The sequence below is a fragment of the Macrosteles quadrilineatus genome, unplaced genomic scaffold, assembly GCF_028750875.1.
Source record: "Macrosteles quadrilineatus isolate MER2022 unplaced genomic scaffold, UCM_ALF_1.0 Scaffold_9__3_contigs__length_116548681, whole genome shotgun sequence".
Classification (NCBI taxonomy): Eukaryota; Metazoa; Arthropoda; class Insecta; order Hemiptera; family Cicadellidae; genus Macrosteles; species Macrosteles quadrilineatus.
In genome coordinates this window covers 70,905,253-71,006,657 of record NW_026542602.1, presented here as the reverse complement: position 1 = coordinate 71,006,657, position 101,405 = coordinate 70,905,253, and the positions used below count along the sequence as shown (strand labels likewise).

Below are 101,405 nucleotides of genomic sequence, written 5' to 3'. Positions count from 1 at the left end.
CCCCCTACTCCTATTCCCTTCAACTTCCATCTTCAATATAATCATCACCACGTTCATACCTCTACACATTTCATATGACAAATTAAATTAAGACGACTTCTTAAACCCTTGTTTGTATCAAACTCCCCGCCACGCTTGGTCACTTTTTACCCGGAAATTCTATAAACTGTGGCCAGACTACAGTGCGGGGTGCGCCGCCGATGGCTCTCATATGTCCATGTTTTGATGGCATTAGTTCTGGGCCGTTTAGTTTTGACGATGGTAACCAGCTGGTCTGGCAACCCCTTCCTCCACTATAGTGTGTGCCAAGTATCTTAGCCCTCAGAAAATACATTCCGACACACACACGACGGACGTCATTTTGAAGATTTAAATTCCCTTGGAGACGACGGTATTTTACCTGAATATGTAGGAGTAGTAGGTTCTTTAAGGTGTTAAGTTATTGTGCGATGGCTATATATTTTGAAAGGAGGCAAGAATATATATACTGTATCAGCAATCTGGCACATACTTTCCCCCAGCTCTGTCAACAACCCTTATCATAGGCAAGCGGATGGAGTAACTTTAGTATTTTACGGACAAAACCAACAATAGGTGCAATAAATTTTACCCGTAGTTCAGTTTCTACAGCGATGATGGGTTTGTCATTTTGTTTAAAAAAAGAAATAACTTTAACATACTAATTTATATCAAAATCGTTCGAACCATTAAAAAAAACTTTTTATGGGGGTTTTATGGAAAAAGAATCACCACAAAAATCAAAATGGAAAAAAGTTCGGAGATGCTATGGCTATCCACACCCCGAATTACGTAAAAACGCGACCACAGGTGTGTCTAGGACTATTTAAAATATGTGTATTGGAAATTACAATAAATAATGAAAAACTCAAAATGATATATTAATTGTGTAAAATCTATACTGTAAGTTAATACATGCCATCAAGCCATCCGATAGGGGCTAGAGAAACAATCAATACTGTATATATATAACCGTAATTTAATATCATATAATGGTTACAAATTATAGTACACAACTCACAAATTGTAAAGCTGAAATACTGACGATATTTTAAAAGAATCGCTGGAAGATAAAAGTAACTATTCTTCATCGCTTGGACAAGAAATAAAAAATTCCAACATTTTCAAGATTTTAATTTTTAGGTAACTAAAACGATGTGTTTAAAGTTACAGTTCTGAACCTGCTGCATGTTTTAAAGTTGTTTGGGTTGGTTTTAGCCAATTTCCCTAATATCATTCAGTACCGGTACGTGTATTATTGGTCGGTATTATCTATGCCCAATGCATTTAAAGAAGTGTATACCGGTATTATACTTAAATTCATCATTATAATTTGTTTAAACAGTGTCAAATAAACCAGTATTGTAACAAAAAAACATTCGAATGTTATACTTAAAGTAGGTAGTAAAATGATTGAATGATTAATCAAACCATTAGGCCTACTCAACAATTACCTGTTTTATTCAATTGGGTTTTGGTGGGTTTTGGGTATCTAAGAGTGTAGTTCTGACAAATTGTGGTATTACAAAGTGTGTAAGCTGTTTCGGATGTATGATTAAAAATATGTTTTAATCTTTTAAAACATTTTATAGGTACCGTCAGTACAGAATCTTTAAAAACATATATAGGTCTAGATACAGTAATTTGAAACCCCGATTCCGACTTTTAGGCTAAATACATGTTTATTTCTGAGTAACTTGTTTACTAAACGAATTTATTTTGAATCGTAAAAGTTCCTTTTTGTTTCGAGTATATTATACAGTACTTATTTATACTATTTGTGTTACTCTTAGAGTTACACATCTCTATGCAATATTTCTGTACTGTTTGTACTCAACAATGTGGCACCAATAAATCTTGATCTCAAGTCTTATCATTACGTGAAGACACTGTTATAAAGTGTTTATTCATGAATTAAAACACGTCAACTACAATAGAGTATTAGCATAGATGAAGTAATATTATTTATTAGTAAGTAAAATGGAGGCGAGCTCAGACGCAAAGCGAAAGCGTCGACACTTCTCGTCATGCTTTGGTGAACAACAGATTAGTACAAGAGGGAGGGAAGATTGAGTGGTGGGGGTAGTGGGCGTGGTCTAGCGTCATGGACCAATGAGGCTGCAACAGTATCGGTGGATGTGTTTGGTGTTGATATATCGAACTGTCTATATCGAATACCCACCCGATATATTGTCCGATGCGATATGAAGTGGTTTGAACTTTTTGTTTAATTCTACCTGATCGCCTTAAATGTTTAATGTACTATTGAAATACATTTAGTTATATTTATGGTGTTCTTCAAAGATATGTGTTGGGATCCAATATTATTTATGTGACTTGTACAAGAATTTGTTTTGCGATCCTAGATCTTTGGCATCGAGAAATCGTATCTACAATACATTGTTTTGACCTCAGTCAGACTTGTTAAGATGTAAATCATCTATCTAAAAATATTTGAGCTTTTCAGTAATTACCCGACAGAGTATTTAGTAAAAGTAAAATATAAAACCATGGAGGTAGGCTCCTAATTTATATTTTGTTATTTGAACGCTAAAAAACACTCGTTACATGGTAGTTACAATAATGATACTATAAGTACCCTCCCATAAATTTTTTAATGAATTTTTTTCAACATTTGACAAACTACGGGTTATCATAATCTTAACCCAATTAGGAAATATCGATAAAATAATTTATCTAGCCCCCTCTCCTCCCCAAAAAATACTATTTAGATTTTCCTGAGTACAAAACCGACTATCGAACAATCCAATCGATATATCTACCGAATACTCGACTACTCGGCGAGCTGTCACTATCAGACCAGATGAATGACGGTATCAGTGTGGTGCGGACGGTGACGATAAGGACTACGTTATGCCCGGGTACCAGGACGACGACGGTGGGTGCGGGAGTGGCCTAGGGGCGCGGGACAAGCCCATGGTGACCATCACGGCGTCGGCGGCGGCGAGCGTCGCGGCGGCGGCCAAGGCTGTGATAGCACGACCGGCGTCCCCAGACAATGTACAGATCAACGAGGCTGTCAGCAAAGTACTCCAGGGCTACGACTGGACACTGGTCCCCATAGCTTCCAAGTAAGTAGAAAACATTTTATATCCATCTTCAATAAGAATTATTAATCTTGGTGTGCACGGTTCCATTGGGCACCACTGGGACTGAGATATTTCCTAAGTTGATTAAACAAGAAAACAGAAAGCTTATTTATACGTTGTAAAAATCCAAAGTATAGGTACACTCAGGGCAGCTTTTATACGCGTTTTCAGTGACACAGGTTTTGGGTTTGTTTGGGGCGCAAAGGAGAAAAAATCCCCCATAATTTGGGTAGAGAGGGGTACAATTATCTCTACAGCCAGACGAATCCCGTGCAAATCAAAGGCCTGGGGTATAGATAAATTTCCTTATCTATAAGAGTTTAGAAGTTTACGTTCCTCTTGGACGAAAAGGATTATTTCCCAAAAACTGTTAGAAACGAACTGGATAAAATACTTTCATTTATTTAAGGTGATCAAATTTGTCGTTAAGTAATTAAACGAATTGTTATAGAAACGAAAGGTACTTGGCTGGGTTTTGGCTAGTAGAATGTAGAACACAATTTCAAATAATTAGTTAACCGAGCTACTGTCAATCGTCTTAAACAAACTGTGATTATTTTCAGTATTTTTTGTAAATCCTAGTTTGGACATTAATTAATCATGCGCAAATATACTATTGACAATGAGACAACCACTATGCCAACGTGTCATCGTGAACAGTAATTCGAGTGGTTCAAATTTCAGTTCTTTGTATCAGTGTTAATAATATTTTTTAGTTCTGGTTCTGAGAAAAAGAAGTACTCATGCAAACCGCATTATAACAAATTTATGTACATTTTAAAATGAATCTTTTTATATTGATTTGAATTTCCAGACCAATCCCGTACGAGATGTTGGCTGTCTAATAAAATAACATTTCCTTACTGCCAATCTTTATTAGTTATCAAATTAATTTATTATACAAGTATATTATAGTAACAATAGCATGTTAATTTAATACCTAGCAATAAAATTAAATTCCCGTGAAAAGCTACGGTACCTTTCTGTTCCACTTTATGTAAAGTAGTTTGTACTGTAGTTTGTAGTTTGTAGTTAGGCCCTTAATAAGATATATCGGCTTTATCTATTTATTTATCAACGGCTAATCACAGTACTAATTTTAACGTAGATTAAAGATTATGGAGATGTGATTTCCAATGGACATTTTGTGTTTATTTATTTATAAATAACTTCTTGGTCAGCATCGTAGGTGTTGTTAAATTATCTGAAAGCACAAAATACGTCAAATAACACTTATGATAATATATTTACACTTATAGGCCTACTGTTTACTCACGAGCCGGTAAATACATAAAATATATGTATGATTCACCTATTGGGTTGATGATGATTTCAGTGTCCAATCAACATCGATCACCACTTACAATCTTTTATATGTATTTGCATGTGAGAAAAACAATTTAAGTGTAAATATATTATTATAAGTGTTATTTGACGTATTTTTTGTGCTTTCAAATAATGAATCGTTAAAAGTACTGGGCCGTTAATTCTTCACATACCCAACCACACCGTTTAATACCGTTTACACGTTTAATACCTCCTCCCCCTAAAAAATAGTAATACAATCAAACTATACCGTGTATCTTGTATGAAAGGCAACGAAGTATTTGATTGATTGGCTAATTATAAACTTCGTATTCAGCTTATCTAGTAGTTAATATTATATAGTCCACGCCTAGACCAGTCTTGCACACTAGATGATCTTTTACAAGCAATTGACAAAGCCATATCGGTAGCTAATTTTTGGAAAAGCTAAGTCTGATTTCCGAACACGGAAAGTAAGTAAGTAACTCGTGGTGTCTCCATAATTTCAAAATAGTAATTAATTAGTTTTACTGAACCGATTACAAATCAAACAGTTTATATTAGGCTATAGCAGTTTTGTTTACATGCAAAATCTACTTTTAGAGGATGTTTAGTAAATTTTACCTTAATTACTAAATTTTACCTTAATTCACTATATACACGGTTCTAAAATTTTTTGGAACAAAGTTTCATTTTTTAGTACCGGACAGATACAATTTTTGTCTATGTAATAGCATAGACAAATTTGTCTATGGTAATAGTCTCTTTAGGAGAATGCTGCCGGAAAGTAAATAAAAAAAACACGTCTTATAAAAATACGTGTTATAACACTTAAAACATATATTTACACGAATATGTTGTTATAGCCTACTTACTTTCCGTAAATTTAATGACAAGTACAATGCTGATAAAGAAATTGTCTAGAGAATGCTTCTACACACTAGGCTGTTTTCAATAATAAAAACATTGTAAATATATAAAATTTCAGGCTTTTGGCGATTACTTAATACTTATCCCACAGCCACAGCATATAAAATAAGCAATCAATTTGATTAACACTTTAATAAACCGAGAACGAAACGTCTCATCACAATTTCCACGGTCACACTTTTACGCCAAGCCGTCTTTTGTACAATAATCATCTATCTTGGCTACGTATCATGCGTGTAAAATTCGTGTAAAATCGCAGATTAATTAAATGTTTACACGAAATAAATGGACGTTTTCATCCCGAAGTTAAAATATTTTTGTATTTATTTAACATATTAAATTATAATTTTTATCAATATAATATTTTTTGTGACTTTTGAGTAAAGGCGGAGTTGTTATTTAATCATCACCACGTTATGGGAAATAAGTATACTATTGTAGTTAGTTTGCCTAAGGATGTATTTTTATAAAATTTCCCGAATTTATTCATTTTTATACTATTACTGTATTTCAATAAAAAAGCACATTTTCCTTCAATAATATGATGACCAACCGTTAAATCTCATGTAATTCAAAGTGAAAATAAATCTAACACGTTTAAGGGAATATTTCAATGGAAATCCAGCAAGATAAAAGGCTATTTGCTTCGTCAGCAGATTTGCTGCGGTGGGAGTATTTAACTGTAGATTAAGCATACTACTGCGCCGATACTTTGCCACATCGTCAAGCCCGGAGCCTGAGGACGCTCCCCTATCACCCTCAAACAAACCACGTTATCACTGACAGACCGGTGATAAGACAGGGGTGGTACTATCACCACTTGGCTATCTACGTGTAAACAAATCACGGGAATCCTCCAAATGTAGAGAATAATAGCATAGATAAAACATACTTATACTCCCTTAGTAGATTAGTCATCCTAATGGAACAGCTGAAGCCAATTTTATTGTTAGTTATGTACGTCCAACTATAGAGGTTATGTTTTGTTTACAATTTGTTTCTTGTTATTGCAGTCATTTAAAACATCGTTCAACCTAATAAAACGATATAATCATAAACAATAACTGGTCTCCTAGTTATATAACCAAATAGTAAAGCACAAATCATGAAAATAACCCTAAAATAATAGAAACAAAATGTTGTCTACACTAGCGATCAGTGTGGACGTACATGAACTAGACGCAAAAAACAAGCTTCAAAATTTACAATGGGATGAGGAGTCTACTTGTGTTGCTTAGGGCTTGTGTTGCTTAGTCTATGATAATAGGGAGTTAAGCTCAGTTACTTTGTGTTAGTTAGTTTACAACAGTTATTGAGCAGAGCGAGCTACGTCGACTCTTGCATTTCGTCACACGCAAACTCCTAGGCTAATGAAGCAATCGTTTTCAAATATGGCATTCAAAATTCTCCCAGGAATCCACCCCACGAGGTCTTAAAGTGTACTTATGTACTTATGGAAACAGTACTTGACTCATAAAAGGCAAAGGCAACAGATCAGCTGTTGACTGAATTGCAGTACATTGGTTAACAGCTGATAAAATTATTGTAACTATATTGGAAATCAGAAACATATGGATCATAAACATAAACAAAAAATTGTTACTCGAACCTTATACGAATAACATTCACGTATGGTTTGTACGTTTTTGACAGTTTAATTTAATAATAAAAACATATTTACTTTTGGACAGAGTTTGACTGCACTCAGGGGTGGCTCCCGGACGGCTAAAAATCGGGTAGTGTGAAAGCGCTCATATGGTCCACTGGACTGTTAAGCCGGGTTTACACGATGCCAGTTGGCGAGACAATTGCCAGGAGACAACTGACTGGCTTGGAATTACTGGCTTCGTGTAAACACTTCAGACCAATTGGCCCGCCAACTGTCCCGAAATTCAGTTGTTAGTACGATTTTTACTCGTCCGGGAGTCGGACTCTGCACTGGCACCATCCGGGCGCTACCCGAAGGATAATCGGGCTCGGTTTGTAATCGTGTAAGAAAGGGACCATAAATACCAATGGTCGACTAAACATTTTGGCTCGGCCGATTTTAACTCGACCGAGCGAAATCGGATTGTGTAAAAGGAGCGTTAACGGTAAATAAGGAAAAATACTCTACAAAAGCAATATCAGTATATTCAAGAAAAAATACTGCTATATTTCCTAATTAAAACACACAACAAACAAATTATTGTTATGATGCATAATGTTGTTCAATCATTCATGTTTGTGCTTGTAGCCAGTTTAACCTTAAATTAACCGTTGTGTATTACAACCACATCGTAAAACAATACGATTGTCCTTGGCTTGGCTTATCCGTAGACCTAAACAAAGTGACATTCGACCAGCTGTTTACATATAACAGCTGATCTATAGGGCCGGTCAGCTGATTTAATCACGCATGTTGGACATTATTTACTGATCGTTTGTTTGTTATGTTTCTTGGGTCAACGGACATACGGTGTGAGGCATAAGCGGTGGAATATGTTTTATTTTGGATTTTATTAATCGGAACGTAGTAATCACCTATAAGTATATGCAGGATTCGCATACTTTCTGTTTAGTTGAAGCCACTATGGGTTGAGGATGTTTCGAACAACCATCGATGTACTGTCTAACATACATCGATAGTAAGATTACTGTTACTGTACATCGATGGTTTTAACTCCATCTTCAATCTTTGTTCGGGACATTTCTAATTATGAATATTCTTGTCATACTTCTAGTTACTTAACTAAGGGGTTTTATATAAAAAACCTTTATCCATTGACCGTATAAATAACCCTTGTTGCTACTACGAGGAACAGAACAAAAGATTTTTGTAGATTTTTTAAATCTAAGAAATCAAAATAGTTGACAAACTTTAAAATTATACAACTAAATACTACGATTTACGGTAATGAATTGCTTCTATTTAAGAAAAGATACGAATTTAAGATAACTCGAAGACCAGGCATTGTTTTGAGTCCGAATCTCCTAACTAACAGGTGAACAAATTTTTAATGAATTAAGTTTCTCAACAAGAGCTTGAAGTTTAAAGCTTCTGATGTCTAAAACGAATAATTTTTTGGAATGTATATAAATCAGAGCCAAGAAAACCAAGCAGGTCTGTAACTTACTACATTGATACAAATTAAATCCAACCGTAAGGCGAAATAAATTAATTCAGTCAATTCAAAATGCATTCCCAATCCTTCACATCCCTACGTGTTACACTCAACCGTTCCAGTAACGATTACACAAAAGTAACAGGTTCCTTCAATCACAATACCTGACAGACAGTAGCAAGTACACAATAGGGACCTCCCGCACGAGGTGACTTTACGCTATTCGAGTGGGGGGAGGGGGGGGGGTATTTCGAGATCCACCGCGGCACATCAAAGGGGAAGGGTTGTCTTCGGTCAGGAGTTATGTTCCGACACATGTCTTGCAAATTGGGGGGGGGCGAGGCGCCCACTAAATGAAAACAAATGTTGTCGGCACCTCAAAAAGTGGGGGCCCCTTCCGCCATGTACTAATTTGTTGGGATGTTTCAATTTATCAGGGTTTGTGGATAATTGGAGCTCCTCCCCCGTTCAATGTTCCGGCCAGTTTGGCTCCGATTGGTTTTTGTATGTTTTGGAAAGGGGCGTGTGAATGTGTCAATCAACATTTTGTAGCTTGTAGAGTGAAGTGCGCTTGTGATTTTAAGATGTTTTTTTTCGTCGACTGTTCATGCGCTAGACACACATAAAAAATGCCTTTATGCATTTGTAAGCGTGTTTAGGGTAGACTAATTAGGATATTTATTCACAAAATGCACAACAGAAAAATCCAATTTAGGCTAATAGTTTTAAAACAATATTAAAAAAATATAGTTCAAGTCGTTACCTACTGTAAACTAAATTGAATTGAAATAAATTGAAGGTTAACACAATTTACAACGAACGAATTGAACGAATACTGATAGTACCTAAGTATATATTTTTTTTATAAGGCCACTTTATATATGAAATCACGAAAATTATTAGTTACCTTATGAATGATTACAAATTTCTTTAATATTTAATACAATTTAAAAACGTGAGTAAAAGCTCATCAAAACTTAATTTAGCATTTATTTCAAATATCTCTTTTAGACCTGGAGCCATTTTCAAGAAAACTTGTTTTGAGGTAGGCCTACAAAAGATTTGGCTGGTTTAAAAAACTTAGGCACTTGTAGCCTGCAATCTTATTAGAGCAATTTATTACAAGTTAAAAGCAAACTAAGTAGCTTACTGTATAGTTTGATAGAACATTATACCTAACTGCATTCAAGACCTTCCTATATACCGGTAATCGGTTATGATTTAACGAGCAATAAATCATCCATTTTATGATTTGCCACTAACTTATCAAAAGGTGTTAAATGATAATTAGTATTGTGTCGTCAGTAGTCTAGTTTAGTCAATAGTACCTAGTAGTAATTGTCTTTCAACCGGACTGCAACCAACCATGTTTAATATAATGTACTAATCCACAAACTAAACGAAATTTTTCAGTTTTTTAATCTAGACCTACTTATTTGCAATTCGGTCACGGTCGGATGTACCACTTCCAACAGGAGTCGATTTGGATAAAGATTTCAGCCTACTAAAATGCTATTATAAAAACCATTTTTAACATTAAACAGTTTGTGAAGGGTATGTAGTCTACAGTTCTACAATTGTGTAAGGGACGCACTTCCAAAACTCATCAAATTGAAGTGACATTTTATTCGTTTGATCTCAAATTAAGTTTAATACTCTATCGGTAATTTGAAGTTAACTTTTCCATGAAGATTCCGCTGTACTAGCTAAAATACACGATCTTGCTATTTGGTGTTGTAACTGTTTCTGACCAATTTGAAAACATTTTGTAAACAAAAGTTATACAAGAACTCGATTCTGACAAACAAACATTTTCTGGAGTTGCAACAATTCGTAAATATTATACAAAATATAAATATGGTAATTCGAAGCATCTTAACTCGATTCTAACACACATTTTCTGAGACAAAATGCGCTTCTATTCTGAGTTATGGAACAATTGCCGGTACGTTATTCGTTAAATGAGACTGTAGGACAATTAGAATATTGCATCATCAAATGTTGTTTCTGCAAAAGGTAGGATTAAATACTAAAGCTAAGTAATAGAAAACATGCCTACTAACCAGAATACCGTGTACAGCAGTGAATCATGGGAAGAAAGAAGCATGTCGTCACAGGAATACCATCCTAAAGAATATCACTGAATAAATCACTTGAAACTAACCCTTTAAGGTAAATGTTTAATAAACACACTCACCCACACTATTTGAAATAGATACATACTAACACTCACTACGTTCACATACGAACGCAAGAACAAAATTCGCGTCGACATGAAAATGTAGCGTACCGTTCAACGACACGAACAAAAACAACAATGAACCAATAACAAAAACAAACTAGCACATCATGCGAGTAGAAACATGTCAGTCAGCTGTTATGAGGAAAAAATAATAAAGGTTTTTGGTCAATACATTATACGATTATACTAACCAATATTTGCATACGCTACAACATACTGTATAAAATTAACTGTTGTTGTAAAATTGAGTATTGTTTTTAACGATATACAGGGTGTTTCTTTACTCAACCCAAATTAAAAGGAGTCTACCATAAAACACTGTTTAAGCTCATATTTTTATATTATTGTATTCTTGATTTCATTGCCAATCAGCTGATTTGCATTGTTGCAAACTATCTATAAGATATAGTGTCATTGATTGAGAACTTCTTGTGAATAATTTTCAACTTGGCGCTTTTGCAAGGTCTATTTGAGCATGCAAAAAAAAAACATATTACGCCTTATTTACAATAAATTATCAATAACACTAAACCTCATAGATAACTAGAACGATGAATATTAGCCGAATCAATGACAATGAAGTAAAGGAAACAGGAATACCAACATATGAGCGGGTTTTGTGTTTAAAAAGTGTCTCATGGTAGTTGTAATATTATTTGGGTTGAGTTGGAAAAAACGTGTATAACATAAATGTAGGTAAATGAAATGACTAATCAGCAAAAATATCTTTTCATTGTGCAATTCGGGGAAAAATCTACAAATATTATTTTCACTAATATTCACTATTGTCAACATATAATATTTATATTATGAATATTATTGTGAGTATTGCAGTAATGTACCCTAGTAGATGATCTTTTAGTACTGAGGAGAGTAGGGATTGAAGATGGGTTCACGATGAGAATTCATTGTGGAATTAGTAAGGGATTTTGCCTGGAGTGTGGAATGTATCTTGGCAACATAGTTATTGATGGATTACTAAAATACTAATATTATTCCGCGATGAAAAGCAAGTTATGCTGATACCCTCAAGAACAATTAAGTAGGGGAGTTTGACTATGTAGCTGCACTTTTAAGGGACGTTATTCCCTTTCTACATATTTTTTTATCTAAGGGTGGTCTTGTGAAAGAGTGGTGTTGAGTTCACGTCTTCCCTACGAATTTGTAGATATGGGGACATCTACAACTAAAAGTTTTTATCAATTGAAGATTGGCGTTGACGAATTACGCAGCCACGAAGACATAAAAGAGAAAATGATTATATAAGAGAGATATTGAGAATCTCGATTAAAATATGTAAACAATAAATCAATCCTACCCCAGAGCAAACGGGGTCGGAAAATACCAGTGCTGCCAACCCGGAGGATGTAAATATCCCGTTATCAGAGTTGGCGACAGCGGCGGAGATGAAGATTTGATGATAGCAAGACAGGTGGGCCACAGGTGCGTCATCTGTCTACAGTTGGCACCACTGGGAGCGGTAATTGGCCTCAGGGCTGCCAACCTTGATTACTCACCATCTCCAGTGATGCAGTTCTAATAAGCTTACACGCAACATATACTGTCAGCAGTGGGATTAAAATAACAATTGACTCATTACTCTATGTCGTCGGGAACAGTTCTATAAGAGGATCGAGTTTGGGAATTGAAATAGGTTACCTACATCGTTGATTTTTCGTTGTAAAGGATCAAGGGTTTGACAGCTTAATCAAAATTAATTAGTTTTGTGATAGTTAATTCGTCGCATATGTGTGGTTTAGAAAATTAGTATCACCCAGGGCCGTCCGAAGGGATGGGGGGGGGGGGCAACCGGGACAAGTTGCCCAGGGCGCCATGGCTCAAGGGGCGCAGTGCTGCGGGAAATTGTGTTTGTGATCTTGTAGGTTCGCATGAATTGTAAAGGTTATCTGTGAAGATTATGGCGTTAAAATATACAAATCTGAAAAATGGGGCAAAATGTAAACGCAATTTAGTATGAAGCTATTGCGAATGCGGCTAGTACTGGGGGGAGGGGGCACCGCAACGACATTTTCCCCGGGCGCTGACAACCCTAGGGACGGCCCTGGTATCGCCTGGAACGAGTGATTGAGAGTGAGAGTGGAGTGAGACTTATGAACATTGTGAGAAATCAACCAGTGTTTTCCTGCACAGTGAAATTAACATTACCGATAATTTTTCTCAGAAACATAAAAGATCATCTCTAGCTTAAAGAATGAGCAAATTAATAGTAGCTTTACCTAAAAATACATTGTAGTTTGAACAGATGAATACCTATTTTTAAAATCTCAATACCTAAGTGAGATCCGTCAAAATTGACAGTTAATTATAAGGTATCACTGTAATTCAATAATAATAATGACGTTGACGTTTTAGTACCTATTCGGTTTATAATTCCTCGTAGAATAAAATAATTCCGGTCGTTATTTCAGCCAAAGTTCAAAAATGTTTTGCAGAATCTTAACTCGTATATCTTTCTCGTTTCCTATTAATCCTGATTTACATTGAATCAGTGCATTTACTATTTTAATCACAAACCAAGAAAGCTACATGAATATGTATCTGGACGAGTATATTATAATGTATCTTAACAAGTAAGTAGGCCTACATTCTAATGTACTGTGTCTGAACAAGTATTTCCTGATCCTAATGTATCTTAAAAAGTAAGTACATTCTAATGTGCTGTGTCTGAACAAATATTTCCCGATCCTAATGTATCTTAAAAAGTAAGTACATTCTAATGAGCTGTGTCTCAACAAGTATTTCCTGATCCTAATCTATCTGAAGGAGTATATTCTAAAAGCCTATGTGTTTCCGCAAGTAGGGTGAAAGCAGAAAGCACTAGCCCAGAGCAGCGCCGGGTGCCGCGGAGGTTCGTTTCCCGAGCTCAATACCGTCTTTGTCCTACAGATACAGACGCCGTTGTCCACCTAGTTAACCTACTGGCTACTTGTTATGAATGAACTCAATTTTTCCTGCCTTGTTAAGTCGGCTTTTAACTTGCCTGGATATTCTATGTTTATACAGTATTTATTTATAAGATATTTATTGGTCATTTATTGAATTATTTATTGCATGTTAATATTTATATGATTATTTATTTGCCTAGTATTAGTAAAACTTATTTACCAACCTTGGTTATTTTGCATGTAATTGAATTTTGTAAATGTATTTTTTGATGTACCCCTTGAGGGAAATCAATAAATGATGATGATGATGAAACTTGCCTGGACGATATTTCCTGTCTGGGAACATAAAATGTCGAAGAATTTCATTGAAATATTCCTTTAATAACCAGATTATTTTTCTATTTGGATAGTATTAATTTTAACAAGTACTTAGGTTTTATACTACAGGGAAGGTAATAAAGAATGTTTTAGCGAAATCCAAATGCAGGGTACAAACGTATCATGGGGTAAACATGAGGCTCTTCCATTTTTCACCCCCAAAACAGAAATGTTTCCATTTATTCTTAAACTAAAATGAAATTAGTTTAGATTCTGAAGTGATGTTGCACACCTAACAGTTAAAGAGAAATTGAATAAAACTAATTTAAAATTTCATGTATTCTGCTGCTATTCAATATTTCAATCAACACTTGATTACCTTCCCTGTAGCAGAAAACCTAAACCTACTCATCGAAATAAATATTATTAAATAGGAAAACTAATCTGACTATCTTATATTTGAAAATCTAACCAGGTAAATGGAAATTCGCATTTTCCGCAGGATTGCTGCGGTGGGGTTTTTAGTCCTATTTATTATTATCATACAGAATACAATATTCAAATTACAAGTTGAGAATTCGATCACCCATAGACTTGTTTGTTTTTAACCAACACAACGCAGAATCTACATTAAACAAAAACAGAGCTTTTCCCACCTTTTTAATTACCTTAGCCAACAACCCCCTAGGTGCCGCCGTCCATTCTTGCACCTCCCGGTTCTCTAAACATATTTACCAACTGTCGGACGGTTTTTGAATAAAATCCCTACTAAACAGAGGGTGCGCCACGGCCGCGTTATATTAGCAGTTTGGGCAACTTAACAAATATAATATCCCTGGTTAGCGGGTGGGCGGTAAAAGCGCAGGCGCCATCTCATTATTGTTCCAAACACGCGCTCTTTCGAAATGTGAAAAGTGCAGACGACGTGGCGATGATTCACGCAAACATTCGGTGTTCTGGGAATATTTAACGATCTTTGGTTATCTAGGGAATATATCTAGAAAGTCCTTCGTTTTATAGTCAATACGTTTTGTTAAAATTACTTTTGGGTACAATAACTCAGGATACGTTTGGGTCATAATAAATTTTAGCTAAGAATGTCCAGAGGAAAAATTGCATTTGTTAATAATCTCACTCTATTAATACTATACTCTATACGATCTATGTATATTTGTGTGATTGTAATCAATAATCAATAATCAATCGTTGAGATGGGGACGCCACCTAGGTGCGTATTTTAACCCAAATATGAGTGAAGGATGAGTGTAGAATGGTGTGTGATGACCTGTGTAGCTTTGTTACTGACTAAGATCAGCGGTTTCATTAGTCAGGATCATTTATTTAAAGCCCAATGATCAATTGTAAAATTAATCTCAAAATCTAGCAACAGTATTTTGCTTCAAGTTTGTAAAAACTTGATCTGTTAATGCCACTACCTCAGGAAAACTCGTATTACACTACACAACTCATTTGGAAATTTATAAACGTTTTAACGTTAGGGGTAAAATTTGTATTTTCTGTATTTTGGGTTTAAGCATATTTATAATTATACAAATATTTCAAGTAAATTGATTATATGAGGGGATTTCAATTTCAATAAAATAATTATGCCATAACCAAATGGAAAAGAAGAATCTCAATTCCTTTGGTAATAGTGCAAGATCTATCGTTGCATGTGTAAATAAATAATTTGTAATTGCATTTCAAGGTCGTAAAAGTTGTCACCAAACATACCGACTTTTTAATTATTTCTGTTACATATAATAGTATTTTTGTTTCCAGGACGTCCTCGGACAAACGCAAGAGTCATGTGAAACGTCCGATGAACGCGTTCATGGTGTGGGCGCAAGCTGCACGGCGCAAACTGGCCGACCACTACCCCCACCTGCACAATGCGCAACTGAGCAAGACACTGGGCCGCATGTGGAAGTGAGTATCCTCACGTTGTAGACTCGTTCTGTACGAGAGTAAAGATATGTAAATAGAAATATTAGTGTCATAAAATTAGCTAGTGTAATAGCCTCATTCATTTACAAGGCTGTCGTGTTGGTGTGTGGATTTTACCAGTTGATCGACAACTCACTTCGTCGCCAGGCCATTTGACCGCCTTTTTTAAAGTGACGGTCAAGTGGCCTGGCGACGAAGTGAAATTTTCGATCTACTGGTGCCCCCCGTTGCTGTGTGGCTCGCACCGCTCCTCTCAATGTCTAAAGAATAACTGAGACTGACATAAAAAATACTATGCTTCCGTTATTTTCTGTAAAAACCATTAAACACATTATGGTTAAGATTTTATTCATCACATACAAGATAATTAACGAAGTATTTTAATGCCCAACCAGATCAACTAATAACAATCACGGCATAGCATAACAAGTAATTAGTCTCCGCTCATTTCCCCAGGATTTGGAGAACTTAAAAAAGTATATTTAAAAATAGCAAACGACTCCACCCAACTACAACGAGCGGCAACGAGCCGCAGAAGCTAATGGTTGGATCAGCTGATCTAATAAATCAGCTGATACCATCTTTTGGCTCAGCTGGAAAAATGGGCCGTGGAGCAATTATTGTCTTCTAAAAAATACATCGAGCGTCAGGCCATTGTGGAGTGCTCGGAACTGGGTAATGATCAGTCTTCAATGCTGAATATTATTAGGCCTAGCAAGTAGTGAATAAGGAATTTTAATTGTAAAGTAGTTATGATTTAGTTTATGTCTTTCAGTTATTAATCCGTCTGACAAAATTGCCATATTCTCTATTACAATGGAAATTAAACCGAAATGACGTAAAACTCGTGATTTTCTATATTCTAAATAGTTTTACTTAGGATCACCATTTTCAAGATTGTCTTTGACTAGAAAGTATTTTAGTTGTAATATTTCATTGTATCGTATGTATCAGGAACGTGTATCTCAACAGTCAATACCCGTGGAAAATGTTAATTCTAACAAGAATTTGATATCATAGGTTAGGGCCTTTTTAATCTATGCTAATAAGCACATACTTAAGATCCATTCTAATCTATTCTACTAATCTGTTTTTTAATCTCAAGGGGTAGAACAGACGCTAACGATTATTGTTCTAATCAACTAAACGAAATTTTAAACTAAATTACTACCTATCTACTAACATAGGTGCAGCTTGCGCAGGACAACAATTAGGTGTAATTGTACTCGCCTGAGCAACTATCAAGAGAACTGTGGTTAAAATATACTAAAATATTTAGATACACTTATGTCTCATGTTTTATATTCACACCGAGTTTGCGTCCTAGCCTGGTCGGCCTCTCTATCGCGACTCTTGGCGCCATCTTTGAATCAAATTGCTAATAAAATGGCGGCAATCCAAAGATCAACACTTGACCCATGATCTCACCATCTCTGGCTGGCTAATGATATTGAATAACGATAAGAAACCCACGCCGAAATGTGAAAAACAAAATTTATGCAGATTGAATGGCATTGGGAAGATTAATGTAGCCAATAGAATGAAAGAGATGGATACACGCTAAAAGGCTGTTAATTAAAATGTAATCATTTTGAATAAAAGTTGAGTTTTGAATAATATGAAAACTTAAGGTAAGATTTTATCACCATGGATTTTTACATGGACGTGATTGGAAATTAAGGAAGAGTACTGTTCCACGTTGCGTGGCGTTTATAACGAAAAATACTCGTAAAACTTGATCATACATTTTATACCTGTAATTATATGAAAACCAGCCTAAAATATTACACCTTCAAGCATATCTTTTTACTTACGTACTTAATTGAGGTCAAACACCAATTAAATAATTATTGAAACATTTTTTGGAATTCAATTATTGATTTTATAAAGTACTACAGTAATAAAATAGGATAGTTTCACGCGAATAACTTAACTGATATACAGTGATGTAAAACTTTAACTTTAACTTTAACTTTAACTTTAAAACTTTAACTTAACACCTTTAACAAGAGAGAGGTATGCCTATATTAACATAAAACGTAAATATATTTAAATGCTTGTCAATATGGAAATTTTACAGAAGTAGTATGTATTTACTTAAAGAGAACCCCACGATAGACACGATTTAAAACCAGAGGAATGTATTTTATAGCAATTTATTTCACGAAATAATTATAACCACCTTTGGTTACGTTGTATGGGCTGGGTACAACAAACATAAAAGACTTAAGTTTGTTCGTTCTCATTTATCTGTAGTTTAACAAAAATAATTTTCACTACTCCCCCAAACCACAGAAAAAACTACTTCCAAACTTACTCATCCTGTTAACATTTCGAGTTTTTATGAAAATTTGCAAATCAAACCAAAGGCGAGACAGCGCAGCGCGTCTTCAAAGGGTTTCCCAGGAAATGGCGACTTCCGCTGATAAGAGCGTCGGCAGCGGTGAAACCAAACGTGGCAAAAGGTAAATGTGCCAATGTGCCTCCACGTTCTCATTATCAATGTGAAGTTAAAGTGTATAAAAATGTTTACGAAGACTTGAGTAAACTCTAAAAATTGCTGAAGCTGCGAAAGACACCCTTAGAGTAAAATGATTCACTCATATGCCAAAATATATCTGAACAGAACTGCATTGCTATATGTAACAATTAACCATAAATTTTAGGCTAGCAGTGAACTGATATTTATTATAACAAAGTTATTTTTAAATATGATTAAAAGATTTAAAAGACAGATTAAGAACATCTAATCAACACACGATGGTAACGCGTATTGAGTTGATAGGAACTTAAGTTACGATATTAGTTAGGTTATAATATTATCAAGCTATAAAATATTTATTTTTATAATGTAGTATCTTAAAATTTAAAGGTTCTACCTGAAACTGACAATCCTAGGTAACATATGTGACGTCACACCCCCTCCCCCTCTCACCAGTCTGTCCCTCTGTTTGTTTAGAGAAGCCCTAATTTTCAGTTTTGCCCTAAGAGATGTGGGAACCCTTCAAGATATTTAGCACCGTGGTGGGTGTGTGGGTGTCTAATTAACAGCTGGTATTAGAAACACATCAGCTGATATTTACTTTCCATCAGCTGTTAAGTGTTGCTGGTCAAAGATACTCGTGTTTAATCTAGTTCACTTTGAGTTTCCTATTTAATACAGTGTATTGATGATCCTCTCTACCGAAGTATGTATGTAGTTGAAATAAAAAGTATAATTTGTAATAAATGCTGTATACAACGAGCTAACGTGTTACAAATTAACATACCTCAAATACATTTTGGATTTTGATGAAAACCCGAAATTGCAGTTTAAATAAGAAACAATCAGCTTATCCTCAAGATATGGCCAACCCACCTTAGCCTTCTGCTTAATCTCCTTATGCAATACATATAAACTCTATATATTACCCTCGCAGAAATCTGCTAGAACTTAGTACATTTATAATTATGATTTAATTACAGCAAACTAGCCTTTAGAACTGTTCGGAACAATTTACAGTAACTATGCTTTGCTTGACAGGGGATAGAAGTGTTAAATATACTATGTAACAGACATAAGGTATTTATCACATGTCAATTCACTGGTACTACGAAATTCCGTAAAAATGTCAAAATAGTTTTGTGAAAAATACAAAATGGCGGCTGTTACGGATAATTTTTGAGTTTTGGAAATTTGTATGTATCTTAGTTTTGCTTTGGTGAGCCCTGAGGGAGAGTTTGGGGACATCATGTTTTTTTATTCAATTTACACTATACAGTACTAACTAAGCTTGTATGCTATATTAGGTACTGCTATAAATATGCCTTTTGACAATTCATGTTGATTCAACCATTTTATCACTATATCCACTATATAGTTATTTACAAAAAAAAGCTATTAGTTACAAGTGCTTCTAATCGTTGTTTTACTCAAACTCTCCAACAGTTTGCGTCACTATCACTCGTCTCCAAAGACCGCCGAAATGCCTCATCAAGCTCAGATTTTGGTGGCCTTTGTCCCTAATAAAAACAGCATGGACGATTGTCTAATCGGCTGTCAACGGCGTTTATGATAAAAGTCTTTGAAACCGAAGTAAAATATGGGACATTTGCTGGACAGTGGGGTCTACTAGTGAAACTTGACAATTGGAAATTGCCCAAATATTTATTCTCTGACTGATCAAGCTGTATTTTCCTGCAATGTGTGGGTTTGGCAGGAGGTAGGTACACCATTCCAATTTAATATTTCCAAATGCCCACTCGATTGCGTCATTTGATAACATTGCGCAAGTGGATCCCTCGTGTTTGGTTGCACAGTGTGAAGCAAGAGTCGCGTGCCGTCAAGGAAGTGATAAGGTGACAAACTGATAAACTGATAAGCACCTGGGCCGCAGCTGCCGACGCTCTTATCAGCGGAAGTCGCCATTTCCTGGGAAACCCTTTGAAGACGCGCTGTCTCGCTTGGTTTGATTCGCAAATTTCAATAAAAAGCGACAGAAAATGTTAAAAGGCTGAGTAAGTTTTGGGGAAGGCCTAATGAAAAGGTTGGTTAAAGTACATACAAATGATAACTGGCAAATGTATGTTTTTTTTGTTGTTGTACCATTCCCAAGTATATAATCACATCCTAAGAATGTTAATCGTTTGATGGAATAAAATGCTGTGCAATAAATCCCTCTAGTTTCTATTTTGTTTACCATGGGGTTGTGGGTAACTGAGTGATTATAGTGTTCGCCTGGTAATTGAAAGGTCGCCGGTTCGATCCTGAGAAATGTCAGTACCTTTTTGATGGTTCGAAACTGGGCCCAGCTGTTCCTGATCATTGGGCTTTAAATAAATGATCCTGACTTAGCTGATGAATGAAACAGCTGATCTTAGTCATTAACAAAGCTCACACCAAGATCATCTCACACCATTCTACACTTCACTCATATTTGGGTTAAAATACGCACCTAGGTGGCGTCCCCATCTCAATGATTGATAATTGATAATTGAAAAGTTCTCGTTAAGTAAATACATACTGTAGGCTACCTCATTCCCTTGCCTCTGAAGCTACATCTGTAAAATTGCATTGCAATATACAGTATTAACGTATTTTTACAGTTAATATAAGTAGACAGCTTAATTGTTCCATCATTTTATATTGATGATTAAAATTAAAAAAATGATGTGCTATGAAATCAGAAGGGAGTGCCTTCAAGTTAAATCATAGATAAAACATACTCCCCTGTGTTGGTTAGTCTACTGTATAGGTTTACCTTAGTAAACCTAGTAATTTTATAAATGACAAAAGAAATACGTTCAAATACGGAGAGAAATTACCTAAAAAAATCAGACAATTTGTGATTTCCATCGTAATTACTTCATTATTATAAGTAATACAAATATTCTAATAATCATATATGTTTTAAACTGTTTTTTTGATCATGTCGACATGAAGACACACATATTTTGTGTTCTCTAGAATATATTTCACAACATTTTTGTGTGCATGTATTTTAGGGGATCTGTTACACCACATTACACTATTATCACGATAACTACTATTGGTTTTAGATAGCACATTAATTAGTCCTTACAATCCCTCCAAAAACGTCCCAAAATCTAACAGCCACATTTGATGGCCGTTGTCCCCAATAAACACAGCAATTTACGATTGTCTAATCATACGATGACAGCCTTATCAACAGTTGTGATAACAGTGTCTAAACTGAGGTAAATTATGGGGCAGCGGCAAACGTAAGGTTAGGGTTATCATATTGTTTCCAAATCACTGTTAATCACCTCATTTGTCCCCCAATAAATTTAGATATTTATTGTCTAAGCCGGTCGTCTATAGAGAGCTTCTTCAGTTTAAACGTTCAAGTCACTTTAAATCAATCATTTAAATGATTGGTAACTTTTGTTAATATAGTTCACAACCTCCTTTACTTAGCCTATAAGGTATTAATGTGACCCCATATGCAACTATTGTCACATTAGTTTGAACTTAAATTAGTTTAATACCATTTTCACAAGAAAATTCTTTCGAATTGTTTGTTTTGATATTGATTTAATCGTATACGAGCTGCTATACCCGTGCTTTGCAGCGGGAAGAAAATGTGACCTAGACATTCAAAAAAGTGACCTATACATACAGTATGTGGCGATGATTTGTGTTTTAAAAATACAGCAAGTATATGATTTAATTTGATAGTTAAAATGATTTAAAGTTAAACGTACTTACTTTCAAATCCCTACTTTTGATGTGAATAGATCCAAAATAATATGACAACCTTAGTGTAGCAATAGCATTAATTGCTTCATATGGATGCTTCAAGAATGAAATGTTTTACCACAATTTTTCAATTTTTGTCAACCCTCTTTACATGTAGCTTACTATATAAATTACAAATTGAAACGTTGAGCAATACTATACAAAACTTGTACAACCTTTCTTTAAAACCAAATATAAACCTTTTACTAATAATGCACATTATTTCCTCAATCTACATAAAGCATCACAAACATCTTTTTCGTGTAAATAAACAAACACTAGTTTATTGCACTGACCAGCTGTTTAATTAAATACATTAAATCATTTAAACTTTAGAAGCAAGTCAGACGTAGCCCTTTGGAAATCGGTCTGTGAGTGCATTACAAATTTGTTCATACCTATAATTTTCGACAAATCTATACAGCTTCATTTTGATGTGCCATATGCATATATTTGTATTTGATGAATGGCCTTAACAGTTTAAAAATTTGATTCTACCACTTTAATTATCTAATAGATAGATTTATATCATCTTATCGTATCGTCTTTCCTTTCATACTATACGAGCACTCTCTTCTGTGCTCTCAAACATACATCTCTCTCCTGCCATAGAAGCATCGGAATAATCCTGTTCTACTTTATATTGTCCTTCATTTCTTCTTTTCGGACATCTGAGACGAGGTGAACCTTCTATTGGAGAACACACTTTTAAAATCCATCCTAAACTAAGAATGACACCTATTGACGTCCGTATTATATTGTAATCAAGTATTATATTGTCTGTGTCCGTACATTCAAACTTCACCAACAAAAAAGTCTTCAGATAATAGGTTGAGAAAGTCACTTGCACCAATTTAAGTTGTTTGAGGACCTTCTACTGTGTAAAATAACTTTCTCCACAACCCTACTATAGTCCTCACCACCCTAAATTGAGGCAGCCAAAGGCCGCATTAGATATACGCCGTGCGGCCTTAGGCTGCCTCAACTTAGGGTGGCGAGGACTATATGACTGACTGTTGCTTTCGTAGGCAACTCAGTGACCACGACAAGAAGCCGTTCCAGGACAAGGCAGTTCTTGCAGCAATTAAAGTCTATTGAGGAACATCTACTGTGTAAAATAACGTTCTCCACAACCATACTGACTGTTGTTGTTTTCGCAGGCAACTCAGCGACCACGACAAGAAACCGTTCCAGGACGATGCAGTTCTTGCACCAATTAAAGTCTATTGAGGAACATCTACTGTGTAAAATAACTATCTCCACAACCATACTATGACTTTTGTTGTTTTCGCAGACAACTCAGCGACCACGACAAGAAACCGTTCCAGGACGATGCAGTTCTTGCACCAATTAAAGTCTATTGAGGACCTTCTACTGTGTAAAATAACTTTCTCCACAACCATTGACTTTTGTTGTTTTCGCAGACAACTCAGCGACCACGACAAGAAGCCGTTCCAGGACGAGGCAGTTCTTGCACCAATTAAAGTCTATTGAGGAACATCTACTGTGTAAAATAACGTTCTCCACAACCATACTGACTTTTGTTGTTTTCGCAGGCAACTCAGCGACCACGACAAGAAACCGTTCCAGGACGAGGCAGTTCTTGCAGCAATTAAAGTCGATTGAGGAACATCTACTGTGTAAAATAACTTTCTCCACAACCATACTGTGACTTTTGTTTGTTTTCGCAGGCAACTCAGCGACCACGACAGGAAGCCGTTCCAGGACGAGGCAGTTCTTGCACCAATTAAAGTCTATTGAGGAACATCTACTGTGTAAAATAATTTTCTCCACAACCATACTATGACTTTTGTTGTTTTGGCAGACAACTCAGCGACCACGACAAGATGCCGTTCCAGGACAAGGCAGTTCTTGCAGCAATGAAAGTCTATTGAGGAACATCTACTGTGTAAAATAACGTTCTCCACAACCATACTATGACTGTTGTTGTTTTCGTAGGCAACTCAGCGATCACGACAAGAAGCCGTTCCAGGACAAGGCAGTTCTTGCAGCAATGAAAGTCTATTGAGGAACATCTACTGTGTAAAATAACGTTCTCCACAACCATACTATGACTGTTGTTGTTTTGGCAGACAACTCAGCAACCACGACAAGATGCCGTTCCAGGACAAGGCAGTTCTTGCAGCAATGAAAGTCTATTGAGGAACATCTACTGTGTAAAATAACGTTCTCCACAACCATACTGTGACTGTTGTTGTTTTCGCAGGCAACTCAGCAACCACGACAAGATGCCGTTCCAGGACAAGGCAGTTCTTGCAGCAATTAAAGTCTATTGAGGAACATCTACTGTGTAAAATAATTTTCTCCACAACCATACTATGACTGTTGTTGTTTTGGCAGACAACTCAGCAACCACGACAAGATGCCGTTCCAGGACAAGGCAGTTCTTGCAGCAATTAAAGTCTATTGAGGAACATCTACTGTGTAAAATAACGTTCTCCACAACCATACTATGACTGTTGTTGTTTTGGCAGACAACTCAGCAACCACGACAAGATGCCGTTCCAGGACAAGGCAGTTCTTGCAGCAATTAAAGTCTATTGAGGAACATCTACTGTGTAAAATAACTTTCTCCACAACCATACTGTGACTGTTGTTGTTTTCGCAGGCAACTCAGCAACCACGACAAGATGCCGTTCCAGGACAAGGCAGTTCTTGCAGCAATTAAAGTCTATTGAGGAACATCTACTGTGTAAAATAACTTTCTCCACAACCATACTGTGACTGTTGTTGTTTTGGCAGGCAACTCAGCAACCACGACAGGAAGCCGTTCCAGGACGAGGCAGTTCTTGCACCAATTAAAGTCTATTGAGGAACATCTACTGTGTAAAATAATTTTCTCCACAACCATACTATGACTGTTGTTGTTTTCGCAGGCAACTCAGCAACCACGACAAGATGCCGTTCCAGGACAAGGCAGTTCTTGCAGCAATGAAAGTCTATTGAGGAACATCTACTGTGTAAAATAACGTTCTCCACAACCATACTATGACTGTTGTTGTTTTCGCAGGCAACTCAGCAACCACGACAAGATGCCGTTCCAGGACAAGGCAGTTCTTGCAGCAATTAAAGTCTATTGAGGAACATCTACTGTGTAAAATAACTTTCTCCACAACCATACTGTGACTGTTGTTGTTTTGGCAGACAACTCAGCGACCACGACAAGAAGCCGTTCCAGGACGAGGCAGTTCTTGCACCAATTAAAGTCTATTGAGGAACATCTACTGTGTAAAATAATTTTCTCCACAACCATACTATGACTTTTGTTGTTTTGGCAGACAACTCAGCGACCACGACAGGAAGCCGTTCCAGGACGATGCAGTTCTTGCACCAATTAAAGTATATTAAGGAACATCTACTGTGTAAAATAACGCTCTCCACAACTATACTGTGACTTTTGTTGTTTTCGTAGGCAACTCAGCGACCACCACAAGAAGCCGTTCCAGGACGAGGCAGTTCTTGCACCAATTAAAGTATACTGTGTAAAATAACGTTCTCCACAACTATACTGTGACTTTTGTTGTTTTCGCAGACAACTCAGCGACCACGACAAGAAACCGTTCCAGGACGATGCAGTTCTTGCACCAATTAAAGTCTATTGAGGAACATCTACTGTGTAAAATAACTATCTCCACAACCATACAGATTTTCGTTTTTTTCGCAGGCAACTCAGTGACCACGACAAGAAGCCGTTCCAGGACGATGCAGTTCTTGCACCAAAGTCTATTGAGGAACATCTACTGTGTAAAATAACTATCTCCACAACCATACTATGACTGTTGTTGTTTTCGCAGGCAACTCAGCGACCACGACAAGAAGCCGTTCCAGGACCAGGACGAGGCAGTTCTTGCAGCAATTAAAGTATATTGAGGAACATCTACTGTGTAAAATAACTTTCTCCACAACCATACTGTGACTTTTGTTGTTTTCACAGGCAACTCAGTGACCACGACAAGAAGCCGTTCCAGGACGATGCAGTTCTTGCAGCAATTAAAGTCGATTGAGGAACTTCCACTGTGTAAAATAACTTTCTCCACAACCATACTGACTGTTGTTGTTTTCGCAGGCAACTCAGCGACCACGACAAGAAGCCGTTCCAGGACGAGGCAGTTCTTGCAGCAATTAAAGTCGATTGAGGAACTTCCACTGTGTAAAACAACTTTCTCCACAACCATACTATGACTGTTGTTGTTTTCGCAGGCAACTCAGCGACCACGACAAGAAGCCGTTCCAGGACGAGGCAGTTCCTGCAGCAATTAAAGTCTATTGAGGAACATCTACTGTGTAAAATAACGTTCTCCACTGACTGTTGTTGTTTTCGCAGGCAACTCAGCGACCACGACAAGAAGCCGTTCCAGGACGAGGCAGTTCTTGCAGCAATTAAAGTCTATTGAGGACCTTCTACTGGGTAAAACAACTTTCTCCACAACCATACTATGACTGTTGTTGTTTTCGTAGGCAGCTCAGCGACCACGACAAGAAACCGTTCCAGGACGATGCAGTTCTTGCACCAATTAAAGTCTATTGAGGAACATCTACTGTGTAAAATAACGTTCTCCACAACCATACTATGACTTTTGTTGTTTTCGCAGGCAACTCAGCGACCACGACAAGAAGCCGTTCCAGGACAAGGCAGTTCTTGCATAAATTAAAGTCTATTGAGGAACATCTACTGTGTAAAATAACTTTCTCCACAACCATACTGACTTTTGTTGTTTTCGCAGGCAACTCAGCGACCACGACAAGAAGCCGTTCCAGGAAGAGGCAGTTCTTGCAGCAATTAAAGTCTATTGAGGACCTTCCACTGTGTAAAATAACGTTCTCCACAACCATTGACTTTTGTTGTTTTCGCAGGCAACTCAGCGACCACGACAAGAAGCCGTTCCAGGACGAGGCGGAACGACTGCGGCTGATCCACAAAAAGCAGTACCCGGACTACAAGTACCAGCCGCGGAGGAGGAAGGTGGGCAAGCCGCTGGGCCCGGGCCCCAGCAAACCCTCGGACCTACATTGTCACCAGCAGCTGATACCTCGGCCCCTCATGTACATGCGACATGGTGACGACTGCACCAGGTACATAGTAGTGTATACAGAACAAAGGGTTGAAATTGTTCTACGTAATTCGAGAGCTTTCAAAACACCACGAATATTAGAATAGAAACGGTATGGATCGTAAACATAAACAAAATGACGTCACTATCCCAAATGTTAGCCGTATTGGTTGGTTTGGAGGGTTTCTGATAGTTTTGTTGAAGTACTTTCGGACCAGTGACGTAATTTGTTTATGCTCATAAACATAGTCCATACCGTATCTAATATTCGACAGAGAATATACAAAATTTGAGACAAAAATTACTCTCTTCTGCTAGAACAGAAGAGACTGTTAGGCAAACAATTCGTATTTTTAGTTCCTTTTGTAAACTTAATTGTTTTGATCACAGGATGAAGAAGTGTAATTCAATGGACTAATTATTTTGTTGGTAGAGTTTACAGTAAAGTAAATTCCCCCAATGTGGGGTTGATACCAAACGTATGTTAAGTGGTTAAGTGTAGAGAGTTCATTGATCATCCCAACCACATAAATTAACTAAGGGTTTTAGATATTAGAGCTTCAAGTCATCGTTTTGGGATTAAGTTGGTCATCAAAACGACGACAAGTTTTGGAAAATGAATGAAACCTCCCAATGAGTTGAAAGATTTACTTAGACCCGTTACTTATCGAACTTAATTCAGAAAAAACAAAGTAATTGAAAATACATTCAAAATACTGTATTGAACCCTGACTTCACCAACCTTGTGTGTTTGCAGAACGATGAAGAGTGAAGAATGCAGCCTCAGTGCAGACGAGCGATGCAGCCCCCACAGCCAGGGGCCCCCTACACCCCCTACAACCCCTAACAGAGGACATCTAGGGGTCCGTCAGGGGCCTCACATGTCACTGCCACTCTCCTGCTCCCAGTTACCAGGTGGGTATTGTGAAATGTATATTTTCAGGGTCAACAAATTTGTGAGAATTCTTGTGAAGAAGTAAAAGATGTCCTCAATAGTCAATGCAAAGATGTAATGGACCTACTATAAAGGACAATGAAAGTTTATTAAGGAGGGAATTAATTTTTGGCGAATTTAAGATATCTTAAATTTGAATAATTGGGGAAAAAATTTAATAATTAACACCACAGCAGGAGGAGGATTAGGAAGGTTAATCGCATGTAGTCTATATATTTGGGAGGATATTATCGTATTCACCATAAAAATATCCAAGAAAAGAGGATTTTTTTTTTCTTGTGCAAATGATTTTCCAGAAATAAGTTGTCATCAGCATAAAGTAAAAACTTAGTAAATTGGATTGATATACTACGTCTATTGGTTAGTATTTTATTACGATCCATTTAATCCTTGCGGAGATTTCCACATGGACCTTTCATTTTAGCGTTTCACCCCAGTACAAAACACCTTGAGTACGCTTTCTACCAACTCTAAACCAAGTACACCAACAAATTAAATGATCGACCGAGTTCAAGCTTAAACACTTAGCTGTCACCCTAGGTGGCCTAAGGTTCTCTCTCGCCCACTGACACTCATAGAGGTCGCCGCCGCCTGTGGCGCGACCGCGGGAACAAGAACGGCCCGAGGGTGCTGCCTTGAGGGACTCCAGTAACACAATTAGAAACGTCAGTACTGTTTGAGTGATTAAATTTGGCTCTTGGTAAACGCTAGTGTTTTGTTGGGACTGCTCGGTATAGGGAATGTAAAGTAAGAAAATAGGATTGATTCAGGCTGCTCCGGTTGATTCACAGGACAACGTTTCTAATTTTGAATCAAATGTTTACATTTAACGAGAGTTTTCTTTTAACATGTGGAATGTTGCAGAATAATATCCACACACTGCACATTTCAGTTTTGATCATTAGTTGAGAATCGATTTTCTGCAAATTTGGACCTTTGGGAAAACAGCGTCACAGCCAGACGCTGACGTGTCGGCCACGTAGCACATGTTCGTTGCGCCTGACGCCAGTTCCGGTGCTCTGAGAAGACAGCCGCTTGTAACGAGGCCGAAACGTCAGCGAGTTTCTGTCTGTTAACTCAGTCGTGACCGTACTCAGAAAACCTTTGTAGTGATAAGTGTTAACCGGCTGCTGACTGTGGAAGTCCTTACCTCTTATGTTAAATAATCACTAAGTACAGTGGTAAAATTTACAGTAAAAACTAGACGAATTCATTATGAGTGATGAAGAATGTAAATTTCTTCACAAATATTTTTTTTCGGTTAATGAAAAAGCATGGCCTCTCTTATTACAATACCGTGGTAAGACAAAAATAACAATGCCGCACTTTCGGTCTAACGAAACAGCTGCAGTAATTCATAATAGAGTATGTTGTAATGTATTTACACGTTTTTGTGTTGATATGCCGACCGATTCAACGTTGCCATACACCAACAACGCCTTGCATTAGAGGCTATGAAAAATTACGCAATGTAGAATGGTAGGTGTTAGGTCCCAACGTAACTTTCACATCTTCACCATTGTAACTCACAAACTCACGATCTTCTGCAGGTATGGACCTCAGCGAGCCCAATGGTCCCCTGGACATGGACCTGCCCGCGGTCAACGTGGGGTTGGTTGACGACGCCCCAGTGGACTACCAGGAGCTGGAGCAGTATCTCCAGTACCATCCCCAGGGGACGTCCCATTACCCTGACTACTCAGGGGCGGCCTGTAGTCAGCACTACCACGAGCTACAACCCAGCAAACAGACCTACCAGGCACACCCAGCCCAGGTGAGTAGGGGGTTGGAACAATCAATCAATAAATTTTACAAAGAAAAATATTCTGGGGTGTGTTGAAATTTTCTAATAGTATATCATTGAATTATATCAATAGCTCTATACATCTCGTAAGTACCAGGCAGCCAGTTTTTATTACAAAAAAATAACTATGTTCATTCTAAAACTTTAATGTGAGAAAATGCTGGTTCTTAGTCATGAGAAGAGAAAACGTATTTTAAAGATTGTTACATAAATATAGTAACATTAAGTATGTGAACCTAATGTGTTTATCATTGTCTCCTCCAATACAAGGTCGCAGCATTGGTGTGACAACGGCACCGGCCAGTCTATCACTATTATATAACTATATATAACACAATATGTTTAGGTAGGCCGGTTCTGCAACGTTGCCACTTTGACTCGCCGCGGCTTTGTATTAGAAGAGGCCACGATTCATGCAATGTCGTCAATAACTTGTTAATCAGCTGATTATAACTTTCACTATTTTTTTCAGTGGAACAACCAGTACCTGCCGTCGTACCAGTACCTTCAACAGAGGCCTTCGGACACTTCGTGGCCAAACTACAACTGACTTCTAAGTTTTCCTCATTGCTCATAAACCAAATTAACATAATGTTGTATAGCATTTCTGTAAAAAGTCACACACACCTTGTTCTTTCCCAACATCAAAAGCACTGGTTGTTAATGATTTTAGCGAATTTCCCTATAGGGAAGTAGCTATTACCGTAGGTGGCACGGTAAGACCTAGACCCGGGACCGATTTACTTTTTCATTTTGATGTCCCCAGAGGCCAAAAACACCATTCGTTCAAATTTTTATATATGTATATATATATATATACATATATATATATATATATATATATATACGTCCGTGAACGCGATAACTTGAGTAATTTTTGTCCGATTTTGATGAAATTTGGTTTAAAGGTGTAAAGCGGGATAAACTTGAATGAGTTCGCGAACCAGCACGATCGGACCATGGGAACGGGGATTTACGGGGGGTTTTATGGGGTAAAAATTGGTTTTTCTCACTTTTGACCCTCAAAACACAAAATTTCCCGATTTCTCTTTAGACCTTTTTAAAGAGCTTAAAAAAACAAATAATTTAGTATATAAAAGTATTTTTGTTCGATTATTAGTAACGAAGAAAATTAAAAAATTGTAAATTTATAATTCCCATGTTATTCTTATGGAGAATAATGTCAAATCTTGTAGTTTGCTTGTTTATGGATATATTTTGATCACACTTGGCAAATTTATTTATTTTGTACTAAGCTATCAATATTTTACTCAAAAACACACTTTATTAGTTTCCTTGTAGCAGCAAACCTAGGTACTCGTTAAACCTAATGTTATTAAAATATATTTAACTGAAAATCAATTCAGACAAATGGAAATTCGCTTAGTCAGCAGGTTTGCTGCGGCGGGGGTATTTTGATAATTTATTGATTTTTTTATTTTGAAGAGTTTTTTGAGTAGGTAGGTATTTAGTACGGAATTGTGAAGAAATCGGGTTTCCTTGATTTGTATAGACTTATTAGTCATGTTTTGTTCATTGTTAACTTGTTTTTCACATGGAACCATCTTACGCTAATGCTAAGAACCAACCAATATTCAAGTGTTTTTAGTAGCCTGAAGCCTATGATATTCTTGGTAAAATGTGTAATGACACTAAATTATCATATTATTTCATACTAACGACTCTATTTTTACAAATAGATGTCGAAAACAAGAATTTCATTCAAAATAAATTGTTGGGAAGAATATAATAGTCGTGACCAGTTTACAATTTGTAGGGGATTTGAAAATGTATATTTACAACGTTTTAGTTTTAAGTTTATTTGTAATTGTCAATACCATATAGTTTTTGTACAGTATTTGTGTGTAAAAACTTAAGATCTATGATAAAGAATCTCCATTGTTAGATCTTTTTATCGTTTATAAAAAGTATACATATTATAAGTGTACAGATTTCATAATATTACCATAGTATATTTTAATAATTATATTCTGCACTGCCTCTTTAAGGATAATGTATAAAAGTGGTATTCTTCAAAATTGGGGATAAAGTAAAATCATCCTATCATACCTAACTTATTTAATGATCTTTTTATGAAGTGCCTAAAATGTATTATTTCATGATTTATGTGCCTTAAAGACCCGCATGTTTCTATTAAGATTCTATTCGTAATAAATCTAAAGGTAATTCAAGAGTAGGCCTATAATTTTACTACTGTCTCGTAAAAATAATTAAGTCTGGTTATAGGCATGGACACTATCCATAACTACGCGAAAAGGTACTAAATAAAGGGTTGTTTTGTAAAATAGATTAACTTTTCAATTAAACAACCTCTAGTCATGTTTTTCTTATAGGCTAATGGTGTTTTCAATCAATTCACAGGTTTTTTCAGTATTTGTAAAATATTGTAACACGTATATGTAATTGAAGAATGACAATTTATTGATTCAATATGAGTAGTTTACTGTATATAAACATATTAAAATAATAACCTTATGTCAGATTCTAGAATTAAAGTAAAACGAACAGAATCTCTAAAATATCAATATATTTTTTTATTCATATTACAATATAGTTTGATTGATATGTAAATATACGCTAGTGTTGTTTATTTTATAACAAATTTAATAGAATCTCCACCTCAGGAAATTGTATATAAATATCATAAACCAATTAAGTTACGTTGTTATAAAGTGTTTAAGTACGTATAGTTTATAATAATAAAGTTGTTTTTTAGTCTTTGTGTAATTGTTTATCTGTTTTCCTAATAGTATTATATATGATGTGATGTTGAATTACAAAGAAATAAATTATGGCATATCACGGTATACGTATACTTAAGTATAACTATAAAATTAATCCACGGTGTACCCTTGATGTAGTGTAGTGAGTCAAAAAGGAACCATGGCCTCCTCGAGTACAAGGCGGTGGCGAGAAAAAAGTTGCCTACCGAAACAGCTGCTGCATACTGTAATTTACTTCTCAAAACATAGAAGATTAAAATATCAGTTATAATTAAAGGATTAAATCTTGTACCACCTTTGACTATTAATACAACTTCAGTATCTAATAGTCAATGGTACCACTCAAAACAGTAACAGGTAGGCCTAAGTTAAGTATTATTTTACTTCTTGAATAATTGAAGACATAATAAACGAATCTCCGTAACGCCTCTCTGGGTGAATATTAGTTATAATAGTCATAAAACCATCATTAGGGTTCATTACTTTATAATTGTTTTTACCAATTGCATCAAATAACTTACTTATTACCAAATCAATCGATTATGTAACAATTAATTAATAAACTTAGGTAAAACCTTCCAATCAAATGACTTTTGCTATATGCTAATAAAACGTCCAAAAACCTAACTAATTTATCACTTTAAATGAGCTCAAGCCTTAGGCTGAAACTTCCTCATAAAATAAAACGTTTTAAATCAATACTTTAGAAAAAGAATAAGTAGTAAAAAAATAATAAAAAAAATTATAAGCTTTTGGAAATACAACAGAGTTTTTGGAGTTAATAATCCCGTTGCCTCATCTTAACAAATGTCGACTTGATGGCTTCGTTACCATAGTCTTAAAGAAATTGGTCAAATAAAAATGTTAAATTATATGTGAAAGGATCAATCTAAAATAACATTTTTCTAATCGCTCATAATATTGGAAATAACTCAATATGAGTTTTAGCCTCCCATGGATTTTTATCTCCTTAAAAACGTGCATTATCAGATAATTTTTGTATGTACTTACATTGACTACTGGATACTGAAGGTAGGCTACTAATCAATCAAATGTATTTATAAAAAAATACTGCGAACCTTTTTCATTATCAGAAGTTTCTTATAATACATAAGAAGAATTTTAAAATGAATGGTTCTGAACAAAAATACCCCCGCCGCAGCAAACCTGCCGTCTAAGCGAATTTCCATTTGGCCGAATTGATTTTCAATTGATCTATTTAAATAACATTATTAGGTTTAACGAGTACCTAGGTTTGCTGCTACAAGGAAACTAATAAAGTAGTGTGTTTATAGTAAAATATTGATAGCTTACTATAAAATAAATAAATTTGCCAAGTTTGATCAAAATATATCCATAAACAAGCAAACTATACAACATTTTACAATATTCTCCATAAGAATAACATGGGAATTTTAAATTTCCCATTTTTTTAGTTTTTTCCGTAACCAATAACCGTACAAAAACACTTTGATATACTGAATTGTTTGTTTTTTTAAGCTCTTTAAGAAGGTTTAGAGAAAAATTGGGAAATTTTGTGTTTTGAGGGTAAAAAGTGAGAAAAACCAATTTTTACCCCATAAAACCCCCCATAAAACCCTGTTCCCATGGTCCGATCATGCTGGATCGCGAACTCATTCAAGTTTATCCCGCCTTACACCTTCAAACCAAATTTCATCAAAATCGGATAAAAATTACTCAAGTTATCGTGTTCACGGACACACATATATATATATATATATATATATATAAATCTATATATATATATACCTATATATATATACATATATAAAAATTTGAACGAATGGTGTTTTTGGCCTCTGGGGACATAGGGAAATTCGCTAATAAAACGTTGTTATTAACCGCAACCCATATTTATATAACCAAACCATTATACAGGGTGTCCCAAGAAGAGGTTGTCATTTTATCATTTATATACCAACACATCTTAGCACTACACAGTGTTTTCGTCAGTGGCGGCCCCCGAAATATTTTATATTTTATTAGATAAAATAAATACTGATTTTGAGCGTATTTTAGAGCTCCAATACGTATAAAAATACGTTTTTGTGCTTTAAATTCCACATTTTTCCTGGGAGGCCCCCCGCTGGTCATTCCCCCGTAATGAAATTCTGGGACCACCACTGATTTTTTATGGTAATGTTATTTGCAAAGCCTTTAAAATAAATTCTTGATTTTTTACAGCGTGATGATACTTACATAAACAAAATTAAAGCACTTAAAACATGGTGCTAAATCATTAATTATGTTAATTTTATTTATCACCCTTAATTGAAACTGAATAAGAATAAAAACAGTATTTATTTCCCTTTGATCAGGCATCACTGATTTGTATTCAAAGTTTAAATCGTATAGGAACGCTGTACAATAGCCTCCCTCTGGGGTTGAAGACCGAGCAGGTTCACCAGACTTCAAAGGAGCAGTGAAGGAGTGAAGAGACTGCTCTTGAATGGGATTTACTACAGCGTCTGGGATTTTTTGGCTGGTAGCAGTGGTAGCATAGCCATCTCTAGTATACTAATAGTAGACTATAGTAGTCATAACTGCTTGTAAATATTTTTACAAATGTACTACATAGGAAGTTTTGTATTTGAGTTTATTTGACATGGCTAACGCTTATTGTATTTGGATAAATTACTTATGAGTTATGAACTTGTTTTGCTCATTTTGTGCTTATTTCGTTGCTCCGCGATTTTGTTCTGACTATTCAGAATTCAGCAAGGGCTTAGCCATGGGAGACTGCATAGACTGCATAGCAAGCTACAGGACTTGCATATATTACATGAGGCGAATATAGGAAAAGGGGACTTGAGACCATCGCACTCCCCCCTCCAATCACATTCCTGAATCGCGGAGCGGATACAATTAATGGCGCCAAAGCAAGATATCATCTCCAAGATGGCGGCTGTCGGGACCAACTGTAATTATAACTAAGATTTAAGAGTTGAGGCAGCAAATGTTGCATGTTATAGACTTCCCATGTGATATGAAAGTTTGAAGCCAAGAAAATAGATGAAGTTCAGGACCATCTCACCAGAGTGTACTAGTGTATTGGGTTGCCAATAGTCAATGGTTGAATGTTAATTAAAACCAACGCAGTATCATAGCAAACAGCTGATTGATTGATCACTTAACACAGAATATTGTCATTAGTTGGTGACCATCTCAACAGATTGCACCATGTTTTTTTTTTGCTTCAAATTTTTACATTATATGGGAAGTCGATTTATCTGTACACCATTACTTCCCAAGAATATAACAGAAGCGGTATGGATCATAAACATTAACAAATGACGTAAGTGGCCTGAATCCTATATTATTAACATTAACATATGATTTGGACAGTTCCAGTAATGTTTTACAATGTTTACTTGTGTTTATGATCCATACATACCGGTTCTGTTCAAAATACGTGGTACTTCCCCTTCTAACTTCTTTCGGATGGGAGAGTAGGTTTCAGTAAGTTTACCGTTTACCTCGCAATATACACAAATGAAAAAATTACATTTTTTTATTCACTTAAACTATTAAAGTCAATAATTTATCTTACTTGTGATACAAGAGAGGTAAAAAGCAACCAAATACAATGCAGCCTTCAAATAATAAATGGATAATTAACACCTTTATTGAAACAAGCGTACGTCCATCTATAATTGTAAAACAAGTCTTACCTAACATACACAAACCCTAGTTATTTTGTAATTATTCACAGAAGTACAGAATGTATCAGAACATGATATTTATCGCGTTTCTAATTTGTTCTTTTGCAGATGCAATAGCCATCCTGTCAAGTACTGCGCATATTTATTTCATTTCTGAAAACAAAATTCTCCCTAGATATTTAATATTTTACTTAAAATAGGAAGAACTTGGTGAACAACTTTAACTTATAACATGCAATTTATAGGTAGGATAAATATAATACCTACATAAACAATCCATGATAATCTCGACATTTTAGTACAATTCTTATGACTCAATGAAAAGGTAATCACAATTTAATCTCCCACAAATTGTGTAATAGAATTATCTTTATCGGTCAATTAAGAGAAAATATTTGTTTAATGACACCAAATAATATCAATACAGTATTAATTTCCTATTCAGAAATCGTTAAGTATATGTGATTGTTTCCCGGTTAATCTACACTTCTTAATCAGCGTCCCTCGATTCGAGTAAAATGTCCCATATTTTATTTTTGGTTCCAAAGTCTTTATCATAAATGCTGATAACGCCGTTGACAGCCGATTAGACAATCGTCCATGCTGTTTTTATTGGGGACAAAGGCCACCAAATCTGAGCTTGATGAGACATTAACTCGGCGGTCTTTGGAGACGAGGGATAAGTGACGCAAACTGTTGGAGAGTTTAATAATTGAGACCTAACCTATACATGTAATTGTGTCTACTTGGTTCAATAAACGAGTTATTGAGTTTGAGTAAAACTAAAATTAGAAGCTCTTATGTAACAAATATCCCTTTTAGTATATAAATACAGAAATGCATTTTCAAACATGTTTAATCAGCTTAAGCTACGTAAAAAACAGCCACTCCCACTATTTGCAGGAATAGTAGGCCTACCCTCTACTCCTTTTATCTATGATAGTACCTAACATAATGTACAAGCTCAGAATATTTTTAATGGTACCGGTAACCGAATAAATTTTTAAATAAAATCTAGTGCCATTTAAAAATGTTTCACACAAAAATGATTAGACACGATAATATTTATTTTTCGTAGTATCATCTGCCAATTAGTAAACAACACCTTTGTTTATTTCTCGTTAAAAAATTATACTATATCCAATAAATCGTAGAAACGTTAAAAAAGAAACATAGTAGGAGAGAATGTTTGTACAATTTAACAAAACATATTTACATGAAACAATATTGTAATTATCAATGTTACTCTAGGAATAAGGGGGACGAAAGATAATGATTTGAAGATATTCCTTTAAAAAATATTAATATACACAATTTTAATACATGTTTATGTTTACAGGTAACTAAAAATAATATCAATTAGTATAAAAAAAATAAAAATTTAAATGAATAATATTAGAAATATAATAAATCGATAAATATTTTAGCACCAAGATAACCCTTCCTTTAAGCTATTAAGATAATAAAATTTTTGGAGTTTCCCCATTGTTCAACTTCATTCGGATTATTTAACAAAACGTCTACAGGTTCGAAATAATTATATGTTTTTCAAATTTACAAAGGAATACTTAATCATACAAAATAACACTTTCGTCGCTCAGTTGATATCGCATTTTAATTTGTACAACGGTTGTATTCAACGCTATATTACCTAGTATTATATTGTGTTAATTAATATGAATATGAAGATTCCCTGTAGCTACTGTCCTTAATCACTTAACCATTTTGAGTTTCCAATTGCAACATTTCCTCATCAAACGAGGCCACCGCTCTTCTCACGGCTGCGACTTTGTTTAGATCGACATAATTAATCGTGAGTCAATTGAAGCTGTGACGAAAGGAAACCGATTAGCCCCCTGGGGGCGCCAGGGGCACCAGGGGGGCCCGAGGGGGGCAGTGGGTGTCAACACACGCCCTAAAAGCTCATCTCTCACCTCACACGCGGGATTTCAATTGACTCGGCCTTATCTGATCATTGGTCAGTCACCTGATTGAATATTTTATATTTTAACACGTACTGTACAAGTTGTCAACTGAGATGCGTACCTAGGTGCGTATTTGAACCAATATATGAGTGAAGGGTGAGTGTATAATGAAGTGAGATGCTTCGTGTAGCTTTGTTACTGACTCAGCTGTTCCATTATCCATGACCATTAAAAGCCAGATCAGGAACAGCTGGGTCCAGTTTCGAACCGTCAAAAAAGCTAAACACTTTTCTCGGTTTATACACCGTTTCGTATTGTTGGAAAACTGTAGTACAGTTTTGAAGGAATTTCTGTCGTTGAGCAGGAATATAATTAAGTTAAATAGCTAATTTTTTGAGCTGCCACATTCTAAAGATTAATTTATTGTTTGGCGATTAAAAGATTATTGTTCGAGATGTCATTTGTCATTTGGCTGATATGATTCAATAATCATAATACTTTCTAACAAGTTAGATGATGGACGTTGGTGTTTACTATATGCCGAAGTGTGAACATTAATCCAACAAAACTCCTTTATACTCTGCCTTTGGCATTAGATTGTAAATAAAATAAATATATTAATTAATAACCATTTTCTGATGTTTTTTATTTCACAATTTAGATCAGCCTGATATATTGAGGTAACCAGTATACCGTGTCTGTTTAACAAACCAAGTTTGTTCAAGTATACTGATGTATCTAGGAGAATTGGCCAGATACGTTGGAATATTAAATTTCCCTTTAGTTAATTTTATTGTTGGTAAATGTAGGAATTCGTTGCCCAAAGCATAATAGCACGTAATTGATGTATTGTATATAATTATTTTTGAATTAGTTATATACATACAGCTTCGCTATCCTATTACGAGGTAATGGTACCTAGTACCATAGATTAAACATACTCCCTAAGGGATTACACCCCCTAAGGGAGTATGTTTCTATGGTAGTACTCTAATCTTCACAATGAGTAGGTTTGGTAAATTTAAAGTTTAGAAAATCAAAAACAATTGACAACATGTTAGTGTACTTTTAAAAAATATAAAAGGCACATCCTAAATCGTAATGTAGTTTTCTACACGATACAGGCCATAACACACCTCTTTCTACCAATTTTTCACATAAAATATCAAAAACATAACCCAATAATTCAGACGATCAAGTGTATCAACAAAACAAATTATAGTGCAGAAATTCCCTTTCGTAAGCTAAAACGAATTCCTGCATGTTATGACGGATGAAGACAGACATGTTTAGTCGACCGTGAGATGTTGTCGTCACGCATGCTCAGTTTGAGATGCTATCTTGTGACATGTAGCGTAGTCTGGCCGTGGCGGTGGGCGCAGCATCCGTCCAACATCGACACAGCGGTCGTGCATTAATTGCGTCAAAGAGTTCCAAAAATGTCCCTTATTTTATATCAATCAATTTTGTTGCACCAATCCCAAACCAGGTAGAAGTGTAAGCCATGTGTTTACGTGTTATCCTAACCGAATCTAACCTAACCTAACCTAACTTAACCTAACTACTCAACTAGTCGAAGATGGCTGCCACTTGGCTTGGTTAAAAAACGTATCGGGTGGCTCTCTGGAATAGTTGGCGCAATTCAGGAAAACTTTACTACCTGACTCAAGTCATTTGGCGCAATTAATGACCACCCGTCACAGCCGAGCTTCAAACGCACTTAGGAGAATTTTACAAAACCCAAAAAGGAATAAATTATTGTCAAGAAAGGATGGTTTTGATTCAGAGAAACTATACTCTATACTAAGAGACTTGTACTTTTTCCTTTTCTGGAATAGTGGGTCAAGACTTATAAAAGCTAAAATGACATAGAAAAAGCACATTGCGACTGGCAAGATGTTGTAACACTGAATTAATACTTAGCTCCACAGATTCGTTGACAACCATTAGAATTTGAATTTTAATTTCAAATCGCAATCTACATATCCTCGCAATATTGTATTGCTGTTGAGAATTTTTTACTTAGAAACAATTGTTACGTTAAAGAATACTAACCTTATTTATGGTCATGGGTAAGCTCCATCCGCGGCAATATTTAATTTCTGGATACTCAACGCTACCGAAGCACGTAATGCAGTGTGTGACAAGCTTGGCCCTCCCGCACGTTGAATTCCGTTTGAGCGAAAATTATGCTCTACGATAAAGTTTTCTTAAATTTTGTTAGGGGAACCGTGTTAGCAAAAAATAACCTCAAAAGAAAGAAGTAATAAACACGAAGCCGTGGCAACAATCAACAATTGACTCAGTTCTCCATGGCAACTACAGCTGATTCAATTTCAGTACTGTTTATTTTTGCTGTAAAAATTAAATAATTGACTAATATAGTGATTGTTGATGGTTTTTGCAGTAAGTCAGTAAGCTATTTCGGAAATTTAAGTAACAGTTTCTTACATGATCCGTGCACAAAACATCGCTCAAGAACTGAAATTAGTATTACTACTCGCATTCAAATCCAAATGTTTTTCTTTTGAATTTTCGAGTCCCACCATGATTTGTATTTTATTCATATTAAGTTTCCCTAATGTTATCCAGTGGTAATTTGTTCTAAAAATATTTCTTCTGCTTCAAGCAAACATTGTGTTGCAATATTTTACATTTGCGCGAACATCGAACATGCAAAATGTCTCGAAACGATTAATATTTAAGCGAAACGAATAACAATAACTGAGACAAACTGAAAAAAGACCAAACGATAAATCATCGAAATAGGGTCGTGACAGAAATATCATAAACCCGGTAGTCTACAACCCGTCGTAAATTATAGGCTGATCTGGGCCGTGGACGTGCCTAAACTGAATTTCAACTGTGGGCGCCAGACTTAGAGGTTGATTAGAAATATGATCAATTTCTCATTTTGGGTTGTGGAAATAGTAACAATATAAACATGTTTTTCATGAGCTTTAGCTATACTCAACGATATACTGAGGCATCATAAAATGATCGACAGTCTGTAATTAGTTGTATCTAAGGAAATGATGATCTATGGTTATTATTATTGTGATCATGTATAGACTGCGATTGGAAGTTAAAACAAATTCCAACTGTTGTCAACAATTGATAACAATATTTGACATTAGAAATCAACGTACGTGCTTACGGGCAGGAAAAATTCCAGAGCATGTCTCAAATTTTACAATAGGACCTAATTGTAATTGTATCGAGGCTGTGTCATACCATAAGGAAACAAAGGGGGGAAATGGCCATACTGAACAACTAACCACGGAACATAATATCTGATATAATTTCTATAAAACAATTTACCAACAGGTGTATGCCCTATATAGTCTCATGAATTCTATATATTAGGCAAGCATGTTTCTGGAAACCCCTTTTAATCTCGAGTGCAAAGCAAGGAAATCTACGCAAACTGTTAGAAATATATTTTCAAATAGATGTATAGAATCCTTTTATACATCAAAATAGGCTCAAAATAAGCACAAAAATGAATTTTAAATTTTAAAAAATATAGCATGGGCCTTATGGATTGCCATGCTGGTGACGAAAAGACAACGAACTATAAACAGAAAATCAAAACAAATGGAAGAAATTTCAATCACTTGTTTTATTAACAGCGTGAAGTGAAAATAGAGATAGCTGTTCATTACATATTTTTGGTCGACCACTATTACCATGTCTATGCTATTACCTATAAGAAAACACATGATTAAAGATACATTTCATCACAATGCCATTTCTAATTAAAAATGAATGTGCTAAAGATTATAAAAATAAATTCGAAAATTTGTCAAAGTACAAGTCTTGGGGGACTGTCTGGAAAAGTGATGAAGTTTAAGTTTTGTGTACTACTTTTTCCTTTTTCGGGACTGACAATTAATATCTTTTTAGAAACTGGAAACGTAAGGCGCGAACCCGACCCCTCCCCTTTATAGAGTCTGAAGAGCCGTGGAGAGGTTTTTGATTTTGACCACATGACCCGTGCCCAACCCTGACCTCTTTGGCTGCCAAAACACACAGTTACCACATAATGCGACAAACCTGTGAAATGTTGGCATTATTGTTATACACTCTGGAAACACTGTAAATATAGAGAGTATTTTGACGTATTTGGTAATCAATGTAGATATTAGTTAATCTATTCATTGATAGGTATGTTTCAAATAATTTCACTCTGAGCCTTGGCTTTATTACCTGTGTGGATTCAAATGGAACGTAATTTTGCATAGTTAAAAGTAAACGAAGACAGTAGGCTTATTCAAGTATTTTACTTAAAAATTACTTTTTATTTGTACATTATTTATTTAACCATTTCCAAGTATATTTTTATTTTATTACATATAAATTATTAAGTATAAGTATTCTACGGAGGTCGTATAAATAAAAACTAAATAAATCTTGATATGTTTTTCTTTTTAATACTCTGATTAATATACTCTGTCGACTGCAAGTACAACTCTAATTTTATTTCATGGTATGAAGTAATTACCTACTTCGATACGTGTTTGGTGTCGTCCAATAGGTTTCTCTTTCCTAATTGTATTGCAAATCTTTAGAATGTATGTACTTTTATTTACCGATGTAATGAATAGATTTTTTGATCCTGGAACAGTGCCTGGGGTAGTTTTTCACATCATATCATGTTAGACCTAGAGGTTGCAGCGTTATCACAAGTAAAATCCATTGGTGAAGCGGGATATTGAATCCGGGACCTCAGTTCCGCGTTCTACCACTAGACCAGCTCACTTCCCTTCAATAATAGATTACACAAAACGTTTAAAAATAATAGCAATCGTTTCCAGTTTCTAAAAAAAATTGTGCCTCCAAAAAAGTATAGTAAAAGTATAGTTAATTACACGAAACTTTAATTATATTATGGTTAAAATTTAAAAATAAATTATATACATATATACCAAACATTATAAATCTCACTCCACTTAATATATTGAACCTTAAAGTTGTCCTCCCCATTTTTTCATTAATTTATTCCCTCATGAAAAACGTAATGAATTTCAATGGCGTACGGCGTGGTGTGGGGTGGTGGTGGTATACTGTATACTAGAACAATTAAATGAAAAATTGGTTTGTAGTTTGCAATTTTGGTTTAAAAACTCCTTAAAATGGGATTTAGTTAGAGAATTTGATCTAAATACATAATTACCTAAAAGGCCAGATCTATTTTGCACAGTACTCAGACGAATTTCACAAAAGTTAAACTCAATCTTGAGCTATGCGGCGTAGAAGGGTATTATTATCAGTTTAATGTCACCTAGATGTATTATTAGGGTCGTGATAGATAAGAGTTATCGGATGCAACACATCTCTGTGATGTTGGTATTTACCGGGGTCATCTGTATAATGGTAACCATGTCGAGTGATTAGTTATCTGGCGATGTATTTTTAGACAATATACAAGATATGTTTTTAGTTTTTTTTTAAATAATTTTTCATATGTGTTGGAAATCTATCTTATAGAAGAATCAAAACTTACAAGATTTGGAAAGTAACTGAGTAAATAAACCATGTTGTAAAAACTGGTTTCATTAGACCAGTAAACTGGTATGGAATGGAATTAATGATCATGCTAGTACATAGGTTTGCTAGAAACTTATAAGGGCAATGTTCCTTATTAAACATCTCAAAACCCTAGTTACCGAGAGGTTCTCGCACCCACCCCGAGAAAAAGTGTTGTAGGGGTGGTGGGGTTTCCAGGGTATAGGGGTACAGGGAATGAAGAGTAAATTTTCTGCTACAACATTACAATCTGCCAGTAAACTAGTTTTATAGTTATTTGGAAACATCAAATCATTGCCCGAGATTGAGAATAAACAAATTATTAACAACTTACGAAAATACGTCACATTTTACATACGCTAAACTTTTTGGCGTAAAACCGTTGCTTTGATTAATAATAACACCAATAACAACGGGGTACATTATATCCGGTTGGTGGCTATGGCTACAGTATTGTGTGATTGTAACTGGTGTGAGTTAAATCATAATTTCTTGATTTGTGCTTTACTGTTTGGTTATATAACTAGAGGACAAGTTATTGTTTATGATTAGATCGTATTATTTGGTTAAACGAGGTTTTAAATGGCTGTAATAACGGGAAACAAATTGTAAACAAAACACGACCTCTACATAAACCGTACATGAACTAACAATAAAATTGTCTTCAGCTGTTCCATAAGGATGAGAAATTTACTAAGGGAGTATGTTTTAGACTTCTCATCCCATTGTAAAATTTGAAGCTCGTTTTTCATGTCTAGTTCAGTGTACGCCACACTGGGCGCTAGTGTCAACGAAATTTTGCTTCTATTATTTTAGGGTTAATTTCTTGATTTGTGCTTTACTGTTTGGTTAAATAACTAGGGGACAATTTATTGTTTATGATTAGATCGTATTATTTGGTTAAACGAGGTTTTAAATGACTGTAATAACGGGAAACAAATTGTAAACAAAACACGACCTCTACATAAACCGTACATGAACTAACAATAAAATTGTCTTCAGCTGTTCCATAAGGATGAGAAATCTACTAAGGGAGTATGTTTTATCTAAGGGAGTATGTTTTATCTATGGTTTTATCTATGGTTAAATTTATTTAAAAATCACTTTTTTGTTCAAGTTTTTATAATCAATGCTGAAACTAGCGCTGAAAGCTTGATCCATCCATCTTGAAATCATCCGGCTTGAAGAAAATGACTCGAAAAAATTACAAATGAAATGGATTGGATTGGAAGGAATCATAACCTCTAAAAGGTTGTGTTTGTGTATTTGTGTTGTGTGTGAATGTAAAATTATTTCTGATTATAGTTTATGCAAATCTTTATTCGTCGAGTGATTTGAATGTTTCATAGTAAAAGTTTGTCATAATTTAGCTAGTCAAAGAGTGTAGTTTACAATTAGATACTACCATTGACTACGTAAACCCCTACTGTTACAATTTTCTTGAAAACATAACCAGAAAATGGCATCTCCACTGGAACAATTTGTAAATCATGTTCGGACTTATTCCCAACAAGGTAAGTTTAATTATGACTTAAATATGTTAGTAACTATGCAAACATAACGAATGATAAGGGGACCACATAATATCAGGTTAGTTGAAAAGTAGGATGAATTTATAAACAAAAGACCAGTTCATTTCTTGAAGCTAGGCTTGTGGATGTACATCTCAGTATTTACTACTGTTGTAACATTATCAGTGTTGTAACATAAATATTTACTTCAATCAAATTTCATTAGAAAGCTATAGATGCAATATGAAACTTACAGTTTCAATATTAGCAGTTTCCCTTAGTTTTTATAAAGAGAGACTAGGCCTATTCAAATGTTAGGCTACCGGTATCTTTCAAAATATTAAATAGGCCTTAATAGCCTATAAACGATTGTTCAAGAGGTTAGTGTAACAACATGAGCTGCCCATAAAGGGGTGGTATCATTTCTTCATAATCATTGGACGGCTTGAGTTAAATACATGTATACAGCACAATTTGCGTTACGGAGAAAGTGGTAGAGGTGATAAGGGCGTTAAGGATTCTTTTATTCATTATTTTTTTGAAGAAGAATTAAATTGAATACCGTAATGAACTGTTCCAGGGAACTTTCGGGACTTGGTCAATATGTTGAATAAGTCACAAGATGTGCTGATGCGAAATGGATCTCAACTTGACACGGTAAGTTAAGTTAGGTAAGTTTAGGTCTAACTTATTGATTGTTGCATGTTGAGATGAATTTTTAATCCATGAGTCTAATGTTATTGTGGGATCCTTGTGATTTTTTAGGTACTGGAAATGTTCGACTTGCAGCAGCACTCTCTAGGTATGTTGGCAGTCCTGAATGCGAAGCTGACTCTGCCTCCACCAACAAGCTCCACTTCCCCGCCGCAGCCCGCAATCCCGCCGGTTGCCATTGTTGCCCCAAGTGGAGGTGGGGGACCTACAGACTATCACGAGATACTCTTTACCCAAGCCCAAGAGTTCATAATAGGCTGCAATGCAGAGCAAGTCCGGTTTGCCGCAGAGATGTGTAAGTAGAATTTTAGTTACCGGTAGGCCTAAGCTTTATAAACATTTGCAATTAGGAAAATGTAAGTTAATGGAATTAGTCACTGATTCTTCAATTTGGAATTGAACTAAGTTAACTTATTAAATGGCTTGTCTCCACAATGAGCAATCAACTGCGCTCTAGCATCAAATGAGGCGTATCCTGGTTGTCTAAAATCGTTTTAAAGTCATTAACACGTTCGCGGCGGCACGTCAAATGGCGGGCGTATCCCAGGTACGGCGCAGCCCTCGGCGCCGAACAAACCCGATTGCCGCGTGTGATTGGCTTTCCAATTTCGGTCTGACGAATAGCAAATAACGTGCGAGGATGTCCTGCTTTACAACGAGAGTCGACGTAGTTCGCTGAACACCCACAGATAGCAGCACTGCTTGGAACGTAGCCGGTCCCATTGGAATTGTATTGCCAAATGGAGGGAAACAGACGGGACAAAAAGTAGATTTTAAAATTGCCAAACGGGGATTTTAAGGGTAAATTTACTACCAACCTACACCAAAACAAAATACAGTATACTATTGAGCAGTAGGCTACTGTGCGAGGTTTCAAGTTTCTAACTCTAATCCTGGCTTAAAAATAAAATAATTTCGTACCGCATTGCAGCTTGGGAGCGATCGCACCCACCAGGATGGCATTAGGGTTCCGTATGGGAGCGATCGCTCCCATGCCGCCGCGAACGTGTTAAGCCATGCTGGCCAATATAAATGGTAAAATGCTCAAAAATCATCATTCAGGTTGATAACATTACAATCAACCTTAGTTTCTTTTACCCACCGGCTCAAGACTAGATCCATTTTTTGCTTGTGTTAACGCTAGCTGCATTTTTACTTAGTCAATTGGAACTTTAAGGATACGCGTTCCAAACCCATTACAGTTTTTTTTTTAAGTCTGATAACGCTATCCACTAAGCTAGCAAAACACCCTATTTGGCATTAATTAACTAACTTGTTGACAACTCAATCTGCACATTGTTTAAAGAGCAAGGCCTAGTTGATGTTGTTTTTTTTTTTTACTAGGCACTACAATAGATAAGCTACTAACTAATTTGGCATGTTCGGAATTTCATCAATGCTAGACTAATACAATTTCGGATTAGGCTACTAAGGGCCATAAAAAATAGTAGTTACTGCACAAATAGCGTGTAATCCACTAAAATAAGTGTCAAAAGGGCTAACACATCTGTTGCCTACTAGGTAACAAAGCAATTTTTTAAAAACTTTTCAATTTTTCAGTAGGCCTATACCCAACCTCCGCAATATCTGATTTATTTGATTACCGGTACTAGTGAACTTTTTTCAAACACTCCTGTAAGGTTTCAGTGTATAAAAATAGATTTATACCAGATTATTGAACATATCAAAATGACAGATACCGAATCAAATAGATTTTCCCCTCTTACAAAATCCTTGTTTGTAATTTTATTAACTTTTTCTTTTTTCATTATTTTTTTACTTTAATGGTACCGTATGGCTAACATATTTTTCTAACATTTCAGATGCAAATTTGTGCCATCAGCTGACTAGAGTTCTGATAGAAATGAAAGCAGCGATCCGAGGAATCTCACTCCTAAAGTTGGCTATTCGCAAAATCCAGACATCAGAAGCACAGCTAACATCCATTCACGCTGACCTTTGCCAGCTCTGCCTTAAAGCTAAATGTTTTAAGCCTGCATTGGAGTTCTTGGATACGGACATCACCACAATAAGCGAGGAGGTACAGTTTGTTACATATCCTTTTTCAAAAGGGGAGAAAGAAAGTCAGGCAAACTTATACAAGGGCTACCAGAAAGTAACAGATTTTTTTTAATAGTAAAAATTGAAAAAGATACTCAATTTTGTTCAATGGCCATTATAAAACTACTTTAAACAAACACTTTTGGATTATAGTTTACAAATCAACCGGATAACATAGGAACTTGAAAGGCCACCCTGTAGACTTTTTTAACGTGTCAGATCTTAATCTTAAATGACATATAATTAATGAGATCTTTCAAATGAGCCATAAACTAGCAAAATCTTTTGGCAATCCACGGAGTTCTAGCTACCAAATTCTGTCGGCCTATTTATATATAACTGTAAACCATAATAATAGGCCTACCAATATGTAATTTGATAGGCCTACCAATCAAATTAGAGCATTTATTATATCATGGTGTTTTGATTCTTTCTACATGTACTGTATAAATTGGCCGCCTATGATTTTGAACACTACAAGTTATAAGAGATGTATTGTGGTCTTACAATATTTTTACAATTCAAGCTTTCAATTACAGTTCTATGAATTTCCTTTTATAACTTTTAGGCCATTTAAATAAATGACAATTTTTTCCAAATTATTCCACAGGTCTTCCTGTCAACTTGCTAAAGATCTTAATTAACTGATTAGGCCTTCTGGTTATGTTTATTTTGCAACATTTACCTTTTTCGTTTCAAAAAATTTCAATCATCGCTGTTTGACTGATTTATTATTATTTTGACTGATTATTAAAAAGTTGTATATAGGCCTTGTAAACTTTAAAGAAATTTAGTACTGGTAAAACTGATCACATTTGAAAACAAAATCTCTTGTAGCCTTATTATTCAAAATAGCTAGAATTCAGTTAACACTAAGACCTACTTTAGTCACAACTACAATGGTTTGCAATGTTTGCATATTATTAAAACTAAACATACACTACTAAGCTTACATCAAATACTCAGATACTTATTGAAATATTGTTTTAGGGAAGCCAGTTCAACAGCAAACATTTCCTAGCGTACTATTATTACGGTGGTATGATCTACACGGCACTGAAGAAGTACGAGCAAGCTTTGTACTGTCTGGAGGTAGTGATCACTACTCCTGCGTACGCGGTCAGTCATGTCATGCTGGAGGCTTACAAGAAGTATATCCTCATCTCCCTCATACTTTACGGCAAGGTCAGTATGTTGCACATTGTGATGTAAAATCTCTAGGGTAGGTAGAAGAAAATAGCAATTATATGTCAACATGGGTCTATTTCTGGAGATTATGGTAGAAAGAAGGTCTAGACCTAAAAGTACAGACCTGGTATACAGTAGAATATAGATAGTTTGACACTTTGCGGACTTAAGGGGTGTGGAACTATCGAAATGTCAAACTATAAGGAGTAAATAAAGTTTAATATACAGGAAAATTAAAACACAAGTCTTATAAAGAAATCACCAAAATTGATAAAATACTAGGAAGCTGTTCACTGGAACAAGCTGTTCAGGAAGCTAGGATTTCACTGTTCATTAGTTAAGTCTCAAGTCAACAATAAATGACAAATTAATGTTCAAAGTCAGCTTACATCACAATAGTAACCATTTAATATCACTTGACAAAATAGCTCAGCCCGTGTCGAACTACAAGGAGTGTCGAACTATCAAAGGTTTACTCTATTTGGTAGGCCTACCTATATTTATGAATATTACCTTTGACTATTAATAATTACATAACATAGTACATCTGTTAACCTTATTCAGGCTATGTAGTTTTAGAATTTATCTATCTATACTATTATAAATAAACGGTATCAGCATTCTGACACATACTTTCTCCCATAAGTTTGTCAACAACCTTTATCATGTGTAAGCGGTGAGAGTAAATATACGGAAATGGGATTTGTAAGATTTTCTTCAGAATTTAAAGGACTATAACATACTAAATTTTTATCAAAATCGTTCGAGCCAATATTGGGAAAATATGATTTTCCGTTATTTTATGGGGTTTTTATGGGGAAATAACATAATTTACAATAACTTTTGAACCGTAATTTTTACAGAGATGGGATTTGTACCATTTTGTTCAGAATATAAAGGACTATAACATACTAAATTTTTATCGAAATCGTTCTGGCCATTTTTGGGAAAATCTTTTTTTTCCGTCATTTTATGGGGTTTTATGGGAAAATACCCATTAAAAATAAAAATTTCTAAGAAATGAGAAAAACTATCAAAATTGTAAGGATCATAACATACTATGTTAAATAAAATCGGATTTTTTTGTCTAAAATCCTATTTTTGGTTATTTTATGGGATTTTTATGGGAAAATAACATAATTTACAATAACTTTTGAACCGTAATTTTTACAGAAATGGGATTTGTACCATTTTGTTCAGAATTTAAAGGGCTACAACATACTAAATTTTTATCAAAATCGTTCAGGCCATTTTTGAGAAAATCCGATTTTTCCGGTTTTTTATGGGTTTTTATGGGAAAATCCCCATTAAAAATCAAAATTTCAAAAAAATGAAAAAAACGCCTGGAGATACCATGGATTAGAACCTACATACCAAATTTCATCGAAATCGGACCACAGGTGTAGTCTCTAGCTCTGTACACATCCAGACACACAGACACACAGACACACAGACACACACACACACACACACACAGACATCACTTCGAAAACCACTTTTTTGGGTCCTGGGGGACCCAAAACGAATATATCCACTCAAAACTCAAACTCGAAAATTTTGACGAAAACAATACTTTCTCCATATACTATGGTATAGGGGGAGAAAGTAAAAAGAGGTGGTTGCTGTATGTGTGTATGTGTGTATGGGAAAAGTAAACTCGAAAAATACTGGTCGGATTGGGCTGAAATTTGGCATGATGATAGCTCACATTCCCGATTAACATATAGGCATATTCTTATTTCAAAAATCCTTTCGGGCTCCGCCCCAGTGGCTCTGGAGTTTCCCATGTTAACCTTATGAGAAATGGAATTATTGAATCTTAACAGCTGTTTCAATTAAACAAGTTGGTTCTGTTATATGATGTTCAATAGCATTAAAGTTACAAGGATTACCAACAGGGTGCAGCACTATTATTTCTTTTACATTTATGACAACAGCTAATTTGCAACCAAAAGGTGAGTGAGCGTAGCGAACGAACTTCAACCTGGAGGCGAGTTAGCGTAGCGAACGAGTTAACTTGAAGTGAGCGCAGCGAACGAGCTCCAACCTAAAGGTGAGTGAGCGTAGCGAACGAGCTCCAACCTAAAGATAAGTGAGCGTAGCGAACGAGCTCCAACCTAAAGGTGAGTGAGCGTAGCGAACAAACTTCAACCAGGACGTGATTGAGCCATGCGAACGAGATAATCTTGAAAATTAAGAAGTTAAACGGGGCAAAGCCCGCGGGTTACAGCTAGTGTAATATAATACTTATTAGTGTACAATGTTAATGTAGTCGTATGTTTGACAGATCCAGAACGTCCCCAAGTACATGACTGTGACAGTAACTAGGTTTATCAAACCACTGAGCCAAGCCTACCATGACCTGGCGAATGCCTGCACGACCAACAACGCGATCGAGGCCCAGGCCATACTTACCAAATACCACGACACATTCAACAGGTTCGTCCATCAACCTTCAACCATATCAAGAATTATATTTACTGTAGTTTGATTGATTTTTAACGTTACGCTACTTTCTGCAATCTTGCTAAGTTTGCTCATCAGTAATTTCCTTGTTTGAAAAGGGTTATTTTGGCTTCATATAATAAATTCATTAATCAATAATACATTAGAATAACTTCCGGGATAGAAGCTGGTAAACTCACCAGCATTTATGTGACTGTATTGATTTAATAGTAAATATTCAAAACTACCGGTAGTTTTTAAATGTATGTTTCAACAAGTGCTTGCCTTCTACCCTGGAGGTAGCTAGTTCGATCCTGAGAAATATCATTTTTGAACTCAATCGCCATTTTTCATTAGGCTATTAATTAAAGCTGGTTTCTTACAACAGACACAAGATCTGCAGGCCCCTTCCCACAGTGAAATCTCTGTGATAGATACATCACTTTGTAATATAAAGCTAATTGAGTGACATATTAAAGGGACACCAACATTGGCCTGACCAAGCAAGTGGTTGCGTCTCTGTACAAGAAGAACATCCAGAGGCTGACCAAGACGTTCTTGACGTTGTCACTGACTGATGTGGCCAGTAGAGTTCATCTGCCGAGCCCTGCCGACGCAGAGAAGCACATCCTTAACATGGTTTGTATTTCATAGCGGAGGTTTGCATGTGTGTGTCCAAGAGATAGTTGTGGGGGTTCCACCTTAATTCTGGGGGTATATTTCTCTTCCTTGTGCTCCCAACAAACCTTTGGACCCTTTAGCTAATGCGGCCCTGATTCAATTAATGGGTTTCCAATGGACTGGTGGATGTTTAGTTTATCCACCATTAACTCCTTAGAACGGTGTTCATAAAACATAGTTTATTACATGAACAATACCTTTGCGAATTCAGAGGTTTTTAACAACTCTTTCTATTTATAATGGGGTTTTCTAAATTTATTGATTTTTAATGTTGTCTTATTTAGGGAGTCAGCGTTAAACACAGTCCTGATATACACACTTTCACTTCTTTTGACAGTTTTTGTTAAGTATGCATTTTGACCCAATTTTGATTTTTATAATGCTACAAAGACTGCAAATTGATTAAGTTTTTATTTATTGCTATCTGCAAAATTGTTTAACCAAGATTTTTTAAACACTTTTTTCCATTTAGGAAAAATAAAATACCGTCCCATCTTAAAATTAAAGTACAATCCCATCCATCCCTAATTGTTAGGCATGAGTGAAGTTATTATATCTTTTAATAAAACCAAAAAACCCCTTGTCTATTATCAAATGTTTCCCTCTTCAACTACAATCTGTTCTGAAATTTAAATATAGACTTCATATTTTTTGTTGCAGATTGAGGATGGGGAAATATTTGCGGCAATCAACCAAAAAGACGGAATGGTCAGTTTTCACGATGACCCCGAGAAGTATAACACACCAGCGATGTTGAAACGGCTGGAGGACGAGGCAAGTTTAATTGATTACTGGTTTACAATTGATTTATAAACTCTATATTGACCTTGCTTCATGGTTTTTTTTTTGTTCTAAGATGCTAGGCACGAGCCTGTGACTTTAATAAAATCCATTGGTGATTTGGTGGGATTTGAACCTGGGACCTCAGGGACCGAAGTCCCGCACTCTATTTACTAGTCCAGCTCACTCCCAAAAAAATTCATGGGTTTAAACAAGTAATTTTCATACCCAAAGAAAACAAAACAAATATAATTGTTATTTACCACTTACAAGAAATAATTTAGAGTTCAACCTTGAACAATAATTTTACTTATTTAATTAGTTTCCAAAAGTTTCAGGTAATTACCTACTTATTTTTTTATGTCTGTAATCTTATTTAGGCACCTTTTTCTACAAAAATTATAGAATCAAAACCATGACAGCAATGCATTTATACTCTTAATCTTGAGGTAATAGTTGACGAAAACGTAATACCGCAATTAAATTGTTAACGTATGATAGTATAATGCGAGGTTTTTTCTCTATGGAAAACACAATAAATATTGACATGTTTGAGTTTGTGACACTCTTTTCAGGCTGTCTTAAAATCAAATAAAATCCTTTATTTGTTTTAGGCATTGACATGGTCAATATAAAACATCCTCTTACCTTTTGATTTTATTAAATAATTTTTTTATCTTACTTATTGCTACAGATGAGCACGTGCATGGATTTCAACCGACACATTCAACTGATGGAGGAAGAACTTGTCGTAAATCCTCAGTATGTCAAGAAATGTCTCGGGGCTCAAGACGACGATCTGACTCCCACCCAAGGAACAAAAATATCAACCTACTCCATGTAAACAAACATTTGTGCTAATCCTTCTTTGCTCGGAATCTTAAAACTAATTCTGTATGATGCGACGATGCAGATATTTTCACTAAAAATAACATGTATGTATTGCTCTGAAATTTTAATAAAACATGAGTATACATTCGTAATTCTCTTAGTGAATCCTTTGCTAACAGTTCGTGGCGTAGGGATCAACCTAGAGGTGAATGAGTTGGTTAGGTTTGCCACCGGACTGTTGTGTGGATTACTTTATTATTTATTTTGTGATTTTATTACAACAATTTATGTGAATAAATAATTTTTGTTACAGTTCTTGTTCTATTTATTCCTTGAACTATTTTTTCTGGGTGATACATACAGTTAGGTACAAAACTACAGTGTGTTCAACCCAAATAATAATGGACTAAAAAAGATTTCTCCAACCTACGAGCTTGGAGCAGATTTTTTACGGGCCACAGATAGTCAGCATATGCTAATGAAAAAAAAAAAAAACAATTTTAGTATTCATCGATAACGATAATCTTCTTTCATGATTGCATAAATTCCCCTTGTTCTGGTGATCTTAGCGATACCGTGATCCTGACCCTCAATCATGATAGAACTCGTTGCTATATCATGTGGTCTCAGGGATACCACGAACGTCTCTCGCTACCACGGCAACCCTCGTCACCGGTGATTGTAAACTACTGAAGTATGTCTGTGGTTTAACTGGCAAAAACACATTAGCACAGTCCAAACAGTTGGTTTATTTGCTTATATTTACAATATACACAGCTATACATACAACAATAACACAAAAACCCCATTTACTTTTAAATTTTAACACATACACAATATTTTTGACAAAATAACACATTAATAAGCAAATTAAATACTATAACATATTCTTCAAATATTTTTTACATACCTGATCACGTACTATTTACATGGTTTATTAGGATATATTGTATGGATTTATAGGAGCATTGCTAAAAAAGTAATTTTACAACTATTTAATTTAATAAGTGGGGGAAATTAGTTAATAATTATATTGACAATTACATTATTAAGAACTGCCCAATTTACAAAAACCCCTATTTTTTAATTCTGTTATTTTTTCCAGATATGCGTAAAAAAAATCAAATCAGTTAGAATTACATATTTTACTATACACAAACAACCCGCCTATTTGTTTAATAAAAACGTTAAATTACAAAACAAATTTTAACTTATAATTCAATAATACATTATCAGTAAGATAATAATACATTATTATTTATTGTCATTCATTACTTTATTTCCTAAAAGCAGATTTATCAAACAACCAATGGACATTAGAGCAAAAATAGCACCTTTATTAGATAGAAATTATATTCTTGCGAGTTTATAATATTAAGATTTAAAATATAGAATTTGTGAAGGAATTTTTTTATTTGTGAAATTAAAAAGTTAGTCTCAGAGATATACATCTTATAATAATTGGTTTAAAAGAAACAAAATAACATAAGAATTCTTGCCACCAAAAAAATAAGGAAGAAAGAATGGATACAACTATAGTCCTTCACAAAATTTAGGCCGTTTGAGGGGAAGCGAATCCATCCCCTCCACCTCGCTCCGACTTTGAAATAGCAGCCGATAGCTAAAATATATATTTAGCTTAAAACAGTGGCGGGGGAACCCATGAAACCTTCCCCTTAAAGTGCAAACATTTTGTGAACAACTTACCGAAGGAAATAGTTGCAGATAGTTGAAAGCACAACGAATGTTTACGACACAATAAGTTTTTCACCACACTATGATGTATTTACTGTTTTAGCTGTTTTACATACGTTAATTGGTGGCTGAAAGTTACGTTTTGTTGGCCATGCCAGCTGTCATCGTCCTTCGGGGACCGAGCAGGTTTTTACATCCCTAGGGCCGCAAAATCAGCTGCCCGCTTACTTTCTCAAAACATTAATGCAATACACAATCAGTATCCATAGCATTGCAATAGAATTGTATTATTGTCACCATTGCCTAGGAACTATTTTTTTTGCTGATTCCTCAAATTATTTCTTCACACAACCTTAAATTTGTAGTTGTGTTGACTATCAGTGTGCATTATTTATTATTGTGGTGAATAGTGGTTATAGGGTATATTGTGGTGAAAAATAGCGTTCGTACCACAGACTGAAATGGTTTTACAGCTCTCGAGAAATATCTCGAGCCGGCAAAACCTCATTTTCGGCCCTAGGTACGAAATATACTATTTCTATGTGTTGTGCACTTTCTTTGTGCTTTAATTTAAACTACCTGGAACTGTTTTCTTAGGTATGTTAATTTTGTATTTATTCCTTTTTACTCAATGTAGTCTTGAGACAATTGCTTTTTCCTACAAAAGTCCAACCCATTGATATAAACAAAATTGAGCTAGCAAAATGGTTTAAATTATAATTGTGTCAATGAAAAGGGTTAAAATATGACTTTAAATCTTCGTTTGGAATTGGTTTTTGCAGGTACACAAATACTATAAAAATACCGGTATGGATCATAAACATAAACAAATGACGTTTTTGGCCCGAAAGTAAACAAAACCCCTCTACTAATAGCATTAATTAACAAATGGTTTTGTTTACTATCGGGCCAAAAACGTAATTTGTTTATATTTATGATGCATACTGGGTCTTTTGTAGTATTAGTGAACAGGTATTTCTAATGAATCTACAGACAGAGTATATGTCAGAGAAAGAAAAAAAACCCAATAAATCATTTCAATAAGATAAACTTGACACTAACAAGGTTTTTCATGAATCTTACCACAGTTTAAAGTGTATGTATATCTAGAAGCAGATGACACAACTTATAACATTTACTGTATCAATATTAAATGCTCAGATCACATAAATTGCTTTTCGCTCTGAATCTAATCTTTCAGGTATATAGCCAGTACAAACGTACAAAATACAGTCAAGCCACTGCCTTATAAGCGTACAAGATGATTCCTAAACTAACGTACAAGCTAACCTCACTTGCTCCACGTACAAAAGCTACGTACAAACATGACAACTGTATAGATATTGAGAAGATAAGCATGAGCGGAATATCAAGGTTCAAGATGAGGTATTATGGGACAGTGATGGGTTTAGAACACGAATGTAATCTATAAAAAACAGAGAAAAAAACCTATTGTAAAACACAAAGCTCAAAAGTGAAATGTTGAGGTATTATAACGGAGTGTGTAGGTTTGAGGATTTGAGGTACTACAGGAGGATGCAATACTGATTTAAAGAATATAAAGCAATTTTAAACTGACATAAGATAAAATTAACAATGCCACTACTTTTCTTGAAATGAAACCACCATTGAGTTATCCTAACATATGAGATAAGTGGATCAACAGCTTATTTTGGGTGGACTCGGAAACCTGGTATTTTTGTAAGCATATTACCATTGATAATTACAGGATTTAAATCCTCTTCTTTAAGACTTCAGTCTCACAATCTGACTCCAGATATATTCTTGTACATAAATAAATAGTAAAACAAACATCGATGATGAATACAGCAGAGTGATAAGGAAAAGAAGAAAAATTTGGGAATATATTTTTTTTACTTCCTCTGGATAGTTTAACCCATATTTTACTGGCACTGGTGGATATGAGTGTTAAGAACGGTGAAGTATTGTTTAGTAAATATTTAATGCCTCATGTTGAATTAATATGGTGTATATTGTTTAGTTAATAATTTGAAGTTAGGTATAAAAGAACTGGTTTTTTCATGACCAAACCTGGCATTCAATTTAATACTGTAAACACTTTTACATTTAACCAAAAAAATAATCCGGACATAGAACATTAAAACATTGATCTCTGTTTTACTTTAGTTTTGTCAATCAAGTAAAAAAAAGATACAATAATTTTATACTTACCTACAATAAACATCAACCAGTTTTAACTAACCTTATTAAGTTTTCCACACTACATTATTGTATACATAACATGTTTGAAAAAATACAACCCTTTTGTAATTCCATTCTTGGAAGACCTTCTAAACAATATCTGCTAACCTTACCTTAGAATATGTTTCAAGAAAAGATTAACGTTACATCAAGTTTTGGACAATTGGGATTATAGGAATAAATGGAATGCAATGGTTTAAAGAGAACAAAATATTATTTCGTATGAGAAATAGTACCAACAAGTGATCAACAAACTAGAGAAAATGTAAACACCCAGTTCTCATCAAAAATATGCCTGAATTTTGTGTGTTGTAAAATAAAAATCCAATGCTGGGTGAGTTTTGTTAGACACCCTGTGAAAAAGTTGGTTTTTAATCCATATATTCTTCTACATACTGGTACCTTGTTTGCCTACCCAATTTTGTAAACATCCAACTTAAACAACAATTTACTTTCAAGAACTCTCTAAAACCTTGAAATCTTCGTTAAAATCAAATTCCTGTACGGTACTTGAAAGTAAATTTTACAATCTTTCAGGCTGATGTGTACGCTTGTTAAATTTTGACAAAAAGTAATTTTCAGTATCAACGAACATAGGCTAAAGTGTTTAAAAAACATACATGTAACAAAAGTGAAGTAGCTCGGCAATTATATTGAATTTATAGGAGTTTCCAATAATTGAGTAAAGGCCAACTTTCACCAAATTAAATGACAGTAAAACTTGAAATGTGAGATGGTATTATATCTTCAGTAGGTACAAGGTAACTAAATAAAATTACTTGTGGTTGTGGATGAAGTTATTAATTTATTTGAAATGCAAGATCCCTAAGATTACTGATTTACCTTGAGGGATAGCCAATATATAATACTTTTTATAAGGCTTTTTTTGAGAGGATAGCAGGCTTACCTGAATGGGAAAGAGTCCAAACTCGCACAGGAAACACAAAACAAAACTTTACACTATATACACAAAACAGATGATTTTAGGATTAGTTTTGTGTATATAGTGTAAATTTTGGTTTTGTGTTTTCTGTGCCAGTTTGGACTCTTTCCCATTCAGGTAAGCCTGCTATCCTCTCAAAAAATCCTAAAAAATCTAGGCCCTTGTGCTCTATGCTACACCCTTATACTTTTTATAAGGTGTATTATTTTTTACATAAAATTTATAGTTAATTTAGGTTAAAAACAAAACAAATATATATTTTTTAGTCAAATGATCTTCAAGGCAGTAACCACCTAAAGCATTGCATCATTAATTGATTAATGACAGACGGCATCTGTGTCCAGAAATGGTTTTGCTTGGAATCAAACAAGCAAGCGGCCTTCATATTTGAAGGCGAGCACTATAACCACTTGGTTATAAAACTTAAGTCATTCAAGAAAGAAAACTTAAGTCACAAATATCCAACCTTCATAAAAAAAGATAAAAACAATTTTTAAAAGGTAAATTAAAATAAGTAAAAGAAAATAAGGTAAACAAATCAACAAGAGAAACAATAATCAAATTTGTTTATTATCTATATATAATTACTACTAAAGAAAATTTACAATAAATAAATGAAAACACAAGGGAAGAGACAAATTCATTAGAAAATTGCTTTACAAAGAGTATAAGAGTGAAAAAATCAATACAATAACAAAGAACTGAAAAGTGACAAAATAAGACTCAACAGAATAAAACCTGGAGATCGAGACTTTATACAGATGAAAATGAATAAAAACCATACATAAATACCACTATGTATGTAAAATAAAACTATATTAAGTATATGACGGATAAAATAGTGCTAAAATAAATGACTAGTTTATGCTCAGATTGATTATAATTTACATTTGAAAAAATGTAATTAATCTCAAAAATTATCTAAAAAATTTTAGCAACCAAAAATAAGATAGAAAAACAATGAATAAGTAGTACTTGACACCCACTATTTCTCCAATAATGGCTTGCAATTGTATTAAAATTTCTTTTTGGGTTCAATTTCATCAACCAGTGATTTTTTAGTTAGTGATTTAACTTAGTAAAACCATAATAAAGTTTATGTATATAAACTCTATCTCCTTAATATGCCTTCTTTTTAATCTTTTTTATAACAAAACCGTGATAAAAGTTAAATAAACTATATATAAGTATGAAATAATAAAAAAATTGCACACAATTAGATTTAGTGATGGTTGAATCTGAGAATTTTAAATCTCAAACTCTTATACAGGGTTTTGGAATTAAAACTATGAATATGCTGTAAAAATTGACACTGGTACTTTCATTTATTATTATGAAGCTACAATAAAACTGTAACTCGAAATTCCACAATTTCTTTGTCTTTAACATTCCTATCCAATTTAATTTTGTGTGTTGGTTGAGAATGGCCAAGAGATTTGAAGGTTAAACATAAATTTCTTTTTGAGATTTAATAAATTCAAGATCCAAGATTTAGCTTCAACACATCACCAATTGGGGTTTTCCATTTCATATTGAACTTTAAATACAAATAAATAAGATCTCTTGATATAAATTTTAAATATTCAATAAGTATAAAAAAAAACTCTTATTTGTTTAACACCAAATAAATTGTGGGTAACAATACATATAATATGTAATGTGCTCTTAATGTTCTGGGTCAGTTAAATATATTTAAAATTATATGTTATATTGCGAATTTCCCATATAGGGAATAAGCTATTTCTGTAGGTCTCATCGTTTGCGGTCGCACAGACTTCACTGTCTAAATAGTATTTTTCGATGGCACAATATTTACAGACACTATCAGTGATCGAGATAATCGGTTTGGCTCGAAAAATCAAATACTCTAACCACTATCGGTGAAATTATTTTTTCAGGAGTAAATAAATTTCTTTGAGACCCCTTACAGGAAGAGGTCCTTGGCAACCCCCGTGTCTGCTGATAAGGAAATACGACCATGTAATAACATCCCAATCATTGTTTGATAATACAAACCTCATATTAAAAAAAAATTGAATAAAATTTAAAGTGTTGGGTATGATTTTAAAGAAATTATCGACTAACTAAAACATACCTCAGCACCTTCATAAAATATATAGGCCTAACATTAATAAATTATTTATTATTTTTCTGAACGTTTCCTAGGCAGTTGCCAGTGGACAGTTAGTAGGATTTGGAATAAAAACCTTTAATGTTCAAACAAGAACTTGCAGTGTTCATTTAACTTTTTCATTTCACATCTTTAGAATATAAATGTATAATAATAAATATTTAGTAAAATATCTTATAAATTGCTATAAATGTTTGATAACTCTTATAACAGAAATATACATAAATCTACTATTTGTATAGAAACCATTAAAATTGGTCAACAGTAAAACCATTGCAAACCATTTTCAAATCCAGATAACATTTGATGGACTTAACACAAACACAGAAAAATGACTAAAAATATTATTAAACACTTAAATATAAACTACAGTGAAACGGATGGATATAAATGTAAAATGTAAACTATTAAAAAACATAACAAACAAATGCAAATTATATGTACAAATATTTTACAGAATGGACTTAACATTAAATAACATTAATAAATTACTTAAGACACGTTTAAAGCGATAACCTTAAAATTACAGCTTTGGTTGTGTTTAAAATTTTGACGATCAATATCGTAACCAAAGTTCAAAACGAACGAAAAGGCGACGGAAATCCAACTATTATTATTGCTTTGGTGGTGACTTACGAAGATGACACAAGACTTTGGAATAGATTTGATTCTGTCGTGTTGGCCGTAGTGAGACTCGGAGATCTGGGTTGGAGTCAGCCGACCAGCAGAGAACAAACAACTCAGACCTACAACGTCCCCACCACGGCTCAGTCTGTACAACAAACAAACAACCATTAGGACCTATTAGACAATTACACTGCTCAACCTTATTAGAAAATTAAGCCAATATGTACTTAAAGTCACTTATGTTAATCTGACATACGATGGTCGGGCATTTTCAATAAACCGGTATCGGTCTAAAGGTTTTAAAAATTTTCTTTTGGAGATTCAGCCCGTTTGGTAGTCAGGAGCGATCGCCAAGTCACCACTAGAGTATTTCCATTAGTTTTGGAAAAAATGGCAATTTTTAGAAGAAGTTTAGTAATCCAGCTTTCTCAATAATCGATAGTAATCGTAATAACCAATAGTAATAACCAGAGCATCTGCTTTAGCTTGTATCTGTGTATTAGTGTTGCCAGCTCATACATATGAGTAAGTCAATTTTGGTACTCTCTAAAATCTTAATTTTCTCATTTGCTAAAAATATTCATAACGTTAAAAGTGTAGCTTTTAAAAATTCCCTTTAAACACAGTTTCAAATTCTGTAGAAACAAATAACAACTCAAATTAGTGAAAAACAAATAATTATTTTAAAATAATTTGAAATCTACCTAGGTGTTAGATACTGCTAGATGTGGTTGCAGTTATACTTCTTTCAAAATATTTAGGCAGTTTGAGGGGAAGTTCCCCCCCCCCCCCTACTTTGGTGGGGCTCAGCCTCCACAATCCTTTCAAATGCCCCATCAACAATACCAGCCTCAATCCTAGGATCCGCTTGCGCATGCGCAGCGAGCAGGTGAGTCAGTTAATCGTAGTAAGCACGCTGTCTTGTCCCGGGGTTGGTGCCGACATGGTTCGATAGCTACGTGGGATATGGGGGAAGTCCCCCCGAGGTATTGTGTTGTAGAGTAGTAGTAGATAATTAATTAATATCTAATTTCAGATCATGTAGTCAAAATTCCCTATGTAATTTATTCGGTAATTTATTATTGGTTATTTATTCAAATGTTAGTTCACGTTGTGTCCGGTTGACCTATATATTAAATGTTCCATAAGTTGAACGATTAGGATATTTCTGTAATAAAAATGCTTTAATTAATCAAACAACCATCAAAGCTGGCTCTTGGGGCCTGTGAATTGCGGTAAATTGTCTCCTCTGTTTAAAATAATGTGTCCAGTTCTCGTTTCCAACATGAACGATTTGGTTAGGATCATAAATCACATGACCAAATCACCTATGTGTGCATCACAGTATGCCACACTTTTTTTGTATTTAATGTATGCTGCTTAATCAGCTGTTGAGCTATTATTTTAGAAGTAAGGGCCAAGCGGAGGGGATAGATTTCTTACCCTTAAACCGCCTAAAAATTTTGAACTAAATATAATGAATTGTTACTGCTTGTTGTCATCTTATGATCTTATCTTTACAGTGATAACTAACATGAATGTACAAGATGCACTTACCGTTAATATTGTGTCAGCAGAGATTGCAGCATTTGGTATCACCTCCCATGTGAGAATGCAGGTGACACATCCCGATGGAAGCTGCAACCTGAATCATAAATCAACAAAAGTTAAATAAACCGACTGCTACACAACACATGAAACTGGTATTTTACTAGGGAAATAGCATAAAGATGAAATGTTCTCCTTTAGTAGATTTTTTGTCATCCCTATCAGCTGAAGCCAATTATATTGTTAGTTCTCAGAACAAATCATGAAATCAACCCCAAAATAATAGAAACAAAATTTTGTCGACACTAGCTATCAGTGTCACCAACATGAACTACACACAAAAAACAGCTTCTAATTTTACAATGGGATGAGAAGCCTACTTGTGTTGGTTAGTCTATGGTAGAAGGCTGCAGAGAAGCAAGAATAGGTTTGATGTATATGTTGGAGTATCAATTGTATTCAAATGTGTAGAACATGTGTTAATAGAAGTATTTGGTTTGGTCAATTTTTTGGTAACCAAATTATAGTTCGGCTGCTTAGAAAGCGACCTCCTCTGGCATTGGTTAGCATTAGCGCACAGGTCGCATTCTAAGCAGCCGAACTATAGTAGATTAGACATTGTAAATTAACAAGACATCAATTGATGTAAGTAACTGATGTAAAATTTTTTTAATAAATTATTTTATTTTATAGCATTCTAATACTATTTTGTGCGGCGAAATATCAAGTAAATTGTCAAGTGAATTTTTAATTTCTCTCGATTCTCTGGAATGTTTATTATTTGGGTTAGTTGTATATCCGCTACCTCTCTTATTGTATTCCTAAACATTTTTTCCCCAAACAGACTAACCTTTGCGACATTTATGAACTCAACCTCTAGAACTGAAGTCAATGACACGTACCGCGACTGCCGCAGAGCCGAGGTTCTGGTTGATGTCCTTGCGTACACGGCCGCGGCTCCACACGCACAGCTTGCGCTGCAGACTGAGGTATCGGCCGATGAGAGCGTTACGCTTGGACTGGTGTTTCCTCACCTCTGCAGCATCACGCTCTACAGGGCTGGGCGGCAGTTTGGGCGACACCGGCGGCTCTCCTACAAACATGGTGACACATTAATTTACACACTACACAATCTGTAACCAAGTTCCTGATAAATATCACGTTTTGATTCACACTGTTTAAAATAAACTTATGCCTTGTAATCAATCAAAAACATCCTACTGAAAGGAAGTTTGTAGCAGATGTATTGAGGCTATCCAGTGATAAAGGTGTTGTGAGCCATAGATCAGGTCCAGTACAATAACTCCATAGCTGAACCATAGATAAAACTTTGGTAGCGTTCTCATTCTTATGGAACAGCTGACGATAGTTTGTTAGTTCTGTCTGGTACACTGTAGAGGTCCTTTTTTGTTTACAATTTCTTTCTTGATATTTCAGTCATTAAAAACCTCGTTTAACCAAATAAAACGATCTAATCATACTTAATAACTGATCCTCTAGTTATATAACCAAGCAATAACGCACAAATCATTAACACTTATACTGAAACCCCGGTCTGACAGGCCCATGGGAATTTTTACAAACACATGTTGGCAACACTGTTAACTAGGGGGATTCCATTCCCCCAATACCTCCCCCCTTTTCCTCCCCTACCTGTTGATATATTGTTTGTTTTGTTTGCGTGGGTGCCGTGACCTTGACAGGTTGTCTGTTCATATCATGCCTGTCTCAAAAGTCCAGCGTTAGTGAATTTCAAAGCAGGGTCTCACAGACCCAGGCTTTCGGATTCTGTGTTTCTAAGCGGGGTCCATTATTTTCAAATGGGATCTCACAGACCGAGGGTTTCGGTGAGCGTCAGGCTGGGTAGGGTTTCGGTATAAGTGTTAAATTAACCCTAAAATAATAGAAACAAAGTTTTGTTGACACTAGCAAACATTGTCACCGGATATGAACTAGACACGAAAAACGAGCTTCAAAATTTACAATGGGATGAGGAGTCTACTTGTGTTGGCTAGTCTATGGCTGAACTGATGTTATGCTGACTCGGTAGTTGACACTAACCTTCCTGAACCTCAGTAATCCTGTTTAGACTTTGACTCTCCCTGAGTCGTGTTTCCCCGGCCCTGCGACGGTGACGGCTGTTGAGACACTGGCGATGACCTTGGGTGGGGCCTCCCTGGCCCGGTCCAGCACCTCCTAGACCCTTACTGGCTGGCGGGAAGTTACCTGCTCCCCCTACACAACATGTTACATACATGCAATAACAACATTTTTAAACACATCTTAAAATTTAACGTTAATCAATCAATCAATCAAAATATCCTTTATTCATTTAAGTACAATTGTACAGGAATAGAGTCAGATCTTACAAAATAAAATGTTTTACATTTAAGAACTAAAAATAAGACAGAATATTTATTTTATTTGTTCTCCCAAAACTCTTCAAGAGAATAAGGGGCAATTTTAATCAAATACTGTTTCAGACAATTTTTAAACTTTTTTGTATCATTTTCAGTTAGAAGTATTTTTGGAAGATGGGACATAAATTTATTTCCTGTGAATTTTGTTTTCTTTTTATAAAATTCTAGATTGTGTCTATCAATTTGAGATTGAGAACGAGTGTTATAATTGTGACTAATTTTGTTTGATACCTGAGTTTTTGTAATATTTTTTGCATAAATAATAGTTTCCAAGATATATAGTCCATGAACAGTTAGTATTCCAAGATCGGTAAAAATATGTTTTACCGAATCTTTCCTTTTCAAATTAAACATTGCCCTAATTGCCATTTTCTGGTACGATAAAATCCGTTTTAAGTTTTTTGATGTAGTTGCTCCATATATACTGATTCCATAAGCTAAATTAGAATGAACTAAGGCATAATATATTGATATTAATGTTTTTAAGCTGCAAACTTTATACATTTGTCTTAAAGCAGATACTCCTGAAGACATTTTTTTTTATAACATGATCAACATGTTTGTCCCAGGTTAGATTTTAATCAATTATTAAACCAAGGAATTTTGTATGTTCTACCTGTTGTAATTTATAATCTTCTAAGATTATGTCTGGATTTAATTTGTTTTTGTATTGTTTTGTAGAAAATGATACAAAATTAGATTTTTCAGGGTTTAAAAGAAGGTTTTTGCTATCTAAGAATTTTTTTATGATGGAGAGACTGACCGATGATGCTTCAATACTTTCTTTTGAATTTCCACAAATGGTAATATTAGTATCATCAGCATACAAACAGGCCGCCCCGCCCACAGGCATCAAGTCCGGCAGACCCCTTTGCAAGGCTTGCATACCAGAGAGAAGGTTTATAAGAAGACATTGTAAAGATCAATCAACTTTAAAATATTAAGAGAGTAAAGAAAATGTCAACGTAAAACCAAACTCTCACCTGACGCACTTCCCCCTGGAGGTGGAGCGCCACCTGTCCCTCCGGAACCTCCCCCACTTCCCCCCGGATCCTGGGGATCTCTCCCTCTGTGTAGGGACTTTGTACTCCCACGTTTCTTTCTCCCCTCAGAGTCTTCGTCACTGGCATCAGACGAGCTACACGACGCAGTCCGAGTCTTGCGGAACTTGTTTCTCCGTTGTTCGTAGGCTGTGAAGCGCGGCGTGCCCGTGGGCTTGGCCTGCCCCTCCTTCCCTTCCTCGGAGATCTCGCCCAGACCTATCTGAGGTGAGCTGAGTGCAGTGGGGAGAGGTGCAGGAAGTGTCTTGACTGACCTTACTGGAGCGTGTCCCGACGTGTGGAGAGGACTGGGTGCCGTGGACGCCTGTACAAAGATAATACATGAGGAGGAATAATACATGATGAGTTTTGTTTTAACAAACAACACTCTTAGAGAAATCCATTCAGTTTCAAGTACAAAGACAAATGGGGTGGGATAGATATTTTGCAGAATAACTTAAAACATTGGAGTAAAGAAAAACTTTCAACACAGAGATAAAGGAGGCTGCCAATGAGTTTAATCATTGACTTATGGATACTATTCCATCTATATAAACCATAAATGACTTTTCCTCTTTTAGTTTTGATTCTTTTAAACTCTGTGACATAAAGATACAAGACATGATAGTCTAAAGTAATACGTCTGTTCAGATTGGCTGTAAATAAAGTGACACTTAATTTCCATGTTAAAGGTGAGCCAATTGAACATAATTACTGATTTACAAGTCAATTTTTCTCCTAACATGAAAACCAGAATCTGTTAGAAAAGTTAAACGCCATTACAACTGTTGTCATACTATGAGTCAGCTGGTACCTACCTCAGTGATGATATTAACAGGTACCGCCTCCCTCCGCAGCTCCTGCACGGCCAGATGCAGTTTACCCTCACTGCGGCTGCCACGACGGCTCAAAGAGGAGTGACTTCCGCAGCTGCCTCGGTCATCTTCGTCGTCCTCCTCTTCCGCCACGATGCTGCACTTGCGCGCTCGCTCGGCCGACCTCAGCAGTCCGACGGACGTGGGCGCAGGCGCAACGACCGGCGTCGAACCTTCACACGAGTCCACCCGCACACTCGGCGCACACACACTGCAACAGGTCAGTCCAATACAGATCATCACAATGTACCAATTTACATGTCTGCGATAAGCTCTTTAAAGATAAATTTACTATTAACTATATTAATTTTTACGTTAAATTAGTAATTTCAGTATTAAAAAGGTTTAAATTCAGCAAATTTAAATGAGGTAGACCCTACCTGATTAGGACAGAGATGATGTATATCTATATTAGTAAAGTACCAGATTGCCCTCAAGTTGGGATTTTTGGGGCAGACATTTAGATTACTCATAATTTTGAATCTGAGCTTAATCATAACTAAGTCAGGACAATTAAAACTGCTAAAAGTGCATCCTTATATTCACTATTAAAGAGCAAGATAGGTTTGGCAGCAACAAAAATAAATGTCCCAAATAATTCATCGTTCAAAAGCTTTCTTTGTGTAAAGAATCAAAATTGCAAAATCTACAGACTCAAGCACACATCAAGGGTAGAACACATTTGACCATCATTCCACTCACCCCGGGCTCTTGACTTGCTTCGGCTCCTGCGACCTCAGTTTCCTCTCGGCCAGCAAGAAGTAGGTCGCCGTTATGTGGTTGTACTCATTTTTATCCAGCGCACTGCAAACAATAACAAGTAAATAGAGTTTCTATCCAAGAATTACAACGAAACGAAACGCACAATTCTTGAGCTGAATAAAAATGCAGAGTAAGTGTGAAAGGGAGTGATACGACACTTTTGTTAAAGAGAGTTGGTTCTTTAGCCAGAACAGTCTTTTTAAAAGGAAAGGGATTAGAATTTAAATTATTGACAGTAATTTATTTGAATTGTCATAAGTTAAAATACAAACAGTACCCACAACTTATTCATCCCTTTGCACTAATATAACATTTCAGTAGAGGTTTAGGGCCAAGTTTTTTTACTTTGGTAAAAGTTTTTCTGTGGGAAGTATTGTATTGAAAAAGTTATTAATTGTAATACTGCAATCCATTTTTACATAATATTGTACATGATCTTTCCCCTCATTGGAGGGGACTTGTGTACATTCACTGTGGTCACGGCAAAATTGTGAACATCTTCCGTGGTCACAGTGAAATCGGGAACGTATTCTGCAGTCATATTACATTTTATAACATCTTCAGAAGCCAAAACAAAATCGAGACTATCATTGTTGATTGATCAAGACTGTGAACATCAAAGGGGATTGTGACAAAATTGACATTTTTCTGTGATGAATCTTCACAGAAACTTGCTGCAACCGCAGAAATTGAGGCTCAGCTGAAAATTATATTCCTGGCCTGAACCGAACCCTTGGACCTATTGTTCCGGCCTGACCCAAAAATATTGGGGACCTGCAGACCCCAACATTTCAGGTTCATAATTTTATATTAAAATAAACTCACTCTAATATTTCCTCTTTGGTAGCAATCTTTCCATTGACCATCTTCTGCACTATGAGGGTATGGTCCTCATCTGACAGTTGTTGTCTGGATACTAGAGGCATGGACAAGTCTTGACCCGTATCTCCCTCTACCAGCCACGAATCACTGGCTATCTCCTCCAGAGTGGCCCTCTTCTCCGGCTGCCTCACCAACATCCGGCCTATCAGCCTGCAAGAATAATTGTGCCATTGAAATGCCATTGGTGTGAACACTTAATTATGATCAATTCCAGAACAATAGGAATGATAATTAAATTAAAGCTATTTGAATGAGCTGCAGTATTAGCAAAAGGGCTAGTCACAGGTATTTCATTGCAAGAGTAAAAGAGTTCACAGAAGGTGCAAGAAATTAAGTAGGCCTAGTGCAACCTTAATATCAGAGTTTTTAAGATCATATACTTTGTTTAAAGAGGTAATATTCACACTGGTCCTGCTGAATTTGTTTTTCAGTAACACTCAAAAACCCATCAGCATGCCAATTCAATTTTGTTTATCAGTCAATGCCAATTCAAAATCCCTGCAATCCAGGTTTATAGACAAATGTTAGTAAGCTTTGGTATCTTTTCTGACAACTGCCGGGAAAAGGGCTAAACAAAGCCCTTACACTTGGATAATGTAGGGTCTATTTTAAGGTTGAAAGCCCATTTTTTGGACTAAAATCTCTTTTATATGAAGACATAACCCATATGAGCGCTGGCAAGGTTTACCTGCGGCAGCCTTCAGAGACGTGACTTGGCACAGTGTACTTGCAGTCCATGATCATAGTGAGGGTCTCGCTGTCATTAGCCTCTTGGAAGGGAGCCTGGCCACACACCAACATGTACAGTATGACTCCCAGCGACCAGACGTCTGAAACAAATCATATGGTACCTGTTACCAACCATATGTAAATACAATATATCCATGGCCAAGTAGATGTATTGAGAGTCCTTGATTTAAAAGAAATCCTTTTATGACTTACAGAAACATCAGAAGTAACTGTGTGTGTTGTTGTTAAGCCTACTTGGTACAACAAGTTTGAAAAGTCCTACATCAGGTCAAAATATCAGAGACATGTTTTGTGTTCTTTTAGTGCATCTATTAGCCCCTAGACCTTAACCTTTTTAGGTAACTAAGCTTAACTCTATTAATAATTTGATATAAATAAGCAATTGTCAAGTTTAAAAAAATTTTTCTTTTAAAGGCTCTATTAGATAATATCAACTAAATAAGCAGAGTTTTAAAAAGGTATATTACTGCTATTGTGCCTGATGAGAATTGACTGAGCATAAACAGATAATCACACTTGAATCAACACTCACTGCTTTAGAATGTACGGGACTGTTAAAAATGTATGACATTGTTTACTAATACTAGGTTGATAATCTTTATGTTAATGATGCCATTCAAAGTGTGTAAGCAGAAGTAAATATGAATAATTATAGAGTTAGTAGGTAATATTTAACCCGTTTCGATAAAACTTAGTTTTAATGATAAATTTGATTTTTATTTCACCGTCACTGTATAAATGTTGCGGCAAACCAAACAAATCTTGAAGACGGAAATTTTACATGACGCATGACTGTACTAAAGTATTAGATGCACAAACAAACATTCCAAAAGATATTACACATGCGTACTTAGGCATTATCAAAATGCCACAACTAAGTACAAGACATTATAGGTCTTTCATTATATGGGGCAACTTCCATTCAAAATTTGAACAAAATACTAAAAATTCAGGAACAATCAATTCAGATTATATTAAAATTAAATTATAATGAATCGGTAAAACTCTTTTTTTCTAAAATTGGTATCATGACTGTATATGCAATGTACATTTATGAAACTATAATTTCTGTGAAAAACCGTCAGGACCAACTTCATTTTGTTGGAGATACTCATAATTATAATACAAGATTCAGGAATAGAATTGGCATTGACAAACATAAACTTGGATTTTATGAAAAAAAGCCAATGTATATGGGGTCAAAATTTTATAATATGTTACCAAAAGCCATTAAATCTGAGAAAAATATTAATAAATTCAAAAATCAACTAAAAAAATATCTTATTGATTTAACATTATATTCTTTCTCCGAATTCCCATGTAAAAATGATGTGTAAAGAAAGTTTTTAGTTCTGTTTTTCTTTTCATGCATATAACTATATATTTTGTTTTGACAGCCTTAGTATTAACCAATCTTAGTTATAATGTATCTTAGTATTCATTAATATTGACACCATTCTATGTACAGAGTACTAATATTGAATAAAGATTTTATTGATTGATTGATTGATTGAGACATGGTATTCAATTTAAATGAGTTACAACTAACCGACTGCGGGAGCGTCGTAAGAATCTCCGAGGAGAATCTCCGGCGCTGAATAAGCAAGAGATCCACAAGAAGTCTCCAGCTTCTGGCCAGGACAGAATCTATTGCTGAAACTGGACAACACGAGGATTTAGGAAAATAATTCAACCTCCAGTTACACTAGCAATAATAGGTAAAATGGACCTTATTTTTTTGTTATTTAGATTGGGTATAGAGTTGCAATATTATTTTAATGTGGATGGTTAATTATTCTAGTTATTGGGAATTGTTCGAATTTATCCAAACAAATTAATTTTTTGTTTGGGACCTTAATGACAACACCGACTCTCTGTATTTTATTTAGAGGTGCCAGACTATTTTAGATATTCTGTTTCCTTTTTAAAAGATGTTTATAAACGGTGGAATCTTCCGTGGTAAAGGAATTCATACTAAATCATACAGTGCCTATATAAAAAATGCCAACAAAGGCAGACTCACCAATGAAAAACTATTACCCCATAGTAAAACTATTGCAAAACTATAGTAGCACTTTGCAAACCCCAGATTTGGAAATGTAGGTACGGTATTTTTGTTATGAAAACATCATAAAGAAATGATAATTTTCAAATTTTCTATGCTACTTATGACCATGTTCATATATACATATAGGTTGTTTAAACCAACGTCAATAATATAAGTTACGCACCTCAGGTCATGGTCAATCCACCACCTTTTATTATACTACTAGTTTCAGAGCGATATAGCTCCATCCTCAACTCCCGAGAACTCAGTTTGGTGTCTTTCCTTAATCGTTTTAGTCGGGTATGCAATCAGGTTATCAATTAGTTTTACTGTTTAAATGAGTTTTTTAACGTGCTTCAATAATTCTCTTGACCATACGAGCTTATGACGAATTGATCATCTTCTGAAATTTTATAGTGAAGCTATAACTAAAAAGGCCAAAAACAAATTGTCAATCACAGCACATCAGTTCTTCCATCAGGAGACTTGAGTATCAAGTAATAATTGTGGATTGACAATAACGTATGGTGCTTAACCTGTATTATAGACACTACAGCCGTAAATAGTAAATTTGTAATCATAAATTTTCCAGTGAGGGAACATTTACACACATCTCTTGAAAACCAAGGGTCACCGATAGGACTTGTTGCAAATGCAGAGTTGTAACATCATTCCCATGCGTCCCCACTCCACTACACCAATACTTATAACAAACATAAAGTCTAGAATTATCTTCAAACTCACCCAAAGTCTGTCAGTTTGACAACTCCGACCCTCTCGAAGAACACCACATTCTCCGGTTTCAAGTCCCGATGTACGACGTGCAGCTTGTGGCAGTAGGAGATGGCACGCACTATCTGACGGAAGTACTCACGCGCCACTCCCTCGCTCAGTCCCGCCTCGTGTCGCATGATGTAGTCGTACAAGTCGCCTCCGTCGCCCAGCTCCAGTATGAGGTATAGCTTGGTCTGTGTGTCTATCACCTCGTAAAGCCGCACAACGTTCGGGTGTTGCACCAGCTTCATACATCGCACCTGTAGGTAGTATGATGGTGAGTATAACACATTAACATGAAGATTCAAAAAGCTAAGACTAAACTAACCCCTGTAATAGTAGGAGGCAAATATTGTGGAGAGGAAGTGTTTGGCAATGTTGTGTGCGTTGGTTGAAAGTGTTGTTAACACTACAAGATCGCGCCACTCAGCCTACACTCATCTCCATTCATACTTGGCTTAAAATACCTACTATGTATGGTCGCCACTTCATCGAACAGTATTAACAGTATAGTAACTCGTTTTGTTGACCTACAGAAGGCTGTGGCTTTAAGTAGTCGCTGTAATTATAAATATATATTCATATTGAACAGAGGGTGGTTTTGGCCTCTGGGGACATCAAAACAAAAAAAGTAAATTGGACAAGCAAGTCTTACCATTAGACTTGCATATACAGCTTATTTCCTATATGGGAAATTCGCTTAAAACCCCGATGGAGTCAAAATTAGCTTTGGGAAGAGTTAAAATGGTGGGTAGTTCAATAGTTTTGTTAACAAATAAGTGAAGCCATCCATACTATAAAAACTCATCGGGGAAATCAATGTGACAGTGGTGAAATATCGTATGAGATTAAGCATTGTATACACCAGCTGTCTAAACATGTAGGTACAGTCATTGAAATAAGAAATACGTGCATATTTGTTGTTTTTTCTTCAATCACTTTACACTGTTATATAGCTTTTATTCTTAGCTTATACTCCATTGCAGTTAGTAATGTAAATATCAGTTTTATTATTTATTTTTAGTGTTTTAAACGACAAGATCTGTCCTAACAACTGGTTAATGATCGCCTACTGGTAATGGTATTGGTATTAATTTGACATGGCTGCAGGGTTAACTCTTAACTTTATTTAGTACGATTCAAAACCTGTCTCTATTTAATCGGATAAAAGACACTACTTTTACTTTTGTGTTTGTGTTACAGATTAGATCTAGATCTAGTATTCATTGCCTACAATGAAATAAATCTTAAATACACATTAATAAAAACATTACTTAAAACAAATTTCTAGTTTTAAAATGTATTTTAGAATAATGATTTTTTTACTGTCAGACTTATTAAAATGTGTACCCAAATTTTTCAAATAATATTTGTTGGGTTGAAAAGCAAAGAGTTTCTCTAAACAAGCCTGGTCATTTAATTGTGTTTCTACATCAAAGTGGGGCATTCTAATTTCATTATAGAGTATGCATTCATTGATAATTTTATCTTGAAAACCTGACACTGTACAATTAAGTTCAAAAAGTATGGTGGATGATACATATAACTTTGTCTACAATGTTATAAAAGTATTTGCATTGAAGAAATTAAATTGTTAAATCACCCAAAAACTATTTCATAAATTCAAGTGACAAAATGTCGACTAAATTAGTAGCTTTTAACATTAACCATCATTAAGCGCCTCTTGTCTTGTGTTTAGTTCTATTCCTGCAAACCACACCCTAATATAGTTGCTGTAACTATTTGTTATCCAATTCAACTATACTATAAATTTAATATAGTAGGCCTGTTATTACAGTATTTAAAACCATTAGGGTTATTTTATCACTGCAGAGGAGGACGTAGCATAGCCTTTGTTTAAGCTTATTGCAAAACCGACTGTTAAGTTAACCATACTCCAGCTGACTTTACAGGTCACTTTCGGTAAACGACTTTCTAGTCTAAAAAGAAAGAAGCTGCTTACTGTGATTGTGATGTAGTGTGGCGAAAAACTTATTCAGAACACAATTTTTGTATTTACACCAATGAAATCATCAATTGGACACAAAATAATTTTTGATTCTACATTATCAGAATATTTATACACCACTGATAGTGTACATATTTACACCTAATCTTTTACAAAACCTTTATCGATGTATTGAATGTACAATTAAAAGATTGATTTTGTGAAAATAAACTAGTTGTCACCTCTTGGAACAGATGATCTCTGGAGACGTCGTCCAGCTTGGTCTTATCGATGACCTTGACCGCAACCTTCTCGCCAGTGAAGACGTGACGCGCCAGCTTGACCACAGCAAAGTGTCCACTGCCCAGCGTCGCCTCCAGGTCGTACAGTCCTGCGATCTTGCCATCGTACGACGCCGCGCGACTCTTGTGCATCTCGACACTGAAACACCATTTGTTGGTCACCAACTTGTTCTCAAACATGTCAAGAAAATGTTAAAATATATCTTTTACAATTAGATATGTAAGGTACCAAATTTTAAGGGGGGTAAAAACGTACTACGAATAAATGAACACCAGAACTTACCCGATTAAAAACAAATTTTATGAAAGAAAAGTTTATAATAAATATAAATATGTGAGAGTGTTTTATTTAGTATCCAACTTTTAAAATATTGTAGTGCAAATGAATCAAAGGCTTGATTTGAGTAGGCCACAGTGGAACATCGTCCACCCTCATTGGAAATCATTATACAGTAGACCCCCTCTTATCTGGGACTCTTCGGGACTGAGTCCAAAAATTCCCCGACATTTGTTAAAACGGACCGTTTTAATGCATAATGTATACATATTTGACTTAAATTTAGGAGAGCATTGTATTTAGACACTTGATCACTGGTCTCAAATCTTTCCCACGAGAACAGTCGTTTCAGTATCCTGCCAATTTATTCCGGTTAAACCAAAGTGCTGATAAAAATTGTCATGTTTAAGAGATGTTATTTCCGCCGAGTGTAGTCCGGTTAAAAGGTGTCTGGATAAGAGGGAGTCTACTGTAATGAAATGTAAAAAAATTGCAGAGTTGTCATAGTCAGAAATGCAGCAGACTAGAGAGAGAGAGAAATTCTTTATTAATAACAAAACATTTTTGCAGCAATAAATATAAAAATAAAAACATCACAAGGAACACAGTGACCTGTGTGTGATAGAGAATAACTAAAATCCGAGACTGAAACGTCTTGAGTTCTTGTCTAGTGTGATTGTTTAATCTCACAAGCTTACAAACAATAAAAAACAAGTGTTTGGTTTGTTTCAAGGGCCTCAGCGCATTGCAATTTTCTTTTATAGCTCGAGCTTTCAGACTGATTAGCCCACTCACTTTATTCCGACTTCCTTCACGAGTATCATAAGAAAATTAGCTCAAGTTTCAATTCACCCAGATTTCTATTAAAAAATTTGAACATTAAAAGAAATAAAATAAATTACAATGTATTTTACCCAATTTTGACAAGTATAAAAAATGTATGATTAATTGCCAAACTGATCTTAATAATATAAATTGTATACATAAACAGTTACATTATATGCTCGATGTAACAATTCCAACATTCTTTATATATTTTTAAACAATGAATTGGAATGCTTATTGAGAATATGTTATACTAGCTAGTTACATTTAATGAGCAAAATATAAATATTTTAAATAATATAATTCAGTCTCTACGATGATCTGCATTTCACAACTGATATATCTTCATAAGAAGAAAACAGACATTGTTTTAAGGGAAAAAAAGAAAAGCAAGAGGGGGTATTAAAAAAAGTTTAATTAGGCCTTGATAATTAATTACAGCCAATCTGACTAAAAATAAAGTATAGAAGACGTCAAACTTTTTTTTAAGAACTCTAATTATAATCGACTTTCATTTTGGTTATAAGAAAACATAACTTAAATAGCTCAAGAATTTCTGACAATTCTATAGATCTATAGTTAATTTACAAGTACAACCTGAGAAGTTAAAAATTATGCTTTTGCTTTGAAAATCCAGCAAATTAGCCAAAGTAGAAATACATTTTACTAATAGTCTAAATCTACCTAACACATTTTAGGTGCCCAATAGATTTTAAAATTATTACTTAGTAGCACATTAACTTCATTAAACAGCATTAATTAAAGGCAATCGATAGTGAAAGACAGTACAATTTAAAAAGTGGAAGTAGTATTCCAGTGGTGAGAAGTGCAACAAGCAGCATAATAGGCAATAACCTTCCATTGGCGAAATTAGCAACCGAGACTTGCAGTCGTTAATTACTATCAGACATGGAGAAAGTAAGCGGAAGTATACAACCACTTTTCCATTGCATTGCATAGCAAACACAAATCTCTATAAGACAACTATTATTGATAATAATATAAACGTTTATCAAATATGATAGGAATGGTTTCTAAAATTTTAATAGTTGCACTTTTTATAAATATTTTAAGAATCTCATAATGGTTTTAGCAAAAAAAGTTAACTTCAAAGAGTTGTTCAACATCCTTTTAAACATCATGTGTAAGATCATTCTATCTTTAAAGGAAACAAATAATTTTGTATCCTAAATTTGAAATAAGTCTTAAGTCTGAAAAGCAATTGAGAGAAAATGTTAAAATATTAACAGCCTTGTTTGTTAATATTGTGTCAGCTAAATAGCAAAATAACTCTTTTGGCTCTTAACATATGAAAATTTATTGAAACCTCATTAATTGCATAAACAATGTAAAAATATCATTTTAACTTGGATCAGAAAACTAACTTTTTTTAAATTTGTCCACTTGCAATTTGAAAGTAAATTGAACTTTCCATAAGCGATTAGACTTAAAATTCTGAATGGTTTTCTAAAACAATTGGTCATATTGAGTCCATTATATCTTGAATTTTTTTTTTAAGAAATCTTTATTGTTTTTCCACACAACAAACAAACACAAAAATACACACATGAAAAAAAGAAAAAAACAATAACCACCTTAGGTTAAAAACCTATGTTGGTGGATTTTACACTTTCTTAATTTCATCTCTTGCACAATACTTCTCTATCCTTCAATTTGAAATTTTGAGGCAAATAATAAATCTGCAAAGTTACAATGAAAACCAAATACACTATCAAAACCCTAAAACCTTGCTCCCATTCAATAACACAAATGTCAGTCAGTAAGAATCACAGTGTCGTTTGTAGCTCAGTCAATTATTGGCACAAAGTGGCGGTAAGCGTCAGGGGGGGGGGGGGCTTCAATCAATTCATAATCAATCACCCCATTCTTCCCCACTGTTTACACACAAGTGGGTTGTCTGCTTCAGCCACGGTAACGAGAAAAGTTTTACGTTCAACGGATTTTAAAAATCTGCACCTTGAGGGAAAATCATAACGTTTTATGAAAGTTGCCGATGATTTAAAAATTGACTACTTTTACAAGAGTAGTTGTCAGTTGTAAACAATTAAAAAAATTGACAATTTGCAAAGACCAATTGACAATTTGGTAAAAATTGATAATTTTAAAAGAATTGATTAATGGTAATAACTCTCAAAAAAAGCATTAATAGTTGGAAAATATTATTAATTTAAAACACTTTGGCAGTTTTACTTTTTTGGCCAAAGTACTTATTACAAAGTTTTCTAATTTCAATCTAAGGAAGTTTTTAGTTTATTACTGTAAATATTATAAATTGACGCAACCTATCGAGCTCTGCTGGTCTTGGTCCAGGAGGACGTAATCAAGGTAGGTACAAAGTGAAAAAGATTGATCGATGATAACCGATAAATAGTATTGGTGTATTACTTTTTTAAATCCAAGTAACTTTTACCCAAACATTTAGGTTTTTCTATTTTTTTTTTAGCTACCACAAAAATAGAGACTGCTTTGGTTAATAAACCCCAACTATCTCATGAGTAATTTTCAAAAACGATGGTTAGAAGACATTCTAATAAAGCCTGTATTTTCAACAGATATTTCAGTAGTGGCTAATAAATTGATTTAATAATTGATTTAATAACAAAATCATATAGTAGTTGTATAATCATTTGGTTGTAAATAAATTAAAAATTGGAAAATAAGAAATAAACTGTAAAAATGAAAAATAAAAACTCTTTATAAATGCCAAACAAAAACATACTTTTATAAAGCCTTCCATAAGATGATTTTACCAACAGTAGTTTGGATTTATTTGTTGCATGTTGCATGCACAGAGATTAAAACAAACTTTTGTTTCTTCCTTAAGAAACATAGCTCAAACTTTATTTGATTTGTGAGTAGAAAGTTCCACCTAAATAAATCTGTCACTGGAAAACATGTAGTTTCCTGTTTTATTTCCTCTTTGAAATTCTGGCACACGTCTCAAACAATGTCGAAATTTGCCTCAACTAAAAAGTTAATTGATAAAAAAACATCTTAGGGTTCAATTGAGGCTTAAAAAACAACGAATTATAAATCAAAGGAAACAAGAAATCCCTGAAAACATATTAACATGTTAGCACGCACGTCTGTTGTCAAGTAGGTAAGGTTTTAACAAGAAATTACCAGTTTTCAGAAGTGATATCAAGGGTGCTTTTTAATAAAAAAACTTTAACTTGACACTGTATCCAGTGATTACAAATTTTGAAGTCACAGAATTGAATATAGCTGTTTAACTTCATAGTACTCCCAAACATATAATTTTATAACAAATGCATCAGAAACTTTTAATTTGACAGAACATTATTTGTACAATGATACCAATTTTAACCATGCAAAACTAAAGAATTTTCAAATCCATACAAGATTTCAGAAATAAGAGAAACAAAACAATTTACTTCATAAAAATGAATTCTAACACAACAAATCATTGTATACATTAAATACCGAAAATGAGAAGATTTAAACCTCAAAAAGACAAACTTTTTAGATTATACAAAGCAAAGATTTTTCTGTTAAAAATTATTACCAAAAAACACAGTTAATTTACAAACTATTTACTTATCAAGAATTGAGTAATGTTGAGTAAACAATGTGCAAAATGTCTCTTAGCCGACCACAAGAGTTACTTAACGATTTACGCACATCTTGTAAAAACAATATTTACCGGACTCCCTCGTAATTTACTGCTAAAGAGTGGAAATTTATTCCTTATAATGTTGTTGACATGGCCATTAACCTCATTGTGCCAACCGCCTGAAAAACTAAGTAATTCAAATTGGTTTCCTATTCATGGAAGCAATACAAGCAACAACAAGCTAATACATTTAATACAAAAATATCCTGAAAAAACTTTAGAAACTAATTTCTACAGATGGCTTTTCAAGAACCCCTTCTATTCTTTAAAAACTTTTTTTTTAATGCCTGGTATTAATTTTTAAGTAGAGTTGACCAAAGTACTGTTGGATTTTGTTGTTTATGGGATTTAATCACTTCCATTATTCTAAATGCCGCCAAATTTTCTTAAGAATAAGATTATTCAATTGTAGTATTTATTTAAAATATGTATTGTAACATATATCATTCTGTCTAGTTAGCTATATTGTATTTATTAACTGACAATGCTATAAACTTGAGCTGTAATATGACATTGTCAATGATTTGTAGAAATTCAAAAGACAATAAACACATTTCATTTCATTTCATTTTAGTAAAATATTAAATATCTTAGTATTACATAAATAAATTTGCCAAGTTCGACCCAAATATATCCATGAACAAGCAAACTACAACAGTTTACTTATTCTCCATAAGAATAGCATGGGAATTTCACGTTAAAAATATTTTTAAATTTTTCTCCGTAACCAATAACCGTACAAAAACACTTCAATACACTAAATCATTTAAAGCTCTTCAAAATAGTTAAGAGATGAACTAGAAAACTTTTTGCTTTGAGGGTCAAAAATGAGAAAAACAAATTTTTACCCCATAAAACCCGCAAAAGACCCCATTCCCATCGTAGTTGAAGTTATAGCGTTCACGGACATACACATACATATATAAAAATTTGAACTAATAGTGTTTTGGCCTCTGGAGACTAAAAATGAAAAAGTAAATCGGTCCTGAACCTAGGTCTTACCGTGCCACCTACGGTAGTAGCTACTATGAGGAAATTCGCTAAAAAGCCAAATTAAAAAGTTGAATTGAATTCTTTAAAGGTATTCTTACAATACTCTCACATTGTATTTTAAATATTAAATAACTTAACAAAATCAATCCAAAAGAAGTATTTATTCTGTTTACCGTTTAACGAACCCAACAATTATTTATGCAAAACCGAGTTACACAAGAGAAGAAACAGCATCAGTCACAAGTGGGCAGTAGAGCTTGGGATGAACAATCCAGTTATGTAAGAGACGAACCTTAATAATCACATCTGGTAATGAGCTCGGCTAATTAGTGAGTCTGTGAGTCTACCAGCCATTTGTATCCACACTCAACGTTACATTCAGTGCTAAAATGCATAAAACTTGCAAATATAAACTAGGCTAACCAAAATAGGTAGTTCTTCACCAAAAAGGTTCTTTTAGAGATTATTACACCCCCAAGCAAAGTTTCACTAAAATATTTCCAAAAATTGTCAGGTTTATTCCCTATTTCAATTACATCATAATTAAATATAATAACATTGCGGCTCCTTTAGTTTTCATCATTTTTCATTTTTTACCATTTCATAATATTTATGACAATTACCTAATTAAATTGCTCCCTCATTGTTCTTGTCTGTGATATAGGTTAGCTATTTTTTTTTTTTATGAAAATTTAAATCAATCAATATACAAATGTGATGCTAACTTTTAAAAATTTAAATATTGTAAATGAAACCTTTATGCTTAAAACAGCTTATAATGAACTCCATAGTTTGATATTAAAGTATTTTAAATCAGATGAATATTCCAGTTACAAAATCAAGTAGGGTGTTACCTAGTGTATTAAAATACCAGTTTATGTACAGTATAGGTATTGATTATTCAATGAAAAAATTTGCAAGTTTTTTAAAGGATTGAAGTAGGTGTACTTTCTTGGAAAATGGTTGTGATTGTTAAGGAATTTAACTATCATCCATGTTCAACTGAGAATGTTGATTTTTTAAAATTATTATTATTAGCCTATATAAAAAATACTCATCATTTTACTAAAACAAATATATTGTAGGCTCAACTGCTCTGTATGTTATATTTAAATTGAAATGGACTCGTTTTATACCCTAATCCACTCATGAAGACATCTGCTTCAAGCACTAGTCTCTCACGGAACGAGAATATCATGCTCATCTATTTGCCTCAATAAATTGTAGGGTACCGTACCAAAAATATTTATAAATGACATTTTTAAATTAATAATTTTGAATGAATATTTTTCAAACATAAAAAAACTAATTTTGGTGCCATTAATTAGTATAGTGAGTTTGATTTGTTTGAAATTAGCAAAAAAATAAATGTAATAGGACACTTCAAGCTTGAAATATTTTTATAATCTGTATAAGTAGGCTAATTATTTTATTTAGTTTGCGTAGTTTGGCAAATCCTATCAGCCTTAAATTTGTTGTCACAGAAAAGTTTGCGTCGTCAAAAAGGTGTTTATGGTTTCATAGCACCATTTGCTCTTGGGAGCCCCTTGTAAAATATTGTCAGAAGGGACCAAGAAAAAATAGGGATTGAAATAGTTCTGTAAAAAATACATACACACCGATATTTCTACATCAAATTATTTAAAGGGAACACTCTAAAAAAAAAATTTATCACTACACACAGCAGCAAACCTGCACTCTGAGTGAATGTCCATTTACTTGATCAAATTTCCACCAAAATATTTTGTTAAATATATCCAATTTATTCCCTACTTAAGTAACGTTAAGTGAGTATTTAGAATTGCTGCTACAAAATTGATGTAATTAAGTGTAACTCTAATAGTGTGGTAAGAAATAAATAAATTTAATAAATTGGATCAATTTTAGCATACATATACACAAGCTAACTAAAACAGCTTATTTATTCTTTATGAGATTAACAAGGGAATTTTAAATTTATTGTATTTGTAAATTTTCTCCATAACCATTAGGCTTACAACAATGTTTCAATGTACTAAATTATTTGTTTTTGGGCGCTACAAAATAGTTTAGAAAGAATTTGCAAAATTGTATGTCTTGGGAAAACCAATTTTTACCTTAAAACTACAAAAAAAAATGTTCAACTAGTTTTAATCATGCTAGTCTTTCCAAAAGACCTATAGGTAATACAGTAGCTTATTTCCTTTATGGGAAATTCGCTCAAAGGCATAAAAATTATGCTATTGCATGCTGGGGTGTAATGTGTCTGTAAGGGCTTGAGTGAGTTGCAAGAAAATTGTGTATAAATGGATGCATCTATGTGAAGAAATACAGACATTAATCACATACAAAGAACTAAGAAAGCAGATCAAGCATCTGATGTTGAGCTCACACACTCAACAAATATTTTATTAGTAATTTTTTATCCAGCAGATGAGCCTCAAATATTAAACATTGAATATTGTTTCAAACATCTACAGATTTTTAAATCTAAGAACAAAGAACATGCAAATTGTGTGTTGTAATCCTCTCTAAAGATTCTGGCAAACCCAGTCTAAATATTTCATCAGAGGTGTATACGTGTGTAGAGGAGTAATATTGAATAACACGTGTTAACTAAGTACGGCTGGTTAAGCAATTACCAAGGCTTGGTCTAGAGTGGCTTAGAGATACTTGAGTTGGTTTATATTAAGTTGTAGCCCCTCTTACTGTAGGTTATGACCCGAATATGCCGTAGTAATATTTTGGTTAGGTTATATCTTTTGTTTGCTAGACTAATTTGATTGCATTTTCCTTTTTGAAAGGCCGTATGTTCTTATTTAATTTATTGTATATTACATTTAAGAAAAAGATACAACACTAATATCTTTACTTTAGAGTTCAATAATGAAGATACGATCTAATACAGTTGAAAACCCCCTCTAAAATACATAAAATGAGATAAAATTTTTATAAATTTGATAAACTGCTAAGTTAAGGCACAGCAAGAACTTAACACATTTTGAGTTTTCATAGATCTATTAACTATTTTTGGTTGGGAATTTATTTATAGTAACTCAAGTATTTTAGAGTGTGTATTTTAATTTTCTACCATTTTTATTTATTTTTTAGCAAATTTCCCATTTAGGGAATAATCTAGGATTTGGTCTCATGGCACAAGACCTAAAAACCCATGATCATTTTAAGTAAATACGATAATTGAAGTAAAAATCATCCAATTTTATAATAACTGAGGGCTAAACTTGTGTGAATTTATCTTTTCAACATATTACCTTCAAACAAAACATATTATCATCAGAATACACTTCATCCGAATTTTTAACTTGAAACATCCAACAATACGCATAGGCCTAATAGTATAAGTTCTTTACAGTGAAAACAGACTCCTAATATCTCCTATTGAATAAAAAATATTAGATCTTTTCTGTTATTAGATTAGACAGAGTAAATCATTTGTCAGCCGAAAAGACAATTTTGTTTCTAAGATGCATTATGCAGACAATCAGCGTAATTGCACCCGAGCAAACATGAGACCTATTAAACCTATTTCCTGGGGGAAATTGACAATATGAGCGGCAAAGTCACTAAATTTGAGTCACTTTGTCAAATGGTTCTTGAAGCCAACGTATTCAACTGACAAGCAAAAGGAAAATTAAAGGGAAAAAAGTTTTTTATGTTTTCTCAAAATAAATTTACATTAAATTATGTTTGATTTTTAACTCTGTAAAAAAAGTGTATCGGATATAAAAAATTGTAATTCCGGTACCACACCACTAATAAAACTATTATGAGAATACATGCAACCGTTATAAGTTTTGAAAGTATCAAACTAGCACCATTTCAGAACTAACATTAGTTTTAAGTTATAAGCCGTAATTTGAGCCGCAATTTAGTTTACATGATCATAAACATTCAAAAATAACTAATGAATAAGTATACCTATATATTTTTAAATAAGTATTTATTATAAATACTTATAATGACTAATAAGAAATGAATACAACACACAGCTTGATTGTATTTTGTATTTATCGCCCCTTATCATCATCAAAAATGGTCAGAAAGTGAAACAAATAAACGTAAAATCAGTCAAAACACATGTAAACCAAATAATGTTTCCAACTCATTCCCAAAATATTTCTTTGAGGCTTCTACCACAATCAGAATACTTCTTTTTACAAGTAGGTACAATGTGGAATTATTGTGGCTATTTTCTATCACAACTTATTTACGGCTGGTTTAGACGTATTTAGGCTACATGGTACAAAAGCGAGCCGAGACTACGATACCAACCGGGACCTCAGCCAACAGACAGTTATACAACTCTACACAAGGTGTCTGCTCTGTGACATTCTCTTTCTCTCTCTCTATCTCACAAACACACATACACATACACACACACACACACACACACATTCTCTCTCTCTCTTTCTCTCTCTCTGGCGTATTTCCGTACCCAAGGCCAGACTCTTAATTACCACAATGAATGATTGAGTATCTTTGCTAAACTCTCAATCCACTGCCATTTGGTATTTTGAAAATGTTAATATGTTTCATAAAATAGCTGACATAAATTAAGGTGTGTACTGTGTATGAATTTAGTTCCACCAGCACAACGGAATAAACAATAAATCAGGTGATCAATCAGCTGATCTGATTTATACCAAAACGTATTGTTGAAAACGCCAACGTAACATGAAAAACAGCTGATGTTGAACATGACGGGTGGTGATTATGACGCAAAATATTAAAAATGACACTAAACACAGAAATGTTAAATTGAAACAGTTTTAGGTTGGCATTGACAAACTTTATAGTGCTCAGAAGGTCATTGATCCTTTGAAAAAATCCATTAGCTTGAAACTGAACCAGCTGTCCTTGATAGTTTGGGATTTTAATAAAATGATACTGGCTGAAATAAAAGTTTGGGGTCAATAACAAAGCTACACAAGGCATCCTACCACTTTAAAATCGCCTAGCTGTGCCTTTGTCCAACATTATGACCTGGTGATAATTTTGAAAAATTATTAAAAACCTAAAAATCTTAAACTTGCTGAATATATTAAATCAATTCCCCTAAAACTCTTTTAAAAATAGATCAGAATGATCACACTACTGTGGGAAGTTGCCTCAGAATATTGCCCAAGAACCTTCAATTAAAAAATTCAAAAATAAGTTTAAAATTTAAGTCAAGCGGTCTACTTCACTGTCAAAGAAATGTACCTCTAGACCAGTTGTATTTCTAGAGGAAAAAATGTAAAAAGTATGGAAGTGAAAAAAGAAAAAAAAACCTGATGACCACGTTGATGCGATACCGAAAAATACTCCAAGTATTCAAGTTAAGTTATCCAAGTTATAAAAATTTAACTAATTACAAGAAATTTGTTAATTTTTACCCAATACACCCGAGAAGATTTAAAAATATGATCAATGCAGCTGGAATGAAGAAAAATAAGCTTGTAGTTTGATGGATTTACAACAAGTAAATTAAATTTTTGTCAAATAAAGAAACTAATAAAAAAATTATTTTTACAATATAAAATATTTTGGTTAATTGCCCAAGCTAAGTCCTAGAGTCGCCTGTTCCTAAGTATTTTCTACATGCAGCCCTCCACTGACAACAGTGTTAGTGTTAGTGACAAGGACACCCAGCCTAATTTACTATGTTGAGTGTAGGCAGGGCGAGTAGGCCCTACCTTCATTATCCAATACCATAAGGACATTCCTATCTTGAACATGTCTTTTCATTTCTCCACTCTGACTAGTAAAAAGCTAATTAAATAGTTTATATTTTTTTATTTATAGGGAGATAACAACTAGAAGATAACAAATAAAATCCTACACAATGATTAGGAATTTGAAATGAACGTTTCCAAGTACTATTTTTGCCCTTGCTAAATAACTACAATAGTTTAAAAACTGTAAGTTCTCGTAATACATTTTTACAACCAAATTTTACCACATAAAAATGTATAGCTTAAAGAGGTATTTAGTTACCAATTTTATTTGGATCGCTGTAAATACAAGCAGTTCAATGATAAAGTAAACCGTTTAAAAACCGATCAGAGTATCTTCAAGAACAATCTTTCCAACAATGGACTGCATAGAAATATATTGAAGAACACATGGTAAAAACATCTAGCCAAATAAGAAGCTACAAAACTCAGCCAGTATGCTACAAATATAATTTATGAAGAAAAGTTTACGTCTAAGTTGAATGTAAACAACAAAACTACCCCATCCAATTAATATGAAATTATACACAAAGAAAACTATCAACTGTAAGTGATTTCTTTCTTTATTATAAAGTGTTTTCAGTGCTTCCTTTCCTTTTTGTTCACAGGCAATAACAAATTGATCATTCATCTAAATTATATTCAGTGTAAAAAATTACAGTCACTTTTACATAAAATAATAGTATATTTCGTACCTAGGGCCGAAAATGAGGTTTTGCCGGCTCGAGATAGTTTTTAAGTTCGAGACGAAGTCGAGAACTTAAATCGATCGAGAGCTGCAAAACCATTTCGGTCCGTGGTACGAACGCTATTTTTCACCACACTATACCCTATTACCACTATTCACCACTAATAATAATGCACACCTTGATAGTCAACACAACTACAACTTTAAGGTTATGTGAAGAAACAATTTGAGGAATCAGCGAAAATAAAATTAAATAGTTGCCAGGCAACGGTGACAATAACCAATAACACAATTATTGCAATGCTATGGATTTTGATTGTGTATTTAAAATGCATTCATGTTTTAAGTTAGTAAGCGGACAGCTGATTTTGCGGCCCCGGCCTGTAAAAACCTGCTCGGTCCCCAAATTACGATGACAGTTGGCATGGCCGGCAAAACGTCAGCCACCAATTAACGTATGTAATACAGCCAAAAACATCATAGTGTGGTGAAAACACTTTTTCATCTATAAGTGGTTGAAAAACAAAGCATTAATACAATTTCATCACAGGGAGTATGTTTAAATTAGTTTAAACTATAACATCATATGACTTTTTTGGGCAGCTGTCTTAATTATTGAGACAGAATATGTCAACTATATTGAGCACATTTCAGAAGGTGCACAAAAAGGTTTCTAAAAATACCGAGGCAATTCCTTAAAACACTGTATTGAATAATATTACTCATCAAAATATCACGTGAATTATCTCACAATAAAAAAATGTGCCAAAAACTAAACTCAAGTTTTACGTGTTTAAGACGGCAATTTGTGTGGTATAGAAATCGTGAGTTTGATCCTTTTCTGTGGTTGCTTTATTAAAATGCATACTATACGTCTAACAAACCAAGTTTACATTACATTTGAGTATCGATTGACAGGGGGACACAGAAACAGTCAGAGAAGAAACGATCGGGTCTACACCCTCAAACGTAGAAGGGAAAGTTTGTCTTAAAGACTTATCTCCATTACTTAGCATCTTATTTATGTGTAGTGGAGTAAGCTACAAGCTAAAGAGACTATCTACACTCAAAGCTTGGCAGCCATCCAAGGCAACATTCTTGCCGAGTTCTGTACCCACTGATAAACTTTACTGTTTAAATATTGAAGTTAGTTACCAGAAAAGCTGAAACATAAAAAGATCGAGGGGAAAAGGAAATTGAACACTGTCAACCAATGGAGACCTACAAGTAGAAACGAGGGAGAAGTGGCTTCAAAATAAAACTCCACAAACTTTAAAATTTATTGTCTGACATATAAAAGTTGCATGGCTTAGTAAAATTGGTATGCTTTACATAGTAATATTAAAATAGAAAATTAATTTTACAAACAATTTTGTATAAAAACCTGAAGGTTAAGCGAAATATCCATCCTCATTGGATTTTCACCTAAATATTTTGTTAAACATTGCAGATTTATTCCCTAAGTTTAACGAGTATTAGGTTTTCAGTTCTGCAACAGGAAAGGTAATAGAGTGTGTTTTTTATGAAATGTTTAGCTTAAGATTAAATAAACAAATAGGCCTATTGCCAAATTTGATCAAAATACATCTAATCCATGAACACGCAAACTACAACACGTTAATTGTTATCCATAACAATAACATTAGAATTTTAAAGTTATTTTTTTCAGTAACCATTAACCTCAGGAAACTAAATTATTTGTTTTTAAGCTCTAGAAATGGGAAACCTCGGTTTTTACCCCATAAAACCCCCCTGTAAAATCCCGTTTCCAAAGTCGAATCATGCTGGTTTGTGAAATGGTTTAAATGAAAATACATATTTGTACCAAATTTCATCAAAATCTTATGATGATTTCTAGATTTAACTTGCTATCGGACACATATAGCCTATATGAATTTGAACGGATGGTGTTTTTGGCCTCTGAGGACATCAAAACCAAAAAGTAACTTTCAGGACCAGGTCTTACTATGAGACCTAAAAAGCTAAAAGGTAAAAAATATAAAAGCTTTGGGTACTTAGGCCTATAAGGAAAATTCGCTAATATTTGACAGAACAATAATTCCTTAAGCGCTAAATAATACAAGAATGACTAAATTTAAAAAACCGACGAGCTTTAGACAACAAATATATCGATACTATTTGTTTAGGCCTATTTTATTTTACAAGCTATGATAGTACAAGTACAAAACCAAGTAAGAGACTGCAGGGCCAGGTAGGAATGTGGTAGGTAACCTTGAACAGTGATAAGCGTTAGCAAAGGCCGTCACCGCATAATCACATGACATAACACGTAGATTATTCCATTCATATGTTTATGGTATTTGCTCGCACGTACACCTGACGCAAACAGAATGTTCAAAATGCTGTTGAATACATTTTTGATTTGTAGGAATTATTTCATTCGTATTGAATATATAAGTCAATGTTACACTGATGGTAGGCCTTTCACTAATATAATATTCCAAAAATATTAGAAAAAAATATCTTCAGGCTGCACAGAAGATTTAAAGATTAAAAAAGCACTTTTAAAGTAAATACATTTTTTAAAGGTAATATAGCCTAGGTAAATATTTTATAATTTACCTGTCCTGATAAATATATTACCTTTTTTCAATTTTAGATTACTGTTATTACATGGTATTAAAGATCTTGGTGTCTGTGGTTGTGCCTGAAATCAGCCTAAACATCTCTATCCTGAAAAGAATAATAGCTAACCCCATGAAAAAAATGATTGATCTAAATTTAAAATAATCAAAAAATTTCAATAAATTGACTTCTAGCCCCAATTTAATATTTTGTAATTTTTTACTAGAAAAACTCCCAACTTAAAAAACTTTCAAAATCCTTTTCATCTTACACCAATCTACTGTAGGCCTACAATGAATATTAAAACTGAGAACATTCCCACTATAGTGTGGAGTTCCAAATATACCTCTCCAATAATAGCCCATACCCCAACAGGAAGTGTGGGACCATAGCAGCGACGACGGTGACTGACGGATATAGCGAGGCAGAAACGTTCACTGGTGGTCCAGTATTAGCTCGCCTGCGTAGACATTCATTCAAGGAAAACTTGGCCCACTCTAACATCAACAGATTCTTGGCATAACCTCCCTCCTCGCCTAACATCAACATGAGGCCTGACTCATATATGCTCGTGTTGTTACCGACACTTATGTACGAAACTCGACCGAGAGTCACAGTTAGAAATAACTATGACCACAGTAGGTTGTGATAGGAACACTTTTAAATCATGGGAAGAAAGTTTTTGTAACTGTTTATAATAAGCCTAAATAATGCATGGTTTTTTATTGGATAATGAAGTCAAAATACAATCCATAGCAAACAGATAAATCCAATTTTAGCGAATTTTCACTAACAAGAAATTTAAGCTGTTTCATATAAATTATTTTAGGCCTATATTTAAGTTTAAGAATGGAGTAAGTTTCGAAACATACTCCATTCTTAACAGTATTTTACAACTGTATGGAATAAATCTATTTCTAAGCATAAATAGACAAATATTTGAGTGAAAACCCATTTGGGAAATCAGCAAAATGTAAACTCTCTTAGCTACAACAATTGTAGTTTAAGATTAAAATAAAATACAGTTCAGAGAGATAACTTTTAGTGTGTGCTACTGCCAACATTTTATTTTTGCCTTAAATTTGTTTACGTAGTTGGATGTTGCATTGAATATGCTACAGTTTACAATAAGTTTTCCATTCAGTTTTATTGTGTTAAGTATTTAGCGTCCTGAAAAGAAGCCGGTCATTGGATCAGCGTACTTCTTTTAGCTTTCAAATGCAAGACAGTAAGACTATGGCCATCAAACATATTAAACCTGTTAGGCTAAGCCCTCCTACTGAAACAATAGCAAGTTTTGCTCATGAGGGCAAACTACTATGCAATTAATTTACAAATAAAACAATTAATTCTATAAGTCGATAGATTGAAAAGAATTTGCTGAGACTGTTGTTAAAAACTGGCCAACTTATCAATCACATTATTAAAATATAGCCTATCGATTATTAAGAATGACTTTCTGACATGTTAACTAAATTACATGAACATACAGTATTTAGAGGGAAATAAAAGCTCTAGACCTTAGATGTTTCTCTTATGGATTGTAAAAAATCCTTAGGTCTTTACTTCAAATCCCATATCAATGATATGGGTTTTTTTTATCAGAACACCTGATTTCGAGATAAAGGCACTGAAGTAGCTAGATAGAAAAATTAACTTTTTCTATACTCTGTGCGCTGTCTTTTGTAGGTCTATATACTATTGTGTTTTGTTGTTCCATGTGCAAAGTGGAGGGTTCTTGGTCAATATTGAAATCAGAAATAGTATTTACTTTTTATTCCATAGGTAATTACTTATAGCAAATAGATATAATAGCATACATGTAGGTCTATTATTTTTTAAATAAAACATCCCTTGCACTTAAATTTTTCTGATATATATCCACATGATGTTGTTTATTTAAGTTACAGGAACTTTAAATGTAATTTACATTAAATACAGAGTCTTCTAGATGAAATAAAGGCTACAGACAACAGTCATGAATTTGATGTTGAAGATGGCGGAATCAACCAAGAAACTAAATCTTCTGACAAATATGTCAACTATCAATATATGAAGATGATGTTGAAGAGGGCGGAAACAACCAAGAAGCTAAAACTTCAGACAAATATGTCAACTATCAATATATGAAGATGATGTTGAAGAGGACGGAAACAACCAAGAAGCTAAAACTTCAGACAAATATGTCAACTATCAATATATGAAGATGATGTTGAAGAGGGTGGAAACAACCAAGAAGCTAAAACTTCAGACAAATATGTCAACTATCAATATATGAAGATGATGTTGAAGAGGGCGGAAACAACCAAGAAGCTAAAACTTCAGACAAATATGTCAACTATCAATATATGAAGATGATGTTGAAGAGGGTGGAAACAACCAAGAAACTAAATCTTCAAACCAATATGTCAACTATCAATATAGGCCCTACGCATGTGGTGATGAATACTTTGCTGAAAAGATTGCTTCAGGAGGTGGAGTGCAGTCGACAATGCTGAAGGTTCAGGAAAAGCTGCAAACAAACCTTGACCTCCATTCAAAGAAGAGTATATAGCCTGAGAACATAAATATAGCACTGTTAGGGAAGGCACGAGATGGTGTCAGAGATGCCGATGTGATTTATTCAGACGTCTTCTTGGTGTCAATAGGGCAAGCACAAATTGCCGAATGTTCAATTGAAGCTCTAAAGGTATTATTTACTTGTTAAATCCCACAGCAATATATGAAACTAAAGAGAGCTCTGAACAGTTCTAATTTGAAGAACAGTTTGATTATAGCCTCAAGACAAAAAGAGGGTACTAGGCCTATCAGTTTTTGTGAAAAGAAAATAGTCCCACACAATTCTCTTGCGAAAACTGTATTAAAAAACACAGCCTACAGTAACTTATATTTATTTTGTACCGTACATTTATGTAATGTGTGGGAAGAGTCTAAGCATAAAAATTATTGTAGCCTACAAATTCTGTGATAAATAAATTATGTGATGAAAAATTCAGACACAGATTTACACAGCAACAGATACATAAAGTTGTAAAATTTATATTTATTTCACATGAATTGATATTAAAAACAATAGTGTTGAATATGATAAACAAACGCTATTTAGAAAAACAAGGTAACTTAAGCAAAGATTAATATGTATCCTAATCCCAATGAATAGAGAAATCATTGAAGTTGGGAAATTAGTTCACCCACAATTGATTTAAGAGATTTAATGTGCTTGCAATTTAACTCTTCAGCTTTCATCAAATCTATGGTTTTCCAAACTAACTTTTTAATGTAATTTAGGTTTAGGCCTACTGTTTATTATTTTTTTGTTAGACCTATAGGCCTAGGCAGAGAGTTCCAAGAAGGCCATAGGGCTCGGTAGGAAGAGGTGGATTTTTACAGAAATTACGCCCTTACAAGATCTCTGAAATTACCTCAAAATCGCCTAAAACCTGAGAATATCAGTGTAAGTTGAGTGGTGGAGAATAAGTTGGACATGACATTTGCTTTGAAAATTGTAGCCCCTCATCAGCTGCCAAAGGAACGGAATCGCTCAGTTGCCAACCAGCCTCACTTTAGCTTAAAAATGTATTAGTCAACAGTGGATATCTTTGGATAACCAACCGGAAGTGTAAAAATGCCAATTGAAAACCATCAGCATAGGCTTACTTCACTCGCAGTTCATTCCACTTGTAAAATGTCACCCTTCCTAAAATTTACCTTGTTTGTTATACCTATCTGAAACCCCCCAAGTTTGGCTGTCATTGATCAAATTGCACTATTTTATTGACCCTGACAAAATATGATAGGCTATAAGTTAATTGGGAGTTACTTTGATATCTGGCCTAGTCCTAAGCTTATAACCATCAGTCGAAAGCGCATTCATCTCAAAACGGCCAAAACTTTAGAATAGGCTATATCATAGGTAGGCTATATCTCAAGTTAAGTTGTTTGATTTATTTTATTTTTCTGAAATAGATAGCCCAATCATCCAGTACAATCCACACTGTTTATTGCAAGACGTAATAACTTAGTTAGGCCTAGGTAGCCTAGGCTAATAATATTACAACAGACCTTAGACTCCTGACAGACAGAATATTTCTGAATCAGACGACAACCGACCCAACCGACGAAAAGAGCAATTCAGTGATAATAATTATTAAAATGGTTAGGTTGAAAATATAAAAAATAGGATATATCGTGTGGATTTTTAGCAAAACTATTAAAAATCAACAGTAATTATTAAAGCTAAGGATGATTTTAGAATAAGTTGGTTTTGGATTAGCTTGGACTTATTGGCTTTGGGAACTTACTACCCTGGAAAGTTTAGAATCATAACTTAATGTACAAACACTTAAGCAGCTCATTAAGTCATTTACTCTATGAATGAAAAGGAGCAAAGTTGTTCTCTTTTTCTTTGTCTACAGTACACTGTAAAACTGTAAATCTTAAAAATTAAACAAATAAAAAGAATGGCGTTCCATGGCCCATGTTAAATTTTCAAGTTTGTACACGCATATTATGGCGAAAATAGATTTTTCCTGGCTTACCACTGGTCTTAAACTTATTTGTGACACAGAACTTAGTTATACCGCAAGTATAAACGTGTTTATAACGTGTTTAGCCTATATGTGCCAATTCCGAGATCGAAATGTAATTCAAAAATTGTGAGTTTGTGTGTTGCTCAATCACGCATAAACTACTGGACGGATTGGGCTGAAATTTGGCATGATGATAGCTCACTTTCCCGATTAACATTTAGGCATATTCTTATCTCAAAAATCGTTTTGGGCTCCGCCCCAGTGCCTCTGTAGTTCCCCATGTTAACCTTATGAGTATTCATATTTTAAGGGAATTAAAGAATTTAGTCAGCTGTTTCAACTTCACAAGTTGGTTGGATAATATGCAATAGCATTAAAAAGTTGTAAGGTTTCCCAACAGGGTGTAGCACTACCTACATATTATTATTTTGTTTTTGCATATATGACAACAGCTAATTTGAACCTGACAACAGTTAGGTTTGAGTTTTTAATTTAATGAATAATTTGTGATATTGTGCGAATGTTTGATAGCCTAATTTATTTGTTTCTATTGTTTAGGTGCAGTGGTAGAACATTATGGCAATGGTATATGTGTTGGTGTACTTTATCATACCATAAATTTATGAAACAAATTCTATCAAACTGCGTCCTGCTCCATTGCAAACGCAAAGCTTGAGTAGGCCTATAACTGCACTAAGCATTTTAAACTTATATAGAACTTGTCTGAGCCTATAACTTAGCCATAAGTCATTCACTGCTTTACTTCACTCTTAATAATGTAGGTTTAAACCAGAGTCGTTCTACAAAACTGTTGTAGTGTAGTACCTAACTTAGGCTACTGTAACTTAGTGGCCTATGCCTCAGTAAATTAGGCCTACTATTTAAAAGGTTAGACAAATAAGACAGGTTTAACTTGAATATAACTTCAAAGGCTATTTCAATCTCAGCTTACCGGGAAGCCAGACAATAAGAATGATGACAATTAAACCACACAAAAGTACTACCCGTATCATAACATAGACAAACCTAACCTTTCAAGTAATCCCTATAACCTTATATAAGTAATTCCTAGTGTGCTGTCAGAATTCCTCGCTTAGGTCAGTGAACATTTTGATATTAAATTTGTTTAAGAAGTCACTTACTGTAAGTTAGGCTACTTATTTATTTATTGCCAACGGATTTCACCAATTTAAACAATAGGGTATTGAATTACAATATTTACTTAGGAGTTAGGTACTCATCAGTTAGTACCCTATGTGGGTTAAAATATTTAAAAGTTATGTTAAAGTTAGATAGCCTAGGTATATTTTATTAAGCTATACCGATAAATTGAAGGACCTATGCAACCGACTAATTTGGCCTAAGTTTAGTCAGTGAGTCGGTGAACTAAACTAACTTAATTAGGTTAATAGCTCAGTAGCATTATTACCACCTCAGTGGCCCAGACTGTGTAACTGAGCTAATCAAAACATTGTAAGTTATAAGTACGTAGAGGTAGGTATATAGCAGGTTAATAAACTACGCAGCTTGGGGCTAGTTTCTTAACTGGGCTAACACACACCACTTAAATCGATTGAAAATATTGATTTAATTTGTTAACCTTCATTAGATTTTCTCATTATTATCAAGTTTGGTTGGTTAGGTTAGGTTAAAACAGTTTCATTTTATAATTGATATAGGTTTGGTAAACTATAGAAAAAAATTGAATGAAGGTTTACTAATCGAATCGGTATTTTCAATGGATATTAGCATAGCCCAATTAAGAAACTGTACCCCGGCTTGGTTTATAAATATGCCAACAGTAAATAATTTCAACAAACAAAACAAATCCAAACCTAGGCTCACAAACGAAGAAACGTCAGTTTTGCTAAGGTCATTTCGAATAAGTCTTACGGCTCTGTCCTAAAAGTAAATATGAACTAAAAACAAGTAAGAGCTTTAATTGCTGCGTTTAAAAACCATTCAAGCGATATTGAATTTCATTTTAAACACATCACAAGAATAGAATGCCCAAAAACACCAAATAGAAACTCACCTTTAGCTTCTTCAGCAATGTAAAGGGGAGACGATTCCTCCTGAGTTTGTCCTGTCACTCAACTATAAGTAGTCACATTGAAAATAATACAAAATCCACTTATTTCACTACCTTAAAATGCAGACCCCTAAAAGTAACACTGTCTAGGTAGGACGCTGAAATAGCTTTATAAACCCGAAACCCGAATACTGCAGAATAAACTACGCCTACAAAAGCTCCATTACTCCCTTTACTACTGTTGTTAAATGCTGCTGTAGTGAAGTGAGTGATGCTTAGATGCTGCTGCTGTGTCTGTGTGTGTATAGTTCTTCTTTTTCTTTTAGAAACAGACCGACAGAAATACGCTATAAACGTTCGGCTGTTTCGAAGAGACGGTAAAAAAGTGTTCTTGGAATTTACTAGCCAATATAACCACAACTCGGCTTGAGTAGAAACAGATACTGTATAACAATATCACAACTTGCATAAATGGACGAAACGTCATTTAAATAGTAATGTATCTTAGTAATGTCGGTGGTCCTTGGTCTCGCCGTAGAAGACTCTTGATGTCTGCAGTCCAGTCCTTGCTTCTCTATGGATCTGAGGTGTGGGGCACACTGCCAACTGCCACACTGTGGGCAGACGCGCTCAACAAGGAGGCGTACACAGGTAGAGGCTCGCACTAGTGCAGCGTCAGGTGGCACTCAGCCCACTCAGAGTCGCTTCGGCTTACCCTACGGTGTCCAAAACGGCCGTTTTGGTGATTGCTGGAGTTATCCCTGTCAAAGTCTTGGCAGTGGAGAGGAAAGCAATCTACCATGATACAAGGCTACATCGGGAAGGACGCTTCCACACTTTTCAGATGTGACAAGAAAGCTGGGAAAGGGAGACTCGAGGACGTTGGACTGACAGAATCATCAGACAAATCCAACTGTGGGTGGAACGGCAGCACGGTAAGGTTGACTACTATCTCAAGCAGTTCTTGTCAGTCACGGCTATGTTCAGTCGTACCTGCCCTTGATGGCCAAAACGAATTCACCTGGCTGTATTTACTGCTCATGCATTCTTGACGACGCGACACACACTTTTTTCCGCTGTCCTCGATGCGATATATGCTCCGCTGGGAGGCCACTCAACATCTTGGGGTGCAGTCCCTAAAAATAAAAATAAATCATTGCACACACATACGTTCAAAGCCTTCCGTACTTGATACCTTTTCAGTAACGCCGTTGCAGTAATCAAACTAAACATTTTAGATATTTGACCTTGATTCTTCAATTTTAGTCAAGCCTCTTTTCCTTACCTGTAGCTTATTATTATATAAATTACAATGTAAGCTAAAAGCAAAATTCAACAAAATGTCTACTTTCTTTAACCAAACATAAACATCCTATAACTCACAAATCAACAGAATGCAAAAATACCATCAAAAATCCTTTCAAGTAAATAAGTAAACTGCTCTTAATAGATTGACCAGCTATTTCATTTAATTGATTAAATAATGTAAACTTCGAAAGCATGTAAGGTTCCCTTTGGGGCAGCCTTTGAGGCAGTACCTTAGGGAATTTGTTCATACCCATGTTCATACCAATACTTCTGTATGGCTTGTGCCAACCCCCCCCCCTGAAAAAATCTTTTGAGCCTATGATATTATTGTACAGGTGTTCGGAAAGATGCAAACAAGGGAACTTGAAAACATGGAATGTTCCGGACAAAATATATATTATGTGAGCCGAATGTGAACGAAAGGAGGGTAACTAGGCTCTCTGAACGACTCTTTAAATCAATTCGTTCTTCTGTTTCAAATCATGGTTTGCTATTCATGTTTAAATAAATCTGTACTTTTTCTTAAATATTGATTCTTTTTTTTTTTAAGAATGCGTTTATATTTGTTATAATATATAAAAATTGGATTTATATCCAAATTAAAACAGCCAGAAGGACATATATAAAACAGAAAACATAGAAGAGGAAGGATACAGGTCAAGATTACGGATCTTGGATAGGTTTAAAAGAAGGCATGGATTAGTGGTTTTCATGGGTTTCACTGACGGTAAATATGGACTTTTAGATAAATAAAAGCATAGACAAAAACAATTAAATATTTATAACTATAATTGGCCGGCGTTTTAGCCGTGTCTTTGAACTGTGCCACGGCCGCCTTTAACTCCAGGGCGCGGCCTGTAGTTAAAGGCGGCCGTGACAGTGCCCACCATAGATTAAACACACTCCCTTACGCATAATCTACACAATCCGTAAAAAAACAGAGGAACTATTGTTAGAATGACTGAAATATTTTAAAAACTTCTAAAATGCATAGATTGGTTTTTTTTATAAGGGTTTGAATATAAGTAACTGAAGGATTGGTTATAGCAATTATTGTTGATGTATTTTTTTATAGTACCACCATTTTAACAATTTATTTATTCTTTCTCTTTGGGGACCTAATGAAGATTGCCAATGCCATCTGCAATGCCGTTCTGTCTGACTATGGATGGAAGTTCATTAGTCTTGTAATCCTGTAATTTTGTGTCTACTGAAACGTAAAACTCGGGCTAGTGATTAAATCCTAATTTTAGTTATATGTTTTGCCCTTTGATTCTGTGTAAAAGTGAATATTGTGTGCATTTGTGATGGCTAGCCACCAATTCTCTCGGGTTGCAAATCGTATTTGTTAATAATTGTTTTCATTTGTTCTAAACTTGACAGACAGCTATGACTTTTTGTCCACATATTTAGTCCTAGTCTAGCCTTTAACCTTGTAGACGATGCCTATGCGGGTGGTTAACCCGGAAATAAGGTCTACATTTAATCAGCGTGAAACTGGCAATAGGACAGCAATAACCCATTCCACTTCTCCTACCGCCCCTCCGACGAATATACGTCACAGTAAAACGTCACAACAATGATGGCGTCACAGTAGGATTCGTCACAAAGCAGCTGACATAACCTCCAAAATATCAAGTGGCGGGAATTTTTTTTTTGCGAAACACGGCCAAGATGGCGTTTGGCGGTACACGCACAGCGTTGATTATGAAGGTTAAGTAATATATATGTATAAAACTGTACAATACGTTGAATGTTAAACTAGTATTTCATTATTTGGAGAATAAAGAACAATATTAAACACGTTTGAGGTTATTTAAAGTAGTAACCACCTTCAATTTTTTCCAAATGATAAAATTATTAGCTGACTACCATAAAAACCTATTGCTGGCGGTTCCCCTTAAGTTTTTCTCTCGTTTTTCTTTTGATATATGTTAAACACATGGTTATGAACAAAAAATGACGTATTCAAGGTTAGCCCACTCTTTACTAGTGTAGCTATGTAGCCTGGAATGCACTTCATGTGACCTTGATTGCACGACGACGCTATTACTAAAATTCATGTTTTATATGTCTATTTACATTATGTAGAGCATATTGCACAACACCAAGCACTTTTTAGCTAATTAAGTAGTTACCGCATCGATTTGAATCCAAATCTAAAATTACTATTTGACTACCATAAAAACCTATTGCTGGCAATTCCCCTTAAATTTTTCTTCAGTTTTTCTTTTGATACGCGTTAAACACATGGTTATGAACAAAAAATTACCTCTTCTAGGTTAGCCCACTCTTTAATAGTGTAGCTATGTATCCTGGAATGCACTTCGTGTGACCTCGGTTGCACGCCGATGCTATTACAAAAATGTATGTTCTAAATGTCTATTTACATTATTTATCTGGTATTGAACAATACTGGGCACTTTTAAGCTTATTAATGTAGAAATCACCTTGATATTAATACAAACTAATAAACTACCTAAAATTACTAACTAAATATAGTAAAAAACCTATTGCTGGCATCTCCTCTTAAATTTTTTTCTCGTTTTTCTTTTGATATGTGTTAAACACATTGTTATGAACATAAAATGACGTAGTATAGGTTAGCCCACTTTTTAGTAGTGTAGCTATGCAGCCTGGAATGGACCTCATAATAGAATAATAAATTACCATAAATTTCTATTGCTGGCCTATCCCTTTGGTACGATTTTCTTTATTCTTTCAAAATATGTTTATTACATCATTACGAACTAGAAAACACGTCGCCTAGGTTAGCCCACTCCTTTATAGTTGAGATAGGTAACTTTGAATTAAACTGGTGTGACCTCGGTTCCATAAGAATCTAATTTACTAAAAATCAACTTTTTCGTTTATACATGTTAGTTACACCTTAATAAACAATCCCTAACACCATTTCGATAAAAAATATTATTATTTATCAATTTAATGCATTATTTAAATTCTGCCTCAATAGAACAATAAATTACCATAAATTTCTATTGCTGGCCTATCCCTTTGGCACGATTTTCTTTATTATTTCAAAATATGTTTATTACATCATTACGAACTAGAAAACACGTCGCCTAGGTTAGCCCACTCCTTTATAGTTGAGATAGGCCATTTTGATTGTAGCTGGTGTGACCTCGGTTCCATAAGAACCTAATTTACTAAAAACCAACTTTTTCGTTTATACATGATAGTTACACCTAAATAAACAATCCCTAACACCATTTCGATAAAAAATATTATTATTTATCAATTTAATGCATTTTTTAAAATCTGCCTCAATAGAACAATAAATTACCATAAATTTCTATTGCTGGCCTATCCCTTTGGCACGATTTTCTTTATTCTTTCAAAATATGTTTATTACATCATTACGAACTAGAAAACACGTCGCCTAGGTTCGTACACTCATTTATAGTTGAGATAGGTAACTTTGAATTAAACTGGTGTGACCTCGGTTCCATATGAGCCTAACTTACTAAAAATCAACTTTTTTCGTTTATACATGTTAGTTACACCTTAATAAACAATACCTAACACCATTTCGATAAAAAATATTATTATTTATCAATTTAATGCATTATTTAAAATCTGTCTCAATAGAACAATAAATTACCATAAATTTCTATTGCTGGCCTATCCCTTTGGCACGATTTTCTTTATTCTTTCAAAATATGTTTATTACATCATTACGAACTAGAAAACACGTCGCCTAGGTTAGCCCACTCCTTTATAGCTGAGATAGGCCATTTTGATTGTAGCTGGTGTGACCTCGGTTCCATAA

General features: G+C 34.6%; 3 protein-coding genes across 4 annotated transcripts; 2 read left to right on the top strand and 1 right to left on the bottom strand.

Annotated features, from left to right (window-relative positions):
* Positions 1 to 2,886: 2,886 nt before the first annotated feature.
* Positions 2,887 to 30,580, top strand: LOC129004488 (transcription factor Sox-10-like). Its single transcript, XM_054433092.1, has 6 exons — positions 2,887 to 3,110; positions 15,716 to 15,862; positions 26,994 to 27,212; positions 27,948 to 28,105; positions 29,696 to 29,919; positions 30,422 to 30,580. The coding sequence occupies exons 1-6, from the start codon at positions 2,893 to 2,895 to the stop codon at positions 30,497 to 30,499; spliced, it is 1,044 nt and encodes a 347-aa protein (XP_054289067.1). The 5' UTR covers positions 2,887 to 2,892; the 3' UTR covers positions 30,500 to 30,580.
* Positions 30,581 to 45,066: 14,486 nt separating this feature from the next.
* Positions 45,067 to 54,353, top strand: LOC129002464 (COP9 signalosome complex subunit 3-like). The gene is made up of 9 exons (XM_054430294.1): positions 45,067 to 45,344; positions 45,922 to 45,998; positions 46,107 to 46,350; positions 47,879 to 48,096; positions 49,107 to 49,301; positions 51,592 to 51,743; positions 52,229 to 52,388; positions 53,091 to 53,204; positions 53,905 to 54,353. The coding sequence occupies exons 1-9, from the start codon at positions 45,290 to 45,292 to the stop codon at positions 54,052 to 54,054; spliced, it is 1,365 nt and encodes a 454-aa protein (XP_054286269.1). The 5' UTR covers positions 45,067 to 45,289; the 3' UTR covers positions 54,055 to 54,353.
* Positions 54,354 to 61,379: 7,026 nt separating this feature from the next.
* On the bottom strand, positions 61,380 to 96,541 carry LOC129003986 (SNF-related serine/threonine-protein kinase-like). 2 transcript variants are annotated; one of them, XR_008491665.1, is made up of 13 exons: positions 96,311 to 96,541; positions 74,949 to 75,147; positions 72,729 to 73,018; positions 71,487 to 71,596; positions 69,876 to 70,017; positions 69,131 to 69,337; positions 68,246 to 68,347; positions 67,487 to 67,754; positions 66,612 to 66,993; positions 65,270 to 65,443; positions 64,059 to 64,301; positions 63,218 to 63,305; positions 61,380 to 61,805 (listed from the first exon to the last, which is right to left on the bottom strand). XR_008491665.1 is itself a non-coding variant. In XM_054432353.1 (13 exons), the coding sequence occupies exons 2-12, from the start codon at positions 75,138 to 75,140 to the stop codon at positions 63,231 to 63,233; spliced, it is 2,133 nt and encodes a 710-aa protein (XP_054288328.1). In that variant the 5' UTR covers positions 75,141 to 75,147; positions 96,311 to 96,541; the 3' UTR covers positions 61,381 to 61,805; positions 63,218 to 63,230. The 2 variants fall into 2 exon arrangements, 1 of the variants encoding a protein (XP_054288328.1); XM_054432353.1 differs by having other exon boundaries at positions 61,381 to 61,805; positions 64,111 to 64,301.
* Positions 96,542 to 101,405: the final 4,864 nt, after the last annotated feature.

What these genes read in the sequence shown, in the direction of transcription:
- LOC129002464 (XM_054430294.1), top strand. Translation starts at nt 45,290, where the DNA reads ATGGCATCTCCACTGGAACAATTTGTAAATCATGTTCGGACTTATTCC. An exon ending in CCGGTTTGCCGCAGAGATGT is followed by an intron (nt 46,351 to 47,878) that starts GTAAGTAGAATT and finishes CTAACATTTCAG; the next exon opens with ATGCAAATTTGTGCCATCAG. An exon ending in TGAAACGGCTGGAGGACGAG is followed by an intron (nt 53,205 to 53,904) that starts GCAAGTTTAATT and finishes TTATTGCTACAG; the next exon opens with ATGAGCACGTGCATGGATTT.
- LOC129004488 (XM_054433092.1), top strand. Translation starts at nt 2,893, where the DNA reads ATGCCCGGGTACCAGGACGACGACGGTGGGTGCGGGAGTGGCCTAGGG. An exon ending in CATGGTGACGACTGCACCAG is followed by an intron (nt 27,213 to 27,947) that starts GTACATAGTAGT and finishes GTGTGTTTGCAG; the next exon opens with AACGATGAAGAGTGAAGAAT. An exon ending in CTCCTGCTCCCAGTTACCAG is followed by an intron (nt 28,106 to 29,695) that starts GTGGGTATTGTG and finishes GATCTTCTGCAG; the next exon opens with GTATGGACCTCAGCGAGCCC.
- LOC129003986 (XM_054432353.1), bottom strand. Translation starts at nt 75,140, where the DNA reads ATGCACAAGAGTCGCGCGGCGTCGTACGATGGCAAGATCGCAGGACTG. An exon ending in TTACGACGCTCCCGCAGTCG is followed by an intron (nt 70,018 to 71,486) that starts GTTAGTTGTAAC and finishes GATTTGTTTCAG; the next exon opens with ACGTCTGGTCGCTGGGAGTC. An exon ending in TCCAGGGGGAAGTGCGTCAG is followed by an intron (nt 65,444 to 66,611) that starts GTGAGAGTTTGG and finishes CATGTTGTGTAG; the next exon opens with GGGGAGCAGGTAACTTCCCG.